Here is a 133458-nt window from a genome sequence, read left to right as displayed (position 1 = left end):
AGAAAGTACTCGAGATTAAACATTAACATGCATGAATGGCAAATTGATTTTTTTTTATGTATTTTACAATTTTTTTTGTAACATTGAATATGACGCCAGATTTGTCAGCATGCATCTTAAAAAATAAATAAAAATATAACGGGATGCTAAATTACCCTCAACCATATGAGCCTTGTGTTCTTTATAATTTGCAGTTGTTTAATTAATTATTACAATCCCGTTGTCTTACAATTTGTACATGTTCAATAAAGCCCCTCTATTAATCAATCAAAAACAATATTTACGTTTTAACAGCGTCTGCAGGAGGCTTTGCGTGTGTACGTATGTACGTGAGCTTTTGACAAACACTTTTGACAAAAGTGGAAATTATGCAAATCACGGAATATTTGTATATCACCCTCTGTGCATTTGCTGGTATTAATGAGGCAAATTTAACTCCATAGGTAATTAACTTTGAGTTAGCGGAAGTTAGCATGCAAGCTAATGCCACAAAATATGTTATCAGGTTACAAAAAGAGCGTTTTCAGTTTTTGAAGTGTTTATTTCTTGCCGTCTTTTACATAATATATGACAGAGGATATATTTACACACAAACGAAACAGAGATTTGCAGCTGGCTACCAGCCTGTGATGTCACATGCTACTGTCCGTGAAATAAGTTCAGAAAACGGCATTTTCAGTTTTAGAAGTGTTTATTTCTCGCAAGCATTTACATAATATATGACAGAGGATATATTTACACACAAACAAAACGGAGTTTTGCAGATAGCTACCAGCCTCTGACATCACCATGCTACTGTCCGTGAAATAAGTTCAGAAAACGGCATTTTCGGTTTTAGAAGTGTTTATTACTCTCTAGCATTGACATAATATATGACAAAGAGAATATATTTACACACAGACGAAACGGAGTTTTGCAGATAGCTACCAGCCTCTGACATCACCATGCTAACGTCTGCGAAATAAGTTCAGAGGTGTTATTGGGTTCCAAAAATGGCATTTTCAGTTTCAGAAAGTTATTTCTTGCTTCATAAACCACGATAACATTTAAAACCTCAAAACCCCAAACTCCCATAGTGCATTGCAGCACAATGCCCATTGTTTACTTTGCTGGTTTGATAAAATTGCTAATTTTTTCCAAAAATATTTGCCCTATCAACTTTCTGTTTTGCAGCATTTGGTATATATAAGTATACCAAATGGCAAATGTCAGCCCTCCCCGTTTTTTGTGTGATCGAAGCCATACACACATACGCGTGTGCGCGCACACACACACACACACACACAGAGACTACTTGACTATTATTATATAGATTGGTCTTCAGTGTCCAATTACAAAATTTTTCTTGATACTTTTTTTTTTTTTTTTTTTTACATAACCCACTTTTCCACCAGCCACCAGTTGATTCCTGTCCTCTTTCCTTCTCTCCAGTCCAGGACATCGTGTTCCAGCTGCAGCGTTTTGTATCAGGCATGTCACGCTACTATGATGAGTGCTACGCAGTCCTGAAGGAGGCTGACGTTTTCCCCATCGAAGTGGACCTGTCCCGCACCACCATCAACTACAGCAGTCAGCCGTACACCTACACTGATGAAGACGAGGATGAGGAGGGCCACGGTGGAGACGATGGAAGTAGCCAGATCAGACAAGAAGAGAACGGCGCTGAGAAGCTGATTGATGACGAATGAGAGTTTGAAGTGTGTGCTGGTGATTTTGTGCAAGTCAAATCTACACCTGAACCATCTTTCATATCAGTGATCGAAGCAAAGTTTTTATATAGCTAGATAGAGAGAGAGAGGGCGAACAGATGAAATAACTGGAAAAGTTGCTACAGGAGTGTAAATTGTCCGTTTGGAGTCTTTTTTTTTTTTTTTCTTCAGTGGTATCGAGTGTACAGTTAAAATTAGTGCCTGTGGTGGAGGTGTAATGCTGCCTCCCAGGTGCAGCAGGGTGTCAGAATTTTCATGGTTCAAGTTCCCACATCAGAGCGTTCCAGCTCCCCAACACCAAATGTAAGCAAGAAAAATGGCTGCATGAGTAAAAATATTAACGTTCCTGAATTAATGTCTATACTAACTCACTGGTCACTTTATAGGTACACACTGTAATCCATTTACACCAACACAGGCAACACATTTTGACATCAATTTGCACACATAGACCAGGTAGCTGAGTGACAAGAAGCTGGCCTGCTAATATGTGCAGACTGTGTTCAAATCCTACTCATGTTACCTGTTTGTGTCCTGGCACAAGACACATGGTCTCAGTCCACCCAGGTGTAAATGGGTACGGGCCTCAGGCAGGAAAGTGACCTGTCTTATTTCTTCTGCACACATAACCTCTATAATATTATTTTACAGTACATTTTATGTTAGTGCAGAAAAGCACATTTTTTGGCTGATGGTTTATTAATAACATTGACCTCATGACTGCTGCTGTGTTGAGTAACACAATGAATACAGTGCAGATGGATCTGGCTTGAGGTTTCCCATTGGAGCTCTGACTTCAATTCACCACTTCCACAAAATTGTGACAATATACATTCTGGATCAAAAAAACATTGTGATATTAATTGAAATAATAATCATTTGATCAGAAATTAATAGGAAATTCCTCAGTACTGCAGCATGCAGTGCTCTCTCATAGTGTGTACAATAAATACAGTGGAAGACAATTGTACATTCAGTACTGTTCTAACAGAGTTTTTTTGTTAAATGGGGTGAAGGATAAAGTTCAGGTCCAAAATATTGTGAGGATATTGAAGCATTACACTGCTGCTCTGTGGTTATTATTGTCCCATAACTTACTATTGATTCTCAAAAATAATAGTTTTTGCTGATGCTAGCCCCTCGCTCACACTGCCTCCGGTGTTACCGTTGCGGGGTACAGATGCAGGACCCGCAGAGAATCCAAGTCATTAAAAAGATATAAAACTCTCTCAGTGGCCACGGAGCTCTGCGGCTGCGGTTACCGAGACCATGCACTGCTGCGGATTTTTCCACAAGAAGCAGAGCTTTGCTTTAAGGCCTTACTGTACATTGGACCAGTTACAAATGAGAGTAGCCCAGTTCACTTAAGATTTACTGTGCAGAAATTTTAATGATACAGAGGGAACTGTATTCTTAAAAGTGTGCCTTTTTTTTTTTTTACTGTAATGGGTTTTGATTGATTTCTTCCCCTTCTTTGCTGTGAAGTTGTCATATTCAGGATTTGAAGGATTTACTTTCAAGATAATGCTTTCAGTTCATCGTTCCTGCTGACAAATGAAGCTGACAGACAAAATGTGACTTCAGACCCGAGACTGTTCCTGGTGACTGATTTCATTGCACTGCAACTTCTATCATTTTACTGTACAGAGTTGTTGTATTTTATTTTTTTCATATTATTGTGTTGCAATCTTTATGTTATCATTCCTTATATCCTTTGTTGTTGGCTGATTGCTGTATTCTAAGACACAAGGGAAAAGTGTCTGTAAAACTTTCGTCATTCCAAATTAATTTATTCTGAATTGTATAAGTGTTTAATTGACCAATGAAATGCCAGTCTCATTCTGTGGTGTAGTTGGTATGATTATCTGCCGGGGTGACTATCTGACTGAAAATGTTGCAACTACACAAAAGTGCTTTGCCCGTTACGGTCATTTTAATTTGTTGATTAGTTTTCAGCGTTCTGTGGCTGCCACGTGGGGGCAGTGTTGTATCAAAATCACCTGCAGGGGGCAGTGTTACATCAGGATCGCTTCCAGGCGGCAGGAAAAGAGGTTATTATATTTTATTTATGTATTTCTGTTTTGTTTTCAACTTAGAAACTCAGTGTACTGAGACTGACTGTCTGGTTTCGCGGGTCGGTTGATATGTGATAACAGCAGGGTGGATGAAATCAGATCAATTAGAATTCATTTTGGTGTGTCTTGAATATTACACACGCAATAAAGACGTTTAAAAAAATTACGCATGAATTCTATCAAAAGTAACATCTTATTTATGTTATTTGTCTTAACTAAATATGGTCTGTAGTGTGTTATTTCTATCGAGCCCCAGTGGCCTAATGGATAAGGCACTGGCCTCCTAAGCCAGGGATTGTGGGTTCGAGTCCCATCTGGGGTGGAGTCTTTTTTCGCGTTTATTTGTTGGTATCGTCATGTATTTCTTTATTCATCATAGTTTTTAGTTTCGTTTAAACTCTCTTATTTTAATATTCAAATACTAAAACGTTAACCATTCACTAATAAGTAATAACAGCGTAACAACAAAGCATGATGATAATAACCGTTTTAGTTGTTTTAATATTAGTTTAGACCAGCGAACATATAAAAGTATTTCACCAAACACAACAACAGAAATGTACAGTCGGCAATGATACTAGTGAACCGAAAATTATTATTCTCCTCTTTGGTACTTAATTACATTTAATCTCCTGCCCTGTCTGTGTTATTAGCCGTGTTGGTACTTCACAGATATTAAACTGAAATGGAACATTTAGTAGTAATGCTTACCAGATTATACCAAAATTAAATACATGTAATTTTAAAATCAACAGGAATAATAATTTACATCTGAAATCACTAACGAAATAAATATCTGTTTTTCAACTGAAAAAATATGTTTAGCCACATAAATTGTGCAATAATAGTTTCAGCGTCAAACTGTCAAATGTCTGTGGTACAGATCACAATTACTTTTTTTTTATTAAGGGAAAACAAACTCCACATGTAATATGCAAAGCAGTAACCTGTGAAATGAATTATATAGTAGCTATGGCGTAATATAATGTAAAAGCATAATATTGTAAATTTTCTAATGCTTAACGTTGTTCAGATGGTCAGGAAGAAGGTTGTTTATTAAAATCCACAGCACATTTCTGATCATCAGACCACATCAGTAAACATGTCAGTGGCATGGGTCACTGACATGTTTACTGAGAATTACACCAGCTGCTCTTTTGTGTAGTTTTTAAACTTTGTGAATTTGACTATGAGCAATTTGCCCATGTGACTGAACTAAACTAGGTAATTGGTAAAGCTGTGTGTCTTTGAACAACAACTTAAGGACATCTGCCAAAACCCACGAAAACAAATAATACTTTGATGACGATATTCTCTGACGACTTCCTCAGGTTACTGTGCAAACCAGGCTAATTAACATAAAGGGGCGTGCCTATAAATGCTCAGTGAGCATGTCAAACGTGTCAAAATGACGAGCAGAAGGCGTATGGACACGCCTTCTTATGTTAATTAGCCTGGTCCGTCGACTCGAAGTAAACGTTTGCCCCGTTTATGTAAAGAGAGATTATTTTGAAACATTGTTTTTACCAGCTATGTTTTATGTAACGAGTGTGTGTGTCTGTGTTTTGGTTGGTCTGGTCTCAACCCTTTCCTCTGCTGACAGTAAGTGGGATGACTTTATGACAAATCTCAGTTCAGGTTTTGCTTTTGCTTTTAACACGACTATGGGGTCAAATTACACTTACTTTTATACGAGGGCTGTCAATAAAGTAACGGTCCTTTTTATTTTTTTCAAAAACTATATGGATTTCATTCATATGTTTCTACGTCAGACATGCTTGAACCCTCGTGCGCATGCGTGAGTTTTTCCACGCCTGTCGGTGACGTCATTCGCCTGTGAGCACTCCTTGTGGGAGGAGTCGTCCAGCCCCTCGTCGGAATTCCTTTGTCTGAGAAGTTGCTGAGAGACTGGCGCGTTGTTTGATCAAAATTTTTTCTAAACCTGTGAGACACATCGAAGTGGACACGGTTCGAAAAATTAAGCTGGTTTTCAGTGAAAATTTTAACAGCTGATGAGAGATTTTGAGGTGATTCTGTCACTTTAAGGACTTTTCATGGTGCGAGACGTCGCGCAGCACTCTCAGGCAGCATCATCAGCCTGTTCAAGCTGAAAACCTCCACATTTCAGGCTCTATTGATCCAGGACGTCGTGAGAGAACAGAGAAGTTTCAGAAGAAGTCGGTTTCAGCATTTTATCCGGATATTCCACTGTTAAAGGAGATTTTTTTAATGAAAGACGTGCGGACGGATCCGCGCGTCGGGACGCAGCCGACGCGGTGCAGCGGCACAGGAAAAACACCTCCGTGTTGATAACCATTTGTAAAATCCAGGCGGCTTTTGATGGCTTTCAGTGGAGTGAGTATATGAGAAATTGTTTAACAGGCAGGACATGTTCCAACTTGTCCTTAAGGCTTTCAACGGAGGTGTTTTTCCTGTGGCGGAGCATCGCGGCGGCTGCGTCCCGACGCGCGGACCCGTCCGCACGTCTTTCATTAAAAAAAAATCTCCTTTAACAGTGGAATATCCGGATAAAATGCTGAAACCGACTTCTTCTGAAACTTCTCTGTTCTCTCACGACGTCCTGGATCAATAGAGCCTGAAATGTGGAGGTTTTCAGCTTGAACAGGCTGATGACGCCGCCTGAGAGCGCTGAGCGACGTCTCGCTCCGTGAAAAGTCCTTAAAGCGACAGTATCACCTCAAAATCTCTCATCAGCCGTTAAAATTTTCACTGAAAACCAGCTTAATTTTTCGAACCGTGTCCACTTCGATGTGTCTCACAGGTTTAGAAAAAATTTTGATCAAACAACGCGCCAGTCTCTCAGCAACTTCTCAGACAAAGGAATTCCGACGAGGGGCTGGACGACTCCTCCCACAAGGAGTGCTCACAGGCGAATGACGTCACCGACAGGCGTGGAAAAACTCACGCATGCGCACGAGGGTTCAAGCATGTCTGACGTAAAAACATATGAATGAAATCCATATAGTTTTTGAAAAAAATAAAAAGGACCGTTACTTTATTGACAGCCCTCGTATGTTAAAGGTTAACATTTTGTGTGTGTGTGTGTGTGTGTGTGTGTGTGTGTGTGTGTGTGTGTGTGTGTGTGTGTGTGTGTGTGTGTGTGTGTCTCATGTCAGGAGAGCAGGGAGCCTGACGAATTACAGGGGTGTGTTTGGAAGTGGGGTGGCTGTTTGCACTTTCCAACATGACCTGGGAGACTTCCAGATGCAGTTCCTTTTGCTCCACCATTAGCAGCTTCACCACAAATTTCACTGACACTCTCTGCATGCCCAAATCCTCCGTCAAAATGAAATGTATTGAATGTGTCCTAATCTCGACATCATCCGCAAGTTGTTATATGATGGTAGAGAAGCTTGAATCTTCGACTGGACTGGGTTGCTTGACGCAAGGATGTTTCGCTTCAAATCGCAGAAGCTTCCTCAGCTAAAATTCTTGCTCTGGTAGTCTGAGTTCTGTCTTGACTCTTGTAGAGAAGAATAACAGAAGCCACAAAAGCTGGAGTTTTAAACCTAACCAGACCCCTCCTACCGAGAGGCAGACTGCTATAGGCTAGTGACTAAACAATTGCTCTAATTAGCACCTATTGTGCTCTAGTTAGCACCCTCCTAAAGACAGGTCAGCTGTCCCGCCTAACGATGGCACTGACGCCTCTCCTGACGGCTCTCCTGATGATGTGAATGACTCAACAGTCATCCGTGACCAAAGTGAGTATTTTGACAGTCACTTGGTCACTTCGGCTTGTGGATGGCCTACCAGAACGTGATTCACTCTGTATTGATGGTTGCCCATATTTGAAGTGGTTGTGCTACTCTTTTATTTGCGTTATGCTCATGGCATCATCACCAAAAGCCAGCTGAATCTTGCAAATGGTTTCTGCTTGGGTATCACCAAGTTTTTGGCCAAATTTGATGCAATCACTTTGCTGAAGTCATTCCGTCAAGTTATAACAAATGAGAATCCAACGGATGCTGAGGGTACATCTTCACTTTAAGGCTGACTGCTAGTAACTGATGCAATCTGTAGGCGGAAAAGCTTCACGTATGCACAAGAAGGTTCCCTACGTCTCCACAACAAATGACAACGCACGCACTTCATTTGTTTCTGTGGTATAAAATAAGGTCAGATACCATTTGAATGCACCTTGTATGTTTTGCTCTTCCTGTTGTTTCATTATGTTTGGCCAAAAGTATTTTTTGAGTCTTTATTCAATCAAATAACCCTTATAATAACAATTCTATGGGACACGTTATATAAGAATAAATGAATGCTACTTGAACCAGAACATCTTGAAATCTAACCAACTCTTCCATGATCATCGAAACTATTTTCCACAGACAGACAAACAGGCAAATTGAATGAAAAACATGATCCCCTTTTGGATAATAACTGCTGATTCTATATTAACAGTGGTGGGATTTCAGATTTTTATTGTACTTGTTGTCTTGTGAGTGACTCACAAGAATAGGCCAAATCCTCTGCACCAGGTCACCGCTTCAAACTTTCGGTGGAAGAACCCTCTTGGTGTAATTTGAACCGTGATAGGTAGTGATGCCATCATGTCATAATGAGAAGCTGTGTTTCTATAGGTTGCTATAATAGTGACTACTGATTAAATTTCTGGGAAAAAAAAGTCTCTGTGATCATCATGGATGGCACGTCTTGTCCAAAGACACAAACAGGTTACGTTACCGAAAGTTGAACCTTGGTCTACATTTTGTTAGTCCAACTCCTTATCCCACAGATCTATGTGGTGTGTGGTTGATACCCTGTAGCTTGAATGTAATTGTGAAAGACGGACCTAAGACTCTTAGACCTTAGACTTAGGCCAAACCATTTATTAAAGCTTAAATGATGGATGTGTTTTTCACCCAGTAATCAACACACATATGATACCCCCCCCCCCCACACACACACACACACACACGCACACACACACTTTATGTGCTATATACAGTACATATAAACATCTTGTTCTGCTTATATCCTTTAAATTGTGCTTCATGTTCCTCAGCACTGACAGAAGCCACAGTCTACTGGGACCCTTTGCTCAAGAACGTTCGACTTGTAGAGGGGGTGCTGGAGAAGGAGGGGGATGCCTATGGGTACCTGAATAATACCTTGGCCAGCACAGGATGGAGCATCTTAGAGATCCGCGCTGGGTATGGGAAAACGCGTGAACCCGATGAGGTTACTTTTTTCCTGGCCGGCTACCTGGAAGGCTTCCTCACTGCCCAGTAAGCAAATCAAGTGTGTGGACTTTTTAGCTGAGGATATGATGCTCAATGAAGGAATTGATTTATCTGTTCATACCACTGAGAAATCAGTCGTCTATGTCTTAACTACAGGAAGAAAAAAACCTCAAATGATATACTTCATGGTACTGCTAGTTAGATAAGATCAGTAACTGTGGTTGTTGTAAACTGAGTCTAAAAGTGACAAAGCCCAGTGTATCAGCTACTGTAACTCCAGAGTAATGAGTAACAGAATCCACAACACTTCCAAAGTGAGACAAGACTAGCAAATGCAGAAAACAGACATACAAAATCCTCCTACATCAATTTAACAACAGCTAGTAGCATCAAAAAATTCTTGCAAATTGAAAAAATGCTTGCAAACTTTGCTTTCCAATAACCTGCAGCACAATCAATACTTTAATATAATAAGTGTGCTACAACTGAAGCACAGAAACGCTTTGCAAAGATTCACAACACAACAGAAGTACTCACAAGCAGACGTTTCTCCCAGGAGGACTCTAAGTTGATGTCTACTGTTTTATGCATTGTAAATAAAATAATACAATTTGAAAATATAGCAAGCTTAATAGTAAAATAATCAGAAATTAAAAATAAATAAACTTACTCAGTTCTGTGGAACAAGTAACAATAAAGAGTGGAGCGCCAGCCTTAAACGGTCCGTCACTTTAAGTCCTTCAAGCAGAGACCTATTTCTTGTGTTGTTAGTACTTCATTATGTTGTGGAGCATTACAGTGCATTTATTTAATTTTTGTTTATTTATTTGTTGTTTGGTTTTGAAGTTTTTGGCTGTGCAGTGTGAATTTGCAGCAGACACATTATCAAATTAAATTGATCTTACTAACATGGGATTTGTTTGAACATTTTGGCAAATAACTCAAAAACATGTGCTCATATTGCATTAAAATGAGACAAGTGAAGTTCTTCAAATCCATTTTTTTCCCCAAGACTTTTTCCTGACAGGTATACAGTGCATCCAGAAAGTATTCACAGTGCTTCGCTTCTTCCATATTTTGTTATGTTGCAGCCTTATTCCAAAATGGATTAAATTCTTTTTTCCTCCAAAAATTCTGCACAAAATACCCCATAATGACAATGTGAAAAAGGTTTTCTGTACTGTATGTTCTGAGTGAGAGTCCAACTTTTAATTTTGAATCCAATTTGTTTATTCATTGTAAAAGTCCTTCATTGATTAGCTGGTTGATTTATTATTCGATTGTTGCTTGAATCAAGTTGAGCAGGAGCTAGAAACCCTTCAACATTCAAACACACCTGATCAAACGATATACCTGACAGCACTCCCTGCTCTCTGGAGGTTTTTATATGACATCAGCCGTCTAAATCATGTGACGTGTATCTCTCTTTCTAACAGGCAGATGATTGACCACTACACCAATATGTATCCACAGTTGATTGATGACCCAAAAGTTCTGGATGCAGTCAAGACTTTCATGAAGTGAGTCTGTTTTTTTTTGTTTGTTTTTAAACCTTAAAAATTAACACAGACCTACTTCAGTGTCCCAGTTGAATGTCTGTGTCCTTGAACGAGACACGTTATTTGCATGGTCCCAGTCCACTCAGCTGTAAATGGGTACTGTCCTTGGCTGGGGACGTAACCTGCGATGGACTGGTGGCCCATCGAGATGGAGTTGTAGACGCTCTTTCACTTCACACCACAGAATCTGGGGATAAGAACTAACACCACTGAGCCTCGGGCCCATGTAGGTCTTAGTTCTCCTTCTACATCATCATGGTAGCTCACAGCTTCTTCATGTAGTCCACATTCTGGGTTTCAACTCTTTTTTCACATCCTCTTTCATTCTAGTTTGTGCATGATCAGATCCTGCTGTTGTGTAAGATCTGAGTCCTGATAAAAATGCTTTTTGTTAGCTCCACAGTAATTTTTCCCCCTACATGGCAGTTCATGTCAGAGTAAGTGTAAGTTCACTGTCAGAGTAGTTGTTTCTGTTTTCAAGTGCATGCCAAATTTATTCCCAACATATAAAACTATTTCCTTTTATTGTTCTATCAATTGCAATGTGAGTATTCAGCTGTGACTCTCTACATTCTGACCTGTATAACCAGAAAACAGGATTTTCTAGTCATTTTAATGAAAGGCTCATTTGAATTTAGTAAATATTTGTGAGCACCCCTTACTAATTTAAGTACAACGTACTTCATAGTGTAACTGAGATCTGAGTACTGGGTGAATTTTATTGTTTCTGGGTGTTATCAGGGGCGTCGGACTGGGGGGGTAAAGGGTACTATGTACCCAGGGCCCAGAGCATTGGGGGGGGGCACAAAAAACTGGCATTAAAGACATTTTTGTGTTGCATGTTATTAATGTCCATACACTTCATGTTGTAAAAGAATATAATTAGAATGAATGTATAAATGTTGCAAAACATAATTCTGCTCTAACAATAATATTGAAAGATCTCTGAGGGCCCTCCCACCCCTGCACAGTTGTACAATGGTTTAGTCCAGGCCCGCACGCTGCCACACACACACACACACACACACACACACACACACACACACACACACACACACACACACACACACACACACACACATCCCAAACGGGATCTCACAGAAAGAGGAGGTGTATAGTAGTGCTGAAACAACGAATTGATTTAATTGATTATTAAAATAGTTGTCAACTAATTTAGTCACCAGTTAGTTGTTAAATAACTTTGTTTTACTGCAAATGTTTTGTTTCTTCCATATAAATCAGCCGTTTCTGTAGCGCGGCTTTGCTTTGAACCTTGACCCAATCGAAGCAGTGATTCGCAGATCGAAGCAGTGATTCGCAGATCGAAGCAGTGATTCGCAGATCGAAGCAGTGATTCGCAGATCGAAGCAGTGATTCGCAGATCGAAGCAGTGATTCGCAGATCGAAGCAGTGATTCGCAGATCGAAGCAGTGCTTTGATCTGGTGCTTTGTTGATTCAGTGTTTTATTTCGCTTAATCTTAATTTTTCCCCACTAAAACCCCAAAGAGCATATGTCTGTGAGTAATATTTACCTTTTTATGTTAATCTGACCTGTTATGGTCTTCTGAAACAACTTAAAAACGGGACCGATGCTAACGCGTTAGCATGTCTATGGTGTTTTCAATGTTAAAGTTAGCATTAAGCTGTTGCAGCTGTCAGCACATTTGTTTTCTGTATAATAATTCATGGCTCAGCGTTTGTTGTCATAAAAGAGTCAAATGTATTGCAAACTGTAATATTTTATTCATTTATTTTTATTTATATATCAATAATAATAATAATAATAGAAGCAACAATAATAGTAATAATAACTAATAATGCCACAATGCAGTTTTAGAGAAACGGACAAAAAGTATCTGATAAAACAAAACAGAAAAGATTAAACCAACTAACAATGAACATACATAAATATAGAAATAACTGTTTCCTGTGAACACCTAGTGACTCTTAAACCTCCACTTCATCCCTGTTTTATTAGGTTTAATGACCATTTGTTTCGGTCAAACCACATCTAAGCTGTGTTTTTACACAAGAAAAAAATAAAATGTAGTAAACTGCACATTTGTGTCTTTTTCCATGAAAATATGTTTTTAAAGATCAAAATAGTTTTGTGGACTCTTGCTGTAATATGTTGTCAGTGGTTGAGATAGTTGCTGTAGGCATCTAAAAATGCTCATAATTGGGTGAAAACTGATAGAAATCTCTTTGTGGTGTGTCGGTGATGTATGTATGTGCAAAATAAAACAAAACACTACTCCAGCCATGTTTTTGACGAGAATATAACATAGCTTTGTTACATGGTCAAACGTTGATGTTGCGTGATAAAGGCCTTTTAATAATAACTCAAAGAAATAATGGCAAAACTCACATGTAAGTAAAAAAAAAACAAAACGATTAATCGAAAAACTATTCGACCGATGAACTGATTAGTAAAATAATCGTTAGTTGCAGCCCTAGTGTTTAGGCTGAAATAAAATGTCTTTCCTAAAAAAATCAAAGTCCGGATTTCAAAAAAGAAGAGAAAAAAGAACAGGGAAAGAAAACTAAATGAAGGAAAACAGCTGCTAACCAAATTCTTTGAAAGGAGAGGTGAGCTTGAAAGCTAGCTATATTGCGGTGGGGGGTCTGGGGGACCAAACTGCACCACTTTCTAGAAAAATGGTGCAATTTGGTGCATTCCTGTGCATTTTAACAGATGGGAATGGACCAAATTGCACCATTTTTCTAGAAAGGAGAGGTGAGCTTGAAAGCTAGTTATATTGAGGTGGGGGGTCTGGGGGACCAAATTGCACCACTTTCTAGAAAAATGGTGCAATTTGGTGCATTCCTGTGCATTTTAACAGATGGGAATGGACCAAATTGCACCATTTTTCTAGAAAACGGTGCAATTTGGTCCCCCAGACCCCCCAACTCAATATTGTTCCCCCAACTTTAAAAAGGGTTCTGGCTCCCAGGTGTGATCTAAGGTATACATGATTTAGACGTGGTTTGACGATGCATTAGAAATTTGGTGTTTGCGTTAATAAAAAAGAACATAACAGTGTGTGTGTGTGTGTGTGTGTGTGTGTGTGTGTGTGTGTGTGTGTGTGTGTGTGTGTGTGTGTGTGTGTGTTGTGTGTGTGTGTGTGTTGGTGGGGGGGGGGGGGGGTCTTCAATGTTGCTAGTACCTAGGGCCCAGAATTTGGTGCTACGCCCCTGGGTGTTATGGTGATAGTCCTTGAAGCTACAGTATGTATGATTTTGGGATGCAAACTAAGATCAAAATTCAGTAATGGGAGGTTGAGTTTAGCCGTGTTAGGACTTGGGCTTGACATTCTACCTACTTAAATCTATTACTTTGATCATTGATTTTTAAAAATTACATTCCATGTTTTCTCTTTACTTTAATGAACACTAAATAAATGTTGCTTTTATTTTTAGTAACCAGGACTCATGGGCTAGAACACAAGTTAAACTGAACAAGAGTTCTGATCCTTTGTGGAAACACACAGGCTTCATCATAGCCCAGATGGACGGACTACAAGCTGGAGTTGCAGACTGGGCCAAGAAACAAGGCAAAAAGGTGAAATAGCTTCTTTTTTAATGTTTTCTGTATTGTTTTACAGACTAAACCCATGGCAGCTGTTCCACTGACAGAAAAAAATCAGAATATACCTAATAACAGCAAGAGTAACACAAATATTGAACTTTTACACATTTAGAAATAGTTATATCTATGATGTTAAAAGTGTTATATGTGGAAGTAAAACAAAAGACTGGTCTATTCAAGGTTTTTAATTGTGCAAAGCTCTTTTCAAATTCCGAATCCTTCAGACGTTTGTATTACCGTTCTAATATAAAACACAGGGAGTGGATTAATGAGTCCATGTCCCCCAGTTTGTTAACACAATAACTCAAAACCAGTCAATGATATGATCATCTTGTAACTCACCAATTTAAACGTATGAGGATAAACTGATTAGTTGTTGGTTAAGTTTGAGGTAACACATTAATTTAAAAAGTTTGTTTTCCTTATGTGATGTGCCTTTCAACTGTTTGCTGCCTGCTCACTATTGCCACCTCCTGGATGCATGATGGAAATTAGGAAGAGGTGTGATTGAAGTTGCATGTAGCTTGAAATGAGTTTGTCAGATTGTTTCCATTCCAAAGCCTAGCTCTAATGTTTACCAAGACTACTGCTGATTATTATATCACCAATGTTCCTGTGTCGGTTTGTTTTTAATTTACTAACTGCCAGGTGTTTATCTGCTTTCCTTCCCACAGCCACTATCCCAGTTTGCTGTCCAGTTCCTGAATGCAGTGGGAGACCTGTTGGATCTGATCCCAGCCTTGGTCCCTGACTCCAAGTCCTCTTACAGAAAAATTATACTTCCAGGGATGGGACACTGTTCTGCACTAATCAAGGTCAGATATCAAAATGTCTTGATTGTAAAGACCTGTTGCATTAAAAGGACATGCCAACTGGTGTTTATTGTCCATTTGTCTGGGACGTACCCTATTGAATATTTCAACATGCTGTAATGCTATGTTGTCATTTTCCTTGCTCCACCCCAGATGTTGCCTGGCTTTGAGAACCTTCTGTTTGGCCACTCCAGCTGGTACACATATGCAGCCACAATGCGGCTCTACAAACACTGGGATTTCTACATCACTGAGTCTTACACAGCCACTGGAAAACTGTCCTTCAGCAGCTACCCCGGTATGTACTAGAACCTCTCCTTAGCATGTATGTCCAGAGTCACAGTTTCAATTAGAGACCAACTGATATTGGATTTTTGGGGGAATATAGATACCAATATTAGGGAGTAAAATATTACAATACATATATATCTGCTGATATATACAGAAAAAATTGCAATTATTCCTAACATTTCATTATCAAAACCTTATGATAAAGAAATGGAATTGAAGCTTGTTATTTGGCAGTTTAAACATGAACTTTATTGTAAATAGCTATAACTAACAGCCAACCAACATACTGTATTCCACACTGCCATTATGCTGCCTTTGCTTGGATTGGATTCTGTATCGAATCACTTAGCATTTTGCACAAAATAGACTTAGTCTATTTTGGCTCCATCTAGTTGGCGGCATAGTGATTGCTTTTCTATTGTCGCGGTTAAATGGCCACTCTGCCTGCCCTGCATCTTTTTCATGTTTACCTACTCAAGTCACACCTAATTTTTTTAAAAGTGGTGTTTTCAAACTCTTGATTGGCTGAACACACCTGATAGAATTAATTGCTTGGCAGTGGATCAGGGAGAGTTATAAAACATGCAGGGCAGGGGGCCTCCAGGAACAGGGTTGGTGACCCCCGGTCTAGTGGTTAATCAGTGGGCTTGAAACCAGAGAATCCTCAGTTCAAACCCCATTCTGGCCAGAAAATCACTAAGGGCCTCTGTGCAAGGTTCTTAATCCCCATGCTGTGCCCGGTGTATAGTAACCACTTTGCGTGGCGCTACCCTGACCGGTGTGAATGTGAGGCATTACTGTAAAGCACTTTGAGCTTTTGATATATATAGAAAAGCACTATATAAATGCAGTCCATTTACCACGTAAACACAGCTGTATATTTCCGTTTGCAGACTTCTGAAGCATCTGGCACAGCCAACAAAACCTGCAGAAGAACCAATACAGAAATTTTAATAGCAGCAAATTTAAAGCAAATTTAATTGTGTGTGTGTTTGTTTTGCCTGATTTCAGGCTTCTTGTCTTCTCTGGATGACTTCTTCCTCTTGGGCAGTGGACTGATGATGACCCAGACCACCAACAGTATCTTTAACTCCTCCCTTTTCGCTGACATCACCCCCAACAGCCTGCTGGCTTGGCAGAGAGTCCGGCTGGCTCACAGTTTAGCGCATACTGGAGAAGAGTGGGCCAAAATCTTCTCCACGCACAACTCTGGTGAGCATTGTGTAGTAATTACATGGTCAATGGTCCACTGAAAAGTTCTGCTTCCAATGTGAATTTTTCAAGAACAACCAAGATATTGAAGTAAAATGGGTACAGAATGATCCTTTACTTATTGACTAACATTACACTCAACAGTTATTGTGAGGCCTGTGTGGACGTCAGTACAGTCAGGAGGTGGGCAAGGAGTTTGAAGGGTAAGGAATGGGCTTCTGAAGAAGATTTATGACAGATGTAATTTCTAAGTTGGAATTAAAATCACAGAAAAAGAGATACACTTCAGTATAGCACCATCTACCAAAGTATTAAGTTGCTTATCTGGTGTCATACATTTAGAAGTGGCTCATCCTTTGTGCTTGTAGTGTTTCTTACATTTTGCAGAAAATAATGGTGAAATGATCAAACTACAAACATACATATTGGCTCCAACAGTTACACTGCACATTCACACAGGTGACATACAGTAACATAATCCATATACGTATATTCATATATTATTTTGCTGAAGTAAATAGATTGTTACAATATAAATAGAAAAGGAACACTGAGAAAGCTGACCAAGGGACAAGCAACTACAAAATCCAGACAATTGACAACTACAAAATCCAGACAATTGACAACTACAAAATCCAGATTATTGACAAGCAGGGTATCATAGTTGGCAAATATTAAAAAAAAAAACCCAGCTGGAAACCTTCAGGAAAAAGAAAACACAAGCAAGTGAATGAAGTGTTCATTAACACTGGAAAACTCATATTTAAGGGCGTTCATGACTACATTCATGATAGATGAGTATGTTTATAAATGACTGTAGGGTTTTTGGTATAATCAGTGCACAACATTACTGCATTTTAATTTGCTTTTCCATCCACCATTCATATTTCCTGTAGGAACATATAACAACCAGTACATGGTGTTGGACAGGAACAAGGTGAAGCTCGGACACAGTGTTGATGACGGCGCTCTGACCGTGGTGGAGCAGATCCCTGGTCTGGTGGAGTACTCGGACCAGACACAGGCTTTACGCAGAGGTAATGGCACCACTGCCAGAACTTTTTTGGTTCCAAGATTCCCATGTGATGTGAGTGTTCCAAGAACCTCTGTGGTCATGGAAATGTCATGTTATACTGTAGGTTACTGGCCATCCTACAACATTCCTTTCCACCGGAACATCTACATTTTGAGTGGTTACAGGGAAAAGTGGACAGAGTATGGAGATGACTACTCCTATGACCTTTGTCCCAGAGCCAAGATTTTCCGTCGGGATCAGGGAGATGTCAAAGACCTGGACTCCTTGAAGCATATCATGAGGTTTAATGGTGCGTGGATCCACTTCTTCACTTCTTGTTAGTCATTTTAGAAGAGTCAAGGAATCTGAAAATTTCAAGGCAGCCTGTCTTATTTTTGAGTTTTCTCACCTCAAGAGTTTTAGAGAGGGAATGTCGTTTTAACAGTTTCAGACTAAGTGATCCGTTAGTTTTGACAAACATAAGATTGACCAACTCACAGTCTGAAATACAATATACATAGAATTTCAAGTTTTTTAAACCTGAAATTATGTGTTGACAAAAAAAAAACCTGCTCATGCTCAACTACGAGGGCTGTCCATAAAGTATAGGTCCTTTTTATTTTTTTCAAAAACTATATGGTTTCATTCATATGTTTTTACGTCAGACATGCTTGAACCCTCGTGCGCATGCATGAGTTTTTCCATGCCTGTCGGTGACGTCATTCGCCTGTGAGCACTCCTTGTGGGAGGAGTCGTCCAGCCCCTCGTCGGAATTCCTTTGTCTGAGAAGTTACTGAGAGACTGGCGCTTTGTTTGATCAAAATTTTTTCTAAACCTGTGAGACACATCGAAGTGGACACGGTTCGAAAAATTAAGCTGGTTTTCAGTGAAAATTTTAACGGCTGATGAGAGATTTTGAGGTGATACTGTCGCTTTAAGGACGTCCCACGGAGCGAGACGTCGCGCAGTGCTCTCAGGCGCCGTCGTCAGCCTGTTTCAAGCTGAAAACCTCCACATTTCAGGCTCTATTGATCCAGGACGTCGTGAGAGAACAGAGAAGTTTCAGAAGAAGTCGGTTTCAGCATTTTATCCGGATATTCCACTGTTAAAGGAGAATTTTTTAATGAAAGACGTGCGGACGGGTCCGCGCGTCGGGACGCAGCCGGCGCGGTGCGGCGGCACAGGAAAAACATCTCCGTGTTGATAACCATTTGTAAAATCCAGGCAGCTTTTGATGGCTTTCAGTGGAGTGAGTATATGAGAAATTGTTTAACAGCTGGACATGTTCCAACTTGTCCTTAAGGCTTCCAAGGGAGGTGTTTTTCCTGTGGTGGAGAGTCGCGGCGGCTGCGAGCCGACGCTGCAATCCGCCCGCACGTCTTTCATTAAAAAAATCTCCTTTAACAGTGGAATATCCGGCTAAAATGCTGAAACCGACTTCTTCTGAAACGTCTCTGTTCTCTCACGACGTCCTGGATCAATAGAGCCTGAAATGTGGAGGTTTTCAGCTTGAAACAGGCTGACGATGGCGCCTGGGACCGCTGCACAACGTCTCGCTCCATGGGAAGTCCTTAAAGCGACAGTATCACCTCAAAATCTCTCATCAGCCGTTAAAATTTTCACCGAAAACCAGCTTAATTTTTCGAACCGTGTCCACTTCGATGTGTCTCACAGGTTTCGAAAAAATTTTGATCAAACAAAGCGCCAGTCTCTCAGCAACTTCTCAGACAAAGGAATTCCGACGAGGGGCTGGACGACTCCTCCCACAAGGAGTGCTCACAGGCGAATGACGTCACCGACAGGCGTGGAAAATCTCACGCATGCGCACAAGGGTTCAAGCATGTCTGACGTAAAAACATATGAATGAAATCCATATAGTTTTTGAAAAAATAAAAAGGACCTATACTTTATGGACAGCCCTCGTACTTCACCATCACAGAACGTGTTGTCCATAAATCAAACGAATGGTTTGATACTTGACAACTCCTTTATGTGAAATTATCCTTGAGCAAGACACTGAACCCCAAATTGCTGTTGGTGTAAGAAATTTCCTTCAACGTCTCCCTTGTTTCAGTCAGGGTCGCCACAGCAGATCAGAGGTGGATTAGTGTATTGATTTGGCAGACATTTTACACTGGATGTCCTTCCTGACACAACATGGAGAATGGCCAGGGGTGGCCATAAACCAGGATCCTTCCACACTGGCAAACAAGCCTACCACCACTAAAATTGATTTGCATTGGCCTGGAATCAAAGCCAGGCCAAGCAAGAATTCTACCACTGAACCACCGATGTTCAGTATAGGTTGCTGCTAGTAGCCCGCTGAAATAAGACAAACTTAATTAAACTGCCTCAGTCATTAATAGTCAAATGAATTGACTTGTCCAGATTAGTTTAGCAAGGATTAGGTTTAGGCTAATTTAGGTTAATTTTGATCTGAGTATTACCCATTTAAGCATAATCATTCTCTTGACTTGAGTGACTGACTAAGGAAGGGCTTCAATAGTCAGAAATTACATTATTATAATATTATGATCACTTAAAAAATCTGCTGTTGCAAAATAGAAATTTTCGTGGCATATGTGGGTATGCACACGTGTCATCTGTAAATATCTGGGTCATAGGACAGGTAAGATGACAGTGTAGTACATCTGAATTGTGTGACTACTACTTGCTCACTTCCTTCTGGTACATACGACAGTAACAGTTGGGTAGTAGGCTCTTAACCAATGTTACTACATACTAAGTAAATGGATGGAAGGGTGGACTCAGGTCTGTTCTTATTATGCATATGTCGTAGACATGAACGAGTGAAGCTCTTCAGCATCTCACCATGTCATTTAGGTCCTTCAGACTTTTTTTGAGTGCTTCAGGGGAGCATTAGTATGGCTAAAACCTTTCAGCTTCTGGGGGACCTCTGCCCCCCAGACATCCCACCTTTTTAAACATTTTTCTTTTTTTGCCTTTCAGCTTCTGGGGGGCTCCACCCCACAGACCCCCCTAATTACAGCCCTCTTAACCCCCTGCCACTTTAAGCATTTTTTTATGTTGATGTAAATTAATATTCAGACTTTTCAGCTAGTTGACAGTAGGGCTGTACAATATGGCCAAATTATCGTATCTCAATATTGTCATATCAGTATGATATAAGATATGACTATGATTTCACACAAAGTGCAGCAACAGTGAAAATTAAACATTCTTAAACAAAACAGTAATAATACCACACTCATTTTACACTCATCATAAGGTTAGGATACTGTGCCCTCCAAAAGTATTGGAACACTTGGTATTTCACACATTTTAATTTGTTCATGCTATTTCAAATACAAGAAATACAAAAAAAAAAATCTAAAGAATAAAAATTTCTAAAATTATCTTCCTCAAACACAAACTAAAACCAAATCTCCCAAACTTGATAAAACCTGTAAATAATAGTCAGTTTTTATTGCCAGTTTTCTTCAGACAAGTCAGAGGATGGAAACATGAACATCTCCAAGTCACTGAATATGTCTTGGCCTTTATTTACATCAATTATGAAGAAAAACAAAAGTTTCTTTCACCAAAACATCAAATCTAGGCTTTCATCTCAAATGTACTTTCTGTCAAATTGTAGCTGAACGTAGCTGAAGGATAACTTTAGATTTATTTATTTATTTGTATTTGAAATGGCATAAACAAATTAAAATGTGTGAAATACCAAGTGTTCCAATACTTTTGAGTACAGTTGAGAAACACTCAATGGCATGTGTATTTTTATGTGAAATGCATCATCCTGGTGTCAGTCAGAGAGCAAAATTAAGAGGTTATTTAAGTCCTTCATACAGCAAAATTAAGAGGTTATTTAATCAACCGCTGCTTGCTCATTTAAAAATCACTGGAGACAAACGTAAGGCATAAGACAACCTGAATTAAAGGAGAAATGCCGCTTTTAACAACCTGGACCTCATTTCTGGCATAAAATACAGTTGTTTACTCACCAGTATAACTTTGGTGTCATTACTAGTCCACAGTTCAAACGTGTTCAGTTCAAATCTGAGGGAAACATTTTTCTTCTTCTACTAAGGTGGATTAGAACTTTTTGTGGTACATAGCACAAACTACTGGACAGAAGGAACCTAGCAGTCAATGTGACTCACTGATTTCCAAATGCATCTCTTTTCAACCAGATGTGCGGTGTTGTCAATCATCTGTGTCCAATCAGGTTGCACTGGGAGCCCAGTGCAACCCTGGCCTCTGCTCTAGCTCCACCCATGCCAGGAATTGTTCAGCGTTTGACATTTCCTGTTTCACTGTGGACTCAAAATTTGGCACTTCCGGTTTCAGTGTGAACTTGCCACTGAGTTCCCGCGAGATTCCATGGGATCTCATCTGTCAATCCAGGAAGTGTTTGACATTTGACATTTCCTCTTTCACTGTGGACTCAAAATTTGGCACTTCCTGTTTGGGACTTCCTGTACCATAGAGTGAGCGATACGTGGCGCTCCTCTTGTATTAGTTTGATTTGGCATTCCAGCCATACTTATGATAAAATTTTCATTCATACTTTAATTTTTAGGAAATTAAACTACTGCAGTACACCTTCTGAAATGAGAGGCTGCAACTTATTCAAAACCTGCAGGATCTGAAGAAAATGAGAGAGAGAGAGAGAGAGAGAGAGAGAGAGAAAGTGAGAATCTATAACTGTTATTGACAGGGGCGCGGAAAAGGGGAGAATAAGAAAAGGATTCTAGGGGACTATGACTGACAGAGGCCCAGAGAGACGCTCATTACAATTATAATACTGACAAAATAAGATGACACTCAATAATAAACTTACAATCACCCATATATTTTATTTATAGTGTATCGATACCACCAAGTTTTATGTTTTGGAAACATTTCTCAACACCCCAGTAAAATTTCTTTTCATTTGGCCCAAAATCCCTGGTGGCACCCCTGGTTGTACAACCTGAACTCCATTTCCAGGAAACATTATGAATTTTAAAGTGCCTGTACTAATATGCAATGCTCTTGGTAAATTACATCATATTTTATGTATCGTCAACAGCTGTAGCTTTCAATTCTCCTAAACTGGAATATTTTCAGTGGAGGTATTTAAAAATCAAAGAAAAGCCCATTTGTTTACATGAAAAGTCTTGTTTTTATCTTCAGACTACAAAAAGGATCCGTACTCCAAAGGCGACCCCTGTAAGACTATCTGCTGCCGTAACGACCTGAGGCCAGAGAAACCTTCACCAGACGGTTGCTATGACACCAAGGTAGCTTACTTACACTGTAAAACATGTCAGAAAAATACACGTCGGGTGTGTTTAGCCCTCTTCTAGCTTCAGACTATCTGTTCTAACTCATCACAGGTGGCAGATTTCCACATGGCCAGCGAGTTCCGTGCGGAGGCGGTAAATGGACCAACAACACAGGATGGCCTCCCACCGTTTTCCTGGGAGAGGTTCAGTAGCATCGTACATCAGGGTCTGCCCCCGTACTACAACTTCACCTTCATCGGCATGCATCCTCTTCTCTTTGTGCCGTGATGCCTGTCCACAGAACGATGAGTTTAGATTAATTGGAAATTTTTTATAAATGTTTATCTTTGTAGGATGGACTTTCTATTTTTAAAGATTTGTTTTGCATTCATTTAATTGGTAAAAATGCCACAGCCAATGTGATTATACATTTAACAAATATCTCAGGGTGAAATGAGCAATTTAGAATTTAGGATCTTTTTTATGACCTGGAGCCAGTTTTGCCTTCATCAAAAGAATAACTTTATGATTATGTCCAATATGACCCAGTGCACTAAATCAGTGTTTGTATTCTACTGTAATTACTTCATTTTTTTTTCCAGGTTTGTTGAGTTTCGAAAGAGTTGAATGTCTCCAAACATGCATAATCATTTTAATGAACCAATTATTGTCATGGCACAGTCAGGGCTGTTTGATGTCTCATGTTATATAACGGCTGAGTGGATCCTTGTCATTTGATTGGTGCCAGGGCTTAATTTGAGGGGGAGCAAGCTGTAGCATGCTCCGGAACCTCTGACGTTGGCTCCGCCAGCTATTTATACTGGATCCGTGATTCGCCACCTCTCTTGACTAACAAAATATAAAAAATAAAAAAATCTCTGCGATTGCTCTCACTGCCAATCACACCGCCGCCCTCCTGTCTGCTGTGCGGAATTGCGCCAAATGTGGCAACAGGTCCAGAGGCTACGCTCGCTGTTTTGATCCGGATGTTAACCGTAGCCACAGAGCTCCGTGGCCACCGAGAGAGGACTTGGATTCTTTGCGGGTCCCGCATCCGTACCCCCGGAGGCAGTGAGTGAAGGGAGAGCCGCGCATTGTGTTCTGCGTGTGTCTGTTTATAATCTTCTCGCACAGAAGAAAAAAGAGTGTTTACACAAGAGAGAAGTCAGAAAATGTTAATGCTTGTTTGAGAAAAGTGTGTAGTGAGGGGTTTTACAGCCTTAAAGCATCTATAATAAGTGTAAAAAATAGCGCTACTTCGCGGATTTAACTCCCGCGATAAACGAGGGACCACTGTACATCAGTTTAATGATGTACAGTGGTCCCTCGTTTATCGCAGGAATTTGTACTCTATCTGGATTTGGTGTGACTAGTGTTATTAGGCCTACAATACATGCCCAGTTTATTTTCGGTGTGGCGCACAGCGTTGTTCGCAAACGCCCCCCCCCCCCCCTTTTTTTTTTTTTTTTCTTTTCTGCACTGGAGCCACCCATCCTCTGTGCTCCGGGACCTCCCACTTTACAAATTAAACACTGATTGGTGCTTTGTATGTCACATGACATGGATTAATTCATCCCATTTGTGTTGCATTGCATTTAGAGTGCAGCTTGGTTCCATTTAGAGTGCAAATTTGGTTCCATAGGTTTGGTACCATTGCACTCTGCATGTGCGCGCACACACACATGCACGTCCTCATGCATGCACATGCACGAGCACCCACACATGCACGTGCATGCACACACAAAACAAATCCACTGTGCTGTCTGGAGGCTGTTGGCAAAAAGTTGGAAAGAAAAGCTGGACTAATTTCTGACGTGATTTTTTTTTTTTCACTGCACTGAGGACATACACAGTCTTTTTTGGTAGTGCATGCATGCACAAGCACCGACCAGGTTGCACGTGTGTGTGTATGTGTGTGTGCGAGCGCAGGGGAGAACGACTCTCCCGAGACATAATTTGATTGAGCTAACTGACACTGCTTGTAAGACACACACATACACACAAAACAAATCCACTGTGCTGTTTGGAGGCTGTTAGCAGGAAGAGAGAAAGAAAAGCTGGACTCATTTCTGACATGATTTTTTTTTTCGCTGCACTGGACGTACACAGTTGACCGAGCCGGTTGCGTGTGTGCGCACGTGCGCGGGGGACAACGACACAATGATTTGATTGAGCTAACTGACACTGCTACACACACACACACACACACACACACACGCACTCACAAAATTCACTCCTCTGTAAGCTGTCTGGATGCATAAAGACCCGTTCACATGAAACGCTGATGGGGTTTTTGGCTGGACTGAGGAACTACCAAACTCTTTTTTAGGGGGGGAAGCCTGAAGTCAGTGGACAGCATCACTGGACTACACGTCACAATTTGGACTTTAGCAGCAGTGGCACACCAAAATGTAAGTCCCTTTTCTGTTGTTTATGTTGTGAAAGTGTAGGAACACGGACCCACAACAGGGGGCGACAATGAACGGACAATGGAGGAATCAAATAACACTGTTTTTACTGTTGTGGAAAAAGGGCACAACAAATACAACTGATAACAATAGAGAGATTTAGTCTAATTCAAAGGTGTCGTGTGGGCAGGCTCGACGATAGGAGACGTCTGTCCAAGTCGAACCGGAACCAACCCGATCTCCTCCGCCACCGGACCCCGGGGATACTGGAGCCGCCAAGTCCCGAATTCCCAGGTGGCCACTGCCTCCGCTCGCCGGATCCGGTACTGCTGGCAGGAAACAGAAACAGTCAGGTGTGGATGCGGCTGCACCCAACAACACGGAGGGTGGAGAGTCCCACCTCCACCTCTCGTCAACAACTGGTATGTGCAGGAGTATGAGTACTTATCAAAAGGTTGATGAAAAGTCCAACTCAGTCTCCAGCTGCAAGTACTCACTGACTACTGTCAAAACACAAAGCAACAATGTTCACTGTCTGAAAGACAACACAACGGCTGAGTACGTTACCTCTTTAGGTATGGCGATATCTCGGCAAATGAGGTGGAGATGCCGTCCTGCTGATATACCTCCGTCTTGATTGGGATCAGCTGTCTCCCGTGATGGATGACAGCTGTCGTCCTGGCTGCTCCTGTGAGGCGGGAGCGCCCTCTGATGTCTGGAGCCCGCACTCCAGGCAGGGCGCCCTCTGGTGGTGGTGGGCCAGCAGTACCTCCTCTTCAGCGGCCCACACAACAGGACCCCCCCTCAACGGGCGCCTCCTGGCGCACGACCGGGCTTGTCAGGGTGGCGACAGTAGAAGTAAACCAGGAGGGCCGGGTCCAGGATGAAGCCCTTCTTCACCCAGGAGCGTTCTTCGGGGCCGTACCCTTCCCAGTCCACCAGATACTGAAAGCCCAGGCCCATTCGTCGAACGTCGAGGAGCCGGCGTACGGTCCAGGCCGGCTCTCCGTCGATGATCCGGGCAGGAGTGCAGAGGGGTGAGGTGTGATGGGGTTTAATCCTGGAGACGTGAAATACTGGATGAATCCGCAGTGAGGCCGGAAGCTGGAGCCTCACTGCGGCGGGATTGATGACCTTGAGTATTTTGTAGGGGCCGATGTATCGTTCTTGCAGTTTCGGGGAGTCCACTTGTAGGGGAATGTCCTTGGTGGACAACCATACCTCCTGCCCAGGACGATACGTGGGAGCCGGGGCCCGCCGCCTGTCTGCATGGTTCTTCGCCCTCGTCCGGGCCTTTAACAAAGCAGAACGGGCGGCACGCCACACCCGACAGCACTTCCGTAGGTGGGCCTGGACCGAGGGCACACCGACCTCCCCCTCAACCACCGGAAACAACGGGGGTTGATACCCCAAGCATACCTCAAAGGGGGAGAGGCCGGTGGCGGACGACACTTGGCTGTTGTGGGCGTACTTGATCCAGGCCAGGTGGGTACTCCAGGCCGTTGGGTGCGCGGCTGTCACACAGTGTAGGGTTTGCTCCATCTCCTGGTTGGCCCGTTCTGCTTGTCCGTTGGTCTGGGGGTGGTACCCGGACGAGAGCCTGACCGTGGCCCCCAGTTCCCGGCAAAAGCTCCTACAAACATGCGAGGAGAACTGGGGACCGCGATTGGAGACGATGTCTGATGGTATCCCATGCAGACGGACGACGTGGAGGACTAGGAGGTCCGCTGTCTCCTGGGCCGTTGGCAGCTTCGGGAGGGCCACGAAGTGGGCCGCCTTGGAGAAACGGTCCACTATCGTGAGGACGACGGTGTTTCCCTGGGACGGCGGGAGACCCGTGACGAAATCCAGGCCAATGTGAGACCAGGGGCGATGAGGCACGGGCAGCGGCTGTAGCAATCCCGGTGTCTTGCGATGGTCTGCCTTGCCCCTGGCGCAGGTGGTACAGGCCTGGATGTAACCCCGGACGTCGGCCTCCAGGGACGCCCACCAGAAGCGCTGCCGGACGACTGCCACGGTTCTTCGCACCCCAGGATGACAGGAGAGCTTAGAACCGTGACAGAAGTCCAAAACTGCAGCCCTGGCTTCTGGTGGGACGTAAAGTTTGTTCTTCGGTCCGGTTCCGGGGTCCGGGTCTTGTGTTAGGGCCTCCCGGACGGTCTTCTCTACGTCCCAGGTGAGGGCGGCCACGATAGCGGACTCCGGGATGATGGGTTCCGGGGGATCCGACGGCTCCGTTTTGACCTCATCTTCATGTACCCGGGACAAAGCATCCGATCTTTGGTTTTTGGTCCCGGGACGGTAGGTGATCCGGAAGTCAAAACGGCCGAAGAACAGTGACCAGCGGGCTTGCCTGGGGTTCAGCCGCTTGGCGGTCCTGATATACTCCAGGTTCCGGTGGTCAGTGAAGACCGTGAACGGCACGGACGTTCCCTCCAACAGATGTCTCCACTCCTCAAGAGCCTCTTTCACCGCAAGGAGCTCTCGATTGCCGACGTCATAGTTCCGTTCGGCTGGGGTCAACCTGCGGGAAAAATAGGCACATGGGTGAAGGACCTTATCGGTCTTCCCGCCCTGGGACAGCACGGCTCCTATCCCTGAGTCCGAGGCGTCCACCTCAACCACCAACTGGCGACTAGGATCGGGCTGCACCAGAACAGGTGCAGACGAGAAGCGCCGTTTCAACTCCTTAAATGCGACATCGCACCGATCCGACCAGGTGAAGGGGACTTTTGGTGAGGTCAGGGCTGTCAGGGGGCTAACTACCTGACTGTAGCCCTTAATGAACCTCCTGTAGAAATTAGCAAAGCCTAGGAACTGTTGCAATTTCCTACGGCTTGTGGGTTGGGGCCAGTCTCTCACCGCCGCAACCTTGGCCGGATCAGGAGCGACGGAGTTGGAGGAGATGATGAACCCCAGGAAGGACAAAGACGTGCGGTGGAACTCACACTTCTCGCCCTTCACAAACAGCCGGTTCTCCAACAACCGCTGCAGGACCTGACGTACATGCCTGACATGAGTCTCAGGATCCGGAGAAAAGATGAGTATATCGTCTAGATATACGAAGACGAACCGGTGCAGGAAGTCCCGCAAGATGTCGTTAACCAAGGCTTGGAACGTCGCGGGGGCATTTGTGAGGCCGAACGGCATGACCAGGTACTCAAAGTGACCTAAGGGGGTGTTAAATGCCGTTTTCCACTCGTCTCCCTTCCGGATCCGAGCCAGGTGATACGCATTTCTAAGATCAAGCTTGGTAAAAATTTTGGCTCCATGCAGGGGCGTGAACACCGAATCCAACAGGGGCAACGGGTATCGGTTGCGAACCGTGATTTCGTTCAGCCCCCTATAATCAATGCATGGACGAAGTCCGCTGTCTTTTTTACCCACAAAAAAGAAACCTGCGCCCATCGGGGAGGTGGAATTCCGGATCAACCCGGCAGCTAACGAGTCCCGGATGTAGGTCTCCATTGATTCACGCTCAGGCCGTGAGAGGTTGTACAGCCTACTGGACGGGAACTCACTGCCCGGAACCAAATCAATGGCACAATCGTACGGACGGTGGGGGGAAGCGTGAGAGCCAGATCTTTGCTGAACACGTCGACAAGGTCGTGGTACTCCACCGGCACCGTCCCCAGATTGGGCGGGACTCTGACCTCCTCCTTAGCTTGGGAGCCGGGAGGAACCGAGGAACCTAGACACACCCGATGGCAGGTCTCGCTCCACTGAACCACTACCCCGGACGGCCAATCAATCCGGGGATTGTGCTTCAACATCCAGGGAAAACCTAAAACCACACGGGAAGTGGCCTGAGTCACAAAAAACTCAATCACCTCCCGGTGGTTTCCTGACACCACCAGCGTTACAGGTGGTGTCTTATGTGTGATCGGAGGGAGTAGGGAGCCATCTAGTGCCCGAACCTGCACAGGCGAGGTAAGCGCCACCAGAGGGAGCCCTATCTCCCTGGCCCATCTGCTATCCAACAGATTCCCCTCAGAGCCCGTGTCCACCAGTGCTGGGGCCTTCAGGGTTGAGTCCTCATAAAGGATCGTAACCGGGAGTCGTGTGGCAATGTGGGTGTGTCCCACGTGAATGTCTCGGCCCACCCCTAGCCCAGTTTCTAGGGGCGGGCGTTGGAGTTTAACCGCTCGGGGCAGTCTCTCATATGGTGCTCTATTGCACCACAAACAAAACAAGCTCCATGGGCCCGTCTCTTCTGTGCATCTGGTGCCCTAAATGTTGCCCTACTCATGTCCATAGCTTCGTCAGTAGGGGGAGCTGTGGCCCCACGGAGCGCAGGGGCCGTGGAGCGTGGGGAAGGCGGAGCGCAGTCGGAACCGGAAGGGAGAGGGACGGCGCGTGCCCGGCCACGCCCTTCGTCTCGTTCCCGCCGTCGTTCTTCTAACCGGTTGTCTAACCGTATGACGAGATCGATGAGCCCATCTAAATCCCGCGGTTCGTCCTTAGCCACCAGGTGCTCCTTAAGAACCAAAGACAGTCCGTTTACAAAGGCGGCGCGGAGGGCAGCGCTATTCCAGCCGGATCTCGCAGCCGCAATGCGGAAGTCGACTGCATAGGCAGCTGCGCTCCGGCGCCCCTGTCTCATTGACAGTAGCACGGTTGAAGCGGTTTCGCCTCTATTAGGGTGATCGAACACGGTTCTGAGCTCCCTTACAAACCCATCGTATGTCAGAAGGAGCCGTGAAGACTGCTCCCAGAGCGCTGTAGCCCAAGCGCGTGCCTCACCGCGAAGCAGGTTTATAACATAAGCTACTTTACTAGCATTGGTCGCGTACATGACGGGACGCTGTGCGAAGACGAGCGAACACTGCATCAGAAAATCCGCGCACGTCTCCACACAGCCGTACGGCTCTGGGGGGCGTATGTATGCTTCCAGGGAAGGTGGGAGAGGTCGTTGAACAACCAGTGGAACGTCAACGCTACGCACAGGGTCTACGGGAGGGAGAGCCGCAGCGGTGCCCGGAGGGTGCGCTTCCACCTGCGCGGCGAGAGCCTCCACCCTGCGGTTCAGGAGGACGTTCTGCTCGGTCATCAAATCTAACCGAGTCGTGAAAGCGGTGAGGATCCGCTGCAACTCACCGAATACCCCTCCTGCGGACGCCTGCGCGTCCTGTTCTTCCATTGGCCGTGCAACAGCCGGTTGACGCCCCTCGGGATCCATGACGCTGGCCGAGATATCCTGTTGTGAAAGTGTAGGAACACGGACCCACAACAGGGGGCGACAATGAACGGACAATGGAGGAATCAAATAACACTGTTTTTACTGTTGTGGAAAAAGGGCACAACAAATACAACTGATAACAATAGAGAGATTTAGTCTAATTCAAAGGTGTCGTGTGGGCAGGCTCGACGATAGGAGACGTCTGTCCAAGTCGAACCGGAACCAACCCGATCTCCTCCGCCACCGGACCCCGGGGATACTGGAGCCGCCAAGTCCCGAATTCCCAGGTGGCCACTGCCTCCGCTCGCCGGATCCGGTACTGCTGGCAGGAAACAGAAACAGTCAGGTGTGGATGCGGCTGCACCCAACAACACGGAGGGTGGAGAGTCCACCTCCACCTCTCGTCAACAACTGGTATGCGCAGGAGTATGAGTACTTATCAAAAAGGTTGATGAAAAGTCCAACTCAGTCTCCAGCTGCAAGTACTCACTGACTACTGTCAAAACACAAAGCAACAATGTTCACTGTCTGAAAGACAACACAACGGCTGAGTACGTTACCTCTTTAGGTATGGCGATATCTCGGCAAATGAGGTGGAGATGCCGTCCTGCTGATATACCTCCGTCTTGATTGGGATCAGCTGTCTCCCGTGATGGATGACAGCTGTCGTCCTGGCTGCTCCTGTGAGGCGGGAGCGCCCTCTGATGTCTGGAGCCCGCACTCCAGGCAGGGCGCCCTCTGGTGGTGGTGGGCCAGCAGTACCTCCTCTTCAGCGGCCCACACAACAGTTTATAAATTAATAAAATATCAAATGACAAGGATCTATTTTAGCCGTTATATAAAACAAATAATGTATGTTTTTACATTCTTTCAATGGAACGAATATTTAATTCAGTGAAAGCTGGAACATACCATTCAATGAGGCAAAGCCGAATTGAATGGTATGTTCCAGCTTTTACCTCATGAAATATTTGCACCATTGAACTCATAAACATTCATTATTTGTATATTGTATATTTAAAATTCTTCTTCTTACTTATAAGGTTTTGAATAATCAGGTCCCATCTTATCTTAGGGACCTCGTAGTACCATATCACCCCAATAGAGCGCTTCGCTCTCAGACTGCAGGCTTGCTTGTAGTTCCTAGGGTTTGTAAGAGTAGAATGGGAGGCAGAGCCTTCAGCTTTCAGGCTCCTCTCCTGTGGAACCAGCTCCCAATTCAGATCAGGGAGACACACCCTCTCTACTTTTAAGATTAGGCTTTAAACTTTCCTTTTTGCTAAAGCTTATAGTTAGGGCTGGATCAGGTGACCCTGAACCATCCCTTAGTTATGCTGCTATAGACGTAGACTGCTGGGGGGTTCCCATGATGCACTGTTTCTTTCTCTTTTTGCTCTGTATGCACCACTCTGCATTTAATCATTAGTGATCGATCTCTGCTCCCCTCCACAGCATGTCTTTTTCCTGGTTCTCTCCCTCAGCCCCAACCAGTCCCAGCAGAAGACTGCCCCTCCCTGAGCCTGGTTCTGCTGGAGGTTTCTTCCTGTTAAAAGGGAGTTTTTCCTTCCCACTGTAGCCAAGTGCTTGCTCACAGGGGGTCGTTTTGACCGTTGGGGTTTTACATAATTATTGTACGGCCTTGCCTTACAATATAAAGCGCCTTGGGGCAACTGTTTGTTGTGATTTGGCGCTATATAAAAAAAATTGATTGATTGATTGATATTATGATTCATTTTATTCTCTGACTCTTAATGTAGAACGTAAAAATGTGACACTTGCAGAAAAATGGCCAGTCAACTTTGGAGGACCAAACATGAATTGTGTCTAAATAAATAGATAAATTAGACTTAATTCACGTTTGGTCCTCTGTACTTTCTAAGGTCAGCTACAGAATTGCTATCAAGTATTTATTTATTCAGTCTGTAGAGGATGTTAAATGGATTGCATTTATATAGTGCTTTCCATCTGCATCACACGCCCAAAGCACTTTACAAATTATGCCTCACATTCACCCCGATGTCAAGGTGCTGCCATACAAGGTACTCACTACACACCTCAACTAGGGGATTAAGGACCTTGCCCAAGGGCACTTAGTGATTTTCCAGTCAGGCTGGGATTTGAACTGAGGATCCTCAGGTCTCAAGCCCAACACTTTAACCACTAGACCATCATTTCCCCAACACAAATGGAGCTGGGTCCAATCCCGACATGTTAAATCAACTCTTTTAGAGTTTTAATAAACTTGAGATTCAAATAAATTCAGAATAAACTCAGTTCTTCATCAAGTCTATTAATGTATTAAATCAACTCTGTTAGAGTTTTAATACACTCTAACACTCTTTGTTTTGTTTTTCTAATGTTGAGTAGAGATGTTTTTTGGTTTTATATTGAGTAGAGCGGGGTCACTCAGTGGATATGGTGTTGGCCTGCCAATATGTAGACCTGGGCTGGAATCCTGTCCATACCTGTCTGTGTCCTTAGACAAGACAGTCTACATTGTCTCAGTCCACCCAGCTGTAAATGGGTACTGACTTTGAGGGGGAAGTAACCTGCTTCAGACTGGTGTCCCCTTCAGTCACACTACAGATTCTGGAGATATGCAGCGGTACCAACAGGCCTCAGGGCCAAAATTGGACTTTATCTTCTCATGTTAAATAACAGTGAATAGATGCTGAGAACATGTCACATCCAGCTGATGCTTTCCTGTCATCAATCAGCATGATGATGTTTGGTGTTATAAATGTTGTGTTAAAGATCATTAATTACATTTGTACAACTTACTGTCAGGAGTTTGCGAACCTGGTTTAAAAACTATGCTTTTGAAGCTGCTTTTGTACATGATTAGTGTCGTCAAACTCGTAATCCATCAATACAGAACAAGAAGATTGGAGCTCAGATTCAGATTCAGCACCCCAAAATTACTCTAAATCAGTTCTCAAAGTCCATGCAATTTTTTTTTTTTTTACCAGTGTAATGTGCACCCTGGAACAAAAAATTGAAAAAAGACAAAAACTGAACAAAAAACTGTAACTGACTATACATAAGTGTGAGTTTATTCAATAATGTCAAACCGGTTTAAGTTTGTTAGTGTTTTAAGTGTTTATTGCCACCACTTGCTTTCAATTGTAAGGGGTTTTTTTTTTTCAGCTTTTTTTAAACAGTATGTTTACTTGAAAAAAAATCAGTTATTTTATTATTAGTCTCTTGTCTTAATGGCTGATAACCCACCTTGTGTATTTTTTGATTTCAAATTTACAAACATATCTTCAGTGGAAAAAAAGAAGTATGAAACCAACTTTAAAAAGTGCTTCAACTGGTAAAAACGTTATTAAATTTACCCAAATTAACTTAATAATAATATTGTATGCCGACTTCTTAACTTGAATTGGGCAAACTTAATTTATTTGTGTTACTAACTGAAGCAATTTAATTATGATTTGTCATTTTCATTCACTGATAACCTAAATAAAATATTTGATGTTTCCACTCAGTCATACTGTACTGACCAAAACTCAGCAGGATGAAAGTCAGGATGTGTATGTTCTATAAAAATAGAAATGCAGTTCTCTTTGGGTCCTCAGGGACACGCTTTCATGTGAAATGGAGGAACTGAAACATGTGCCTGTTGGGCTCGATAGGTTCATGTAACACTGTAAATGCTGTCACCACAGCTCTCCTCTGTTGTGCCACACTCTGATTTTTGCCACTAATAATAAGTTCAGAGGAGGTGATCGGTACATTTCCATCTTTGTCCTGAGACATGGTAAAGAAGAAGTGCTCCGCTGGCGAGACGTGGGACAATGTGGTCAACGACTGCATCCTCTGTAGGACAGAAACCAAATGTGAGCCTCAGACACCCACAGGTGAGCTTCAGACCTCTCTGCTTGATGATGTTTTCCAAAATATGATTGTAACTTTGTAATTGTTTCTGATTCAGTGGCTGAGCTACAGGGTGACAAGTATATTTTAAACAATTCTGTAAATTTACAGTTTTAACGATTTCTCACACATACATATAGATTTAGCGATTCTTTTTGCACAAATGTTTAAAATTTTTCGTTTTTCTTCTTTTGTCCCATAACACTGAGCTTATCTGAGTTCATAAAATTCCCTACTTCTATGGGATTTACTCTTCATATGTGATCATACTTGTTTAATAGAGGGTGGAACTACTGAATCTGGACACTGTTGTTAAACTGATGATTTGTATATGACAAAAATACATAATGCAAACCACTTGAACGATCTTCATTTTGCTTCAGTTTTGTGAAACCTTATAGATATGTTGTTTCCTTCTTGGTTTAGATATCTTCATTTTCTGTTATATAATATAAAAGATGTCAATCACTTGTGATTAAAAGCATTGATTCAAAATTTCATATTTAATAATGTAGCACAATTCAGTCTTGAACTGTGGGCTTGACTTTACCATGGGTTTAGCACCATTACGCTCTTTTTTTTTTTGTAACTTTGTTAGAATGGCCTAAGCAGTGGGTCACCCCTCTGAGTCTGGTCTGCTTGAGGTTTCTTGCTCAGAAACACCAGAGGGAGTTTATCCTTACCACTGTCACCTATGTGCTTGCTCAAGGGGATTGGAGAGGTTATACCATACCAGTGTGAAGAGCCTTGTGGCAACTTTGTTGTGATTTGGTGCTATATAAATAAAATGAATGAAAGTGAATTACATACATTTAAAATAAAAATAAAAAACACAGAAATCAAAAATACTGATATTTAAAATGTAAAAGGAAGTGCCTGTTTAGTCCTGTAAAGAGTAAATTAAAAAGAAGGGAGACAGAAAGATATTTAAATAGAAAATATGTAAATAGAATATCACACAAAAATCATAGGTGTGATATAAAAACATAATCATATCTTTCAAACATAATAAAAATGTAAACATATGACAAAAAGTGCAAAGCATCAAAACAAATGTTTATATTGTGTGACTACACTCAAAAAAGTCAAACACTGACTTGAGTAAACATTAACATTGACTAAATTTATTTTGTCAACAGGTTCTATAAAACTGAATTAAGTTCCTCAAGAGCTTAAGTAAGGACTTTCAGCTTATCCCTTTTTCACTCTGGCTCAGAAAAGCAGATCCATCATGGAAATGCATGTTGATTTGATATGTTTTACACCATGTAGATGATCTTGAACCAAAAACCTTCTGTTTCAGAAGCAAGTGCACTAACCACTTCGCCACAATGCTAACAAAATGCTATAATCAGTGGTGGGCACAGTTCCGCTAATCCGCTAACCACTAATTATCAAAGCTAATGTTTTCATTATCGGATTAGCGTTTCGTATAACTTTGAAAACCATCATCAGACCAATTATCTTCCAATATGTTTTGGTCCGATAATTTTTAAATCGCTAACATGTTTTTGCAGGTGAAGTGAATACATCTGAAACAGTTAAAAACCTTTGTGAAGTCTGATACTGATATCAAAGGTTTTAGCGCTTACCTGTTAAATGTTTTTAAACTTCAGAATTAGTGCATTATTTAAAATTAAAAGATATGTGTTATATTTTAACTTTGTACAAATTACAGAATTGACATTAATGGATTTTTTTCTATCCGGATTGATTTTTTTAATCAAAACCATAAGTCAAAACTGCTTTATTTTCCAAGACCTCTGCCTCACGGCAACACGGCTATATTCTGACTTTTTTGTGTGTGTTTGCAGAGCTGAGCTTCACTGCTGCAAGCTATGTAGTAAACAGGAGCTTCCAGCAGTGGACAGGGCGCACAAAGACAGAAGTGTTGACTCATTGCTTGGGTCTGTGGTCGCCTTTAATACTACCAGAAGTGATCGTGGTGTTAAAACTCAAAATCAGCTTGTTAGTAGTTGTTGCAAGTGTACCGGAGACAATACTGAAAGTTATCAGCTGTAGCTTCCGATAAATTTTTGGGTGGCTTATTGGTTTAGCTTTATAAAAGCTAACTTTTCAGTTAGCTGATTAGCTATTATCGAAGCTAACCTTTTGGTTAGCTGTGCCCACCACTGACTGGTTCACATTAAAATTGAATTTCTTTGGCTGAATTGTCCCATGGTTTTACAAGACAATTCAAGCAACTGTATTATGTACAGAGATCTAATGCTAGTATCCATTCAAATTGACCACATGCAATTTTGCCATTTTGTTGTTGTTCTGGGCAACATTATTGCACATCCAAGAGGTGAATTGAACAAATCAGATCAATGTACTGACACTGTGGTGATTGTCTATTGGTGATCAAATTTAAAAGTGAATATCATCAGCATAGAAAGGAACATAAATGCAAATACACTGTAATCCATCTTTTTTCACCAGAACCATCTGCACCTTCGGTTGGTCAGGTAAGAGCCACAACCTCTGCTGCCTGGGCTGACTTTATGACAATGCCACATCCAGCTATGTTGGCTTTTGTGGTTCTGATCACAATGGGATCCATCCTGGCTGTGGTGATCTGGTTTGTCATATACAGGCGACACAGCACCTCAGGTAAGATGATCCCGATGAAGGAACAAATAGAAGTTTTTTTAGTCAAGCTTCTTTAAGTGTTATGAGCTTCAATTTCTCACAGCCCTTGGGTTTTTGCTAAACCTGATCAATAAGAGTGTTGGATTCATCTACTAAAGGTCAGCAAATCCCACAATACATAGCCCAGGTGCCTCTGCCCAGCCAATCAGCTGCTGTCTTTCCTCACAGCACATTAATGCAAACAATCAGACAAAAAAGTCCATGAGGATGAATGAGCTCATATTTAATTTTACAAACTTGCTCCCAAATTGAGGTTATCACATGATACTTTGGTGCTGAAAGAGTGTGCTACCTTTGGGTTAGCTTTCATGTATTAGAGGACAGAAGAATTCACTTTTAATCATCTTTGAGATCGAGAGACACCTGAGAAGAACTTATGGAATTTCACTGGATGGAGGTGTTTGTCCAAGTCTTTGGGGTTCTGGTGCTTCCTGTCTTACTGTATGATTGTGAGACTTGGATGCTAACCAGGGACCTAAGGCAACTACTGGGTGGCTTTAGCACAAGGTCTTATTGGAGGATCCTTGGATACCAATGGAATGACTTTGTGTCAAAGAAACAGTTACTTAGGGAGACTAAGATGAGGAGAATCAGTTGCATTGTTGAGGGAACAATGCATGTTGGGTTTCTGTCAGATGCGATTTCTCTAAGACTGCAAGGGAAGCGCCCTGCAGCAGACTGGTGTCCTGTCCAGGGTGTACCTATGACTGCTGGGATAGGCTCCAGACCCCCGTGACCCTTAATTGGAGTAAACGGTTGAAGATGAGTGAGTGAGTGCAAGAGAAGCTGTGAGGAAGAAATTTCACATCACGCTTAGTGAGCACTGTCGCAAATAACTATGAAGGCCTCCTGAGACTTTTATAATATCATCGCAGATAAGACAGTGGCTGATGACACACTGGATTGTGCCAAAGGTATGTAATGAAACTGGAGGATTTTGAGCTTGTGTTCAAATTGTACACATATGAACAAATCTCAGAGACTGATGTGGTCTTTGATATCGTCCAGCAGAGGGCCACGGATGTTCTCTACTGCATGAAAAGAATTGAGTCTCTTCTTGCTTTTGTCAAAGAGAAGAGGTCAGAGGGGGCTTTCCAAGCTGTTTATGCCAAAGCAGCAGGTCTCACATCCGACCCACGAGAAAGCCCATGAGAAAGATCTCCAGGAGCATGACAGAAATCTCTACACGGCCATCCTTGATAATCTCATGGAGCAGAATCCTTTGTGTTTTTCAAATTTGGAAAGTTCTTAGAATGAGTCAATCCAGGGACGTTTGATGAAATGAGAGAAGTGTTTCCAGGGGAGGCATTCCACAGTGTCCTGAAAAGTTATAATACTTTGATACAGTGTCACTGAGGTCTGAACTTTAAGTCCTGTATTCAAATCAGGACTTACAAGGTAACAGGATAAAGCTGTGTGATTTCTTGGTTTTTCTTAAAGACCAGTGCAATGCCTCAACTGTACAAACTGTTATTGAGTGTTAACAAATGGAGCTACATCTGCATGTGTAGAAAGGCGCTTCTTCTGTTTCCACCTGCAACACAATGGGCCATGCAAGGGCTTTGCAGCCTAGCTCTGCTGGCCATTGAGAGGACACTGGTCAAGTCCCTGGAAAAGACACCTACTTGGTACGATAGGATCACAGACTATTTTCTTGAAAATTAAATTTTATGATGTAAGTCGACAATGACCTTGCCCTCTTTGAAAGACCAGCAGCCGCCACTGGTTTCTGTGGGCAAGATCCAGCAAACAGGTGCCTCAATGTTCAGCAACCCAGCAACCGCCAAGAGGACACCCCCGTTTCAACAGTGTTGGGGAGTAACTCTTAATATGTAGTAGAGTTACTTAATTAAATTAGAAAAAAATAATAATTGGAATCCAGTCCAGTTACTGAAAAAAAAATATGTAATTAAATTACAGTTACTAGTTAAAATACTGGTGATTACAAAGGGGTTACATTTGGATATAATTTTTAAAAAATTAAAATTGTGAAATATTCTAATTTACTGCTTTTAATAAAGATGATGACAGTGTTTTGGGGTTTTGTTTTTTTATTTATTTTTTGTGCATTTGTTTTGTGTTTGTGATCATCATTGAATTTACCCAGCAGCCCCTGCAGCGCTTAAACTCAAAACTGGATTATCAGTAGTGGACAGTGTGGCCACGACCGAGTCAATACTAAAAGTTAGTGGTTAGCAGTAACTTCCGCTAATTTTTTTTATTGGTTTAACATTATAAAAGTTAACTTTTCAGTTAGCGGTTTAATGGTTACTGAAGCTAACTTTTTGGTTAGCTGTGCCTACCATCGCCGATTCCTTCTGTTTCTGCAGAGATAGTTTCATTATCGTTTTTATTGGCAGATTTAACATAGTAACTAAAAGTTGATTTTCTGAGTACTCAGGCAAGTCTCAAAAAGTGGCTAGATGTAGCAATAAAGTCACAAAATTGGCAACACTGAGACAGAAGTTGGTCAGCAGACAATCGCAGTATTAGAAGTCACAGTTTATCTGTATATTATATATTTAGAAACCGTTAACGGACCTACGACTCACCCATATTGCATTCACAAACACAAAACAAATGCACAAAAAAAAAATAAAAATGCTGACTTTTGAGCTGCTTAAATACCATTTTAGTCCCCAGTGTATCTTCTTGTCTTCTTACCAGCGCTTGTGTGCTTTGACCTGTGAATCGGAAGTGTTAGCTAACTCCCTCGTTCATAAACAGGACCTAACGTATGATGTTAGGGTTTACAAACATTTTGACCATTAAATTTACTCACTTTACCAGCAAAAAAAACATGTTAGTGGAAGCTAATTGGTCCGCTGATGGTTTTCAAAGTTATCTGAAAAGGTAATCCGTTAAAGAAAACGTTAGCTTCCCTAATTAGCAGATTAGCGGAACTGTCCCTCCACTGGAGATAACGACCGATGGCTCGTGTGTTTGACTAAATATTCTTGCAGTTTTGTTAAAAGAACTTGTGGTTTGGAGGAAGTGCATCTGCAGGCCAGCTGGCGTTGAAGTGTGGTGTTCATCACAGCAGAAACTTTACAGTTTCTGTTCTCTACTTCTGAGCGCCCCTTGGGTCATTGCCTCAGCTATTTTGGTTTCAACAGGCAGCCGTTAGTTTGTAGGTGTTCATATTTTTAATCATACACAAAGTGGCAGAAAACCATAGCAGCGTGCAGCTCCTGGGGACTCTGGTGATAAAAGCCTCCATTTTAAACCTTTGCATGTAATAAGTACGTAGACAGATATTTATTTGAGTGCATAAATCATGCAGTTTCACAAAGGCATTTAAAAAAAATTTCTGTTTTTTCTGTTTTTTGCAGGTCTGCTCTCAAATATAATGATTTGTTTTCAGACTCATTCTGAGCATTTACCCCCTGTTTCTGTAAAATCCATTAATTCATAAATTGGTTTAAAATGTGCTGTTTGCCATTTTACCTCCTTTAAAATTTAATGGCATTGTTTCCAGAACAGATGCAAGATTTTCAGTTGATTCATATGTCGTGTCTTTAGAATAAAAATATATATGTATTTCTTGTGTGTGTGTGTGTCACAATCTTTTCCATATCTATAATGATGTAATGAAGATTTTGAAGTCACTATTCATTTTAAGGTTTTGTTTCTATTGCAGAGGACTCAGAGGTGGGACCAGAGCCTCCTCACACAGATGAAACACCGGCTAAAATTCACTCGCTGCCTCTAGAAATGAATGATCAGGTGGATGTGTGGCAGACTACAGCAGAGGAACTTTCACCCTGTCCTCACTGGCACCTCGGGGCTCCGACGGGCTCAAAGAATGACGATGGGTTCCCCGTGTGCTGGAACACTGAGATGCATGCTGGGACACAAACTGACGGCAGGCTGTTTTCACATAGGCTCCCACTTCCTGCCACCGAGCTGGGCGGCACCGCCTTAGTTACAACTAAAACAGTGTAGTGTGCAACAGTTTGATCAAAATTTAGCTGTCTGTACATTGTCCTCCAAAAGGTACAGAAATTGTGTGCATGTCTTTATGCAGATTTGTTTAAACGCACATAATGGATACCATAATGTGTATTTAAAGAGATTTACTTCCTTGTGAGGACAATTGCTCAGTGTATGGATTTGTATTCAGTTTTTTTGAAATTTTGTTTCTACCGTGTTTTTATGTTTTGCTTTGTTTTTATTTTACTTTTTCCTCTGTGCTGCTTGTAAAATTGTTTCCTGATGTAACTTTTTCTCAAATAATGCCATGTTTTTTCAGTGTGTTAAATCACAGCACTTTATTAAAACTACAACACATTTGTAATTATTCACTTTTCATTTAGATAAACAAATATCCAGTGACAGGACAATCAGCAGCTGTAGAGCCACAAGAGGTGAGAAACACATGGAGTCCCTCTGGGAGTGGATTTAGAACCGCTACAATACTGAAGCACCTTGCCCCTGGTTTGCTGTTTTTAAAGTATGCAGTGTTATCATATAGGGATATTGTTTTTGTGTCCTGTGTGTCCATCTGCATTTGAACAAAATAACTTGATCTGATTTGGACCAAACTTGGTGGAATCACTGAGGGTCTGTCAAGGACAAAGTTGATTTGATTTGGAGAAAGTCGTTTACAAGACAAAAATTTGAGTGTGTATGTTATTTAGAAAGGTTACTTCAAAGAACTGATTACAACCCCAATTCCAATGAAGTTGGGACGTTGTGTGAAATGTAAATAAAAACAGAATACAATGATTTGCAAATCCTCTTCAGCCTATATTCAATTGAATACACCACAAAGACAAGATATTTAATGTTCAAACTGGTAAACTTTATTGTTTTTGTGCAAATATTTGCTTATTTTAAAATGGATGCCTGCAACACGTTTCAAAAAACCTGGGACAGTGGTATGTTTACCACTGTGTTACATCATCTTTCCTTCTAAGAGCACTCAATAAGCGTTTGGGAACTGAGGACACTAATTGTGAGTGTCATGATTGGGTATAAAAGGACCATCCCCAAAGGGCTCAACCGTTCACAAGCAAAGATGGGGTGAGGATCAGCACTTTGTGAACAACTCCAGGAAAAAATAGTCCAACAGTTTAAGAACGTTTCTCAACATTTAATTGCAAGGAATTTAGGGATTCCATCATCTACAGTCGATAATATAATCAGAAGATTCAGAGAATCTGGAGAACTTTCTACATGTAAGCGGCAAGGCCGAAAACCAACATTGAATGCCCATGACCTTTGATCCCTCAGGTGGCACTGCATTAAAAACTGACATTGTGTAAAGGATCTTACCGCGTGGGCTCAGGAACACTTCAGAAAACCATTGTCAGTTAACACCGTTCGTCGCTACATCTAAAAGTGCAAGTTAAAACTCTACAATGCAAAGCAAAAGCCACACATCAACAACAACTGTCGCCTTCTCTGGGCCCGAGCTCATTTGAAATGGACAGACGCAAAGTGGAACAGTGTGCTGTGGTCTGATGAGTCCACATTTCAAATTGTTTTTGGAAATCATCGACATCGTGTCCTCCAGACAAAAGAGGAAAAAGACCATCTAGATTGTTACCAGCTCAAAGTATAAAAGCCAGCATCTGCGGTGTGTTAGTACCCATGGCATGGGCAACTTACACATCTGTGATGGCACCATCAATGCTGAAAGGTGCATCCAGGTTTTGGAGCAACACATGCTGCCATCCAAGCAACATCTTTTTCAGGGACGTCCCTGCTTATTTCAGCACGACAATTCCAAGCCACATTGTGCACGTTACAACAGTGTGGCTTCGAAGTAAAAGAGTGTGGGTACTAGACTGGCCTGCCTGCAGTCCAGACCTGTCGCCCATTGAAAATGTGTGTCGCATTATGAGTGTAAAATACGACAACGGAGACTCCGGACTGTTGAGCAACTGAAGTCGTACATCAAGCAAGAATAGGAAAAAATTTCCCCTACAAAGTTTCAACAATTAGTGTCCTCAGTTGCCAAATGCTTATTGAGTGTTGTTAGAAGGAAAGGTGATGTAACACAGTGGTAAACATACCACTGTCCCAGCTTTTTTGAAACAAGTTGCAGGCATCCATTTCAAAATGAGCAAATATTTGCACAAAAACAATAAAGTTTATCAGTTTGAACATTAAATATCTTGTTTTTGTGGTGTATCCAATTGAGCAGAGGTTGAAGAGGATTTGCAAATCATTGTATTCTGTTTTTATTTACATTTCACACAACATCCCAACTTCATTGGAATTGGGGTTGTACATTACCTATTGACCTTGGGTGACCCTGAAAAGTAAACCCGAGATCATAACTGTTTAACTCAAACAGTTTGAAGCCAGTATGGATCATGGAAGGTTTGTGTGTTAATCCCCTTTCACATGGTCCTGCGTAGAGTTGCATTGTGCTGCGTATCTAGTACGCAGGAATGGCCGCATATGTTGCGCGCAGGGGGAAGCTTGGCCTGCCTCTTCTTCCGTGGTTTGAAGCTTCACTGCTGGCAAAGTTCAGCACAGTCCAGCTGTATGAATAAAATCTAGCAATGCAGGTATGTACTGATAAAAACCTAAAAGGCTACCCTTTCGCAGGATTGGTGAAAGGGTAGCGTACAGTTATGGAGGCATGGTGTACAGTAGCGCAGTGTTGCATAGACTCACGTGCAACACTGCATCCAGTGCTCTACGACAAAAGTCTGCAAAAAATTATATGTTTAATTTTTCCAGGTTATGAATGAAATATTAAGATGAATTATGTTTTTATGTGAAAAAGGAAAATGCACCATAAACTAGTTTCAGGTGCCAAAAGTAAATATTGGGTTCAGTCTAAGAAATTAAATGCTATATTTACTTAATCTAGTTATGTCAACCGGTCCCACAAAACTTGGTCGTGTAAATAGAAAATGCAATTTACAACCAACAGTTAATTGTAGCAATCTGTTACAATTTGGTTTTCCAAGATAAATACCTAGACTTTGTAGGTCCATATGACATAACTGTCCTACTTCTGTTGTTTTGGCTGCTCCCGTTAGGGGTCACCAAAGCATATCAGTCGTTTCCATCTCACCTTGTCCTCTGTAACTTTCTCTGTCACCACAAACCACCTGCATGTCCTCCATCACCTCATCCATAAACTTCATCTTTGGCCTCCCTCTTCTCCTCCTGCCTGGTGGCTCCATCCTCAGCATCCTTCTCCCTATATACCCTGGATCCCTCCTCTGCACATGTGCAAACCATCTCAATCTCACCTCTCTGACTTTGTCTCCAAACTGACACACCTGAGCTGTCCCTCTGCTTTGTTCATTCCTAATCCTGTCCATCTGTGTCACTCCCAAAGAGAATCGCAACATCTCCAGCTCTGCCTCCTGTCTTTTTGTTAGTGCCAACATCTCTAAGCCGTACAACATAGCTGGTCTCACTACTGTCTTGTAAACCTTCCTCTTCACTCTTGCTGATATTCTTCAGTCCAGAATCACTCCTGCCACCTTTCTCCACTCACTCCACCCTGCCTGCACTCTCTTCTTGACCTCTCTACAACACTCTCCATTACTTTGGACAGGTGACCCCAAGTATTTAAACTCATCTACTTTCACCACTTCTATTCCTTGTAACCACACTGTTCTGGTAGGCTCCCTCTCATTCACACACATGTACTCAGTCTTGGTCCTACTGACTTTCATTCCCATGCTCTCCAGAGCATATCTCCACCTCTCCAGGCTTGACTCAACCTGCTCTCTACTCTCACTACAGTTCACAATGTTATCTGCAAACATCATAGTCCTTGGAGACTCCTGTCTGATCTCATCCGTAAACCTGTCCATCACCATTGCAAACAAGAAAGGCCTCAGAACTTATCCTTGTTGTATTCCCACCTCCAGCTTGAATAAGTCTGTCATTCCTACTGTGCATCTCACCGCTGTCACACTATCCTTGTACATCCCCCACACTACCCTCACATACTTTTCTGTCATTCCAGACTTCCTATCCATCCATCCATTTTCTAAATCTGACCCTTATTCAGGGTCACGAGGGCTGATGGCTGACAGTCAATCGCAGGGTCGACACACATAGAAAGACAAACACATTCACAGTCTCACTCACACCTACAGTCAATTTAGAGTCAACGGTTCACCTAAACTACGTCTTACAGCATATCTTTTTTCAGAGTGTCAAAATGTGTGGCTCATGTTCAAACAGGTGTTTTAGTGAGTCATTTAACACTCTTTGGATTTCTGGACTTCTCATTTTTATGTCAGTGAGTCAAACTGTATTTACAATTTTTACGAAATGAATAATAAAGGATTCTTACATCAATCATATAAACTTACAATAAATAAATGGTTTTAACCTGTTCAAATTAATCTAGAAATGTCAAAACAATAACAGTGCTACTTTTAAGAGTAAAAAAATAAATCTGCAGTAAATCTGGTTTCAAAAGGGGTGATGAGTCAAACAACTATACGTACGTACTATAAATGTTACTAAGTGGTTGGTAGTGAGTTTTTGGTGTGTGTATATATATACAACAATTTTTTCACAAACTAGCAACCCAAAAGATATTCTATGTATGGTGTATGACTGATCTAACAAAACATTTAAGAGCAATTAGTCATAACTTAAAACACATGAGAAAACAAGCATTATGAGAAAGACTTGCTTGGTTTTAGACTGTTAAAAATCATTTCCCCCCTTTGCAATACAATGCTGGAAACCTTAAAATCCATTTTCACTTGAGGAATAGTGAATGTTAATGTAGAAGGGGGTGTTTTTTGGATAATTGTACAGTCATAAAGCTTCAGGGAAAGTATCTGAGACAGCTGCCTCAAGTTTGACACGGCCAGTTGCTCCTCTGGTGGCAATTTACAGAAGGAAAACCTGGCAGTGCACATTCAGAGGTTTTACGCCATGGCTCGGTTTCTTCACCATGTTTGTATATGAAGCTCCTCTGTGGTCACAGGTGGGTCTCGGGGCTATCAGTGACAGCCAGATGGAAGTACTCTGGCAGGCTGTTGTCAGTCTCATGCTGACGCACTTTGGCGGACAGGGTCTTCCTCTTTTCAAAGCCATCGGAATCACGTCCGCGCTTCTGTAGACTGGACACGATCATTTCTGCTAGATCCTGCTGGAGCCTCTGGAAATTCTCCCTGAGACAGTGACACAAAGATGGTTAAACAAAACTGTATATGTATATATAATATATGCATTCTGTCATTCATTTTCTATACCCACTTACTCCAATTAAGGTTAACGGGGAAGCTGGAGCCTCACCTAGCGGTCACTGAGCAAGAGGCCGCCAGTCTTTCGCAGGACTGCATATAGACAGACAAACACATTCACACTCCCTCACAGTCCATTTAAAATTTCCAGTTCACCTAACCTGCATGTCTTTGGAAGTGGGAGGAAGTTGGAGCACCCGGAGGAACCCACGCAAGTACAGAGAGAACATGCAAACTCTACACAGAAAGAACCGGGTGGGAAGGAAACCTGAGAGCTCCTCTGTGAGGCAGCAGTGACCACTAAGCCACCGTACTGCCCATAGGATATGATGGGGCCCCTTCACAAATAGTGTGGATTTGGTCGATTTGCACATGAAGTGTGCATGAAGCAGGAATCGTACGCAAAACGTGTAAAATCGTACCTGCCTCCAATGCCTCGTACACCTGTTGCTCAAACTATTTGCGCACACCAGTGGCTGAAAGACAGAGTGTGCGCTGTGAGAGCCCATCGAACCCTCTCATGGCAGGTGTCGGCCAAATTTCAGCTGACACACACAATGTGTCAGCTTGGCACTTAGAAAATGTGTGGCCATTTGCGCTATTAGCACAACAGTCAGCAGACGATCACTATCGAGCTGGATGTGAAATTTGTCTAAGTGCCCCCACGTGTGTGGCTTTGCAAACAGACACAGTGACATGTTGGTGTGTGTGCGCTGAACTTACAGGAGGTGTGGCCGCCGACAAGAGCGGCTGGGCAACACATACAGTGTTTTATGGACATGAACAACTGTCCACTGTGATGTGCATGTGTCTGCTCGCTGTCCTCAAGTGGACATACATAAAAACATATATCGCTGTTGCAATGGGCTGCAGTGAGCACACACACGGCGCGCATGTTGACAGGCTGTCCCAGGTGAAATGGACAGTCAGATCATAACACGCAGCGGGCCATCTGAATGTCATGTCACCCATGTGAGCTCTGTTCCACATGACACGGTGTCAGTTCTGCGGTGCGCCATCCACAAGACACGCATGTCAGGCAGGACATGCGCGCGGGGCCTGCTGGACACGCCACCTGCAGATGTGGACATGATAAGAATGCCCTGCTTCTCATTCATGTCATTTCATGACTGTATGCCTGTGACCATGGGTCATCTACAGAGGAACAGACGGATCATACTTGTATTGCCCGCTTGATAAGACGGATTCAATAAAATACAGTGTTTTATATGGTGTGTGGTTTAATTTTTTCTGAAATACCTCCATGTCCTTCTTGATTTCAAGCATTTTCCCCCAACGTTTACAGGACAGTGATGGTAGCTCAGTGGTAAAGTTTCTGGCTGGGAATCAGAGGTTTTGGAAAGTGCAGGTTCGAATCCCGTGGGTGGCATGTACGAGGGCTGTCAATAAAGTATAGGTCCTTTTTATTTTTTTCAAAAACTATATGGATTTCATTCATATGTTTTTACGTCAGACATGCTTGAACCCTCGTGCGCATGCGTGAGTTTTTCCACGCCTGTCGGTGACGTCATTCGCCTGTGAGCACTCCTTGTGGGAGGAGTCATCCAGCCCCTCATCGGAATTCCTTTGTCTGAGAAGTTGTTGAGAGACTGGCGCTTTGTTTGATCAAAATTGTTCTAAACCTGTGAGGCATATCGAAGTGGACACGGTTCGAAAAATTAAGCTGGTTTTCGGTGAAAATTTTAACGGCTGATGAGAGATTTTGAGGTGATACTGTCGCTTTAAGGACTTCCAACACAGCGGGACGTCGCGCAGCGGTCCCAGGCGCCGTCGTCAGCCTATTTCAAGCTGAAAACCTCCACATTTCAGGCTCTATTGATCCAGGACGTTGTGAGAGAACAGAGAAGTTTCAGAAGAAGTCGGTCCCGATGTGCAGACGGGTCCGCGCGTTGGGACGCAGCCGGCGCGGTGCGGCGGCACAGGAAAAACACCTCCGTGTTGATAACCATTTGTAAAATCCAGGCGGCCATTGATGGCTTTCAGTGGAGTGAGTATATGAGAAATTGTTTAACAGCTGGACATGTTCCAACTTGTCCTTAAGGCTTCCAACAGAGGTGTTTTTCCTGTGGCGGAGTGTCGCGGCAGCTGCGAGCCGACGCTGCAATCCGCCCACACGTCTTTCATTAAAAAAATCTCCTTTAACAGTGGAATATCCAGATAAAATGCTGAAACCGACTTCTTCTGAAACTTCTCTGTTCTCTCACGATGTCCTGGATCAATAGAGCCTGAAATGTGGAGGTTTTCAGCTTGAAACAGGCTGACGACGGCGCCTGGGAGTGCTGCACGACGTCTCGCACCGTGGGAAGTCCTTAAAGCAACAGTATTGTTGTGAAAGTGTAGTGACACGGACCCACAACAGGGGGCGCAAATGAACGGTCAATAGATGAGCCAAAAAGTAACAATTTAATGTTGTGAAGGTGCACAACGAATACACAGACAATCTCAGAATGTGATTACAGTCAATCCACAAAGGTGACGTGTGGGCAGGCTCGAGGATAGAAGACGTCTGTCCTGAGAAGAGCCGGAACCACACGATTTCCGCCGCCACCGAACCTGGTGAATACTGGCGCCGCCAAGTCCCGAATTCCCAGGTGATCACCGTCCCCGACTGTCGGATCTGGTACTGCCGGCAAAGAACAAAGACAGTCAAGTGTGGGTTTGTATACACCCAGTAACAACAACGGTGGGAATGCCACCTCCACCTCTCACTCAATATGCTGAAGAGTACCGCAGTGATTCCTCAGGGGAAAAGAGTGCCGTCCTGCACTCACTCAGCTTCCACAGAAAAAGGAACTGGTACTCCTGCAAACACTCACAATATACAGATATATTGCAACACAAACGGCTGAGGATATTACCTCCAGTGAAGTACGATATCTCGGCGATGAGGTGGAGATGACGTCTGGGTTTTATGGAGTGGGATGATGAAGAATGAGTGACAGCTGTCAGGACATAATGAGTAACAGCTGTCACTCCCGGCTGTGTCCGTGGCGGCAGCGCCCTCTCGTGCCTGAAGCCCGCACTTCAGGCAGGGCGCCCTCTGGTGGTGGGCCAGCAGTACCTCCTCTTCTGGCGGCCCACACAACAAGTATCACCTCAAAATCTCTCATCAGCTGTTAAAATTTTCACCGAAAACCAGCTTAATTTTTCGAACCGTGTTCACTTCGATGTGCCTCACAGGTTTAGAAACAATTTTGATCAAACAAAGCGCCAGTCTCTCAGCAACTTCTCAGACAAAGGAATTCCGACGAGGGGCTGGACGACTCCTCCCACAAGGAGTGCTCACAGGCGAATGACGTCACCGACAGGCGTGGAAAAACTCACGCATGCGCACGAGGGTTCAAGCATGTCTGACGTAAAAACATATGAATGAAATCCATATAGTTTTTGAAAAAAATAAAAAGGACCTATACTTTATTGACAGACCTCGTATGTATATTTTTTCACAGCAGTGAAAAAAAAGCAGTCATAGGGCATGAGACGGGATACACCCTGGACAGGACAGGACATCAGTCTGATGCAAGACTAAATATAAACAGACAAACACATTCACACTCGCACCTACGGAATGGTGTGGAAAATGCAAAAAAAAAAAAAAAAAACAGTGATCTTATATTTACTTTTATTTCCCTGCAGACAATATGTTTTGGGTGGTCAGCTTAATTTCCTTTGTTAATATACAGTTGTGCTCAAAAGTTTACATACCCTGGCAGATTGTTTGCTTTTTGGTCATTTTTCAGAGAATATGAATGATAACACAAAAACTTTTTTCACTCATGGTTAGTGGTTGGGTGAAACCATTTATTATCAAACAACTGTGTTTACGCTTTTAAAATCATAATGGCAACAGAAACTACCCAAACGACCCTGATCAAAAGTTTACATACCCCTGTTCTTATTACACTGTTTTGCCCCCTTTAACTTCAATAACAGCTTGCAGTCTTTTGTGGTAGTTATGGACGAGGCTCTCTGATAGTGAAGCTGACACTGAATATGTCTTGGACTTTATTTTCATCAATTACAAAGAAATACAAACAGTATGACACTATATAGTAAATGTGCATGGAGTAGACAGTTCTGAAAAACTGAGTGACTGTGCAAGAAGAAGAAGAGTGAGGAAAGCCACCAAGAAACCCAGACAACCCAGAAGAAGATATAGGCTTATGTGGCTGTGACTTGAAGAAATTGTGCACAGTGCAAGCTTTGCATTTTGTATCACCACTTATACAGCTTCATGATGAAGCGGTAGAAAAGGAGGATTTTCTTAAAAAGAAGGCCTGAAAGTTTACCTACAAATTGCCAGAAGGTACATCTGAGATGCAAGACTAGATTTGATCTGTTTTGGTGAAAGAACAGCCTTCTCCACTCTACTCCACTATGAAGCTAAGAGCATGCAAAATGCAAACAGATGATGTCAACAATGTTCTTCAAATAGCAAAAGGAAGGGATTTGCACATTTCTCCCTCTACATTGCATAATGTCATTAAAGGATCCAAGGAATCTGGAGGAATTTAGGGGAACTGATGGTTAAAGCGCTGAGCAACATACAAGATGACATCTTTTCCAGGTATGTCCATGCACTTTTCACCAAGACAATGAAAATCCACATTCTGCATACTTTACAAAGGCAAGTCTGTGGAAATAAAGGGTACGGTTATTGGACATGTCTGCCTGCAGTTTTGACCTGTCCCCAATAGAGAATGTGTGAAGAATTTTGAAACGAATAATGCAACAACATTCCCGTTGCACACTTTAAGATGTGTTTGCAGGAAGAATAGTAAAAAATAGCACCTGAAATGCTTCATCATTTGCTATCCTCAATGCCAAAACATGCTTTAAGTGTTCTGAAAAGGTATGGCAACATTACAAGGTTGTAAATGCTTTAGCATCCCAAGGTTGCTTTTTTATGTGTTGCAGGCCTTAAATTCAGGAATGGATGTTTATTAACAAGAATGGCACAATGCCTTAGTGGTTAGCACTGTTGCCTCACAGCAAGAAGGTCCTGGGATTGCTTTCCACCTGGTCTTTTCTGTGTGGAGTTTGCATGTTCTCTCAGTGTTTGCGTAGGTTTCCTCCAGGTGCCCGACTTCCGTCCACTTCCAAAGGCATGCAGGTTAGGTAGATGGGTGACTCAAAATTGACTGTAGGTGAGAGTGTGCATGTGTGCGTGTCTGTCTAGGGTGTACCTAGCTTCCTGCCCTGTGACTACTGGGATAGGCTCCAGCACCACCACCACCTCGTGGACCTTCATTGGAGTAAGCAAGTATAGAGAATGTATATTAACAAATGAAAAACAGTTGACCACCCAAAACATGAAATATCTTAGGTGCATATTGTCTGCAATGAAATAAAAGACAAAATAAATGTAAGAATCACCGCATGTTTTTTGTTTTGCTTTTCCATTTTTGAAGATCAAAATTTTGATTTTCACTTCAATGTCCCCCAAACATGGATCAAACATGTATGTGGGTTCTGGAATTGTCCAGGCAAAAACAAATTTAACTAAAGGTCATTCACTAAGTCATGGTCATTGAAGTCAAATTGAGGTCAAAATTTAAGTTTTTCATTTCCATTTTCTCTAAACATGGCACAGATTTGGAGGTGGGATCCAGAGTTGTCCAGGTGAGATTAAGTTTGCTAAATTTCAGTTATCGGGGCCAAGGTCATGTCTGCCTGTCTGGTTGTTGATCTCCTCCTTATTGGTCCTTTTGCAGATTTTTACCAAACTTGGTATGTCACTGAAGGCTGCCCCTGAAATTGCCTTCAAGAATTAAGTTTGGCAAAGGTCAAGGAATTTGTTTTTTGACCCAATTTGGACCAAATATGCCACTCTTTTAGGTGAATTTCAAAATTACCCTGGGAAGGTCAGCCAAAGGTCAATCATTTAGGTGGAGGTCAAGGTCTTTGAGGTCAAATGTCAGATTGCTGTCGACCTTACTGTCTTCAAGCCAACAGGTATTATTACCTAGTCATAACCAGTTCAAACGTATTCAGTGTTTTCCATCATCTGTCAGGTCTTGCCCCTGCTCGGTCCTCACCCATTATGTTTTTTGTCAGTCTTTTTATTGATTTCCTTTTGTCTGCTTTTTTGACAGTCTGGTTATTTCACTTTTGTCACAGCTGCTTGCTGAGACTACCTGTTAATCATGACATCATCGTGTCCAAGCATATTAGGTAAACTGATTTATTGTCAGAAAGGTAGAAATGGTCTAATCACAAAATCCAAGAATAACTGGAAAAAAATGGCAAAACAAAATCAGGTTAAACAAAATCAATAGCTGAGGTCAAAAATCACAGAAGACTAGAAGAACAAAAGAATGGCTGAAATAGCAGTGACATCCATTGACCTTCTACCAAATGTTGCCCAAATCTTCCCTCACTTCACTGTTTTGGTGATGTTTTTGGATTTCTGTTGAGTAGATTCCAAAGCTTTTTATAAAATTTTAATCTAAAAAATGTGTTTGTGCCAATGGTGCTGTGTGTTACTCACGCTGTTGGCGGTGTTGGTAAATTATACTTTGCTTCAGTTACACCTGTTAACCAGTATGTAATTTCTTTGCCTTTTCCCTGTGAAACCAGTAACAAAACACAAGTTTAATAATAATAATAATAAACATTATTTATAATAGATTTTGACCCACAAGAGGCCAAAAAAAAAAAAAGTCTGACTTTCAGATAGGTCTCTCCTCTCTTTTCATACTCAAACTTGCAGCCTGTCCTCTTCAGGATGTTGATGGTGGACTGAGTGACATGAATCCTTAACGCTGGAAAGACATGACAACACAACTCTCAGCTGTAGTTTAAAAAAAAACTACACCAAATGTTTGTGTGTCTTACGTAGACCGGTGGACTCCATGCGAGATGCGGTATTGACCGTGTCTCCAAAAAGGCAGTAGCGAGGCATCTTGTTCCCAACTACTCCTGCAGCACACGGTCCTACACACAAACAAGCATTACCAGTTTTAACTTCTATTTAGTGAATTATTAGAAATTTTATTGCTTTTTTGTTGTTGAGATTTGTTTTTTTTTTTTTTAGATGCACATTAAAAAACATTGCAAGAATTTCTTCTACTTCCACAAAAGTTACATAGTCAAACTGTTTTTAAAAAATGTATTGACACCTTTACGGTCTCATGCGTAATCTTGTTCTCACTGGGGAGGCCGAGATTTTGTTGTCAGTGTAAAAAAGCGTTTGCGCAACTTGTTTGCAACATTGCATCGTTATGGAGGTGAGTTCACCCAAAATATGTATTAAAGTGTTTAACTAAGATAATTGTGAGTGTTTAATGTGAGTTTATATACATATATATATATATATATATATATATATATATATATATATATATATATATATATATATAAACGTGTTGCTATTAGGGTTGGGTGTCGGGAACCGGTTCTTTTTTGTGGTCTCCTTAAGAAATGATTCGATCCATCGACAGCAATAGCCTTTTTGCTTAATGATTCCCTTATCAGTCCTTCAGAGTGGCTGTTGTTTTTGGGGGTGTTTGTCAGGAAAATGAACATTTCTCTACACTGATTACAGACCCTGCAGCGGGTCTGCAATCAAGCGTTTCTGCAGCGCGGCTTTGCTTTGAACCTTGAACCAATGAAGCTCTGCTTCAATCTTCGATCTGCTGCTTCATTGGTTCTTTGTTTTAGTTCGCTTTATCTTCATTTTCCTCCACTACAACTCTAAAGCGCATATGTCTGTGAGTAATACTTACCTTTTTTATGTTAAACCGACCTGTTATGGTCTTCTGACACAGTTGACAGATGTATTTTATAATTTAAAAACGGGACCATGTGTTAGCATGTCTATGGCATTATCAATGTTAAAGTTAGCATTAAGCTGAGCCATTATCAAGCCTCCCTCCCCAGCACTCAAAGGATTCTAGGATACTCTAAAACCATCAATATATGTGTTGACTGTAGGGCCAATCCTGCCTGCAGGGTTAGTGTACTGCTGCTGGTTGCCATTTTTGAACATTGAGCGCAGTTTTTAGTTTAAGTTGTACAGACTCCAAGTCTAGCATTATACAACTCCAAATATGTTATGGATAATATTCTCTTCAACAGGGATCACAAATAACTGATTAATTATGAGTATGCCGTTACCTGAGTGCACACCAATGCGGATCCACAGTGGGATTCCAGGCAGATGCTGCAACTCAAAAGTGCCCACAAATTCCAGGATGTCCAAAGCCATGTGGGCGATATCCACTGCATGCCTGTCCCCATTGCGACTAGGTAAACCTGACGCAACCATATATGCATCTCCTATTGTCTCCACCTGAGATAGACACAGGAATTAGCATATATATATATATATATATATATATATATATATATATATATCCGGTGCAAAGCAGCACACAGAGCAGTGCAAGTGTCTATACTCATGGCCAACTGCCACAGTTGGCATTTTCACTCCAAGCACCCGTGTTGCGTAAGCAACAAATGAACTTGCACTCATTTGTACGCCCATGGGTGCATTTGATCTTAAAAATGAGTAGTGGTATTGCATTGCTGTCATGAATAACACAAAGTGAATGTGCCATAGATTACCAAAAGATGAGATTGATTGTAGCATTTTACTACTATTTATACACCACAATATTCAAACACTCCTGTGTGAGTTCTCATACTCATTATCTTCACTCAACCAACTACAATGAAACTATCCATCACACCTGACTATGAATGCACTGTGAAGAGGAAAAACACTTTTGAAACAGAGTTTCCCTGGGGGAAGATTGACACTGGGCAGGAACTCACCACAGCTGATACAAAACACAAGAACTGTTAAATATATATATATATATATATATATATATATATATATATATATATATATATATATATATATATATATATATATATATATATATATATATATATATATATGCAAGATGGATGAAAAAAGGTGCATTGGACAACATATTGGACATTATTTGACGTAGTTTGGTTATTTGAAGCAGTTTAGTCAAAGTGGACACAGTTGCTGGCCCACAGCAATATGGAGAAGTGAACCATGGATTTAGGCAGGAAGCTCTCAGCTGGTGGTGTGTAAAATAAGGACTGTTAAATTCCTAAAATGAGTAAGATGGACAAATCAGCAGGGGTGGTGGCCAAGTGGTTAATGCGCTTGGTTTCAGTTCAGAAGGTTCCGGGTTCAAATCCCACCCCTGCCACATTTCTCCATGTAATGTGGAGTTGCGTCAGGAAGTGCATCCGGCGTAAAACTTGTGCCAATTCAACATGCAGATCCACCTTAGATTTGCTGTGGCGACCCCAAGTGCAAACAAGGGAGCAGCCGAAGGGACTTACTAGTAAGATGGACAAATAAATGCATGTTGGACATCATATGAGATGTTATTTGACACAGTTTGGACAAAAGGAATCCTCACATGGATATGGATTGATATTATTTTCATTATTAGTTATTTATTTGTGATAGGATCTCTCAAACCACAAACACACACACACACACACACACACACACAAAACATGTACTCTGGAAAATACAGTAGAAGTAAAAAGTCTAATAACTGATCCTCTGAGGAGAAGAAGATGTTGCATGCTGCTTCCCCTGAGAGAACTTTGGAGGCTGCTTCTGTAAATAATTTATTCGCATGCTTGAATGCTTTGTGCACATAGCGCTTTCTAAAACCTCTCACTTCACTGCAGAAGTTAAAAACAATCACAGATGACAGCCTCATCTCATCTCTTCAACCACTTATCCGGAATCAGCTCGCGGGGACAACAGTTCCAGCAGGAGACCCCAGACTTCCCTTTCCCCGGCCACATTATCCACCTCTGACTGGGTGATACCAAGGTGTTCCCAGGAGAGTGTGGAGCTATAATCTCTACACCTAGTTCTGGGTCTTCCCCCGGGGTCTCCTCAGAGATGGACTTGCCTGAAAGTCCTCCCCCGGGAGGCGCCCAGGGGCATCTTTACCAGATACCCGAACCAATTCAGCTGGTTCCTTTCACTCACTTCTCACTTTATCTCTAAGGGAGACACCAGCCACCCACCTAAGAAAGCCCATTTCAGCTGTTTGTTCTTGCGATCTAGTTCTTTTGGTCATGACCCAACCCTCATGGCCATAGGTGAGAGTAGGAATAAAGATTGACCAGTAGATCGAGAGCTTCGCCTTTTGGCTCAGCTCCCTTTTCATCACTACAGTACGGCAAAGCGAATGCAATACCATCCCTGCTGCGCCGATTCTCTGGCCAGCATCACCCTCTACTGTCCCCTCACACGTGAACAAGACCCTGAGGTACTTGAACTCCTTCACTTGAGGCAAGACTGTATTCCCTACCCGGAGCAGGCAATCCATCGGTTTCCTGCTGAGAATCACAGCCTCAGATTTAGAAGTGCTGATCCTCTAAATGATGATGAGATCCCTAAAACACACCCATGACTAATTACTGGACTAAATCCAATCCCTTTGTGTCCATTGTCTTACTTTTCACTCAGATTTCACACTGTGTAAAAAGCAAAGTGGCAAATGTGCAAATACTTGCACTAAGCATCCATGAGAAACAGATTCTCATACTAGATACACTAGAAAAGCAGAAATGTTGAATTTACCCTCCAACACTTTGATTTAAAACAGACTTCCAACATAAACAATTCAACCCTGAACCCAGATGGTCACATTAAGCACCTTGTACACATCATGATGGTCCAGGATGCTATCAAAGTTCTTGTAGATGTCGTTCAGCATGTCTACCACCTCCATGGGTGTGCTGTAATGGCAGAGGGTGGTGAATCCCACGATGTCACTGAAATAGACCGTCACCTCCTCAAACAGCTCCGGCTCCACTCTGCCCGTCTCCTTAAGTGAACGGACCACAGGACTGTGGAAAACGGCATGAGAATTGTGGAACTATTAACAACCCTGCAAAATCCGAGGGACTCTTAGTGCCTCAAATGGATTTACAGTGTATTACATCAGTGGATAAAATATAAACATATACCCAGGTAGTAGCATGAAGTTGAGTCTATCTGCTCTGTCCCTTTCAGCTTTGTACAAAGCAGTCCTCTCTTCCACCAAACGCTCCAGAGTTCTGGAGTACATCTGCAGGCGGCGGATCAGGTTGTCCATATATGTTTCAGTAGCCTGGTTGTGCAGGTTACTGTGTAAAATGACAGGCAAAATTAAACACATGAACCATTTTATTTGTTTATTGTAAATGCCTCACGATGTACAGTTGCGTAGTTGTACCTAAATATTTTACCCAGGGTCATTTCTATCTTCTTAAAATCTGGCCTCCGTTCAGGGTCTTCATCCCAACAGTTCTTTATCAGCATAAACAGCTGTACAGACACCAGGCACAGAGATGAAATACTTTCCAGCACTTTTGCTTGAAACCTTGACACAGAGATCATGTTTGGCAGGCGGTTCAAGCCCAATTCAACTGTGGTAATATAGGGATGCCAGTTCCACTGTCATTTTTGCATTACAGGCATTACCCCAGGGCTCCATACTGGGACCACTGCTGTTTGGTCTCTTCATAAATGATCTGCCTTTGATTTGTTGTGGTGTCCACTGTCAACTTTATGCGGATGATGCTGTTTTTTATGCTCCCACAAAGACACCAGAGCAAGCTGCAGAAGTTTTATCTGCATGCATGGCTAAGGGCCCTGTCCCACTGGCGTTTAGGAGGATTTGCACATGAAATGAGGAGACAAAAGCTGAGTGTCTGCAACAAAGATGGGCGGAAATGACAAATGTCCCGGGGTGGATCAGTGAATACATGAGGAAGAAAAGCGGATATAACAGGGAACAGAAGCGAAAGCGACCGCGGAGGCGCCCCCATGAGGGGCACAGCAGCCGTGATGCACTCGCTCCATCCGTGCCCACTCTGTCTGCATGCGCGACATACCATTTGTGACCATGATGTGGCCGTGCTTGGCACGCATCATATCTGTTTTGCACGCTGTCCCGGTCCGCCGCCAAGCCGCGCCAACCCGTCGGTTGCGGATATCAGCGGATGACAGGGGATATGCGGCGCGTTGGTTGTGTATGTCCTGCGTATGTCTTCACAATGTGTTCAGGCAGTGATGCGGATCTCATCCGCACCAGGATTTTTGAGCCACTCAAAAATCCTGGCTGCGGACATGCGTGCCTCTGTGGATGATCACGGACGTGTTCGGATGGTGGCCGACTCATACAGGAATGTTACACGGTTATTGCGGTTGTTTGGCGGATGTGGGCCACTTTTGTGCGCATTCCATTCGCAAATCCTCCTAAACACCAGTGGGACAGGGCCCTAAGGTTAGTCTGTGGCTTTTCAAAAATGAATTGGTTCCTAATCTCATTAAAACAGTTGCCATGTGTTTTTCCATCAAAACACAAAATTTAGAACAGAATTTTCAAATACTTTTGCAAAATGACAAAATACAATGGGTAAATGAAATTAAATATTTAGGTTTAGTTCTTGATTCACAACTAAATTTGATGGACACAACAATACAAACAATACAAAGAAACCTAAATTGTTTTAAACTTATCAGACATTACATTTCAAACCAGGTGGCCCTGCTGTACATGCATGGGATGATATTTTCACATATATCCTACTGCATGACAGCATGGTTCCAGGCAGTTCTCTCAGCGACAAAGTGCATTGGCTCACTTTATAGTCAAGCTATGAAAATTATGGACAGGAAACGTATCCGTTTTCATCACTGTCAAATTCTCAACAAGTATAATTTATTAAGTTTTGATAGTTTCAGTAATTTGTGCTTTCTCAAATGTTACCATAATCTGGTTCCAGAATCACTCAGTACAGTTGTGCAGAGACCAAGCAGCAGTAGAACAACACGAGGAAGCTTAAACCACAACTCTACAACCCGTAAGTGTAGAACATCATTTGGACAGTCGGCCTTTTCTTATAAAGCCTGTAAACTCTGGAACTCATTGCCCACAGAAATTAAGTCCATCAGCGAGTTTAAATTGTTCTCATCCAAACTTAAATCTTGGCTTAAAATAAACCAAAACTGCATCCATGTGTGAGAGTGTGAATGAATGAGATGGGTAAGTGATGAACTTTTGAACTGTTTTTGAACTGTTATTTATAGATGAAATGTTTTTATGTAAATGAATTTGTATTTTAGATAATGTCTTGTTAGTGTAGAAAAGCTCAACCAGGGACAGGAGTTGAAAACTAGCAGTAGCTATACTCTGTGTGCATCGCATCAGCTGCAAGCCTTGTTTTGTAACTATGTTTGATTGCACTGTCCCTGTCAAATAAATAAATAAAGAATAAAAATTAAAGTTACATTAAAACAATAGTTTGTATATATCTAATTTGTGAAGCACCTCTGAGTGGAATTAGATTTATGTAAACCCTGATGTGATTGGATCGGCTTAGATTAGATCAGATAAAATTTGTTGATCCCTTGGGAAAACTCCCTCGGGGAAACTGAGGTTCCAGCAGCATTGTATAGCTGCACACAGGGTAAGAAGCACAAAAGTGAAAGTAAAAAAGAAAAACTGTTTGCAATATAAATACACAAATACAAATACAACCCCTGGCAAAAATTATGGAATCACCGGCCTCGGAGGATGTTCATTCAGTTGTTTAATTTTGTAGAAAAAAAGCAGATCACAGACATGACACAAAACTAAAGTTATTTCAAATGGCAACTTTCTGGCTTTAAGAAACACTATAAGAAATCAAGAAAAAAAGATTGTGGCAGTCAGTAACGGTTACTTTTTTAGACCAAGCAGAGGAAAAAAATATGGACTCACTCAATTCTGAGGAATAAATTATGGAATCACCCTGTAACTTTTCATCCCCAAAACTAACACCTGCATCAAATCACATCTGCTTGTTAGTCTGCATCTAAAAAGGAGTGATCACACCTTGGAGAGCTGTTGCACCAAGTGGACTGACATGAATCATGGCTCCAACACGAGAGATGTCAGTTGAAACAAAGGAGAGGATTATCAAACTCTTAAAAGAGGGTAAATCATCACGCAATGTTGCAAAAGATGTTGGTTGTTCACAGTCAGCTGTGTCTAAACTCTGGACCAAATACAAACAACATGGGAAGGTTGTTAAAGGCAAACATACTGGTAGACCAAGGAAGACATCAAAGCGTCAAGACAGAAAACTTAAAGCAATATGTCTCAAAAATCGAAAATGCACAACAAAACAAATGAGGAACGAATGGGAGGAAACTGGAGTCAACGTCTGTGACCGAACTGTAAGAAACCGCCTAAAGGAAATGGGATTTACATACAGAAAAGCTAAACGAAAGCCATCATTAACACCTAAACAGAAAAAAACAAGGTTACAATGGGCTAAAGAAAAGCAATCGTGGACTGTGGATGACTGGATGAAAGTCATATTCAGTGATGAATCTCGATATCTGCATTGGGCAAGGTGATGATGCTGGAACCTTTGTTTGGTGCCGTTCCAATGAGATTTATAAAGATGACTGCCTGAAGACAACATGTAAATTTCCACAGTCATTGATGATATGGGGCTGCATGTCAGGTAAAGGCACTGGGGAGATGGCTGTCAGTACATCATCAATAAATGCACAAGTTTATGTTGATATTTTGGACACTTTTCTGATGTTTAAGGATGATGAAATCATTTTTCAAGATGATAATGCATCTTGCCATAGAGCAAAAACTGTGAAAACATTCCTTGCAAAAAGACACATAGGGTCAATTTCATGACATAGGGTTAATGTCAACGAGCAGATCTGATTTGATGCAGGTGTTAGTTTTGGGGATGGAAATTTACAGGGTGATTCCATAATTTATTCCTCAGAATTGAGTGAGTCCATATTTTTTTCCTCTGCTTGGTCTAAAAAAGTAACCGTTACTGACTGCCACAATCTTTTTTTCTTGATTTCTTATAGTGTTTCTTAAAGTCAGAAAGTTGCCATTTGAAATGACTTTAGTTTTGTGTCATGTCTGTGATCTGCTTTTTTTCTACAAAATTAAACAACAGAATGAACATCCTCCGAGGCCGGTGATTCCATAATTTTTGCCAGGGGTTGTACCAGACATACTGATCAATACTGGTTTACTGGCGACTACTGCTCCTCTCCTTCCTGTTCTCTGTCTTCCCTGTTACTCCTCCTCCCCCTGAGTGAGGAGTTGTACAGTCTGATGGCCTTTGGGAGTAAGTAAGTAAGTAAGAAGTTAGCAAGTAAGAAGAGCTTTACTAACTACCTAAGAACCTTGGCACCACACAGACTTTACATCACTGAGGAAGGAGGCACGGGAATTAAAAAAAAAAGTTGTATGGTCCAACAAAACCTCAGGATCACAACCAAGAAACTGATGATGGAGGAATCAGGTGACATCATCCATCTTTAAGCGAGTGCTCCATCACCAAGACCTTCACATATGTTGACCATGAAAGCAGCTATTTATCCAAAACTGACATTTTTATTATTTTTTTTTGTCTGTAGAATGCCAATTAGACATTTTCACATCATCGTTGGCTCTTACCTCGATCTCCCTCTCTGAGGCTCTGTCAAAGTTGAGGTCGGGTCTGAAGAAATTTGTGCCGTTGGGATGCTGCACTCGGTAGATTTTCTTTAAGACTTCAAACAACAGTCAGATCAAGAGAGAAGACAAAAGGTCAGAAGCGACGACAAAGTCTATGACTGCTGCACAACTAAAAGTGCTGCATCAACCTGTCATACAATTAAGTGCAATTCCAAAAATGATTCCTGTCTGTTTTTGCCCAAATCAAATCACAATTACAGCATTCCTCAATGAAAGGAATATAAATGCAAGAATAAGAATGTGGTGATAGTCTAATGGTTAAGCGTTGGGACCAGAAGATCCTTGGTTCAAAACCCAGCCAGACTGGAAAATCACTAAGGGCCCTTGGGCAAGGTCTTTGCTCCCGGTATGTAGTGAGCACCTTACATGGCAGCCCCCTTACATTGGTGTTTCGGAGAATGTGAGGCATAATTGTAAAGCACTTTGAGCTTCTGATGCAGATGGGAAAGTTCTATATAAATGCAGTCTATTTACCGTTTAATTAGCCAGTGTTCTGAAGTCACGAAATAATGTCAACTTACACTTATTGGCCACATTATTAGGTACACCTTGCTAGTACCAGGTTGGACCCCCTTTTGCCTTCAGAACTACCATAATTCTTCATGGCATAGATTCAACAAGGTGTTGGAAACAGTCCCCAGAGATGTTGGTCCATACTGATATGACGGTATCACGCGGTCGCCCATTCAACCAGTCTGTCCATTCTCCTCTGACCTCTGACATCAACAAAGCACTTTTGTTCACACACCTGCCACTCACTGGATATCTTCTCATTTTCAGACCATTCTCTGTAAACCCTAGAACTGGTTGTGTGTGAAAATCCCAGTAGAGCAGGAGTTTCTGAAATACTCAGACCAGCCCATCTATCACCAACAACCATGCCACGTTCAAAGTCACTTAAATCCCCCTTCTTCCTCATTCTGATGCTCGGTTTGAACTTTACCAAGCCGTCTTCACCACGTCTAGATGCCTAAATACATTGAGCTGCTGCTATGTGATTGACTGATTATGTATTTGTGCTAACAAGCAATTGAACTGGTAACCTGATAAAGCAGCCAGTGAGTGTATTTGCGATACAAAATACTACTGATTACCTTCTGATTTAAGCAGATTTTCATGTTTTCTAAGATGAAAAAACTTAATTTTAGTGCAGACACAAATTTGGTGGATTTTCACTTTCATGAACATCAAAATAGTTTGTTGTTGTCAGGTTTTGTATTTGTTTGTTTGTTTGCTTTGTTTGCATCACTTATCAATTTGTAATAAAATATTGCATGCATCTATTTAAAAAAACACATGTACAGGTAGTACGTATTTTCTGGTCAAAAATTGCAGCTCTGCAGCTGGAGTATGTCAGAATTCTGCTACTGCATGAGACCTTTAGAAGTGTGCAAAGCTGTTCCACAGATCCAGAAGCATTGTTCAAATTTACAAGAATTTTTTTTTATGCATTTCATAACATTAACCTTTGTCCTACCCATATTCCAAAACTATTTAAGAGAAAGTCATTTGCAAAGTTGTTAAGCAGCTGAGAGATCAGGTTAGTTCTAAGTCCAGAAATGTCGTACTTTTATGGTTGTGGTGGTCAGTTTTGGGAGGGTTACATCTTCCAGATTTGTCCACCTTCACATGCTGACTAAATACCTTATGCAGCTAATAGTTTTTTAAACATTTGGTGAATCTGAGCTAATTTTACCAAATTTGGTGCTTTGAAGACTTATAGTCAGAAGGCTGAGGGTAGTTTGTAAGTTTAGATGTTGAAGTGTTCATGAGTGTTTTGGCATTAATATGGTTGAAGGGCTGCTTTGATTTAGTAATGTTATGCACTTGGATTCGGGTTCATTTCATTTATATAGCGCCAAATCACAGTAAAGCTGCCTCAAGGCGCTTCACACAAGTAAGGTCTAACCTTACCAACACCCAGAGCAAGCACACAGGTGACAGTGGTAAAGAAAAACTCCCTCTGATGATTTGAGGAAGAAACCTCAAGCAGACCAGACTCAAAGGGGTGACCCTCCGCTTGGGCCATGCTACCAACACAATTGACAATATAAATATACAGGAAATTTGGGGAGTCCATGCTGGTGTCCAGGATGGGAGGCTTGCAGAAGAAGACACCCACTCCCACTTGTGGATGGAGCTGCACCTCAAACAGAGAGAAAAAAAAACAGAATCAGGCAGCAGAAAGACAATAAATAAGGTAGTCAGTATCAAGTCAGTGAGTCAGTATTAAGCAACAAGAAAAACAGAAGAAATACTAAGGCGATCGCCGGCCACTAGCCCTAAGATTCACTAAGAGCCCCAGACTTTAGGTAAAGTTGAGGCCGCGACCCGCTCCGTTTACTAATAAAATGAAAATTAATGGGTAGGAAGCATAGTTGCCAGTATGCTAGCCATACGAAAGGGAAATTAAGTGTGTCTTAAGTCTGGACTTGAAAGTCTCTGCAGAATCTGTTTTATTGACACAGGGAGATCATTCCACAAAGCAGGTGCATGATAAATGAAAGCTCTCTGACCCGCAGACTTTTTATTCACCCTTTGGACACAAAATAGTCCTGCACCCTGAGAACGCAAAGCCCAGGCCAGTACGTAGGGTTTAATTGGGTCAGCTAAGTAGGGAGGTGCCAGTCCGTGAACAATTTCATAAGTTAATAGAAGAACCTTAAAAACTGATCTCAGAAGGACAGGAAGCCAGTGAAGAGATGCCAAAATGGGTGTTATGTGGTCAAACCTTCTGCTTCGTGTCAAAAGTCTGGCAGCAGCATTTTGAACCAATTGGAGACCCCTAATGCTGGACTGCGGTAAACCAGAAAATACTGATATTTCGCCCAGTTTGCTTAAAAAGGGCTGAATGAGTTTTGTTGTAGAGCTGCAGAAAAGCTGAGAATACCTTCATTGTCAGAGCAGCGCTGTGTATAGAAGGGGACCTTCCGCATCATAATCTCATGGGCAATGATGGCGTAGCTGTAGACATCACCTTTTTGAGAAACTCCATCTTTGCGAAGATGTTCGGGGGCTGTCCACAGATCTGAGAGAAGCATGGTGCTCTTTAGGGGACTACTTTGACATTCTGCACTTACATTGTGGATGAGAACCCAAGCCTGCACTGAAATACTCAATGGCTCACCTCTGCCAGGTTTCAGGATGGTGTGGCAGCCAAAGTCAGTGATCTTGACCACCATGCGGTTGTCAACCGCACAGTTGGTAGACTTGAGGCGACCGTGAATCGCGATGTTACTGGAGTGGAGATATGACATTCCCTGCATGAGGTACAAACGTCAGCGATTAGAGAGCAGCACAGGATCTTTATAGAAAAAAAACACAAAGTGATTAACTATAAACATCAGGAAAATCACCCAATAAACACACAATAAATACCTTTGCTATGTCATACATGACTGATATCTTGAACTCCATGTCCATGAATGTCTCATCTGGGTAAGAGATTCTGTCATTGAGAATGAACTGCAAAAACAAGATAAAGAAATTCTACTTCAATCATGTTTACTCTTCCACATGCATGCTTTTTCTCATGTGGTGTGTGTGTGTGTGTGTGTGTGTGTGTGTGTGTGTGTGTGTGTGTGTGTGTGTGTGTGTGTGTGTGTGTGTGTGTGTGTGTGTGTGTGTGTGTGTGTGTGTGTGTGTGTGCGCACAGGCTGACAAAGGTCGTATGCTATTAGTGCTCTTTAAGATGGTTCCACAACTTATCAAATGAACAGTAAAGTCTTTGTTAGTGCTAGAAATTAGGCCAGAGGCGATGTGTCATCAACATCCTGTTATCCATGCAAAGGCACATCTTGGGGAAGGTAAGCCGCTGATTAAATACTTGATAAAACATGTGAAAGGTATTGCATAAACAAAGGCTGATTGATTAACTCTGCTGCAAGCAGAATTAGATTTGCAGCATTTAAAATAGAAATAAATGTTTGTTGAAAACATTGACAAGAGTTTTTAGTAACATAATATATTTCTATATTTTTTTGCTCAAGTGCCAAAATGACCAGTATTGTCATTTAACTAGTATTTAACAGTCAGATTAACTTAGATTGTAAAGCACAGGGATCTGTATGTAACAATTTATTGACTCATCCAGTATGATTCATGTTGTGAGGAAAATCAATTTTAAAACCCAGCAAAACAAAAAAGCTGAAAAGTCAACTACATTGATTATTTAAAGTGTGGAAATGATAGGGATTAAAGCATTTACTGAAAAAAAAGTTTGAAGGATTTAAATTATGGGGTCTGGGGGTCGAAGCCCCGCAGAAGCTCAAGATTTTTAGCCATGCTAATGCTCTCTAAAAGCAATTACTGAAAAAAAGTTTGAAAGATCTAAATTACATGGTGAGGACTGTTTTTCCAGGCATGTGAGATGCAAATAAATAAAATGCTTAAAATGGCAGGGGTTAAGAGGGCTGTAGTTGGGGGGTCTGGGGGGGTCGAAGCCCCCCAGAAGCTGATGATTTTTAGTCATGCTAATGTTCTCCAGAAGCATTTACTGAAAAAAGTCTGAAGGACCTAAATGACACGGTGAGAATCTGAAGAGCTTTGTTCGTTCATGTCTGCGACATATGCATATTAACGATGATCTAAAGCTGATTTTTTAGGACTGACCTTCCATTAAGAGATAACAAGAATACTTGTATACCATTTCATGCCAGTAAGAGGCACTGTTGTATACTTGGCAGCAGATTCAGGGAGTAAGACCTCTGTGCTGTTCTCACTTACATTACAGCAAAATCAGCACTCAGGCTCATGGATGTGCACATCTTCCCAGGAAGAAACTCCAGGGTAGATACTAAGCATGTTTTATTGCTCCTGGCATGGAAATACCTTGTGATGCAACTGGGGTCCCTAACTCATCACAGCATGAGGGAAAGGGGCACCGACCAAGCTTAAAGATGTGATTATCTGGGAGTGAGAATGTGTTAAAACAAGTATTGGAAAATAGATGGAATGAGATTGGTCGATGTGAGGGTCAGCAGACTTTCATTACTTTTGCTTGATTTGAATGGAGATTAATAATATCCTTCCCAAGTCATTTTTACTTAAACTCACAGAGCCATTCCCAATGGAACATAGCATCTTGCTACAAAATCCTAGTTAGCCTACACAGTTGGCTAGGCTCTGTTTATCCCAGTTCTTAACGGCTTTTATCAGTAAGAATGACTGAACCAGTCAGGAAGTATTGCACAGATTGTTTACATACGTAGGTGTCAGGAAGCGTAATTGATGGGGAGAACAGAGCACATTCTTGGCATCTCCTGCTTTCTTCACAACCATCACAGTTCCATTGATGCTGATACCCAAGTTGTATTTACGTTTCTGGGAGGTGCTAGGGAGTGTGGGAATTGCTACCATGGCAAGTAAAGAGGACGTGGGAGGAAGATGTACTGCAAACTAAATTTTCACTAAGAGTTAAAGGATTGAGATGTGTATGAAAATATGTATAACTGCAAGACCTTTTAACACAGTATCAAACACAACTGCTTAAAAATTCCCTCTCTTATAAAGTAAATCCTGAATTTCCACAAAAAAAGCTAATCATTTCTTTCTCTGCTAATTTTACATCTGATATCATTAAAATCTGATGAGAATTTTTGAGATGTCTGGTCAGGGAGTAGCACCGCATGTCACTACATCCACCGCACTCAGGAATGGTACATTGTCATGTCTCAAAAGTAGCCATCTGTCTGCCACAGGTGAAACATGGGTGTCCCCACGGCCTTGTCCAGCTGCTATGGTACTCAAAAAGAAGACACGTGTGCTGGATCATTCCCGGACAAGCACGTCTCCCTAAGTGACCATTTGTTTGACACACTGTAGCGGTTCCCAAAGGTCCTCCTAAGAGACCTATGAAAGACATCTAGTCATCACATCAGATTCGTGGTTAGCGTTCAGGTGTTACAACAATACAGTAATACGGGAAGCACCAGGACCAGAGAAAACTTGGACGTTGGCATGACCAAACACTTCTGTTCAAGAACATCATGACAGTGTCCCAATTCAGGGGTCACATTTGTCGATTGCATGCATCATAATGGCGCAGCTAGGCCACCCGATTTCAAAGGCTCTGTGGAATGATTGACAAATGCAGTCTTCTTCCCCTGAAAAAGAAGGATACCATAGATGTACCTTTCACACCCCAAACAATTGTGAGAGTAAGAATCATTACAGGGGAGGTGATGGTCTAGTGGTTAAGGTGTTGGGCTTGAGACCAGAAGATCCTGGGTTCCAATCCCCGCCGGACTGGAAAATCACTAAAGGCCCTTGGGCAAGGTCTTTAATCCCCTATTGCTCCCGGTGTGTAGTGAGTGCCTTGTATGGCAGCACCCTGACATCGGGGTGAATGTGAGGCATAATTGTAAAGCGCTTTGAGCGTCTGATGCAGATGAAAAAGCGCTATATAAATGCAGTCCATTTACCATTTACCATTACATACGAGGTCTGTCAATAAAGTATCGTACCTTTTTATTTTTTTCAAAAACGATATAGATTTCATTCATATGTTTTTACGTCAGACATGCTTGAACCCTCGTGCGCATGCGTGAGTTTTTCCACGCCTGTCGGTGATGTCATTTGCCTGTGAGCACGCCTTGGGAAGGAGTGGTCCCGCCCCCTCGTTGGATTTTCATTGTCTGGAAATGGCAGAATGAAAAGGACTTTTTTCCATCAGAATTTTTTCAGAAGCTGTTAGAGACTGGCACCTGGAAACCATTCGAAAAATTTATCTGGCTTTCGGTGAAAATTTTACGGGCTTCACAGAGAATAAGGACTTTTACTACAGCTTTAAGGACTGCTTTAAGAACGGTTGGTGCGCCGCACTCCGAGCTGCGACGACGAGGCACAAGCCAGTGGACCATTTCTAAACAGATGGCTCTGTAGATACGAGACCGTCGTGTGCTCTTTTCTCTGGTTATCACAAGAGCTGGACATCAGCCATTTTCCAGCAGATTTCACTTTTAACAAGAGATTTTGTCATGGAAAGCCGCACGGAGGCTTCGCGCATCACAACCGATTCGCTGTTGAAGCGAGACAAAGGAATACCTCCGTTTCGGAGTGTTAGAGGACAAGTTGGGACATACCCAGCTCTCCACAATTTCTCTTATACTCACTTGACTGGTAAGCACTGAAAGCCAAGATAGACATGTCCCAACTTGTCCTCTAACACTCCGAAACGGAGGTGTTCCTTTGTCTCGCTTCATCAGCGAATCGGTCGTGACGCGCGAAGCCTCCGCGCGGCTTTCCATGACAAAATCTCTTGTTAAAAGTGAAATCTGCCGGAAAATGGCTGATGTCCAGCTCTTGTGATAACCAGAGAAAGAGCACACGATGGTCTCGTATCCACAGAGCCATCCCTTTAGAAATGATCCAGTGGTTTGTGCCTCGTCGTCGCAGCTCGGAGCGTGGCGCACCGACCGTCCTTAAAGCCGTCCTTAAAGCTGTAGTAAAAGTCCTTATTCTCTGTGAAGCCCGTAAACTTTTCACCGAAAGCCAGATAAATGTTTCGAATGGTTTCTAGGTGCCAGTCTCTAACAGCTTCTGAAAAAATTCTGATGGAAAAAAGTCCTTTTCATTCTGCCATTTCCAGACAATGAAATCCGACGAGGGGGTGGGACCACTCCTTCCCAAGGCGTGCCCACAGGCGAATGACGTCACCGTCAGGTGTGGAAAAACTCACGCATGCACACGAGGGTTCAAGCATGTCTGACGTAAAAACATATGAATGATATCCATATAGTTTTTGAAAAAAATAAAAAGGTACGATACTTTATTGACAGACCTCATAGTTCTTTTAAGACAAATGGTTGGTAAATTAATCTCAAAAGCTGAGGATCCAGAGACATGAACATCATTGCTCTATAACTCTGACACTTTTGCCAGATACACGTCTAATGACCAAGTCCAGGTTGTCACTGAAACCTGGATCTTGGATTTGATCCAGGAACATGACAAACCAAGACACTCTGACTCCTTATTCAACTTGCTGCAATTAGGATAGCCAAGATTCCGCAATGATTAAAACATCATCAGCAAATTCAGTCAGTGAACGTTTACACTGCAACAGAGGCACCAAAGTCGTCATCTCCACAACTCTACCCAACACCCAGCCCACTTAGCAGGACTTTCTAACAGATAAAAAGATGGCCAAAACCATAACCTTCTTGCAGAGGCAGCAGCATAATGAGCTCAATTAGTGTTACCCTCTAACTGGATAGCATCCACCAGTATCTGTAGCACTGATATCACTACTGAAATCTTACAGAACGTCAACATTATTTCATATATAAAAACCATCGGAAGTAGTTTGAGTGTGATGATTTGCTCTTACCCTGAGGGAACCCCTCTGACAGAGCTCAAACACCCCAAACACACCATATTCAAACTTCACTGTGCCATAGAACTTTGTCAGGTTGTAGTAATCGATACGCAGGAGCTGAAATCAGAAAATATGAAGGAGGAAATAAGGTGAGCAAAAACTCGTATTTGTTGGTAGGGAGATAATGAAAGCCTGACACTGAAGAGTATCATCCATCTGCCACTGTATGGTACCAAATCTGTGTTCATGTCACCCAGATTTGCTGTTATATTGGAGGGTTTGTTAAGTACAGATGTGGAGGTGTTGAGGTCAGAGGCTTGAGATCAAACAGTGCACCTGCTGGGCACTCAGAGAATGCACACCCACCACTGACGTGTTTCTGACTGATTCATTCAAATTATTTCTTTGTGATTCAATAATACCATAATACATGGTGATGTAGCTTTTCTATTCTGTCAAAAAAAAATTGCACCATTTTACCCTCATCATGTTGTATCACATCATTATATATCTTCTGCTTCTCTTGTAATGGTTTTAATATCCTGTTGGAAATTTAGCACAACTGCACAATTATTTGTAATAAAATCATAATCGTATTCTATTCAAACACACAACCCTTCCACCATGTTTAATCCATACAGAAAATAAGCAATACAAAAAATAATGATTTATTTCTTTGCCTGCAGTCGCTGACATGTTTGAGCCTCTGTAGATTTTTTTTTTTTTTTAACTTGTAAAAATGTAGAAATTGAGAGTACAGTCTCACCATGTTTAGCTCATCTTCTGGTCTTCTGTGAAGTCTCCATCTAGTTTCAGTTCTTTCAGGATTACAGGCTAAGATTTGGAAAGAGAGATTTTTCAGGTTTGCACAAACTGACCTCAAAAATGTCACACATTAGTAGTCAGTTTTTATGACATTATTCTGTGATTATTTCTTATAAATTTGTGGCATGTAGAAGAAACCTTTTGTCATAACGTCCTCGATGAATGTGGCACATGCTGTCCTTCCTCTTGACATCATCGATCTGTTACACAAAACAGAGAACAGCTAACTCAAAGCCAACTTCCTATGGAGTTAAATTTGTCTCATTAATAACTGCAAATGCACAGATGGTGATTTACAATAATTCCTTGATTTGCACAACATGAACAAATGATGATTTGATTTGAACATGTACCCACTGTACATAAGACAATAGGATGGAAATAATTAACAACTGCAAATTATAAAGAACGCAATGCTCATACGGCCAGGGTATTTTAGGGTGATTCTTAGACTACGGGCACTTATTATGTCCTTTGATCATATTGTATGAAAAACAGAAAAAAAAGGGGAAATTTCACACTTTTATAGTTATCTTTACAATGAAAGTGTGTTAAGAAATTTGTTCTAGTAGTCTATGATGACTTTTTCACCTTTTTTCAGCATCATTATATGCAAATATTGCCGTTTTGTGCTTGTCCCACACCCAGACCTTTGATCTTCAATGATAAAAATGAATGGTAAAAAAAACATTTTTTCTAATGTTTTAAAATATCTCTGAATAAAATATCAGTAAAATAATCAAAACATAATTGGGGTATTCAATGTCATACAACTGTTGTGATTTTTTTAAACAAAATGTAGTTGTCCCACCTATTTCCGTAATTTCCACCACAACACTGTAATGTCCCTTTAAACAGTTTGTATGAAAGATTGTTTGGGTAGTTTCTATGGAGATAAACAGTGACATCAGAGCACATGTATATAGCGCCAAATCACAACAAACAGTTGCCCCAAGATGCTTTATATTGTAAGGCAATGGTGTGGTGGAAATTACATTTACAAGGCCAATAGTGCCCGTAGTTAAAGAATCACCCTTTAGCATTGTGTCATATTTTTATTTTGCTTTAACTCCTCTACTTGCATTGTTTCTTGCAGCTTGTTTTTTATTTAATATGATCTAATCTTCGTGCTATATTCAGCCTGTAGGGAAAGGTTTGCACTGACAGACAGCTGAGAGACGAGGCAGATTACCATCAGCGAGACTTCCTTCTCGTCCAGTGGTCCAATAAGGTGAGGGTCGATGTGAGACCACTTCTTCTGCATAAACCGCTCCTTCCTATTTTTCCTGCAAGGTTATACACACACACACACACACACACACACACACACACACACACACACACACACACACACACATAAACAGTCAAAAGAGGGATTAATTTATTCACGTGAACAGAAAAATGACAACTGATCCTAAACAGTTTCTTTTTTCTGAGGAATCTGAATCATTCCAGTACTCAATTCAATTCAATTTATTACATTTATATAGCACCTAATCACAACCAAGCTGACTCAAGGCGCTTCACACAAGTAAGGTCTAACCTTACCAACCCCTAGAGCAAGCACACAGGTGACAGTGGTAAGGAAAAACTCCCCCTGATGATACTGAGGAAGAAACCTCAAGCAGACCAGACTCAGAGGGGTGACCCACTGCCAGGGCATTTGAACAGTTATAAACTTTTATAGACTCTAAAGTTTTGTGTAATTATGCAGTAACATCTTGTAATGCAAGTTTTCTTCCTATACTGAAAATGAGAGAAGATCTACAGAGGTTTTTGAGATCTGCATTGCCCAGCTGTGTCAGGATCTGCCCCAGCCCGGGGTTCATGTCTGGGTTTTCCCCTTATTTCGGTCTAGACTTACGCTGAGGATTTTTATGATTTTATTTTTCATATCTTTATGCATTGTCAGTTAAGTATTGGTTTGGTTCTGTTCATTTCTTTACTTTATGTAATGCTTTCGTTCTAGATTTAATTCTCTGTTTAACATTTATTTGTGATTTAGTTTTTCTTTACATTACCTGTATTCTGTAGTCTCTGGTTTTGTTTTGTTCATCATTTATTTCCTATTCAGTCATTAGTCTGTTTTGTCATGTTTATTGTATTCACTTTCCGTATCAGGTCCTCTCTAGTTTAGTTATTATCATTAGTTTTCTGGTTTTCCACTGTTGACTCGCCACCTCAGTTCTTAGTTTTGCCCCTTTATGTTTGTTCGCATTTATTATGGTTCGTCAAGTATGTCACATTTTGCACTGTTGGGTTTTCTGTCACTTTAGTATCTTGCCCCAGTTCATTTTGCTTTTGTCCTACTCCACTCTCTTGCACTTGCCTTTGTCTTCCCCGGCCACGCCCCCTTCCAGCACCTTCTGCACACCTGTGTCTTGTTCTCTAATTTACCACCTGCCTTATTTAAGTCTTTTGAGTTCAGCACCACCTCGCCAGTTCATTGCGATCATTTGTATCCACGTCCCAGCCTTTTTGTCTAGTCCTGTTTTTGCCTTGTCATGTACTGACCTTGCTTTGTCTTTCGGATCTGCTGTTGCCTCAGCCCAAGTACTTCATCTCTCCATGTTACTGAACCCTGCTCGTTTTTTGACCACGCCTTTGTCTCACGCCTGCTTGTACCTCCACTTTTGCTGTCTGCCAACTTGTGTACCAAACCACTGCCCTGCCTCCTGATAAAGTTCTTCTGTGAGTTTCCTGTGGGTCTGCATTTGTGTCCTCCACCTTCTGTGCCACAAGTTCCCAATTCCTGACAAGCTGATTCATTTGGTCTCACTGCTGTTTGCTCTTTGCTGGATTAATGAAGCTACAGTGTTAATTTAATGTAAAAAAAAAAAAAAAAAAAGGCCCTAAAAAATAACTAATTTAATGACTGGAAAACCAGGTAGTTGGGGAGGTAGTTCCAAGCCCTTCATGCACTCCAGCAAAACTAATCCAACTTTTTTCTTTTTTTTTTTTTTGGTTCCTCGGATGACCCCAGAACATGGCAAGACGAAATAACCAAGCGGTTAGTGTGCTTGTTTCCAGAGCAGCTCATTCCTGGTTCAAGACCACCCTTGCCCATTCGCCATGTAATATGGAGTTGTATCAGGAAGGGAATCCATCTTAAAACTTGTACCAAACCCCAATGTGGATCAGTACTGGATCTGCTGTGGTGATCCTGACCACAGCAGATAGGGGTAACTGACTGACAAACAACCCAGCTGGAGTTACCAGTAAAAATGGTAAATGTTCTGCATTTATATAGCGCTTTTCCATCTGCATCAGACACTCAAAGCGCTTTACAAATAATGCCTCACATTCACCCCGATGTCAGGGTGCTGCCATACAAGGTACTCACTACACACCGGGAGCAATGGGGGATTAAAGACCTTGCCCAAGGGCCCTTAGTGATTTTCCAGTCAGGCTGGGATTTGAACCGAGGATCTTCTGGTCTCAAGCCAAACGCCTTAACCACTAGACATCACCTCCCAGTAGGGTACTGTACTGTTATTCTACAGTGTTCCTACTGTAACATACTACAGCTTATTACTGTAAAAAAATTGCAGTACTGGCCGACTTTAAGTTACAGTAAGCAGCTGTAATTTTAAATTAGTTTTCTTGAATTTCAGGTTGGGGCGGATGGGGGGTGTAAAGGGGGACATCCTTATGCCCCTATTAATGCATATGAATGGATTTCTAACAATGCTAAAACAACAGGTATGCACATTTTTGCCACTGTGCATGCTGGAACACACACACACAGACACACAAAGGGGATTTTTTTAGACAGTTCACTCGCATGGCATAAATGTTTTATTATTGCTGTTAACAGTTCTCCCTGCATCCCACAATCAAGTTTTATGTCTCTTTTTTCTCAGGACAAACTGTGCTTTCATAATATATATGCTTTTGTTGTGTTTTATAAGTGTAATAAAGGTTTACAATCAGAAATAAGAAAGGAAAAAGTAAAGTGGAAAATAATTTTCCACACACATTTATTCAAAACACACAGCAAACTATAATAAACAACTGTTTTTACACTTTATAAAGGTAATTTGATGTCTTGTGTGAAAGACTGTACAACAAAAAGGTTCAAACAATAAACACAAATGCACGTTGTGAACAATATATATAAAATGGTCTATGTGTTTTGTTTGATTCATCTCAAAGCAATTTCTGTCTGCTATTACACAAAGGTTACATCACAAACATCTACTTCTACTGTGTTTTGGAGTGTTCCATGCTGCTCCCAAAGCAGCTTTCATTCACACTTTGGCCCACTTTGGCTCTTTACAGCCTGAGGAGTGGCCCTCCCCCTTGCTCCACTGATATGGTAAACAGTGCTTTACACCGAGAAAGCAACAGAGTTATCCAATAACATTCACATGCAAACTAGTGGCACAATCCTGATAGTTACACACTCTTTGTTTGAGCATGTGAGATTGTCATCAGAGGCTCTCCGTCTGCTCCGTCAGCTTTCACTGATTGCTGTGCGTAATGGCACAGGGCGCATTGGAGACCAATAGTATGTACTCATTGGAGCACCCAGGGGGCTATTCAAACGGGCCAAGTAGTAACATATCACTCCTGAAAACGATCTTTGGCTTTTCACGTGAGGTAAATCTGCCCTACGATTGGATTTTGAAAAACCATCTGACGTTGAACCAGTTCCGATTGGACACTCACATTGCGGACGTCATCACACAGCTTCTATGAGGAGTACAAAGATGGCCGATGGCTGACTCGAAAGTCCGCAGAGTTAACTTTTCAGCAAAAAAGTAAGTTTCTATCTCATATCATTAAAACGTTATTTATAATTTAGTAAAGCTTGGTCTTAGCCGTTGTATACAACGGCGTCGGTCCCATGCCTCCTCTGGATCATCCAGATGGTCACTGGTGAACTTCAAACGGGCCTGGACATGTGTTGGCTTGAGCAGGGGGACCTTGCTGCCCTGCAGGATTTTAAGCCATGACGGCATCGTGTGTTACTAATGTAATCTTTGTGACTGTGGTCCCAGCTCTCTTCAGATCATTGACCAGGTCCTCCCGTGTAGTTCTGAGCTTTCTCAGAATCATCCTTACCACACAAAGTGCGATCTTGCATGGACTCCCAGACCGAGGGAGATTGACAGTCATCTTGTATTTGTGTTGTGTTGCCTTGTGCAGGTCTACAGTGTTGTCCCTGATGTCCTTAGACAGCTCTTTGGTCTTGGCTATGGTGGACAGGTTGGAGTGTGATTGATTGAGTGTGTGAACAGGTGTCTTTATACAGGTAACAAGTTCAAACAGTTGCAATTAATACAGGTAAAGAGGGCAGAATAGGAGGGCTTCTGGATATTTTCTGGATATTTTTTTTAGATTATGTCTCTCAAAGTTGAAGAGTACCTACGATAAAAATTACAGACCTCTCCTTCTTTGTAGGTAGAAAACCTGCAAAACTGACAGTGGATCAAATACTTATTTTCCCCACTGTACATCTGTGATTTCAGTCACATGATACTCTACACGTCCTATCAGCTTTCTCAAAGTGAAACCTACAGTACGGTGTCACACGTAGCACCTGTGGTGCCGCTGTCAAACACAGCTGCTGTTTACCTGTAGAAGATGAGAGCGATGCCGGTCATCACGACAACGGTGACACTCAAGACGATCATGATGATTTTCTGTGTACTTATGTCTGAAAGCACACACAACCACAAATATTAACATGAAATTACACAAGAGGTGCCGAGGGGTATGTATGATTCTGGCAAGCTTACATATATATGAAAGTTGTTGAAGTGCATGGTTGAAATAATGAAAATAATCCTATGAAACAGATCCAGAAGCTCCACTTAGAGAGTCCACCTAATACCCTCTTCCAAAATATCCAAACAAGCCCAAATAATTATAATATATGAGTTACAGGTGTGTTCAGACATTTACATAAAGTGCACTCATTATCATACACTCTAAAACATTGTAGCTGCATTATGTTCACTTGCTACCTCTTTTTAACATAAAGAGCTCTTACAAGTTTTGATGTTGAACTCAACTTTACAACTCAACTCAACTTATAAAGTTGAGTTCAACATCAAAAATTTGCAAGAGCACTTTATGTTAAAGAGAGTTAGCAAGTGGACATAACTAAATGCAGCTGCATTGTTTTAGAGTGTAGACATTGGGCTTGTAATCTTTTCTTTGAAATGTAATAGAAAAAAGAATAATTCTGTGCAGAAGTTGTAATTTATTTTGGGTTTTCAAAATTATATGTACAGATTCCAAAATATGCACCACACATAGCTTGGGCTACTTACACATCTGTGATGGTACCATCAATGCTGAAAGGTACATCCAGGCTTTGGAGCAACACATGCTGCCATCCAAGCAACGTCTTTTTCAGGGATGTCCCTGCTTATTTCAGCAAGACAATTCCAAGCCACATTCTGCACGTGTTACAACAGCGTGGCTTCATAGTAAAAGAGTGCGGATACTAGACTGGCCTACCTACAGTCCAGACCTGTTGCCCATTGAAAATGTGTGGCGCATTATGAAGCACAAAATACGACAACGGAGACCCCGGACTGTTGAACAACTGAAGTCATACATCAAGCACGAATGGGAAAGAATTCCACCTACAAAGATTCAACAATTAGTGTCCTCAGTTCCCAAACACTTATTGAGTGTTGTTAGAAGGAAAGGTGATGTAACACAGTGGTAAACATACCACTGTCCCAGCTTTTTTGAAACGTGTTGCAGGCATCTATTTCAAAATGAGCAAATATTTGCACAAAACAATAAAGTTTATCAGTTTGAACATTAAATATCTTGACTTTGTGGTGTATTCAATTGAATATAGGCTGAAGAGGATTTGCAAATCATTGCATTCTGTTTTTATTTACATTTCACACAACATTCCAACTTCATTAGAATTGGGACGTATTATTACATGGTGTCCATGGTGTCAGCTGGTATTTTATTAAGGATTAACAAAACCAGTATTCCTGTCAGCCTCATTAGTTATTCATAGGAATGAGAGTCACAGTTCACCCTCAACAGTTTATTGACATGGAGATGTCTCTTCCATCATATGACAGCACATTGGAGTTTCAAGAGGTTTAATTCTTTATTCAATCACACAAAGAACGATTTCATATTTTACAAGCCAATAGTGAAAGCGGTAAATGTAGCTCGGTGGCTGTCTGACTCGGTGCTGCACAATCCGGACACCAAACGTTTTAAATTTAATGTAACCTTTATTTAAGCAGGTTAGTCCCATTGAGATCAAGACCTCTTTTGCTAGGGAGACCTGGACAATTATAAAGTTTCCAGTCCACCTAACCTGCATGTCTTTAAATGTGGGAGGAAATCCATGCAAACACAGGGAGAACATGCAAACTCCACACAGAAAGGCCACAGGTGGGAATCGAACCCATGACTTTCTTGCTGTGAGGCAACAGTGCTAACCACTAATCCACCGTGCTGCCACTTTCTATGTCCCATATCTAGATCATATATACTCAACAAAAATATAAACGCAACACTTTTGGTTTTGCTCCCATTTTGTATGAGATGAACTCAAAGATCTAAAACTTTTTCCACATACACAATATCACCATTTCCCTCAAATATTTTTCACAAACCAGTCTAAATCTGTGTTAGTGAGCACTTCTCCTTTGCTGAGATAATCCATCCCACCTCACAGGTGTGCCATATCAAGATGCTGATTAGACACCATGATTAGTGCACAGGTGTGCCTTAGACTGCCCACAATAAAAGGCCACTCTAAAAGGTGCAGTTTTGTTTTATTGGGGGGGGGGGATACCAGTCAGTATCTGGTGTGACCACCATTTGCCTCATGCAGTGCAACACATCTCCTTCGCATAGAGTTGATCAGGTTATCAATTGTGGCCTGTGGAATGTTGGTCCACTCCTCTTCAATGGCTGTGCGAAGTTGCAACAACGAACTGGAGTCAGGTCGAGACCCCGATGAGGATGACGAGCATGCAGATGAGCTTCCCTGAGACGGTTTCTGACAGTTTGTGCAGAAATTCTTTGGTTATGCAAACTGATTGTTTCAGCAGCTGTCCAAGTGGCTGGTCTCCGACGATCTTGGAAGTGAACATGCTGGATGTGGAGGTCCTGGGCTGGTGTGGTTACACGTGGTCTGCGGTTGTGAGGCTGGTTGGATGTACTGCCAAATTCTCTGAAACGCCTTTGGAGACGGCTTATGGTAGAGAAATGAACATTCAATACATGAGCAACAGCTCTGGTTGACATTCCTGCTGTCAGCATGCCAATTGCACGCTCCATCAAATCTTGCGACATCTGTGGCATTGTGCTGTGTGATAAAACTGCACCTTTCAGAGTGGCCTTTTATTGTGGGCAGTCTAAGGCACACCTGTGCACTAATCATGGTTTCTAATCAGCATCTTGATATGGCACACCTGTGAGGTGGGATGGATTATCTCAGCAAAGGAGAAGTGCTCACTATCACAGATTTAGACTGGTTTGTGAAAAATATTTGAGGGAAATGGTGATATTGTGTATGTGGAAAAAGTTTTAGATCTTTGAGTTCATCTCATACAAAATGGGAGCAAAACCAAAAGTGTTGCGTTTATATTTTTGTTGAGTAGATCTGGCTCAAAATCTTGTCACCTAGCTAATCCTTGGCAAAGGTAAGTATGTTTTGACACTGTACAGATAATTAAAAAAATTAAATACTGGAAAAACTATTATGTCTATTCTGATAATCCCTGAAGGTGTTGTGTGTCACATGACTGATTTTCTACATGCAGTTTGGACCAAATCTGTGTAGAGATCTAGATTTGAACTGTTCCTTCCCCTGGTCTGCGCTCTACTTTTACTCAGATGTACACTCTGACTAAATTTGTATTAAACTATTTGTGAGTGTGTATGTGTTACCTGATTCATATTGGGTCTTATCTTTAGGTAAACGGTTGCCGTCCCAGGGTAACTCAGGGTTTGAATCTCTTACGTTGGTTTCATTCAGTGATGTATCAAATACACCTAGGATCTCGTACTGGAAAGGAGAGAGAACATTAGCAGAGCTCTATGGTGAAATACAAAAGCTGTGATGTTTAGTTGAATCTGTAACCATGGTAATGACTGAAGGAAGCCTCACCTGCTTGGTGGTTTTTGATGTATAAATTATTGATAAGTTAACATCCCTGTCTCCGTACTCATCAAGCACATAATGTCCTCCCAAACCTGCAAAGAGAAATAAATAAATCTTAAATGCAGATGTAATGGTTAGATTTGCAAAGTGAATCCATTTAAAAATAAAATCACAGATATGTAGTCCACACGTCTTTGGTTTGGATTAGACTAGGAGATGCCTATTAGAGTTATGCAAAATAATTGATTATCAGTGGACGGATCCAGAAATTTGTTTTTGTTATCTTAGTTGTTTGTTTAACATTAAGAAACAAGGGGTCTGAAAAAACACACAAAGCATCATTGATTCCCCTCATTTTTGCACCCAGTGACCCAGTATCTGCATCCTCAAATATAACACAATGCTAAAATACCCTAATTAGTATGAGGATAAAAATAGGAAACAGAATGTGACCTTTTGACCTCTTAAAATAGGTCAAGGTTAGCTATCTTTGAAATTGTCCAAGGTCTGTGTACCAAGAATGTTCCCTGTGAATTTGAAGACCCTGGCAGTAATTGGACTGGACTTAGGCTGAGCACAGACTTTGGAGCAGAAATAAATGTTAATAGCCTGGTACAAAAACCAGTTTTGGTCTCTATATATGACATTTTTTTCTAACACTTTAGTTTCAGATGTTTTAAGCCACATAGTTCTGCATAATTATGGGCATGGTTGCTTTGAGTGACAGTAGCTAAGCCCAGTGACTCCGCCTCTTATACGTCTGATCGTAACTAAGAGTTCGCAGAATGCAGTTACTCACTGTTTTTTTTTTTTTTTTAAGTATTTTATTACACCCCTATTCTACAGGGTACCATTCTATTACGATCGCCCACCATTCAGAAGAAGTGCAAAAATGAAATGAAAGGGTTTACTCCATCATGCCTCCTATCAGGCTGGTTTATAAAGTGCAGACCTGGCAACTGCCTGAATTATAAAGCATATACCTGGCAACTCTTTCAAAAACAAAAGTAAAGCTGTGTTCTCAGCCAGAATCGGAACAAATGCTGCATTGTTTTCATTCACAATCACAGTGGAGCCCAGAAGAATTTTGTCCGATAGAATATTCAAGGGAAGGTTCATTCTGAAATGGCATGTTTTTGTTTGTTTGTTTTTGTCTCAGAAAAACTGATTCCCAAAATGTTATTTTCAAAATGTCTTTTCTTAAATACTGTTGGGTCTTTGTTTCTTTGTCGTTTTTTTGTTTGTTTCTTTGTTTTTGCACTCCTTCTTTTTATGGAATATTGTGTTTTAAATTTTAATGCCACTTTATTGCTAGTTAACACATGCGATACCTACAGTCCTGCTTTTCATAGAACAAAAAGCACACTGGGCAAATTAAATCTACCTGAAATGCTTGCAAAACACTATGAATTATTAAAATACTTTATTTAATAATTTCAACTTTGATTTGCATTTCTGGATCTGTAACAATTTTCGGAGCGGGACTACACAGCATTGACCTTTGTTTGACAGTATGGCCAACCATTGTGTTGCTGACATCAAGCCAACATAAGTTAAATGTTGTACAATCTGTACCGTAAAAAGAGGTGCTCCCAAACTCTTTATAAACCAGCGATACATCGGTTGACGCCCTGTTGTGCTGCTTTTGGAGTTTCTTCTCTCTCACCACTTGGCCAAACAGCAAAACCCCATCATGATATCCAGCAACATAGTCATTAATCTGCAGGTCAAAGTGATATACGAGGTCTATTAGAAAAGTAGCCGACCTTATTATTTTTTTCAAAAACCATATGGATTTGAATCACGTCTGATTACATCAGACATGCTTGAACCCTCGTGGGCATGCGAGAGTTTTTTCACGCCTGTCGATTACGTCATTCGCCTGTGGGCAGTCTTTGATTGAGGAGTCGCCCACCCTCTCGTCGTTTTTTTCATTGTTTAGGAATGGCTCAGAGACTGCTGCTTTGTTTGATCAAAATTTTTTCAAAACTGTAAGGCACAACTAAGTGGACACCATTTGATAAATTCAGCTGGTTTTCGGTAAAAATTTTAACGGCTGATGAGAGATTTTGGTCTGGTAGTGTCGCCGTAAGGACGGCCCACGGCACCTGACGGCGATCTGCGCTTCGAGGCGGCAGCGTCTCGCCGTTTCAAGTTGAAAACTTTTCAGGCTCTGTTGACCCAGTAAGTCGTCAGAGAACAGAGAACTTTCAGAAGAAGTCGGCATGAGGAGTTTATTCGGACATTCCATTGTTAACGGACATTTTGTAATGAAAGAACGTGCGGGCAGAGTCGCATGTCGAGCCGGACCCGACCGCGGGGGGTCGCGACAGGAAAAACACCTCCGTTGGAAACCTTAACGGACGACTCGGCGAATCTGTTTTTTTTCGAATTTGCGCGCATGTCAAAGGCCTGCCCACAGGGAAATGACGTCACCGACATGCGTGAAAAAACTCACGCATGCGCACGAGGGTTCAAGCATGATTGATGGAATCGCACGTCATTCAAATCCATATAGTTCAAAAAAAAATAAAAGGGTCAGTTTATTGTCTAATAGACCTCGTACAGAGGAAGAAAAAATAGCCAGAGAACAGTGTGCATAATCTTCACCTACATGCTCTTGTTACGCTGCACACCAGCAAAGCAGCGTATTGTAAAGGAAGGATTGGACAGAGGTCAAGGTCAAGAAAAACATGGCGCGAAACACAAATTTTCTGCTAAATCTCAAAAACCAATAGGCACGGATATATCCCATGTGTGCAGAGTACACAAGGTTTGCATCAGTCCGCTGATGAATTTCAAGCTGCAGCTCACCGTGATGTTGTGGATCCTCTTCGGGAGGGTGACCACCAGGACATCTTCCATACCGTAACTGGATGTTGTATTGATGTAATACTCTTGGCTTGTGGAAGATAAAGATTATTATTTGGAACACAGTGGCTTTTTGTGGCACATTTTGAGCCCTGATTCAGTATTGAATGACTGATGGAGCTTTAAAGAAACGGCACAAAGTCTTAAGAGTAAAGTTGTAGCCGAGCTTACTTGAAGATGTCGAGAAGAATGAAAATGGTGTCTTTATGAATTGGGCCCTTCTTGCTCTGTTCCGCCTTCCTCTTTATTGAAGAGACTTCGTCATTGGTCCCACACAGGATGAAAACTTAAATAAGCAAATGAGTTTCACTGTAACAATGAGCCATTTCTTTGTATAGGGTAGTATACAAAGTATACTATAAAGTATGCAGTATTGGTGGCAATATTTTAATTTTACAGCAATTATTTTCCTGCAGATTTCAGAACAACAAAGGGGCAGACTCCTGTGACATTTGTTTTGTTTGAAGAAAATGTACATTAATGAATTAAATCATTAAAAATGAATGGCAGAACAGAACAAAAATGCAAATAACTGAAAACTATTTTAAAGCTAAATTGTGCAGGATTTACTGGCATATCATAGTGAGGTTGCAAACTGCATTATGCTGTTGCCAGTCGTGATTTTGTTTCCCTTCTTATTTTCCCTTTTTTAAGTAATGTGGATCCATGTTACCTTACCTTCACTTGTGAAAACAAATGTGTCTGATCCTTCATTTCACAAAAGTTAGGTTTCTCAAACTTGTTTGCTTGCATTTGCAACCAGTAAACAGGGTATGGGGAAATAACCACTGATAGGTCTTCTTTCTTTTTTATTTTTCTTCAGGTTTCCGCTGTAAAATGTGTAAAGCTTTGGTCCCACCGAATAATAAAGTCATGAATAGTAAGCCATGTATGGATTTGTCAGAAATTTCAGTTATTATTCGAATAAAGAGCCATGAATATAAACATTGCGCGAACAATTAAAAACTCTGTGAGTGCGAGTGATTGCGTCAGCGCACCGCATCACAGTAGAGCTCATCTGATTGATTATAACGAGATGATAAACATACTTTTAAAGCTGCTCGTAAGAAGGAATGAACATGCAACTGTATTACCAAGCTATTACAATATATAAAGTACAAATAATTACCTTTTAGACTGTTCCAAATATGTTGTCCACCTCATGAAGTGCAGGAAAGAGAGAGGAAAAAAGTTCCAGTCAAGCTGAAACAGCCTTCTATAATTCCAGAAGTGATTAGAGGTGTTTTCAACAGCCAACTCTGAGACAAAAATGATTAATCCACTATGAAATCATTATTTTATATACAGCAGCCAGAGCACAAAGCAGGTGGGATTGTCACGACGAAGTGCGCGAGAGAGTGGAGCCAAAATAGCCTGTCCAAAAATAGCCTGTCCTGTCCTCATAGCCACCAGGTAGTCGGATAATGGGCTTCTAACAGCCTCGTCCTCAGCACAAACATGCCTCTAACATCCTCATTTGTCCTACGTAGTACCCCGTACACAAACTGCCCCACGGTGTTTTTGCTAAGTTTTGAACTTCTTAAAATTAGTGCCACGCTCAGAGATGAGCCTCTTTAGCCAAATATTCTGCCTCTAAGAGCCTCTAAGAGCCACTATTCTCCCACGATTGTTGAATAACTGGACTTGTACCAAAACAAAATATGCTACGTGGCTCATTATTCATCATTCATTATTCGGTGGGACCAGGGCTTAAGGTGGAGTAAGTATGCCTCTTTTGGGCTACCGTATCAACATGGCAACGCAACATGGTGACCTCCCTAAAGGGGCCCACTGCCATGTAGTTATGAAGGGCTTAAAAACATTGAGGCATTATTGTGGGTAGACTGTAACAAACTGATGGGTATGCATGCTATGTTCCATTTATGCTAGTAAAAACATCCCACACAACTGCAGCTTTAAATGTTTTTTTGTGTAGTTCATTTACGAATGCAGTAGCAGATACCCACTGTTGCTGTGTCTTTGCAAAACAGTGAGTTTTTCCAGCAGTTCGTCCTCCTTTTGCAGAATTGTTCTGGCTGTATTTGTGGCAAAGCTTGACGAGCGGGCGTCCAAGGCATTAATGTACCTAGAAGGAGATTGACTAAGTCAGAGTAATACGTGCTGAAGAGAACAGAGCTGGATAAACCTAAGGTGGTCTCACCAGAAGCAATCTTCGCTTGCATTGCTGTTCTTGTAAACATAGACCCGATTCCAAGAATCCTTAAATGGCAATGTTTTATTCATGAAGTTGATAAGAAAATCTGAGATCTTGCGTGCTGGAGGCAGAAGTCGGGTCAGTTTGGGTTGGTAGTTACATGAGAGGCCAAAGCTCCCGGCAGAGATGACAGGAATACTCAGATTTAGGCCGATTTTTTCACTGAAACGGACACGGGACGAAACAAATGTCAGTCAGCTGTGACATGAAATGTGATTAAAGGGAAATAAAATCATACTTACTCCACCAGGTGATAGGTGGCATAAGTGCAGGAAGGGCCCAGCATGATGCATCCAATTTCACCATTGATCTGCAGAACAGATCCCATAATACAGAAATTAACAAATCATTATCTAATTGTATTTATCACCACTTTGATGTTCTTGCAGAAAGTTTGAGTGTAGTTTGAGGCCTGAAACATGAGCTTCATACAAGCACCTGGACTTGTCATCTTCATCTATGTGTCATAGATGTCCTAGTGGGGACAGAACATTCTATAGCTACAGGATATACTGCAGCATGTCCTGAAGGGTGCAAGAAGATGGCCAAAAGGATGCAGGGCAACATCCTACAGCATGTCCAAGAGGGAGTAAGAAGATGACCTAGGCCATACAGGGCAACATCCTACAGCATGTCCTAGAGTAGTGGTTCTCAATCCAGTACTCAAGGACCACCTAACCTAAACATTTTCCATATCTCTCTGTAACCAATCAAGTACTAACAGACACCTGAATAAGCTAATCAGCTTGTGACAGAGCAGGGAGAAATGGAAAATGTCTAGGTTAGCTGGTCATTGAGAACCACTGTCCTAGAGAGTGCAAGAGGATGACCTAAGTACAGCGTGTTCAAAAGGGTGCAGGAGGATATCTTCAGCATGTCCTACTTACAGGGTGCAGGAGGACATCCTACAGTGTGTTGAAGAGGGTGCAGGAGGACATACTACAAAGTTTCCAAGAGGGTGCAGGAGGACGTATTACAATGTTTCCAAGAGGGTGCAGGAGGACATCTTCAGCATGCCCTACCTACAGGGTGCAGGAGAACATCTTCAGCATGTCCTACCTAGAGGGTGCAGGAGGACATCCTACAGCAGTGGTGTCCAAAGACATTCCAGAAAGGTGGGGCAAGGGTGTGGAGCCTATTCCAGCAGTCATAGGGTGAGAAGCGGAGTACACCCTGGACAGGACGCCAGTCTGTCACAGGGCCACATGTTGACAAACAAACACATTCACACGTGCACGCACACCTACAGACAATTTAAAGTTTCCAATCCACCTAAGTTGCATATCTTTGGATGTGGGAGGAAGCCGAGGCACCCGGAGGAACCCACCTAAACACGGGGAGAACATGCAAACTCCACACAGAAAGGCCATGGTGGGAAGTGATCCCATGACCTTCTTGCTGTGAGGCAACAGTGCTAACCACTAATCCACCATGCTACCCGCATAGCTTTTATTTATTTATTTATTTGTGCATTTTCCTTTAAATTGCCATTTTAAACTGCATTGTTCTCCATTTTAAAAATGGACTCACTGGATTTTGTGTCTGAACCCTTCAATTATTTATAAAGTGTTAAATCACAACATAAGTGATCTCAAAGTGCTATAGACAAGCAAGGTATAAACTTCACCCACACCATGAACAGTCAGACAAATACAGATACACCACTGTCCAAAACCACCATGAAAGGCACTCGGATAAACATGGGAAGCAACTTGGACACCTTAGAAATTTCATAAAGTCAAATACAGTAACTCCTGTTCTTCACCTGCAACTTTTTAAACTCCAATTAGGGGATCAAATCTATGATTTCCCAATCACAAGGTTCTTTTCTCACCTTTAGGCCACAACTTCTCACTTTGACTTGAGCAATGTTTCATTTTACCATCACTACTGGACCTTCCTGGGACCTTAGAATGACTTTAAAAATTGGGGTGCAACAAGCTGATCATTTGCAACTAAACTGTTGCCAACAGTTACCACTGTTGCCAAACCCAACTAATAAAAGTCATTATGCATGTGTGTGAACTGCTCCACTAAACTGCAAGTTACATCAAACGTTGAACATCTGGACCATAAATGATGACAGATATCTATGTGACCTTCTCAGTGCAAAAACCCATCAGACCTCTGGGATTTTAAAGCAGGTTTGGCCAAGTACCTTGTAAATTCACTGATGAGAAAAAAAATTCCTTTCCTCTGCTCAAAGTGGTGTTAATCAGTCAAATCCGATGGTACTTTTCACAAAGGAAACCTGAACCCTTCCGGACCTTTATCACTTATAGTATGGGACCCCTGACCTTATCTGTTGGCCTCTTGCTCTTCCATTTGTTTAATCATTGGCTAGCCTGACTCTGCATTTCCTACAGGCACAACAGTGTGTGGCTGAGTTGTTTGCTATTAGACTATCAGCAAATATTATCATTAATGAAGATATGGCAGGTAGGTGGCAATAAAAACTTGTCACCATTTGGGTCCAATGTAACAATACAAACTAGATTCAACAATGTTGCCCATCCCCTGTTAATTACAATGAATTTAGTATCAGAATCAATTTAGGATTCTGGTAGATACATGCTTGTGGGATATAGGGCACTTTGTTGGGTGTTTGGAGCAGCTCTTGGTTGGGGTTAGAACTGGAAAATGTCCTAATTTCAATGACTGATCTGGCATTGATTCTATCACCTATTAACTAGTGCGCATGGGACTCCGGTCTTCACCTCTGGGTTCTCCTTGCAGGCCATCTGTCATTGTGAACTCTGGACTATATATGGTTGCTTAGCTACACCACTTCTATCACTGCATGTTCTGACAATTCTGTGTTTGTCTTATTTTGTTAGTATGGCCAAAATAGGTGGTCACCCTACTGATTGTGGTCTGGTTGAGGTTTCTTCCTTTACTCAAAAAACACCTGAGGGAGTTTATCATTACCACTGTCACCAATGTGCTTGGCTCATGGGGTGGGTAAGGTTTAAACCTTGCTCCTGTATGGTGCCTTGGCGTCAAAGTGATTTATAATATGTTACAGTCACCTATTCTCAAACACACGTATGCAATGATATCGGAGTGTGGCCATGCAAGCTGCGCACAAGTAGGCTACTGTTTTCACCTTACACATCTGTAGCAGCTGCACTCTGTGTTGTGTTGTTATGTCTTCGCCCATTCGCTCCCCACGGGATGCGAACTCACGATCCTCGGCATGGGAGTTGGACTCTCTAACCAGAAGGCTAAAACCCAGGGCTCTGGCCTTGTGACCAGAGAATCCTTTTGAGCTGTTGGGAGTGAGGTTTAGTAACTACATCTGCACAGCGACACCTGCTGGCCTCCGTTACACTCACCCCCCTAAACTCACTCCCATCCAGGTCACAGCACCACTGTAGCAGCTGCACTTTGTGTTGTGCTGTTATGACTCCACCTATTCGCTCCCCTCGAGACGCGAACTCACGATCCTCGGCATGGGAGTTGGACTCTAACCAGAAGGCTAAAACCTAGGGCTCTGGCCTTGTGACCAGAGAATCCTTTTGATTTGTTGGGAGTGAGGTTTACTAACGACATCTGCACAGCGACACCTGCTGGCCTCTGTTACACATCCACATTTGTGCCTATAACCTTCTGGTCATGAACCCAACTTCTATTATATTCAAGCCACTATTTCCCAACATTAGGTCCAGTGTGTGTTCCTGTTCCAGCCCCAATATCATCTCATCTTTCCCTCACACTCGAGCCTGTTTTTTTTCTCTCGGGATTTGGTCCACAGTGCACTTCAGGCAATCTAGGTTCACTATTTAGAAGATACATCTTTGCAGTTTGATTCTTAGAGCCTTGGTTTTAAGAAGTTTGTGGATCTTGCATTAATCCATTTCTCTTGGCCAATTCCCTGGTGCTGATTGCTGGTCGGCCCCAAGGTTAATGCCCCATTATTCTTGGTTCTCAAAATTGCTGTATCTTCTGCGTTCAAGCAATAGGTTCCAGTCCCATGAGTGGTCTCTGTACCAGTTGCTGAGGGGGGTTATTTTGCTTCTGAGCAGCAGCCTGCCTATGTACCCTGCCCATGTGGCACTGTGGACTATTGGTTAGCACTGTTGCCTCATAGCAAGGTGGTCCTGGGATTGCTTCCCGCCTGGTCCTTTCTGTGTGGAGTTTCCATGTTTCTCCCAGGTCTGTGTGGGTTTCCTCAGGGCATGCTAGTTTCTTTCTACTATCAAAAACACGTTTATTTAGGGGCTGCTCCTTTCTCTGCCCTTGACCAAGGCAGCGTCTCTACATCTGGAGTTGAACCCCTTGCGCAAGATTGTGGCTGCCCACTGCTCCTAGTGGTTGGATTGTGTCTAACTGTAATTAGGATGGGTTAAATTCAGAGGACAACTTTTGTAGTATGTGCAATGATAATAAAGGCCCTTCTTCTTCTTCTTCTTCTTCTTCTTCTTCTTCTTCTTCTTCTTCTTCTTCTTCTTCTTCTTCTTCCAGTTTCGCTCACACTCCTTACTGCTCAGAACTACAACTTGATGTAAGAGGTCCAGTCATTCCCACTTCCACCTGATCTCCCCTGTCCTGCAGAAAGCTGAACAACTCAATCTTCCTCTGGCCCAGAGGGCAATAAATAAAAGTCAAAAAAATAAATTGAACATCAAATAAACATCAACCAATGATGTCAACTGAGCATTAACCTGACAGGCTTTAATTTTAACATAAGCTATAGCCTGGCACCAAAATAACTGAGCAGCCAAATCTACATTCAAGCAGAATTGATTTATTTCAAGATGCCCTTATTTTTTGCTAAATATTACCACCTATCTTCACAAATTACATCCCATATTCACGGTTTGTGGCTAATGCTATGTCCCAACGTTATACATTGAAGAGCCTGGTGGTAAACATACTGAAATCACAAAATGCCTATTCTGAGAAAATCAAATCTGAAAATATCACGAGTCATAAAATCATCCATTAAAAGTGTTTTCTGTTTTAATGCATTGCATAGTAATGCCTGATGTTTGAATTGTATGCAGGCAGGTTTTCAGCATTTTGAAACCTCATCACTTGTGAGATAGTGGCATTTTTGTTTTAGGACTTAGGTACTTTTTGCACCTGGCTAGTACTTCAATACTCCTGGCATGGAAACTGGGAAAGCACTTGGAGTTAGAAAATTAGTTATTTAGACAAAATTTTCATCCTGAGTAAACAGTGAAATTTTCAAGTACTTTTCAGACTAAGGCACTTTTAGCACTGAAACATTGGACATGGATACTTCTTGTGTACCAGAATATGATAACCCATTGTTTGCATAATGGAGAAAAGACACATAGGCACCTTTTCTGTTAACAATATTTATAATGTGGACTTAGGTAAATGAAAACATGTTTCTATGCTTAACTTGAATTAACTTGAATTGTCTAAAAATGTGACTTCAGCACTTTTAGCACCCAGGGCTTCAATTTTTAAAATATGTCTGAAACTTTCCCAATTGCTCGAAGCGTTTTACAATGCTCTGTTTACCACAGATTACAACCATTTTGGGGCCCCAATTGGGTATTCTATTTATTAATCTGGATATCAAATATCAGCAATGATACCTCAGCTTTAGTTCCTTTTCTTTTCTTCAGACTCTTTGACCTGTGCTTTTTGTTACGTGGCCTACTTTGTTTTTTGAAAGAATAAGTATTTTAAATAATTCCTTAATGATTTGCACATTTAAGCATAAACCTAAAACCACAGCAAAAGGATTGCAGACTTTCAGATATGGAGACACTTGTTAATAGCAGAAAAAGTGATTTTCCAGTCAGGGCAAAATATGATTCACATGTATAAAAAATATTTTCTTCTCATTGGTTAAAAGGACATGTCGCACATCTTTTCATGTCCCAGTTAGCAAGACAACATAAAAGACTCTACACACATGTGCTAATAATTAGTGATCGCTGATGTATTTTATTCCTCTCACTCTGAGTGTTAGCAGGTGCATTTCTGGAAAAGTCTCACGCATCAATTTTCGGCATTTGTTGCCGTGTGACACACATTTTAGAATAAGCAGAAACATCCTGATGACTGACACACAAAGGGAAAGAAACCTGCTCCATCTGAAAACGAAGATTCTAAGCTTTCGTTCGAAAGTGATGGCTTGGATTTACAGAGGATTTACAGACAGGAGACGACACACTTCACCCCGAAACGCTTAACTTTTTCAGAGTGTCAGATTTTGGAACCCAAATTGTGGTGATGCGCTGTATGTGTGGATGCTGGTTTACTGAAGCTGTGTACATGGACATGGGATGATGCTGATTTAGACTTCCTGATAGGGAGATGGATTTGTTACAATGTACATTGGAAAAAGTCAGAATACATTGTTTCCAGGAGTTAATGGACTTTATGTGCCACAATCATGAGAGAACTAAAGGCAGAGGAGCAGCCAACTATTGCGCATGCGTGCATGGGGGCTTTAATCGTGTGGAGTTTACATTTGGAAAAAATATCTACCTCTAGGTGAGTCTGGCATGCTCAGGATTTTACCTCTTTTGTGTTTTGTGGGAAGCTTTTTTTTTTTTTTTTACTTTGAGTGTGAATTTGGAGCTGGAATGTGTGTGTGTGCGTGTGTGTGTGTGTGCACGCGTGCTGTGCAGCTGATGAGAGGCTCCTGCCACTGTGAACATGAACATCTCCATAATGTTTTTTCCCCGGAAGCAGATGTTTTTTTTTTTTTTTTTTAGATTTTATTGATAACAACACTCATAATTAATTGTGCTCAAAGCTGATCCTCCAGCAGAGATTGTTATTGACAGGCTGCCATTATGACTCATGGCCACAGGTGCACTTCTCAGGGCTGCTGCTTTTATCATGACTGCATCAAAATCAACAGTTTTCACTTAAAAACGAGTCATCATAACACAGCATCACACTTATGTCAACTGGAGAATTGATCTGTGCATCAGTTTTTAACGTTAGCACCTACATTCCATTGAAGCGCACACTGGGACACTTCCAGTAGCTACGTCACTTGTTGGAAACACTCAAGTACTCACGGGTACTTTGTTTTCATAAGTCTCCATAGCTGTTTGCTGCAAATGCCATATACTTTGAAATCGGTCACGTAAGTGCACAACATAATCTCGGTGGATCATCGGACGGCCACTAACAACCTAAATCTAAATTGTTATAATTTTGGTGCGACATGTCCTTTAACATTTTCTATGGAACTTGAAGGTTGCTCTACATGAAAGACAAAAGCTGTTATACTTTGGATTCAAGGCATTTACATAAAATTAGTGACCAAGTTGCACAGTCAAATATTGTTTTGATGTGCCATTTAAGATTTAACACTTAACTGTGTAATTATAACTATCTGATATCTGTCCAACCATGGACAAAGCTGTGCCAGCTGAAAGAAAAAAGGTAATCAAGGGAAAAGTAAACAGTAAAAGAGGAACTTGTAGTAAACCTGAGCCTATTAAAGTACAGTGCATCCGGAAATTATTCACAGCACTTCACTTTGTCCACATTTTATGTTGGTATATTGGGTTGGGTTGGTAAGGTTAAACCTTACTTGTATGTAGTGCCTTGAGGCAGCTTTGTTGTGATTTGGCGCCATATAAAATGAAACAAATTGAAATTGAAATGTTACAGCTGTATTCCAAAATGGAGTAAATTATTTTTTCCCCTCAAAATTCTACTCACAACATCCCATAATGACAACATGAAAAATTTTTTTTTTGTTTTTTTTGTTTTTTTTTTGCAAATTTATAAAATAATAATAATTTAAAAAAACTAAGAAATTACATGTACATAAGTGTTCACACCCTTTGATCAATACTTTGTTGATGCACCTTTGGCAGCAAATACAGCCTCAAGTCTTCTTGAATATGATGCCACAAGCTTGGTGCACCTATCTTTGGGCAGTTTTGTCCATCCTTCTTTGCAGCACTTCTCAAGCTCCATCAGGTTGGATGAGGAGGGTCAGTGCACAGCCATTTTCAGATCTCTCCAAAAACGTTCAATCGGATTCAGGTCTGGGCTCTGGCTGAGCCACTCAAGGACATTCACAGAGTTGTCCTGAAGCCACTCCTTTGATATCTTGGCTGTGTGCTTAGGATCATTGTCTGCTGAAAGATGAACTGTTGCCCCAGTCTGAGGTCAAGAGCACTCTGGAGCAGGTTTTCATCCAGGATGTCTCTGTATATTGCTGCGTTTCATCTTTCCCTCAATCCTGACTAGTCTCCCAGTTCCTGCCACTGAAAAACATTCCCACAGCATGATGCTGCCACCACCATGCTTCACTGTAGAGACGGTGCCTGGTTTCCTCCAAACATGATGCCTGGCATTCACACCAAAGAGTTCAATATTTGTCTCATCAGACCAGAGGATTTTGTTTCTCATGGTCTGAGAGTTCTTCAGGTGCCTTTTGGCAAACTCCAGGTGGGCTGCCATGTGTCTGTTGGGAAAGTGTAGTGACACGGACCCACAACAGGGGGCATAAATGAACGGACAATAGAAGGAGTTAAATTAGAACACTTTACTATTGTGAATGCCACAACCAAACACAGTCCAGGATGAAGCTCCTCTTCACCCAGGAGCGTTCTTCGGGTCCATACCCCTCCCAGTCCACCAAATATTGAAAGCCCCGGCCCATTCGACGGACGTCCAAGAGCCGGCGTACTGTCCAAGCCGGCTCCCCGTCGATAATACGGGCAGGAGGCGGCGCCGGACCGGGTGCACAGAGGGGTGAGGTGTGATGTGGTTTTATTCTGGAGACATGGAAGACCGGATGGATCCGCAGTGAGGCCGGGAGTCGGAGCCTCACTGCGGTGGCACTGAGGACCCTGAGGATGGTGAATGGTCCGATGTAGCGGTCTTTTAACTTCGGCGACTCGACCTGGAGTGGTATGTCCTTGGTTGATAGTCAAACCTCCTGCCCGGGCTGGTATGTGGGGGCCGGGGGCCGGGGACCGTCGACGGTCTGCATGGGCTTTTGCCCTCGTCCGGGCCCTCAACAAGGCCGAACAGGCGGTGCGCCACACCCGACGGCACCTCCGCAGGTGGGCCTGGACCGAGGGCACACCTACCTCTCCCTCCACCACAGGAAACAAAGGGGGTTGGTACCCCAGACACACCTCAAACGGGGAGAGGCCGGTGGCAGAGGACACTTGGCTGTTATGCGCGTACTCGATCCAGGCCAGGTGTTCACTCCAAGCCGTTGGGTGTGCAGAGGTAGTACAACGAAGGGCTTGCTCCAACTCTTGATTGGCCCGTTCGGCCTGTCCGTTTGTCTGAGGGTGATACCCAGACGAGAGGCTCACGGTGGCCCCCAGTTCCCGGCAGAAACTTCTCCACACCTGCGAGGAGAACTGGGGACCACGATCCGAAACGATGTCTGTAGGTATCCCATGCAGCCGGACGACATGGTGGACCAGGAGATCCGCCGTCTCCTGGGCCGATGGGAGCTTCGGGAGGGCCACGAAGTGGGCCGCCTTGGAGAATCGGTCCACTATCGTGAGAATGGTGGTGTGCCCCCGGGACGGCGGGAGGCCCGTGACAAAATCCAGACCGATGTGGGACCAGGGGCGACGAGGCACAGGAAGTGGCTGTAGGAGTCCCTGTGCCTTCTGGTGGTCCGCCTTGCCCCTGGCGCAGGTGGTGCAGGCCTGGATGTAAGCCCGGACGTCAGTCTCCAGGGACGCCCACCAGAAGTGCTGCCGGACCACTGCCACGGTCCTACGCACCCCTGGGTGGCAGGAGAGTTTGGACCCGTGACAGAAGTCCAGGACGGCAGCTCTGGCCTCTGGTGGGACATACAGTCTGTTTTTCGGTCCTGTTCCGGGATCCGGGCTCCATGCCAGGGCCTCCTGGACGGTCTTCTCCACGTCCCAGGTTAGGGTAGCCACGATAGTGGACTCCGGTAAGATGGGTTCCGGTGGATCCGACAGCTCGGTCTTGACTTCCTGTTCGTGCACCCGGGACAGGGCATCCGATCTCTGGTTTTTGGTCCCGGGGCGGTAGGTGATCCGGAAGTCAAAACGGCCGAAAAACACTGACCAGCAGGCTTGCCTGGGGTTCAGTCGCTTGGCGGTCCTGATATACTCCAGGTTCCGGTGGTCAGTAAAAACCGTGAAAGGCACTGACGCTCCCTCCAGCAGGTGTCTCCACTCTTCAAGGGCCTCTTTCACCGCAAGGAGCTCTCGATTGCCCACGTCATAGTTCCGGTCTGCTGGGGTCAACCTGCGGGAAAAATAGGCACACGGGTGAAGAACCTTATCGGTCTCTCCGCTCTGGAATAGCACGGCTCCTATCCCTGAGTCAGAGGCGTCCACTTCAACCACAAACTGGCGACTAGGATCGGGCTGCACCAAGACAGGTGCAGTCGAGAAGCGCTGTTTCAACTCCCTGAACGCGGCATCGCACCGATCCGACCAGGTGAAGGGAACTTTTGGTGAGGTCAGGGCTGTCAGGGGGCTAACTACCTGACTATACCCCTTAATGAACCTCCTGTAAAAATTTGCGAAGCCGAGGAACTGTTGCAGCTTCCTACGGCTCGTAGGTTGGGGCCAGTCTCTCACCGCTGCGACCTTGGCCGGATCCGGAGCGACGGAGTTGGAGGAGATGAAAAACGAATCGGTGCAGGAAGTCCCGCAAGACGTCATTAACCAAAGCTTGGAACGTCGCGGGGGCGTTAGTGAGGCCGAACGGCATGACCAGGTACTCAAAATGACCTAACGGGGTGTTGAATGCCGTTCCTAAGATCCAACTTTGTGAAGATTTTGGCTCCATGGAGGGGGGTGAACACCGAATCCAACAAAGGCAACGGGTATCGGTTGCGAACCGTGATCTCGTTCAGCCCCCGGTAATCAATGCATGGACGAAGACCGCCATCTTTTTTGCCCACAAAAAAGAAACCTGCTCCCATCGGAGAGGTGGAGTTACGGATCAGCCCGGCAGCTAAGGAGTCCCGGATGTAGGTCTCCATCGATTCGCGCTCAGGTCGGGAGAGGTTGTACAGCCTGCTGGACGGGAACTCCACGCCTGGCAACAAATCGATGGCACAATCGTACGGACGGTGCGGGGGAAGGGTGAGTGCCGATCCTTGCTAAAAACGTCCGCAAGATTGTGGTACTCAACCGGCACCGCCGATAGATTGGGGGGAACTTTGACCTGCTCCCTAGCCTGGGAACCGGGAGGAACCGAGGATCCCAAACACACCCGATGTCAGGTCTCGCTCCACTGTACCACCACCCCGGACAGCCAATCAATCCGGGGATTGTGTTTTAGCATCCAGGGGAACCCCAGAATCACACGGGAGGTTGAAGGAGTCACAAAAAACTCAATCTCCTCCCTGATTTCCTGACACTACCAGAGTTACTGGTAGTGTCCTGTGTGTGATTAAAGGGAGTAGGGTGCCATCTAGTGCTCGCACCTGCAATGGTGAAGGAAGCGCCACCAGAGGGAGCCCTACCTCCCTGGCCCATCTGCTGTCTAGCAGATTCCCTTCTGACCCTGGGTCTACCAGTGCTGGGGCCTGAAGGGTTAAATCCCCGCTAAGGATTGTAACTGGGAGCCGTGTGGAAATGTGTGTGTGTCCCACGTGAATTTCTTTGCCCACCCTAAGCCCAGTTTCTAGGGGCGGGCATTGGTGTTTAACCGTTCGGGGCAATTGCTCAATTGGTGCTCCATTGAGCCACACACAAAACACACCCCGCGGGGAAGCCTCCTCTGTCTATTCGGTGGTCTGAATGTGGCCCTGCTCGTGTCCATAGCTTCGTCAGCAGGGGGAGCTGTCGCCCCACGGGACGTAGAGGCCAGGGAGCGTGGGAAGGGCGGACCTTTTTTGGACCCGGAAGGAAGAGGGACGGCGCGCGCCCGGCCACGCCCTTCGTCTCGTTCCCGACGGCGTTCTTCCAACCGATTGTCTAACCGTATAACAAGATCGATAAGCCCATCTAATTCCCGCGGTTTATCCTTGGCCACCAGGTGCTCCTTCAGGACCGATGACAGTCCGTTTACGAAGGCGGCACGGAGCGCAGCGTTATTCCAGCCGGACCTCGCAGCCGCAATGCGGAAGTTGACTGCATAAGCGGCTGCGCTCCGGCGTCCCTGTCTCATTGACAGCAGCACAGTTGAAGCGGTCTCTCCCCTGTTAGGGTGATCAAACACTGTTCTGAACTCCCTCACAAACCCAGTGTACGTGTGAAGGAGCCATGAATTTTGTTCCCAAAGCGCCGTAGCCCAAGCGCATGCCTCTCCCCGAAGCAGAGTAATCACATAAGCTATTTTGCTAGCGTCTGATGCGTACATGACGGGACATTGTGCAAAGACGAGCGAACACTGCATGAGAAAGTCCGCGCACGTCTCCACACAACCTCCGTATGGCTCAGGAGGGCTTATGTATGCTTCAGGGGATGGTGGGAGGGGTTGTTGAACCACCACTGGAACATTCATATCCTGCACAGGGTCGGCAGGAGGAGGAGCTGCAGCAGCGCCCTGAGCGCTCGCCGCCACCTGCGCGGAGAGAGCCTCCACCCTGCGGTTCAGGAGGATGTTTTGCTCGGTCATTTGATCCAACCGAGCCGTAAAAGCGGTGAGAATGTGCTGTAGCTCACCAATCACGCCTCCTGCTGACGCCTGCGCTCCCTGCTCTCCCACTGGTCGTTCAACAGCCGGGTGACGCCCCTCGGAGTCCATGACGCTGGCCGAGATATCCTGTTGGGAAAGTGTAGTGACACGGACCCACAACAGGGGGCATAAATGAACGGACAATAGAAGGAGTTAAATTAGAACACTTTACTGTTGTGAATGCCACAACCAAACACAGCAGATTACAGAATGAATACAAGTCAATCAATAAAGGTGTCATGTGGGCAGGCTCGACGATAGGAGACGCCCGTCTGGAAACGAACCGGAACCACACGATTTCCACCGCCACCGAACCCGAGGGATACTGGAGCCACCAAGTCCCGAAGTCCACAGGTGGCCACCGTCTCGGCGTGTCGGATCTGGTACTGCTGGCGGAAAACAAAGACAGTCAAGTGTGGGTGTGTGTACACCCAGTAACAATTATGGTGGGAATTCCACCTCCACCTCTCACTCAATATCTTGCAGAGTACCGCAGTGATTCCTCAGGGGAAAAGAGTGCAGTCCAGCACTCACTCAGCTTCCACCGACAGAGGGACTGGTACTCCTGCAAACACTCACAATATACAGATTATATTGTACCACACAAACGGCTGAGGATATTACCTCTCAATGAAGTTGATATCTCGGCGATGTGGTGGAGGTGTCTTCCTGCTTTTATTCCTGATGTGATGTAGATGATCAGTGACAGCTGTCATGGTTGATGGGTGACAGCTGTCACCTCGGCTGTTCCTGGAGGCGGCAGCGCCCTCTCGTGCCTGAAGCCCGCACTTCAGGCAGGGCGCCCTCTGGTGGTGGGCCAGCAGTACCTCCTCTTCTGGCAGCCCACACAACAGTGTCTTTTACTAAGGAGTGGCTTATGTCTGGCCACTCTACCATACAGGCCTGATTGGTGGATTGCTGCAGAGATGGTTGTCCTTTTTTGGGGGGAATGCTGGAGCTCTAACAGGGTGACCATTGGGTTCTTGGTCACCTCCCTGACCCTGATCGCTCAGTTTAGATGGGTGGCCAGCTCCAGGAAGAGTCCTGGTGGATCCAAACTTCTTCCATTTACAGATGATGGATGCAGCTGTGCTCAATGAGACCTTTAAAGCAGCAGAAATGTTTCTGTACCCTTCCTCAGATTTGTGCCTCAAGACAATCTTGTCTCAGAGGTCTACAGACAATTCCTTTGACTTCATGCTTGGTTTGTACTCTGACATGCACTGTCAACTGTGGGACCTTATATGTAGACAGGTGTGTGACTTTCCAAATCATGTCCAATCAACTGAATTTACCCCTGGTGGACTCCAATTAAGCTGTCGAAACCTCTCAAGGTTGATCAGTGGAAACCAGATGTACCTGAGCTCAATTTGAGCAAAGGCTGTGAATACTCATGTACATGTGATCTCTTTGTTTTTTATATATATATTTTTAATAAATTTGCAAAAATCTCAAAAAATCTTTTTTCACATTGTCATTATGGGGTGTTGTGTGTAGGATGTTGAGGAAAAAAATTATTTCATCCATTTCAGAATAAGGCTGTAACATAAAAAAATGTTGAAAAGTGAAGTGCTGTGAATACTTTATGGATTCACTGTATGGACATAGAATATTTGATCTCTTTTGATCTTCTAATTATTCCACTTGTAAATATTTTATTCTTGTTTATTTATTTATTTATTTTCAGACAAAATTGTCTAAAATAAGAATAACCACAGAACATGGCTTTCCAGTTCTTTTTTCTCAGTGTCATTCTGATAAATGAAGGAACAGTTTCATTTCACTCATGTGATCAGTAGACTTTATCTTGCAACTGGTTTGACAAGATTCACTTAAAAAGTCAAACCAAGTGTCAATTCTCAAGTCTGGTAGTGTGTGCTGGTCACCCACATTGCCACATCCATGAGACCACAGAATCGCAGCAGATCCTGGATCCACCTGGGCAGACAACAAATCCATCCCTACTTCTCAAAATCAACAGTCTATCTACTACAGCCAGTTAAAACATCTCCATGATCTTCTCCAGCCACTGGGGTCTTCAGCACTGAGGTATCTGCGAGTTGGATCACAACCAAAGAAATGCGCCCCATGGCAAAAATGTCATAGCTGATGTTCCATCATAATGCAAGTGACACTCATCTGAGTCTCACTGAGTAACTGCTCATTTGCCAGAAACTCATTCCAGTGGTATCCAAAGATCCGCTAAAAAAAACTATTATTGAAGATATCGAGTTACTGCCATATGTCACTGGGTAGTGTCCAAGTCTCAAAACCATACAGTAATAAAGGAAGCACCAAGATCCTGAAGACTTGCATATTTATTCTCCTTCAAAGATGAAAGACTTCTGTCCATCAGCCTCATTGCTCCATAAGCTCTTCTCAAGCATCTCTTGATCTCTAAGGCAGATGACCCAGAAACACGAATGTCACTGTGGAGATGTGATATTGAGAAGTTTTGAGCCTGATGCAGAAAAAATAGGGCTTAGTTCTCCATCTTTTTCATTCTGAGAAACCAACATTTCTCAACATTGCACCCAGTGAGTCAAAACGTCACACATTTTTGAGAAATGTTGGTTTTTCAGAATGCAAAAGATGGAGAACCATGCCTTACTTTAACTGGGTCAGGCTCACAACTTCTCAATCGGCCCTCAAAAACTTCTGATGGCTGAGCCTAGGAAATTGCTGAAAAACTGGATCTTATTCTTGATCCAAGTCCATTGTAAATCCAACTACTCCTATTCCTCACTCAGCTTCAAGTACTGCAATCAGAGTATCAACTGATTTAGATCACAGCATTGTCCGTGAAGTCAACATTTCCTCTCCAACAAAAGCACCCAAGATGCTGGTTTTATTAATTATTTATTTTCAACATAATTCATGAATGCCTGTAGTGATGACAGATGACAGTTTTGTTATTTTCATGTTTGTGGTAAACATTTGCTGATGGACACTCACTTGCAGCATCTTGAGGATGGCGACTCCCTCACAGGTGCTGCTCCCACAGCCCTGCCGGTTGTACACGGTGGTGTTGAACCCATTGAAGTTTGCCGTCAGTGTGAAATTTAGGCCTTCAGACATGGAAAAAAGATAAGAGTTATTAATACATATAAAAAAAGAAGTGATTCATCTCTTTGGGTTGTTGAGATTAGATTATATACATATCTGAAACAGGAGTAAAGAAAAAGGCTGTAATACAGAATTTCATTTGTAAAAAAAACTAGAACAACGCACTTGTAGATTACATTGGAAAAACTTTTCGAGTTCAAAGTCCTGTTAGAAGTGGCTTTTATAAGATAAATTAGATGTGATCAAATGTCAGGAGTATGTATTTAGTTCATGCAGGGTTCATGTCAGGGTTTTTTGCAATTATTGCTTGATCTCCAAAATCAGTCTATGCAAGCGAAATTATGTTCAGTATGAGTGTTGTCATTAGTGCCACTTCGAAAATTAAATTCATGATAAGTAATTTATCCTAAACTTATGATCTGTTGTTTTTTCAAACTTATGCAAAAACAAATCTTGAGGAAAAAAATACAGTATGCGATAGTTAATAATTAAGAGCCTTTTCGTTCATATTTATGAATACATTTTACCACATTGCAGTTGTTTTTTTAATGAAAACTCAACCTATCTACACATGTGGTGATACCTTATTTACACCAGGATGTTAATAAAATCAATGCTGGCTATTCTCAGAATAAAGTACTTATATCAACAGTTTCAAATCGTATAAGTCAAATGGTGTCCACTTTATGGTCTTCTCAAAACATTAAAATGACTGTTCTGGATGCTCAGAATGCATCTGAGCTTATCTGGAAACCGTTGGCTTCTGGGGGCTAAAGCAGCCCCCAGACCCTCGGCCTATGGGCTTTGGCCCTGCGGGCCTCGCACTTTGTCCCCCCCAATTTCTAGTTCTAAATTGCGCCCTTAGTAATCACAAACTTTTATTTAAACTTTTAATTTGATTTTCTCCACTAATGAGGTTAAACAAAGTAGACCTGCATTGAAATAAATGCAGTCAGATCTTTGGACCAAAAAATGACTTATATTTACACATAAGATCCTTCTGAATGTAGTAAAGTAAATCTGCAAACCCAGATCTGTCATTCAACGGAGAAATCTTCATCTAAAAATGACAAATTTACAGCTAAAATTTAGCCCTCTGCAAAACTGTCATCACATCCGGGACGCTGCCGAGACATCAGGGAGAAGACCCTCTCCCAGCATGCATTGCACGCGCCAACTGTAATTTGTGGATTTACGTCAGTTTGCATCTGCACCTTTTTATTGTCTTGTACAGAAGGATCTACTTTTTTAAAACTTCATATTGTCTTCCGGCACGTTTGGTGAGTACACATTTCTTTTATTTGTGCTTGAAAATTATTTTGGGGGACTTTTTCATATGCCCGTTTGAGTGAGTGGTGTCGTATTGAAAATCTACTGTCTTTCGCCTCCGGTGTTATCGTCGCGGGGTACGGAGGCGGGACCCGCAAAGAATCCAAGTCATTAAAAAGATATAAACCTCTCTCAGCGGCCACGGAGCTCTGTGGCTCCGATTACCGAGACATGCGGCACTGCAGAAAGTCTGTCCTTGCAGCAACAGGTGTCACCGGCCGCTCCACATCAAAATAGCGAGCGTAGTTTCTGGACTTTTGCCAAGTTGGCTGCGCCTCCATTCAGTAGACAGGGAGGTGGTGCCGGCTGCACAGCAGACACGGGGGCGATGTGAGTGGCCCGCTTCGGCGTTTATCGAGCCCGCAGACTCAGTAAGCGCATCGGAGGCAGAGAGCGAGGCGTCGAGGAAGAATGTTGCCCGTTGTCGATGTCGCCACTGATCTGAGCATGCAGAGCTGTATCTCACATTCATTGCTGCTTACTTTTGGATGCTGAAACCAGGATGTGTATAACAGTAACATTACTAACAGATAAAATCAATTTCAGTGCGGGATCGGACTGAAGGCAGGAGCGCTCCATCTTCTGCTGGACGTCACTGCAATGTCTCGGATGTACAACCGGTTTTCGCTGAGGGCCAAATTTTAGCTGCAAATTTGTCATTTATAAATAAAGATTTCTCTGCTGAATTACAAATTTGGGCTTGCAGATTTACTTTACTGCATTCATAAGCGTCTTATAAATACATATCAGCTATCTCTTTCTGAGATCTGACCACATTTATTTCAATGCAGGTGTACTTTAAGAATATGTAAAGGCCAAACATCCATTACCAGCTAATTCAACAGATGCAGCACTCGGTTCACTGGAAAAAGGAGAAAACTTTATTAAATTGCTTCAACTAGTAAAACTGAAATGAACTGAGTTTGTCCAAATTAAATTAAAGCTAGGGTAAGTAACTGTGTTCAGAAACACTTTTTGTTATATCGGGTGAAATGGTCCTTCTATCCTAACAGTCGTCAATACATTATGTTTTCAGAAAAAGGAACGAAAAAAATCAGACGTCTGTAGCAGCTGTAGGATCGATAAAACTCTGACCAATATAAGCCCTGTGGTCCGTTCTCAAAAAAAAAAAAACAATCAGATGCCTTCATGTCTAATTCTTCCTGCTCGCATCATCAGGCTCAACGCCCCCCCCTCTGTCCCTCCCTCCTCTGCGCGTGCACACTCATCTCGTTTCACAGAAGAAGTTCACTTCGGTACAATGGCAGAGGGAATACAGCCGAAACTACCACTTCCACCAGATTGTGCCATGTCGGATTAATCATTTTCTCTGCAAATTGGCCGTTGAAAACGGCTGTAATCACTTCCTGAATCACACAGGACCGCTCCAGCTTCAGCTCCGTGCATGCCTAACGAGCTGCAGAAAGCATTTTGAGCCGTTGAAAAAGGCAATTATTTGTCATGTTTACAGTGTCATGGCTTGGTAAAACAGTTGTGTGTTCTTTCCTTCTTGTGTGTAGCTGTTAAATATGTTTATAACAGATTTAACTTCTTGTTATAATGTTCAGATGAGCTGCGCTCTGACGCGATCTGCTGACGTCACCACTCACTCTCTTGCTAGCTCTCCAGGACTACCAACTCTGGCAAATATTATTTATTAAGTCGATTTCAATCAACTTAATTCATTTGAGTGTTACCAATTGAAGCACTTTATTAAGTTAGTCCAACAATTCTCTTTTTGAGAGAGAGAGAGAGAGAGAGAGAGAGAGAGAAAGAGAGAGAGAGAGAGAGAGAGAGAGAGAGAGAGAGAACCATTCTGATGAGTATCTGAAATATAAAAATAAAAATAGAGACTCTACAGATCCTTTGATTAAGATGCCGCCGTGTACAGACGCAGCAGCTTGAGGCTCCCTGCTATTTTGCACCTTTTTGTGTTTTGTGTTTAACTATTTGTTCTTCTCCTGACAAAAACGTGCTACAGCAACCCCATCTACAGCCGCCAAGACCTGATAACCATTGGATTTCAGGAAAAAAAATGGAAATTACTACTGCCGTTTCAGGGACCCACAACATTCCCCCGGAGATAGCAAGATCGTCGGGCACCCTGTGGTTTGTTATCGGGCCTAACAGGCTCTGAAGGTGGCGCATGGAGAGGAAGCAGAGACGTGGGATGCCAGGCGGAGCTAGCCCAACTAAGGAACCAGTCGCACAGACCTCCGCTACCATCTATCTTCTTCACAAACGCCAGATTCCTTGCAAATAAGATGGATGAGCTGCAGTCACAGATCACCTACAACCACCACATCTGTGAGCGTCGTCTGCTGATTGTTAGAGAATCCTGGCTGTGCCAGCATATCCTCAACACCATAGTGGAGCTAGCAGGCTGCATCATTCACCGATGCAACTGGACCGAAGGCTCCAGTAAGAGCATAGGTGGGGGACTGTGTTTACGTGCTTGAGGACTGCTGTTCGCACACCAGAGTAATAGACACCCACTGCTCACCGGACCAAGAGACCATGTCTGTGGTAATGTTAGCACGGCACTTGGCCTGATCATGGTGTCTAAACAACAGAGGGTTCATCCGGATGGCGTGCACATCATTGCTGGGGACTTTAACAATGCATGTCTCAAGACTGTTCTCCCCAAATTCCATCACCATGTCACGTGTGCAACAAGGGGAGAAAACACACTTCAACATGTTTATTCCAACATAAAGCCTGCCTACAGTGTGACCTCCTCCCCCATCTCAGACAATCACATCACCTCTCTCTGCACGTCTTTCTAGCTTACACTCCCCCTCAGGAGGCAAACAAAACCAGCCACCCAGACCATCAAGGCCTGGCCTGAAAATGTCCTCTCCCAGCTGCAGGACTGCCTGCACAGAGTGGAACATTTTTGAAGATCAGGACCTGGATACACACACAATCTGTCCTCTGCTACATAAGGTGCTGTGCAGGAAACGTCACCGAGGACAAATGCATCTGGGTCTTTCCAACAAAGGAAGTCCAGACCGTGATCAGAGTTCATAACTCGGCTTTCAGGACGGAAGACAGAGCTTTCTACAGCACCGCCAGAGCTGACTTGAGGAGAGGCATCCAGGCCCAAACCAACTCCAAAGGCCACCCCCTCCAATATCCTCCAACATTAGTAGCACACTGGCAGAGAAACTAAACAGCTTCTTTTCCCGGTTTGAGACCACCACACACCTGCAGTCACTGCCTCCCCCTGGTTCCAGCACCTCACCTCTCTCTCTCTCTCTCTCTCTCTCTCTCTCTCTCTCTCTCTCTCTCTCTCTCTCTCTGAGGTGTGGAAAAACCTAAGAGCAGTGAACTCCAGGAAAGCTACTGGTCCTGATGGTATCCTGGCAGGGATCCTTACCAAACTCTTCAACCTCTCCCTGACACATGCCACTGTTCCCACATGTCCAAAGGCCTCCACCATCATCCCAATCTCCAAAAAAACCTGCCATAGACAGCCTGAATGCCATCACCCTCACTCTCTACACAGCGCTGCGCCACCTGGAGAACAAGAGCTATGTGAAGATGCTCTCGTGGACTACAGCTCAGCGTTTAACACCATCATACCGGACATTCTCATCACCAAACTGCTGAAATTACAGATCCCCCTCGTCACCTGTAACTGGAATAAAAACTTTCTGATGAGCTGCCCACAGTCTGTGACACTTACACTCAGCACTGGTTCCCCTCAAGGCTGCATTCTGAGCACTTTATTATATGCCCTGGACACCTACGACTGCTCTGCAACCCACCCAACCAACTGCATTATAAAATATGTGGATGACACCACAGTGGTTGGACTCATCTGAGACAGGGATGAGACAGCATACAGGGCAGAGGTGGAGGAACTGTTGCTCTGATGCTCAGAAAACAACCTGACCCTGAACGGTCATAAGACAGAAGAACTCATCAGGAAGACTTCAGGAAGAACAGACAGGACCACACCACCACCACCCCCACCCACCCCCCCACTCCCTACCCTGCATGAATGGAGAACAGGTGTAAACTGTCACCACATTCAGGTTTCTGGGCACCCACATCCCCACAGACCACACCTGGACCTCCAACATCAGGGATCTGGTTAAGAAGGCTCAGCAGCGAATACATTTCGTGCGTGTCCTCGGTAAGAACAACCTGGACTCGAAGCTGCTGCTGGTCTTCTATCACACCTCAGTGGAGAGCGTACTGACATACTGTCTGGGTGTGTTGTACGTGGGCTCCACAGCCAAATACAGAAAGGCAGTCAGGGGGTCATAAACATTGCCCTAATGATCATCGGCTGCCCTCTGCCCAGCCTGGAAAACATTGCCACATCCTGTTGCCTGAGGAGAACCAAGGCCATCACAGGAGACCCCTCACACCCTGCCTTCCCTATTTGACCTGTTGCCCTCTGGGAGATGCTACAGGTCAACAATGTCCCACAGTAGCAGGCTGACAAATAGCTTCTTCCCCTGGGCCATACGTACTGCAAACACCCATGGATACACTCACCCTCAGACCTACTCCCATAAACAACTCCCCCTCCCCTGGACAACAACCAACCCAATCTAACTCCACTCCCACCCCAGTGTTCACAATCACTGCCGTAAATGTTTATAGCCATATTTTAAACTGTACTTTATTCATTTGTTTACATTCATATGGTTACACACACACATATATATACCTCCATTTTTTTGCACTACTCCATATGACAGTAACAATAAAGAATGACAATAAAGACTATTCCATTCTAATTTCTATCACTAATCCATACCATATGCCTCGTTCACCTTCCTGTCCTCTTCAATGGCGTCCTCCACAGCTTCCTGCACAGCTTTTCGATTCCACTCATAAATGTTGTCCTCCAGCAGCACCACATTCATGATGTACTTAGGATTGGTTTTCAAACAGCGATCCAGTGTCATATTGGCGAACACTGCCACAGCTAAGACTCCCAGGTAGAGTAAAGTGTGTGAGCCGCACATCTTCGTGTTTCAGATTTTCCTTCAGTCTCTCCCGCTGGTTCTACATGTCAAAAATAACCTATGATCAAGTTCATGTAGAAAGATGGCTGAATTCAACGTTTTACGTTTGTCCACAGGAGCAGATCAAATCCATTGAGGGTAGCGATAAAAAAAAGGAAATCACGAAGCAGGACCAGTGATGTAACAGAAGTCAAGCAGGCTCTCAGATCACTGTCTAGCAACCAGATAAGGAAAGAAAATAAACCTGGAGATTTTTCATCCAAACTACTGCAGTTAATAAAATTGTGCAAAAGAGCTGTTGTAGAGGTCTGTAATCCACCAGCTTGGTGTGAGCCTGTCTGCTTGTTCTGCACACGTTAATGAACAACCCTGGAATGACAGCAGGTGCACCAGTCAAATGGAGAACAGAGCAGGTAAAACTCCCACACTGCACCTGGACTGGCATCTTACTTGGAAAAAGTATTGAACCCATAATTCATTCTGTTTGTAAACATGTTGTATATGATGTGTCTTATTTGACCAATATCATGCTTCTAAAGGTTTTTTGTTTGTTTGTTTGCTTGTTTTGGGGTTTTTTTTATGATGGCCTTTGATTTCCTGTTGTAAATGATAGTGCTGACAATTTATTTGATGCTCTACGATTAATTCTATTTAAACAGATTTATTATAAGATTTTATATTCTGTTTTTATATTCAGTTTTTTATTTTCATTTTTATGTGTTTTGTCTTATATGTATATGGATCTTGAGTGTGTCAATAAAAGTTTCAATCAATCAATCTAGTCATAACTTTTGCATCAGCATCACATTTGTGCATTTTTATTTATTTGTTTTATTTTCTCCCATTTTGCAGTGCTGACTGAAGGCTGTTCTCAGTAGAGAAGGGGAAGCGTTCTTGGTGAAAGGGGCAAAAGTCACCATATTGGCCATAAAGGCAGGGCTGTGAGTGGAGCTGATAAATATTGTGCGCTGTAAAAGTAGGGCGGATTAAGTCCATAAAAGTCTTAGCGAAACTGATTGTAGTAAAGCACTGGCACCTCTTTTTGGAAAAACCAGCTTTGATTCCTAGAATAAAACAATAAAACCTCAAATCAAAGTCGGATATTCTAAAAAATAAATAAGTTCATTGAGCTTTGGTGAACATTTTTGTTTATCTGAGTGGGAAAAGGCCACAAAATTTATAGCTCAGTATTTCCATTTTGTATAATGCATCTATATATTATAAACCAAGTGGCCTCTGTTTAGGTGTATGAGTGTGTGAGTGCATGCATGTATGTACCGTTGATCATGGAGAAACTGGGGAGGGCCGTTTGGTATGCTTATGTACGTATTTTGGGTCAAGGATGAATGCCGCCAAAACGGAAAGTTGATAGGACTAATATTTTTGGAGAAATTAGAGATATTAGGTTAAAAAAAAACAGTGAACAATGGACATTGACATCACCATTAACCAGTCCCTGGTAACCAGGCAAGCTCTGAACAAAGGAAATATCTCAGCTTTGTCAGCTGTTAAACATGACATCACCTAAATGTGCCACATAATAAATACAATTACTCAGAAAACTTTCTCATTTTAATTTGCTGCACTTTCAGTTAAACTCATTATAGAAACTTTGTATAATTTATTACCACCCTTGAAAAATGTCAGCTACCTATTTTATAAACACTACCCAATCTAGAACCCGTGGATCCCCACGGGCAACACGCTAGTATATGTATAATAATGTATATATGTTGGACAAAGCCTACATGACGTCACTGACTACGTTTACATGCAGCCAATAACCCTTTCATAACCAGAATATTAGCAATAACCTGGTTGCGCATGGCCATGTAAACACCCACAAAAACCCGAATATGCTCATATTCCGGTTTTTAAAAACCTGAATATAACCCCTGGGTTACTCCTTTTCTAACCCGAATATCAGGTCATATAAACGCGCATCGGGATATCCCCATAGAAAGAAACATTATTTTGTGTTCTGCTCATGTCCTATCCGCAAGGAATCTTGGTCTTTTGAGTACGGCAACTACTTGTATGCGGCACGCGCAACCCACCGGACACCACAGAAGCAGAAGTAAACAAGTATGGCGAAATCCAGATGTGGCAGCACAGCACCACATTTTTGGAGTGAGGAGGAAACCGAATACTTCATTAGTATCGTGAAAGACATGAATATAATGTCTTTTATTGACGGTAGTGTTGTGTGTTGGGGGGTTTGGCTGGACATTTTGGTGTTGTTTTCTTTTCTTTGCTCTCCAGGTGGTATGCAAACTGGTTTTTGTCTGTGGAGAAGGTGCTGGCAGAAGAATCCTTCACCCTCATCAGCATTATTGGCTGCACTTGTGGAGGATGTTCACGTGCAGGCCTAATGACTTGCAGCACCTGTGGATGATGCTCACGTGCAAACTTTGGCAAGTATTGCACAAGAGGGAAATAAATTTGTTTTGTTTTTGGAACCGCTTTCTGGTTATTTAGCGCTGGGTTCAGTCAGACGCTGGTCCGTTCCTCAACCCGCGTCTGCACATAACAGGTAGAAAGCGGAAGAAGAAACGGAAATGATGCATATTTGCGTCATGACGTTCTCCATGCGTCTGAACGTTGTCCATGCGTCGCTGTTTAGATGGGGATATTCCAAATGATACCAGTGATCATGTATACAGGAGTAACTCTGTCTGCTTAAGCACGTAAACGGGTTATTCCTAATGATTCAGAAACCAGAATATTGACCTTAACCCGAATATCAACAGCATGTAAACGTAGTCACTCACAGGCTTTCCATAGATACCCAGCACAGGCAATATGAAGCTCATATCTGCCCGTCACCCTTGTTTGCAACAGTGGCAGCACTGACTTTGGCTACTTCACGACAAACATAAATGGATAAAGAGGTGGCGCATAGGTGACTCTGTGTGTGACAAAATAAGCCTGAGCACACCCCCAATTTTGAGTCCGAACCAGCTAACCAACAGGTTAATCTTGGTTCAAGTGTTTATTAAATCATATTTTTGTGGTCTACATAGTGGTTGTCTTCGCAGTTTGATGTGGTGCGGGTGTAGAGGCTTGCCCTGTGTTGTGTTTGTAATTTGACTCCTCCCATTCACTCCCTTCGAGATGTAAACTCACGATCTCTGGCATAGGAATATCCTTTGTTTGTTGGAGGGGTAAGGACTATTGACTACCATATGCACAGCGACTCCTGCTAGCCTCCGTCACATGGGCATAAAAAGTTATGAGACGCTTATTTTCTCAGTAATTGTGCATTAATAAGACTTAACAGATCAAGCTAAAAATAGCTGCTAAAAGTGCTAATGCCGTTAACATCCAACATTAAATATGAAGAGAGTTTCACACAGTGTGAATACAGACATCCCAGATGAGCTGTTGGGACATTCCATCATACAATAAGACATATTATTCCAGGTATCTGTAATAAAATGCTCAAAAAGACAGACAGCCCTCCACAACAGCTAGTGAGCACATCGACCGGCCTCTGAGTCACACGTTTTGTCTGTTATTTAATTCCAGTTTTATTCTTCAATTCTGTTGTAATTTAGTCCCTGTCTTGTAAAAGAATGTGTCCGTGTGTCATACATGTTATAGACTGGTTGTATATGTCTCCCAAAGAAAGTAAGAGATCATATATCGACATCTGTGACATATGTCACACAGATGTCTAAAACTAACTGCTTCGGGCTTCAGTTTAGCATTTAGCTGAGGATTTTTTTCACAGAGGTAGTATTGAGATACTTTCAGGATCTTTAAATTTAAATGTTCTACAAGGTAGATTAGAAAAAAAAATGGCACAATGAAACCCCTTCAAGAACAGCTAACCAGAGCACGATGAGACTGAATTCATTAAAGCAGTTTTCTGCTCTTTGTTTCCACCATGAGATAAATATTGTGTTCTGTAATGTTTTGTGGACAAACAAACCCACTGTTGCCCAGCATGATCATATGATGACTGATACGTGATTCAGCTTGTGTCCTTCCAGAACACGATCACTCAACTTGCTTCCAGGCTGTAAAAGCCTTAAACTAACAAACACGCACCGTGTGACGTTTTAATAGCACTTTTGTCTCAGGGATCAGAGCTTTTTAGTTCCATTACAGGTTCATGTGAAGAGGTTTTCCATCTCAGTAGCTGTGACACATTGTCAGGGGAAGGAAACGTGTAAAATAAATAAATAAAAATTATTGCTTCATGGTAGCCATTTATTGGTGACTGAACACTGTAAAAAGTTGATGCTATTGCTCATCTAAGACCCAGCCAAAAACTTCTGCCACATCATGAGGATAGTTAACGGTGGGGGCCAACAACAGCAAACACACAGGAAACCGAGCACAACGAACACACTGACACTAAGACTGAAAGATAGATAACAGGTCCTGGTCAGAATTATTGGCACAACTATATTTTACGTATTTAAAATATGTTCAGAAATAAATGGAAATCATTTTTGGAAAATTAGATTTTTTTTTTTTTTATGTGCAAAATTTAATAAACAACAACAGCAAAAACAATGTTTCATAAAGGGAAAATCTAAAGAAATATATGAGGTCTGTTAGAAAAGTATCCGACCTTTTTATTTTTTTCAAAAACTATATGGATTTGAATCACGTGTAATTGCATCAGCCAAGCTTGAACCTTCGTGCGCATGCGTGAGTTTTTTCATGCCTGTCGGTTGCGTCATTCGCCTGTGAGCAGGCTTTGTGTGAGCACTGGTCCACCCCTCTCGTAGTTTTTTTATTGCGAATAAATGTCTGAACGATTTGGAGCTTTGCTGCATCAATTTCTTTCCAGAAACTGTGAGAGACCTTCAGGTGGACACCGTTCGGAAAATTAATATGGCTTTCAGGGACGATTTTGTGGGGATTACACAGATTAAGGAGTGTTACTGCCGCTTTAAGGACGGCCCACAGCGTCTGAGAGTGCACCGCGCTCCGAGCACCGATCGACAGGCTGACACCCCGCTGAAACAACCAGATCATTTCCAACGTGAAGGCTTTGTTGACGTCGTCAACAAGTCAGACAAAAAGGCAGAAGATGTGGACATCAGCACTTTTTCGGCACATTCCACTGTTACAGGAGTTTTTTTCATGGAAAGAAAAGCAGAGGATTGCGCCACCGTGCCGTTCATGGCGCGGGACAAAACCACCTCCGTGTTGGTCTCACAGGACGGCTTTCAGGTGGCTTTCAGACGGCTTCCGATTGCTTTTTCCGAAAAATTGAGCATGAGCTGGACATGCCCCAACATGTCCTATGAGGCTTCATTATTAATTTTCCGAACGGTGTCCACCTAGAGGTCTCTCACAGTTTCTGGAAAAAAATTGATGCAGCAAAGCTCCAAATCGTCCAGACATTTATTCGCAATAAAAAAACGACGAGAGGATGGACCACTGCTCACACAAAGCCTGCTCACAGGCGAATGACGCAACCGACAGGCGTGAAAAAACTCACGCATGCACACGAAGGTTCAAGCTTGGCTGATGCAATCACACGTGATTCAAATCCATATGGTTTTTGAAAAAAAATAAAAAGGTCGGATACTTTTCTAACAGACCTCGTAAACCAAAAAAATGTACTTGCAGTTATTGGCACCCTTTTATGAAAGAATTTACAGTAATCACTTTTACAGCCAATTTTCTTTAGATATACGAGGAGTGGATATGTGAATATTGAATATGTCTTTATCTATACCAATCATTAAGAAATGCAAACAGTCTGGTGCTGTATGGTAAATCTCTCTGGAGTAGGCAGTTCTCAAAAACTGAGTGACTGTGCAAGAAGGAGACAAGTGAGGGAAGCCACCAAGACATGTATGACTTGTATTTACAATTCTTATTGTTGTTGTTGTTGTTATTGTTGTTGTGAATATGGGACTCATTTTCACTTAAAAAATATACTGTTTTAGGAAAATAGAAAATTTGTTTCAATTTATTTTCATTTATATAGCGCCAAATCACAACAAAGTTGCCTCAAGGCACTTCACACAAGTAAGGTCGAACCTTACCAACTCCTATAGCAAGCACACAGGCAACAGTGGTAAGGAAAAACTAGCTTAGTTTAACTAGTTAGCTTGGGACTCCAGCAAGGACGGTCGCTCCTCCTCTCTCCTCTCCTTCTGTGTTTTTCTCTGTCTCCGCCCCAACCTTCAAAAGTCCCAACTTCACCAGACTGTGTATTCTTCGAACTGTTTGTGACCGGAGGACCTATCTTTGTGGCTGGGATGGCGGTGGGATTCAAACACCAGACTGCTCATATTGAAGACCAAAACTCTACCAGGTCAGCCAAAGGGGAATTCCCCACTTTTCAATCTGGACTTCACCTTGCTACATATATTTGGAATAACCATGGAATTGATCATCTGGTCTCTCAATCAATCAATCAACTTTTTTATTATATAGCGCCAAATCACAACAAACAGTTGCCCCAAGGCGCTCCATATTGTAAGGCAAGGCCATACAATAATTATGAAAAACCCCAACGGTCAAAACGACCCCCTATGAGCAAGCACTTGGCAACAGTGGGAAGGAAAAACTCCCTTTTAACAGGAAGAAACCTCCAGCAGAACCAGGCTCAGGGAGGGGCAGTCTTCTGCTGAGACTGGTTGGGGGCTGAGGGAAAAAACCAGGAAAAAGACATGCCGTGAAGGGGGGCAGAGATCGATCACTAATGATTAAATACAGAGTGATGCATACGGAGCAAAAAGAGAAAGAAACAGTGCATCATGGGAACCCCCCCACAATCTACGTCTAAAGCATCATAACCAAGGGATGGTCCAGGGTCACCCGATCCAGCCCTAACTATAAGCCTTAGCGAAAAGGAAAGTTTTAAGCCTAATCTTAAAAGTAGAGAGGGTATCTGTCTCCCTGATCTGAATTGGGAGCTGGTTCCACAGGAGAGGAGCCTGAAAGCTGAAGGCTCTGCCTCCCATTCTACTCTTACAAACCCTAGGAACTACAAGTAAGCCCGCAGTCTGAGAGCGAAGCGCTCTAATGGGGTAATATGGTACTACGAGGTCCCTAAGATAAGATGGGACCTGATTATTCAAAACCTTATAAGTAAGAAGAAGAATTTTAAATTCTATTCTAGAATTAACAGGAAGCCAATGAAGAGAGGCCAATATGGGTGAGATATGCTCTCTCCTGCTAGTCCCCGTCAGTACTCTAGCTGCAGCATTCTGAACCAACTGAAGGCTTTTTAGGGAACTTTTAGGACAACCTGATAATAATGAATTACAATAGTCCAGCCTAGAGGAAATAAATGCATGAATTAGTTTTTCAGCATCACTCTGAGACAAGACCTTTCTGATTTTAGAGATATTGCGTAAATGCAAAAAGGCAGTCCTACATATTTGTTTAATATGCGCTTTGAATGACATATCCTGATCAAAAATGACTCCAAGATTTCTCACAGTATTACTAGAGATCAGGGAAATGCCATCCAGAGTAACGATCTGGTTAGACACCATGCTTCTAAGATTTGTGGGGCCAAGTACAATAACTTCAGTTTTATCTGAGTTTAAAAGCAGGAAATTAGAGGTCATCCATGTCTTTATGTCTGTAAGACAATCCTGTAGTTTAGCTAATTGGTGTGTATCCTCTGGCTTCATGGATAGATAAAGCTGGGTATCATCTGCGTAACAATGAAAATTTAAGCAATACCGTCTAATAATACTGCCTAAGGGAAGCATGTATAAAGTGAATAAAATTGGTCCTAGCACAGAACCTTGTGGAACTCCATAATTAACTTTAGTCTGTGAAGAAGATTCCCCATTTACATGAACAAACTGTAATCTATTAGACAAATATGATTCAAACCACCGCAGCGCAGTGCCTTTAATACCTATGACATGCTCTAATCTCTGTAATAAAATTTTATGGTCAACAGTATCAAAAGCAGCACTGAGGTCCAACAGAACAAGCACAGAGATAAGTCCACTGTCCGAAGCCATAAGAAGATCATTTGTAACCTTCACTAATGCTGTTTCTGTACTATGATGAATTCTAAAACCTGACTGAAACTCTTCAAATAGACCATTCCTCTGCAGGTGATCAGTTAACTGTTTTACAACTACCCTCTCAAGAATCTTTGAGAGAAAAGGAAGGTTGGAAATTGGCCTATAATTAGCTAACATAGCTGGGTCAAGTGATGGCTTTTTAAGTAATGGTTTAATTACTGCCACCTTAAAGGCCTGTGGTACATAACCAACTAACAAAGATAGATTGATCATATTTAAGATTGAAGCATTAAATAATGGTAGGACTTCCTTGAGCAGCCTGGCAGGAATGGGGTCCAATAAACATGCCGATGGTTTGGACGAAGCAACCAATGAAAATAACTCAGACAGAACAACCGGAGAGAAAGAGTCTAACCAAATACCGGCATCACTGAAAGCAGCCAAAGATAACGATACATCTTTGGGATGGTTATGAGTAATTTTTTCTCTAATAGTCAAAATTTTGTTAGCAAAGAAAGTCATGAAGTCATTACTAGTTAAAGTTAATGGAATACTCAGCTCAATAGAGCTCTGACTCTTTGTCAGCCTAGCTACAGTGCTGAAAAGAAACCTGAGGTTATTCTTATTTTCTTCAATTAGTGATGAGTAGAAAGATGTCCTAGCTTTACGGAGGGCTTTTTTATAGAGCAACAAACTCTTTTTCCAGGCTAAGTGAAGATCTTCTAAGTTAGTGAGACGCCATTTCCTCTCCAACTTACGGGTTATCTGCTTTAAGCTACAAGTTTGTGAGTTATACCACGGAGTCAGACACTTCTGATTTAAAGCTCTCTTTTTCAGAGGAGCTACAGCATCCAAAGTTGTCTTCAAAGAGGATGTAAAACTATTGACGAGATACTCTAACTCCCTTACAGAGTTTAGGTAGCTACTCTGCTCTGTGTTGGTATATGACATTAGAAAACATAACGAAGGAATCATATCCTTAAACCTAATTACAGCGCTTTCTGAAAGACTTCTAATGTAATGAAACTTATTCCCCACTGCAGGGTAGTCCATCAGGGTAAATGTAAATGTTATTAAAAAATGATCAGACAGAAGGGAGTTTTCAGGGAATACTGTTAAATCTTCTATTTCCATACCATAAGTCAGAACAAGATCTAAGATATGATTAAAGTGGTGGGTGGACTCATTTACTTTTTGAGCAAAGCCAATAGAGCCTAATAATAGATTAAATGCAGTGTTGAGGCTGTCATTCTCAGCATCTGTGTGGATATTAAAATCACCCACTATAATTATCTTATCTGAGCTAAGCACTAAGTCAGACAAAAGGTCTGAAAATTCACAGAGAAACTCACAGTAACGACCAGGTGGACGATAGATAATAACAAATAAAACTGGTTTTTGGGACTTCCAATTTGGATGGACAAGACTAAGAGACAAGCTTTCAAATGAATTAAAGCTCTGTCTAAGTTTTTGATTAATTAATAAGCTGGAATGGAAGATTGCTGCTAATCCTCCGCCACGGCCCGTGCTACGAGCATTCTGACAGTTAGTGTGACTCGGGGGTGTTGACTCATTTAAACTAACATATTCATCCTGCTGTAACCAGGTTTCTGTTAGGCAGAATAAATCAATACGTTGATCAATTATTATATCATTTACCAACAGGGACTTAGAAGAGAGAGACCTAATGTTTAATAGACCACATTTAACTGTTTTAGTCTGTGGTGCAATTGAAGGTGCTATATTATTTTTTCTTTTTGAATTTTTATGCTTAAATAGATTTTTTGCTGGTTATTGGTGGTCTGGGAGCAGGCACCGTCTCTACGGGGATGGGGTAATGAGGGGATGGCAGGGGGAGAGAAGCTGCAGAGAGGTGTATAAGACCACAGCTCTGCCTCCTGGTCCCAATGCTGGACAGTCACAGTTTGGAGGATCCAAGAAAATTGGCCAGATTTCTAGAAATGAGAACTGCTCCATCTAAAGTGGGATGGATGCCGTCTCTCCTAACAAGACCAGGTTTTCCCCAGAAGCTTTGCCAATTATCAATGAAGCCCACCTCATTTTTTGGACACCACTCAGACAGCCAGCAATTCAAGGAGAACATGCGGCTAAACATGTCACTCCCGGTCTGATTGGGGAGGGGCCCAGAGAAAACAACAGAGTCCGACATTGTTTTTGCAAAGTTACACACCGATTTAATGTTAATTTTAGTGACCTCCGATTGGCGTAACCGAGTGTCATTACTGCCGACGTGAATTACAATCTTACCAAATTTACGCTTAGCCTTAGCCAGCAATTTCAAATGTCCTTCGATGTCGCCTGCTCTGGCCCCCGGAAGACAATTGACAATGGTTGCTGGTGTCGCTAACTTCACATTTCTCAAAACAGAGTCGCCAATAACCAGAGTTTGATCCTCGGCGAGTGTATCGTCGAGTGGGGAAAAACGGTTAGAGATGTGAACGGGTTGGCGGTGTACACGGGGCTTCTGTTTAGGGCTACGCTTCCTCCTCACAGTCACCCAGTCAGCCTGCTTTCCCGACTGCCCGGGATCTGCCAGAGGGGAACTAACGGCGGCTAAGCTACCTTGGTCCGCACCGACTACAGGGGCCAGGCTAGCTGTAGAATTTTCCACGGTGCGGAGCCGAGTCTCCAATTCGCCCAGCCTGGCCTCCAAAGCTACGAATAAGCTGCACTTATTACAAGTACCGTTACTGCTAAAGGAGGCCGAGGAATAACTAAACATTTCACACCCAGAGCAGAAAAGTGCGGGAGAGACAGGAGAAGCCGCCATGCTAAATCGGCTAAGAGCTAGTAGCTACGCTAAGCTAGCGGATTCCTAAAACACACAAAGTGAATAATGTGTAAATAATTTAAAGGTGATTCAGCAGAAGGAGTGCCCCAATCAAGGCATCAAACAGGCCATGAAGCAGCACAGGCAACGCACGACAACAGTGCTAAAAGAGAAAAATAAAAATAAAAAAAATAAATAAATAAAAAACGAAAGCGTTAGCAAGCTAGTTAGCTTGCCAACGCTGATGAAAGTTAGCAGATAAAAGTGCTCCGTCGCGATGTTTCGACCGTTAGAGGTCTTCCTTAGGCGTTGGAGCACAGTAAAAAAGTAAAAAAAAAAAAAAGTAAAAAGGTAAAAAAGTAAAAAAGTCTTGAAAAAAACTGTTAATTCAAGTCCAAAGCAGCAGGTAGCAGTCTCAGTGTAAACAGTCCCAACAGAGAGCTTATGGCGGTGAGACAAATCAGTGTTCCAGATCTTTTTTTTTTTTGGAAGAAATTTACATTATGTGCTTTTGACCAAAGACAAAAAGGACCAGCTACACTGTTATCAGCTACAAGTCCAAAAGTCAGGATCTGCCATGGGTTTGTGTCAGTGCTCTCAATGCTATTGACACCATTTTTTTTCAACAAGGAATCAGGGCTGGGGGACCCTGCGTGCCCAGATGGAACCTATCCTGTGGGCTATGTTCTCAATGCCTGGAAGAAGTGGCACGTCACATGCTTGGCACCACTCTCCGTGGAAGACGTCGAGGATTTATTCTTATTTGCCTTTATGCCTTTTTGCTGCTTGAATTATAGGCTGCCCTGACCTACCGGAAAATTGGTAAGATGGCTGCTACCAAAACCACAACCCCACATCTGTCAGTCATGATTAACGAGGTGGGCAGGGCACTACAATCTCAGACTGCATTAACTTTTGAACTTAAACACAACTGGAAACCATCTCGGAGCAATTTGTCTGCCCTGCAAAGGAATTGATGTTGGAGACCAGTGAATATTCACAAATGGATCTGGATGTTAAAGAGAGGCCGTATTGGAATTCTGTGTCTCTCTGCCTAACCCAAACATGGCAGCCTTATCAGCTACAGAAGGTCAAAATGCCCCGTTGTTTTTCCTCCAGAAGAATTTCAATGGCCTTGGTGAAGCATTTGGCTCCCTCTCCATTTTCCCTCCCCTACAGACTCTACACACACACAGACAGAGACTGATATGAACTCATCTGCACACATGACGCACACCCCCATCCCCTACCCCTCCTTTGTGTTTCTGTCACCACCCCCACCCCAGCCTCCGCTCTGCCACTCTGGGAGGCCATGCAGCACAGCTGCAGTGCCCCCCAAGCTCGGCTGCGTGGGACTCTGCTGTGGCCTACACTCACTTTGGTGATGATGGACTGCTTCAAAGCTTAGCGTACATAAACAAAGCAAATGTATATGTGCGGTTGTTTTAATTCTGAAGTGTGCTATTATTGCATTCAACCAGTAATAATTGTGGATTAATTGTTATATTTCTGAGGTAATTGGGTGTGAAGATAATTTCGTTGCACTTCTTGTAATGACAATAAATCATCATTCATTCATTCATTCAAACTCCCTCTGATGATTTGAGGAAGAAACCTCAAGCAGACCAGACTCAAAAAGGGTGACCCTCTGCTTGGGCCATGCTACCAACACAATTGACAATACAAATATACAGTTAATGTTGCCGGTGCACAGGACAGGAGGGTTAAAGAAACAGACACCACACTCATCTCTGGATGGAGCCACACCTCAAACAGAGAGAATAAAAAAAACCATCAAGCTTCAGAAAGACAACAAATACAGTAAATGTGTCAGCATTAAGCAAAAAGAAAATCAGAAGAAATACTAAGGTGATTGCTGGCCACTAACCCTAAGATTCACTAAAAGACCCAGACGTTAGATAAAGTTGAGGACGCGGCCCGCTCCGTTTTCTAGTAAAATGAATTTAAAAGAGTAAAAAGCATAGTGACATACTATGCCAGTATGCTAGCCATACGAAAGGGAAAATAAGTGCGTCTTCAGTCTAGACTTGAAAGTCTCTGGATACCTAAGACTGTTTTATTGACGCAGGGAGATCAATCGACAGAACAGGGTCACGATAAGAGAAAGCTCTGTGACCCGCAGAATTTTTATTCACCCTAGGGACACAAAGTAGTCCTGCATCCTGAGAATGCAAAGCCCGGGCCGGTACCTAAGGTTTAATTAGGTCAGCTAGGTAGGGAGGTGCCAGTCCATGAACAATTTTATAGGCTAGTAACAGAACCTTAAAATCTGATCACACAGGGACAGGATGCCAGTGAAGAGATGCCAAAATGGGTGTAATGTGGTCAAACTTTCTGCTTTGCGTCAAAAGTCTGGCAGCAGCATTTTGAACCAATTGGAGACCCCTAATGCTGGACTGCGGTAAACCAGAAAATAGAACATTGCAGTAGTCCAATCTAGAAGAAACAAACGCTGAATCAGGGTCTCAGCATCAGCCATAGGCAGGATGGGACGAATCTTCGCTATATTTCACAGGTGGAAGAAAGCAGTCCTTGTAATATCTCTAATGTGGAGGTCAAAGGACAATGTTGGATCAAAAATTACCCCAAGGTTCCTCACTTTGTCAGTGTGATGTATGACACATGAGCCTAGGCTAAGCATTAGCTGGTCAAATTGATGTTGATGTCTCACTGGACCAAGAACCATCATTTCAGTCTTATCAGAGTTTAAAAGTAGGAAGTTGCTAGACATCCAGCTTTTCACTGATGCAAGGCAATCTTCTAAGGATTTTATGTGGATGAGATTACCAGCAGTTATCTGCATGTATAACTGAGTATCATCAGCATAGCAGTGAAAGGTAATCCCAAAATGTGCCCAAGGGGTGTTATATAAAGGGAGAAAAGCAGGGGGCCTAAGACGGACCCCTGTGGAACCCCAAAGTTCATGCCACTAAGGCTGGACGTAGTGTTACTGTGCAAAACACAGTAAGAACGACTGGTCAGTTATGACGTCAACCATGCAAAGGCATTCCCAGTAATCCCAAAATGATTCTCCAGCCTATCAAGTAGAATATGATGATCCATGGTATCAAACACAGCACTAAGATCTAACAGCACCAGAACCATAGTGGTGTCCGAATCCATTGCAAGTAGAAGATCATTCACCACTTTAATGAGCACCGTCTCTGTGGAATTATATTTTCTAAGATAATATTTTCTAAGACAGTCCACAAGCTGCTGTGAAACCACCTTTTCCAGACTTTTAGAGCAAAATGATAGATTTGATATCGGCCTATAGTTTTTCAGTACACTAGGGTCAAGATTAGATTTCTTAAGTAATGGTTTTATCACTGCAGATTTGAAACATTTAGGAACAGATCCAGAAGTTAATGAGAGATTCATAATTTCCAGCACAGTCGGCCCAAGAGTGGGCCACAGGTCCTTAAACAGTTTTGTTGGTATAGGATCAAATAAGCAAGTTGTGCTTTTTGTAGATGTTACGAGTTTCGTCAATACACTTAGTGAGATACTATCAAAGTCTGTAAATCTAGGTAATACCTCAGTAATGGCACCCACCTCAATAGCAGGGTGTCGTGGCTGGGTTAAGGCATGCTGGGATATGTTTAACCTAACGTCTTCTCTTTTCTTTTCAAAGTAATCCGAGAAATCTTGTGCTGTAAAAGGAGAGCGACTTACAGGTGGGTGTCCATGAATAAGTGTTACCACCGTGTTGAACAAGAACTTTGAGTTATGCTTGATTTGTTGATCAAATCAGAGTAATAGGTCCGCTTTGTAGCCAGTAGTGCATGCTTATAGTGTTAGATAGCATCATGCCACACGAGATGGAATACTTCTAATTTTGAACTACGCCATTTCCGTTCTAGACCTCTAGCCTTATGCTTGAGGTGACACAAGTAATCACTGAACCAAGGTGACTGTGTTTTGGGGGGGCGTGGTTTTAACAAAGGTGGAAAAATCATGTCGAGTGTAGTTTTGAGTGCTGAGTTTAAACTATCCACAAGACTGTCTACTGATTGGGCATTTTCCAAATGTGAAGCTAAGATATCAGGCAGTCTAGCTTTGAGTTCAGTCGTAGTTGAGGAGTTGATGTGCCACCACAGTGATGAATAAGGTTGTTGGTCAACTAAACATGGCAGTGAAACTGTAAACCTAATAAGTGAGTGATCAGAGACCACCAACGCAAGAGGCATGATGTCAATATTTGTGACAGCAACACCACGTGCGAGAACCAAATACAGGGTATTTCCACTAATGTGCATCAAGTCCAGAATGCATTGCTGAAATCCTAATAGGAGGTAACCTCCTTTAGGAGGTAACCACTAAATGGAGTATTTTCCCTATCAAAACCTACTGTATAACAATCTAATTCCCAGGATCACTGCCCAGTTAGATATTGCCAGCAGTTAAACCAAATCAAATCAAAATCAAATCAGTTTTATTTATATAGCGCCAAATCACAACAAACAGTTGCCCCAAGGCGCTTTATATTGTAAGGCAAGGCCATACAATAATTACGGAAAAACCCCAACGGTCAAAACGACCCCCTGTGAGCAAGCACTTGGCGACAGTGGGAAGGAAAAACTCCCTTTTAACAGGAAGAAACCTCCAGCAGAACCAGGCTCAGGGGGGGGGCAGTCTTCTGCTGGGACTGGGGCATTTATTGGCCCATATTGGTACCATCAGGCCAAAATGTCTGGAAGATGTTCAACTCATGGGGTATGGTTGTAAAGGAAATAGTGTTCTGGAGTGGAAATACAAATTTCATGTGCACGTTTGCAAAATCATTCAAAAAATAAATAAAAAATGTTGCAATGATTAACAATTTTGCAGCTGCAGGTCCGAGTCTGAGCACGGCGTGAAAAAATAAATGACCGGGCTTTTAATCACAGATGCGAGGGGTTTAATGGAAATACACTGCGATCAGACGGGACATTTTATCCAATGTGAGTGAAAAATCAGCTGTACAAAATCTGTTATATACGGTGTTTATTACATGGAAAACAATACAATAACTTTGGGACTTTTTTGTCTGGTGACTGTGAATATCTGGTTTATACGAGTGGAGCGCCACGCAGCGGTGCAAGGCTCACTCTATGGTAGACGAAGGCACAAACCGGAAATGCCACAAAAAATCTCCCCTAGTGGGGAAAAAGCCACAAATTGTTGTCATAAAAAGCCACAAACCGATGGTAGACAAACAGAGACATTGTAAAGAGGAGTAGACGCCGCATTAGTCACTGAAGCGCAAGTCTATGGTAGACAACGGCACAAACTGGAAATGGCACAAAAAGTCTCCCAGTGGGGAAAAAGCCACAAACCGATGGTAGATGAACATACAACCCCTGGCAAAAATGATGGAATCACCGGCCTCGTAGGATGTTCATTCAGTTGTTTAATTTTGTAGAAAAAAAGCAGATCACAGACATGACACAAAACTAAAGTCATTTCAAATGGCAACTTTCTGGCTTTAAGAAACACTATAAGAAATCAAGAAAAAAAAATTGTGGCAGTCAGTAACAGTGTCTTTTTTAGACCAAGCAGAGGGAAAAAAATATGGACTCACTCAATTCTGAGGAATAAATTATGGAATCACCCTGTAAATTTTCATCCCCAAAACTAACACCCGCATCAAATCAGATCTGCTTGTTAGTCTGCATCTAAAAAGGAGTGATCACACCTTGGAGAGCTGTTGCACCAAGTGGACTGACATGAATCATGGCTCCAACATGAGAGATGTCAATTGAAACAAAGGAGAGGATTATCAAACTCTTAAAAGACGGTAAATCATCACGCAATGTTGCAAAAGATGTTGGTTGTTCACAGTCAGCTGTGTCTAAACTCTGGACCAAATACAAACAACATGGGAAGGTTGTTAAAGGCAAACATACTGGTAGACCAAGGAAGACATCAAAGCGTCAGGACAGAAAACTTAAAGCAATATGTCTCAAAAATCGAAAATGCACAACAAAACAAATGAGGAACGAATGGGAGGAAACTGGAGTCAATGTCTTGTGACCGAACTGTAAGAAACCGCCTAAAGGAAATGGGATTTACATACAGAAAAGCTAAAGGAAAGCCATCATTAACACCGAAACAGAAAAAACAAGGTTACAATGGACTAAGGAAAAGCAATCGTGGACTGTGGATGACTGGATGAAAGTCATATTCAGTGATGAATCTCGAATCTGCATTGGGCAAGGTGATGATGCTGGAACTTTTGTTTGGTGCCGTTCCAATGAGATTTATAAAGATGACTGCCTGAAGAGAGCATGTAAATTTCCACAGTCATTGATGATATGGGGCTGCATGTCAGGTAAAGGCACTGGGGAGATGGCTGTCATTACATCATCAATAAATGCACAAGTTTACGTTGATATTTTGGACACTTTTCTTATCCCATCAATTGAAAGGAATCATTTTTCAAGATGATAATGCATCTTGCCATAGAGCAAAAACTGTGAAAACATTCCTTGCAAAAAGACACATAGGGTCAATGTCATGGCCTGCAAATAGTCCGGCTCTTAATCCAATTGAAAATTTTTGGTGGAAGTTGAAGAAAATGGTCCATGACAAGGCTCCAACCTGCAAAGCTGATCTGGCAACAGCAATCAGAGAAAGTTGGAGCCAGATTGATGAAGAGTACTGTTTGTCACTCATTAAGTCCATGCCTCAGAGACTGCAAGCTGTTATAAAAGCCAGAGGTGGTGCAACAAAATACTAGTGATGTGTTGGAGCGTTCTTTTGTTTTTCATGATTCCATAATTTTTTCCTCAGAATTGAGTGATTCCATATTTTTTCCCTCTGCTTGGTCTAAAAAAGTAACCGTTACTGACTGCCACAATTTTTTTTCCCTGATTTCTTATAGTGTTTCTTAAAGCCAGAAAGTTGCCATTTGAAGTGACTTTAGTTTTGTGTCATGTCTGTGATCTGCTTTTTTTCTACAAAATTAAACAACTGAATGAACATCCTCCAAGGCCGGTGATTCCATCATTTTTGCCAGGGGTTGTAGACATTATAAAGAGGAGTTGACACTGCATTGGTTGCTGAGGCGCAAGAAATGCGGCCACCATCTTGGACCAATCATCATAGTGATTCTTTATCTTTATTTATTTATTTGACAGGGACAGTGCAATCAAACAGTTACAAAACAAGGCTTGCATAGCTACTGCTAGTTTTCAACTCCTGTCCCTGGTTGAGCTTTTCTACACTAACAAGACATTATCTAAAATACAAATTCATTTACATAAAAACATTTCATCTATAAATAACAGTTCAAAAACAGTTCAAAAGTTCATCACTTACCCATCTCATTCATTCACACTCTCACACATGGATGCAGTTTTGGTTTATTTTAAGCCAAGATTTAAATTTGGATGAGAACAATTTAAACTCGCTGATGGACTTAATTTCTGTGGGCAATGAGTTCCAGAGTTTACAGGCTTTATAAGAAAAGGCCGACTGTCCAAATGATGTTCTACACTTACGGGTTGTAGAGTTGTGGTTTAAGCTTCCTCGTGTTGTTCTACTGCTGCTTGGTCTCTGCACAACTGTACTGAGTGATTCTGGAACCAGATTTTGGTAACATTTGAGAAAGCACAAATTACTGAAACTATCAAAACTTAATAAATTATACTTGTTGAGAATTTGACAGTGGTGAAAACGGATACGTTTCCTGTCCATAATTTTCATAGCTTGACTATAAAGTGAGCCAATGCACTTTGTCGCTGAGGGAACTGCCTGGACCCATGCTGTCATGCAGTAGGATATATGTGAAAATATCATGCATGCATGTACAGCAGGGCCACCTGGTTTGATATATGTGAAAATATCATGCATGCATGTACAGCAGGGCCACCTGGTTTGAAATGTAATGTCTGATAAGTTTAAAACAATTTAGGTTTCTTTGTATTGTTTTCGATATCTTCTTTATGTGTCCATCAAATTTTAGTTGTGAATCAAGAACTAAACCTAAATATTTAGTTTCATTTACACATTGTATTTTATTATTTTGCAAAAGTATTTGAAAATTCTGTTCTAAATTTTGTGTTTTGATGGAAAAACACATGGCAACTGTTTTAGTGAGATTAGGAACCATTTTATTTTTGAAAAGCCACAGACTAACCTTAGCCATGCATGCAGATAAAACTGCTGCAGCTTGCTCTGGTATCTTTGTGGGAGCATAAAAAACAGCATCATCCACATAAAGTTGACAGCGGACACCACAACAAATCAAAGGCAGATCATTTATGAAGAGACCAAACAGCAATGGTCCCAGTATGGAGCCCTGAGGAATGCCCATCGAGATGTTTATGAGAGACGACTTTTCCTGGGCCACTTTCACACACTGTTCCTGATCCTGAAGAAATGAGGTAAACCACCACACTGCCTTGGGGGGATGTTAAATAAAGTCATTTTTGGCTAAAAGAACGCTATGGCTGACTGTTTCAAAAGCTTTTTTAAGATCGAGAAACACAGCTCCTACCACCTCACCCCTATCCAAGGACTTCTTTATATTTTCTATGAAGCAGCAGTTTGCAATTTCAGTGGAATAACCTGATCTAAAGCCAAACTGCTATGGGTGGAGGAGCTGATTAGCCGCCAAGTGATCGGTCAGTTGAGCTGCCACAACTTTTTCAATAATCTTAGACAGTACAGGTAAAATTGATATCGGCTGGTAGTTGTGTATAGAGTCCTGGCTTGCTGATTTAAAGATTGGGACAATAACAGCTTTCTTCCACCCTGAGGGAAAGTTACCTTTACTAATGGACAAATTAACAAGGTGTGTCAAGGGTTTAACTAACAAGTTAGCGTAGCGTTTAAGGAAGCAACAGTTCATATTATAAATATCCTTTGCTCTAGAAATAGACAGTTTTTGAATGATCTGGGTGACTTCAGTCACACTTACCTCTTTAATACAAAAGGAGGCAGAGGTAGGCTGAAGTTGTTCGCTCTCACATTTAGATCCCTCAAAATTTTTTGTTAATTCTACTATTGATTGTGCAAAGTAAGTGTTAAATTCATTAGCCATAATGGCACTGTCATTAATACTTTGGCCATTTATAATTAATTCCTTAATGCCTTTGAATTAGTTGTTTTATTAGTCAAATTATTTAGGTGCTTCCAAAGGGAATTATTGTTGCCCTTTGCATTTCTATCACAACGCCGATGGTAGATGATCATAGCCATTACAAAGAGTAGACACCGCATTGGTTGCTGAGGTGCAAGACATGCGGCCTCCATCTTGGACAGGTCACCATAGTGATTCTATCACAAGGTTTGCTTTTAGAATCTTATTTTCTTTTTTAATTTTTCTAACATAAAGCCCCAACAGAAGCTGAAAGGTTTGTAAAAATTTAATATGCTTTAATATGCATATGTCGCGGACATGAATGAGCGAAGCTCGTCAGCATCTCACCATACCATTTAGGTCCTTCAGACTTTATTTTGAGTAAATGCTTCAGCAGAGCATTAGCATAGCAAAAACCTTTCAGCTTTTGGGGGGGCTCCGCCTCCCAGACCCCCCGCCTTTTTAAGCACTTTTCTTTATTTGCCTCTCACATGCCTGGAAAAGTTCCTCGCCATCTAACCATGTCCTTTAGGTCCTTCAGACTTTTTTCAGTAAAATTGTTCTTGGGAGCATGACTAAAACCTTTCAGCTTCTGGGGGGCTCCGCTCCCCCAGTCCCCCTGCCTTTAGAGCATTTTCCTTATTTTGCCTTTCAGTTTATGGAGGGGCTCTGCCCTCCATACTCCCCACCTTTTTAAGCATTTTTCTTTTTTTGCTTTTCAGCCGACCCCCCTAATTACAGCCCTCTTAACCCCCTGCCATTTTAAACATTTTTTTAATGTAGATGTAAATTAATATTCAAAGTTTTCAGATAGTTGACAGTAGGGCTGTACAATATGGCCAAATTATCGTATCTCAATATTGTTATATAAATTGTCATGTAAATGTCACCTGTGTACCTGCTGTCAATATTCTTGAGCCACTTAGGTGGGTAGGGAGAGTTCCCATGGGATAAAAAAGCTTTTTAACCTACCATCCCTGGTTCTCAAGACCAGGCACCTACATGGCTCGAGTCTTTTTGAAAATAGCAGATAAATCCCATGGCTTGGTTTTAATACTTCTGTTTAAATTTTTAAATTAAAATATTTTTAGGCAATTTTAAACTCAAAGGCATTTCTTCTTTTCTTTTCTTTTTCTTTTTTTTAAATAATGAACTCGCCCCTGCAGGACCCTCATAGCCCACCAGGTGGTAGAGCCAGTCCTTTCATGACACACTTCAGACTGTAACATAACATGATATTTATTTATGATATTTATTCTTCATTGTGTTTTGCTTTATTACAATTACCAAGCGTGGTTTGGTTTCTCTATGTGTGTGCAGATATTGCTGATAATATCACTGAACATTTACTGAAGATTATTCACTCACATCCACTTGTGGTTCACTGACTTTGATTTTGTAAACAATGCTGTGATCTATGTGGAATCTCTGGATTGCCTTCACTGGTAATGCAGCCAGCAATAAAAGAAAACTTTGACCTTGACCTCTGACCTAGACTTTCAATACCAGACAGTGTAGGCTCATTAGCTGGGAGCATGACTAAAATCAAGGTCAGAGACCATTTAGTTCCAAAGTTAAAGCACAGACAAATGATGCTATCAGTTGTTCTGCCTTCCCTGCTAATGCAGTCAATAATAAAAGAAAACTTTGACCTGTCACATTGACTTTCAGTCCCAGACAGGATGAGATCATTAGGTGGGACCATATTGAGAAACAACCCAGGAAACACAAAACATATCCAAAATGTTTTTCTTTGGAATTAGAAAGGTTTTTCTACAAAATGCCTTTTGAAAACATTAAAGTGTAGACTCTCCAAAACGAAATGTTTCAGAATGTTGCAGTAAGATGTTCTATATATGTTTTCCTCAGGTCGCAAAAGAATGTTTTAATGTCTTGTGTCAGAGCAGAGCAGCATTTATTTGATTTACAACCCCAATTCCAATGAAGTTAGGATGTTGTGTGAAATGTAAATACAACAGAATACAATGATTTGCAAATCCTCTTCAACCTATTGTAAGCGGAGGACCTTTGTGAGATCGAACCCCAGACTGCTCAAACGAAAGACCAGAACTCTACCAGGTCAGCTAAAGGGGAATTCATTTTTATTTTTGTGCAAATATTTTCTCATTTTGAAATGGATGCCTGCAACATTGTTTCAAAAAAGCTGGGACGGGGCAACAAAAGGCTGGGAAAGTTGATGAATGTGCAAAGAACACCTGTTTGAAACATTCCAGAGGTGAACAGGTTAATTGGAAACAGGTGAGTGCCATGATTGGGTATAAAAGGAGCATCCCCAAAAGGCTCAGCCGTTCACAAGTAAAGATGATCACCACTTTGTGAACAACTGTGTGAAAAAATAGTCCAAAAGTTTAAGAACAATATTTCTCAATGTTCAGTTGCAAGCAATTTAGGGATTCCATCATCTACAGTCCATAATATAATCAGAAGATTCAGAGAATCTGGAGAACTTTTTACACGTAAGTGGCAAGGCCGAAAACCAACATTGAATGCCCGTGACCTTCAATCCCTCAGGTGGCACTGCATTAAAAACCGACATCATTGTGTAAAGGATCTTACCGCATGGGCTCAGGAACACTTCAGAAAACCATTGTCAGTTAACACAGTTCATTGCTACATCTACAAGTGCAAGTTAAAACTCTACCATGCAAAGGAAAGTCATACATCAACAACATCCAGAAGCGCCACCACCTTCTCTGGGCCCGAGCTCATTTGAAATGGACAGACACAAAGTGGAAAAGTGTGCTGTGGTCTGATGAGTCCACATTTTAGACTGTTTTTGAAAATCATGGATGTTGTGTCCTCCGGGCAAAAAATGAAAAAGACCATTCAGATTGGTACCAACGCAAAGTTCAAAAGCCAGCATCTGTGATGGTATGGGGGTGTGTTAGTGCCCATGGCATGGGCAACTTACACATCTGTGATGGCACCATCAATGCTGAAAGGTACATCCAGGTTTTGGAGCAACACATGCTGCCATCCAAGTAACGTCTTTTTCAGGGACGTCCCTGCTTATTTCAGCAAGACAATGCCAAACCACATTCTGCAGGTGTTACAACAGCATGGCTTCGTAGTAAAAGAGTGCAGGTACTAGACTGGCCTGTCTGCAGTCCAGACCTGTCGCCCATTGAAAATGTGTGACACATTATGAAGCACAAAATACAACTGAGACCCCGGAATGTTGAACATCTGAAATCGTACATCAAGCAAGAATAGGAAAGAATTCCACCTAGAAAACATCAACAATTAGTGTCCTTATTTCCCAAATGCTTATTGAGTGTTGTTAGAAGGAAAGGTGATGTAACACAGTGGTAAACATACCACTGTCCCAGCTTTTTTGAAATGTGTTGCAGGCATCCATTTCAAAATGAGCAAATATTTGCACAAAAACAATAAAGTTTCAGTTTGAACATTAAATATCTTGTCTTTGTGGTGTATTTAATTGAATATAGGTTGAAGAGGATTTTCAAATCATTGTATTGTGTTTTTATTTACATTTTACACAACATCCCAACTTCATTGGAATTGGGGTTGTACAATAAAATCAAAGTCATGAAGCAGAAATTAACAGTTTATTAATTTCCATATATTTGACCATATTGTCACTGGCATCAAGAACAGAATAATCTTTGTACAGAAATACAGCTTCTGCTGATTGGCTACCTGCATCCTGGCAGGCTGCAGCCTGATTGGCTGCCCACATAAGTTACACAACTTCAAACATAAAGCATCATTCCAAAGCGCTCTCTCTTATAATTAAAGAAAATGCAAGTTCTGAAAGGTAAGTTTGAAAGTTATTTGTATATTTGGGTAGAATAAGGTCCCTAGATATTCCTATTTAAAATTGGTAAAGCATTTACGAGTATAAAGTGTAATCTAAACCTTGGCAACTTTTTGATTGAGTTTCTTTTTTAATTCTTCAGTTGTGTAAGTATGTAATTCATTTCTCTTAACCATTAATTTTCCCTTTGATTATGTAGCCAAGAAGGATGTATCCAGGCTGGACAAACTGATCAGGCGGATTGGCTCTGTGGTTGGCATGAAACTGGACTCTCTGGTGACAATGGCAGAGAACACTAGACAAACTGCTGGATATTATGGACGATGCCAGTCACCCTCTGTACACTGTCATCAGCAACCAGAGGAGCCTCTTCAGCCACAGACTGCTCCTTCTCAAGTGCAGGACCAAGAGACTGAAAACCTCCTTTGTCCCTCAGGCCATCAGACTGTACAACTCCTCACTCAGGGGGAGGAGGAGTAACAGGAAGACAAATGATGGGAAGGAGAGGAACAGCAGTAGCCAGTAAACCAGTATTGATCAGTATGTCTGGTATTTACGAGGTGTATTAGATAAGAAACCGACACTTTTATTTATTTTTTAACTATATGGATTTGAATGACGTGCGATTACACCAATCATGCTTGAACCCTCGTGCGCATGCGTGAGTTTTTTCACGCGTGTCGGTGACGTCATTTCCCTGTGGGCAGGCCTTGAGTGAGATGTGGTCCCGCCCTCTCGGCTGAATTCCTTTGTTTCACACGCTGCTCGAGACGGCGCGCGTTGCTTTATCAAAATTTTTTCTTAACCTGTGAGGAATATCCGAGTGGACACTATTCAAGAAATTCAGCTGGTTTTCGGTGAAAAGTTTAACGGCTGATGAGAGATTATGGGGTGTTTCTGTCGCTGTAAGGACTTCCCACGGAGCGGGACGTCGCGCAGCGCTTCCAGGCGCCGTCGTCGGCCTGTTTCGAGCTGAAAACATCCTAATTTAAGGCTTAATTCACCCAGGACGTCGTGAGAGAACAGAGAAGATTCAGAAGAGGCCGGCATGAGGACTTTATGTGGACATTCCACTGTTTAAGGACATTTTGTAATGAAAGACGTGCGCGCAAATTTGCCGAGTCGTTTCCTTGACGACTCAGTGAATCTGTGTGCGCCGCGACAGGAAAAACACCTCCGTGTTAAAACCATTTGTAAAATTCAGGCGGCTTTTGATGGCTTTCAACAACTGAGTAACTGAGAAATTGTTTAACAGCTTGGGCATGTTCCAACTTGTCCGTTAAGGTTTCCAACGGAGGTGTTTTTCCTGTCGCGACCCCCCGCGGTCGGGTCCGGCCCGACATGCGATTCTGCCCGCATGTTCTTTCATTACAAAATGTCCGTTAACAATGGAATGTCCGAATAAACTCCTCATGCCGACGACTTCTGAAAGTTCTCTGTTCTCTGACGACTTCCTGGGTCAACAGAGCCTGAAATATGGAAGTTTTCAACTTGAAACGGCGAGACACTGCCGCCTCGAAGCACAGATCTCCATCAGGCGCCGTGGGCCGTCCTTAAAGCGACACTACCAGACCAAAATCTCTCATCAGCTGTTAAAATTTTTATCGAAAACCAGCTGAATTTATCGAATGGTGTCCACTCAGTTGTGCCTTACAGCTTTTGAAAAAAATTTTTTCAAACAAAGCAGCAGTCTCTGAGCCATTCCTAAACAATGAAAAAACGACGAGAGGGTGGGCCACTCCTCACTCAAAGACTACCCACAGGCGAATGACGTAACCGACAGGCGTGAAAAAACTCTCGCATGCCCACGAGGGTTCAAGCATGTCTGATGTAATCACACGTGATTCAAATCCATATGGTTTTTGAAAAAAATAATAAGGTCGGATACTTTACTAACAGACCTCGTATATTTATATTTGCAAACTGTTTTTCATTTTTACTTTTACTTTTGATACTCTGTGTGCTTCTTACCCTGTGTGCTGCTATACAATGCTGCTGGAACCTCAATTTCCATGAGGGAGTCTTCCCAAGGGATCAATAAAGTTCTAGCTAATCCAATCTAATCTCTGTTATTGTAACTGTGATGATTTTAATTTTTAATTTTTGCAGGGAAAGGCAGCAATGACAGCCCCACTCACTCCTGCAGAGTCTCACTGTGATGAGAGTACTGATGAGGAATGAATAGACAAACTAATAACCCTGTAGAGACACTACTCACAATACATACAAGTACAGATCGGGCATTTTATTATATAGATGTATATAAATGGTTATAACAAAGATACATCTCAATAATCCCGTGAGAATTTATTATTGAAATATTGATTGAGAAAATCCCCCCTCCTGTGAACCCCTCCTGTGGGTTCACCACCTGCAGAGGGGGCCATGGGGGTCGGGTGCAGAGAGGATTGGGTGGCGGTCGAGGGCGGGTGGCCCGGCGGCCCGGTCCATGCTCACAGCCCCTGGCTGTTGGGATGTGGAATGTCACTTCGCTAGGGGGGAAGGAGCCTGAGCTTGTGCGGGAGGTTGAGAGATACCGACTAGAGATAGTCGGGCTCACCTCCACGCACAGCTTGGGCTCTGGTACCCAACTCCTGGAGAGGGGCTGGACGCTTCATTTTTCTGGCGTCGCCCACGGGGAGAGGCGGAGAGCTGGGGTCGCATTGCTTATTGCTCCCCAGCTCAGTCGCCAAGTGTTGGAGTTCACTCTGGTGAACGAGAGGGTCGCGTCCCTACGCCTTCGGGTCAGGGACAGGTCTCTCACCGTTGTCTCGGCCTACGGGTCGAGCAGCAGTGCAGAGTACCCGACCTTCCTGGAGTCCCTAGCAGGGGTACTAGATAGCGCTCCGACTGGGGACTCCATTGTTCTCCTGGGGGATTTCAATGCCCACGTGGGCAACGACAGTGAGACCTGGAGGGGGGT

At 42.3% G+C, this 133458-nt stretch overlaps 3 protein-coding genes and 1 non-coding gene across 4 annotated transcripts in view; 3 read left to right on the top strand and 1 right to left on the bottom strand.

The window, feature by feature from the left end:
* pick1 (protein interacting with prkca 1) overlaps window positions 1–2823 on the top strand; it is a 9127-nt gene extending 6304 nt beyond the window's left edge. Inside the window, 1 exon segment of the mRNA XM_034191351.1 lies at window positions 1359–2823. Coding sequence (XP_034047242.1) covers window positions 1359–1688 — 330 coding nt within the window. The 3' untranslated portion in view covers window positions 1689–2823.
* Window positions 2824–4033: 1210 nt separating this feature from the next.
* trnar-ccu lies at window positions 4034–4106 on the top strand. The gene has a single exon. It is a non-coding gene; the product is annotated as a tRNA-Arg (tRNA).
* Window positions 4107–5243: 1137 nt separating this feature from the next.
* On the top strand, window positions 5244–23395 carry plbd1 (phospholipase B domain containing 1). Its single transcript, XM_034191009.1, has 11 exons — window positions 5244–5386; window positions 8817–9039; window positions 10431–10514; window positions 13975–14116; window positions 14818–14958; window positions 15109–15253; window positions 16258–16458; window positions 17355–17495; window positions 17598–17783; window positions 22628–22734; window positions 22831–23395. Exons 1-11 carry the CDS (start codon window positions 5317–5319, stop codon window positions 23005–23007), a joined length of 1617 nt encoding a protein of 538 aa, XP_034046900.1. The 5' UTR covers window positions 5244–5316; the 3' UTR covers window positions 23008–23395.
* A 21951-nt stretch (window positions 23396–45346) lies between these two features.
* On the bottom strand, window positions 45347–106893 carry gucy2c (guanylate cyclase 2C). The gene is given in 28 exon segments (XM_034191149.1): window positions 45347–45950; window positions 52534–52610; window positions 52713–52807; window positions 52881–52979; window positions 54162–54336; window positions 56717–56909; window positions 57030–57188; window positions 57278–57369; window positions 61532–61626; window positions 64482–64619; window positions 64719–64851; window positions 64970–65056; window positions 69921–70025; window positions 70675–70688; window positions 70691–70744; window positions 70873–70933; window positions 71926–72019; window positions 76314–76395; window positions 79623–79740; window positions 79843–79928; window positions 81412–81556; window positions 82651–82738; window positions 82879–82993; window positions 84675–84793; window positions 84869–85084; window positions 85165–85232; window positions 100469–100581; window positions 106683–106893. Coding segments are annotated over 28 exon segments (3225 nt in total). The 3' UTR covers window positions 45347–45757.
* Window positions 106894–133458: the final 26565 nt, after the last annotated feature.

Source organism: Thalassophryne amazonica, chromosome 16, assembly GCF_902500255.1.
Source record: "Thalassophryne amazonica chromosome 16, fThaAma1.1, whole genome shotgun sequence".
Taxonomy (NCBI): domain Eukaryota; kingdom Metazoa; phylum Chordata; class Actinopteri; order Batrachoidiformes; family Batrachoididae; genus Thalassophryne; species Thalassophryne amazonica.
Note: the sequence above shows the minus strand (reverse complement) of the source record. Positions and strands in the feature narration are given on the sequence as shown.

Coding starts and splice junctions, on each gene's coding strand:
- plbd1 (XM_034191009.1), top strand. CDS start 5,317: ATGTTTTATGTAACGAGTGTGTGTGTCTGTGTTTTGGTTGGTCTGGTC. Junction 15,254..16,257: donor GTCCTTCAGCAGCTACCCCG/GTATGTACTAGA, acceptor GCCTGATTTCAG/GCTTCTTGTCTTCTCTGGAT. Junction 16,459..17,354: donor CTTCTCCACGCACAACTCTG/GTGAGCATTGTG, acceptor TATTTCCTGTAG/GAACATATAACAACCAGTAC.